The sequence below is a fragment of the Xenopus laevis genome, chromosome 6S (assembly GCF_017654675.1).
Source record: "Xenopus laevis strain J_2021 chromosome 6S, Xenopus_laevis_v10.1, whole genome shotgun sequence".
NCBI lineage: Eukaryota > Metazoa > Chordata > Amphibia > Anura > Pipidae > Xenopus > Xenopus laevis.
Genome location: NC_054382.1, coordinates 73,788,249 through 73,910,239, shown reverse-complemented (window position 1 = coordinate 73,910,239; position 121,991 = coordinate 73,788,249). Strand labels below are relative to the sequence as shown.

General features: G+C 38.3%; 1 protein-coding gene, 1 long non-coding RNA gene and 1 pseudogene across 2 annotated transcripts; 2 read left to right on the top strand and 1 right to left on the bottom strand.

Annotated features, from left to right (window-relative positions):
• Positions 1 to 632: 632 nt before the first annotated feature.
• On the bottom strand, positions 633 to 92,965 carry slc22a23.S (solute carrier family 22 member 23 S homeolog). Its single transcript, XM_018269451.2, has 10 exons — positions 91,765 to 92,965; positions 63,983 to 64,086; positions 56,161 to 56,315; positions 27,012 to 27,180; positions 22,006 to 22,133; positions 17,743 to 17,845; positions 16,872 to 17,104; positions 15,275 to 15,307; positions 13,894 to 14,017; positions 633 to 4,557 (listed from the first exon to the last, which is right to left on the bottom strand). Exons 1-10 carry the CDS (start codon positions 92,287 to 92,289, stop codon positions 4,200 to 4,202), a joined length of 1,932 nt encoding a protein of 643 aa, XP_018124940.1. The 5' UTR covers positions 92,290 to 92,965; the 3' UTR covers positions 633 to 4,199.
• LOC121395289 lies at positions 52,289 to 52,413 on the top strand (annotated as a pseudogene).
• Positions 92,869 to 109,986, top strand: LOC121395091. Its single transcript, XR_005962246.1, has 4 exons — positions 92,869 to 92,989; positions 101,887 to 102,081; positions 104,321 to 104,387; positions 109,810 to 109,986. It is a non-coding gene; the product is annotated as an uncharacterized LOC121395091 (long non-coding RNA).
• Positions 109,987 to 121,991: the final 12,005 nt, after the last annotated feature.

Genomic DNA, 121,991 nt, shown 5'->3' with positions numbered 1-121,991 from the left:
TCATATCCCAGTCTGTTATTCAAATCAATGCATGGTTGCTAGGGTAATTGGACCCTAGTTACCAGATTGCTTAAGATGCAAATTGAAGAGTTGCTAAATAAAAAGCTAAATAACTCAAAACCCACAAATAATAAAAAATGAAAACAAATTGCAAATTGTTTTCAGAATATCCCTCTCTATATCATACTAACAGTTCATTTAAACAACCCATTTAATATAAAGGTGAATATCCCCATGTCAACACAAATTTGACTTTTTATAGAAGTCACATGGAAACTGTAGAAATGAAGTAGTGTATGACACAAGAGACTGATCTTATAAGCTAGTCCTGCTTGTCTGCCATTAGTGATCAGTAAAACACTGATGGCCAATGCAGAATTTACACAGCCTTTTTCACACAAGACTTTGCGGTTGCCCAAAATCAATATGCTGCTAGATAAATACACTGGATTTTACATGGCGATCCTTTGCATTCAGCCAGCAAAATGTTGGAATGCTTTTTTGGGGGGTTTAACACATCTTTATGAGTAGGTCACTGTATATTTGTCCATACTAGACACATTTATTGTGATCTGACGAGCGAGCTTGAAATTAAATTGCAAGTACCACAAGAAAAAAAATAAACCTTGTGACAGTTTTTATGTTTTTATTTCTGTACATTTACAGTACAAAGTATTTTGCTCAGATACAACCAGATGACATGCACACATTAAGCTTCTAAGACATTTTCCGAACTTGATTTGAAGCCTGTGCTATGGATGAGCACCACCAGACTACTTCTTATGAATAATAAAAAAATCAGTAAAAACAATTTCCTACTTAATTTTGGCAGATAAAGTCAACTGTTGAAAAGAAAGACTTTCCTTCCTTTGTTGACGTACAGGTAACAAAAAAGACAGACACAATAACACTAGAGCATTACGGAGACTGCTTAGCCCACTGAAACACAAGACCAAGTAAGTACACCAAAGATCATTACCTTCCAGTTTATAGTGCACCACCAAAACTCAGGTTCTTTAAAAGCAATGTGTACGAGTTTCCAGCATGTACTCTTGGTACTTGAAAGCATAAGTACAGGCTTCCAGAAACACACCACCATCATTGCAGTAGCATCTTTCTTCCCCAATGTACTACACAATGGAGGAAATGGCCAATCTGTTAAATTATGGAAACTAGATGAAGGACAATGATATAAGCAGTACTAGTGGTTTGGTAAAAATACAAGTACAATGCCTACAAATCCATTGGTGATTGCTTATAAATTACGGCACAGAGGATATTTACGATTATTAATTCAATAAAACAGAAATCGGCTTGAATGGCTTTTTTTTTTTTTTTACACAATGGAAAACAAACTAGCATTTCCCCAAAAGCACAAACTACAATTCTGAACACACAATTCTTAAGGTGCTTTATAACCTCATCTATTCCAGAAGAGATACTGTACAGTGTACTGTAGCCCCTCCAACAGTGATGCAGTTAACACTCAGATCAAATAATGGCACTTCTTCCATTTTGGTGACCCTATTGTTTTGCTCTACAACATTTAGTAACATTCAATAAAATACAAACATTTATTTTTCGTCTGTACAATCCCAACGATTTCTCCCTCCAAATCACAAACCAGTTGTATATTGATTTGATTGCTTTGTTTCTGCGCAAAGCAAAACTTGTTCGTTTTACAGATATTTACAGTGGATATTTTTTTTCTTTAAGGATCAAATCATTTGACCCCCACTGTAATTTCTTATGTATGAGATTAAGTAGATTACCCACATAGTTTTCCCATGAGCAGACAACCCGTTCCCTTTCCTGCTGTTGCCCAGCTGTCGTTAGGAAATAAAGATACAATCGCCCAACAGCTGGAAAGTTACAGGTTTTGTACCAATGAAGTAGACCGTTTCCCAGCAGCTCCATTCACATTGTGATTAATGGCTGCTGAACAGTAAAGCTCTATTGTAACAGTTCATTAAGATTATGATTTCAGTTCCATGCTGGGTAGATAATTGGGTGTTGCCAAGGCTTTTTTTTTTTTATATAAAGGCGAGGTGTGGGAACCATTTATTTAGCTCATAATTGTCATAAATGCTTGTTCTATTCCTGGTATATGAAAAATCAGAGTAAACTTTCTTTGGTACTGAGAGCTGAGTCAGTACAATGGATTCAACCAGCATATGTATTTTGTACTTCCAAATCAGTAGCACCTATTTAATTCCAACTTGCTTGTCTTCTGTTCAGATGGCACTGATTTATTCTTGGACAAATAACAAAATAAAATCTATAGCCAAGAACACTTCTTGTTTAACTGCAGTGAAAAAGATTATTTTAAGCAATGAATATTTTGAAAATATCTGCTTTATTTCAATCCAAGAAAGAGGGGTATACTTGCCTGTTCCAGATTCACTGTGTACTATTTCACATTATGTATAGAACAGTATTGTAAATGTCCCATTGAAATGTAACATTTCCTAAGGATTCAATTCAATAACAGCTCCCATTATGCTTAATGGCTGTAGCCTGTACACAAGGGTTCAGGCCCGGATTTGTGGCAAGTCCACAAAGGCCCGGGCTTGAGGTGGCACAAATTAAGGGACAACATGCCACCCAGCTGCACCTAAACCTTGCCTACATCCAGAGCACTAGGGACTAGGTACACAGGCGAGTTTGCCAGTTATTTAAATATATGCACGACCTGTCCCCCGGGATGTAGGTACAAAGGATTTGCATGGACGTGATCCATGGGGGAGACTGAGGATGCCGGCCTCTGGGTTCCCTCAGAAGAAATTCGGCGCTGCAAAGGTCTTGTCTTGCATTGGGCTGCACTAGAGGCAAGATTGGTACAGATACCCAGCACTAAAACAAATATGGGTACATTATTGCCTGTGTAAATATATGAACACAGAAGCATATAATTATGGGCAGATAGATGTTCCTTGTTCTATTTTCTGCTTTCATGGGCATACCTGTGTCTGTATTGCATTATTCTATATGGGGTTATGTCTTCTGTTTTTCCCTCACTTTTCCACAAGGCTGGGAAAGCAGAGGTGTTTACGACCAGGCTGTAGCAGTTGTAGCTCAGCAGTCTGACAGCAGGTGCCTCCCTTTGTCGTACAAAGACAACAAAATAGGCCAAGTACTCTATCATGTCAGTCAGCAGCATAGGATTCCAATGACTTAGCTCATATTTCCACTGTCACTGTTTCCATATAAAAAAAAAGAAACTGACTTGAAGCAGGATGTGTTCTGTTTATACAGGAGGACAATAGTGAGCACGATTTGGCACATTACTACCAACCATTTCTTTTAGCCTTTTTTTCTAAAAGTTGTCAATAAGATGTGAAACATGATGGTTAAATGGTAGGTACGCTTGTTAAAAGCTGCATGACACCAGAATAGAGTGGCAGCTCATAGGCTTCGCCGAGCGTAGTTTTGACTTTTCCATTTCCCAGTAAGTCTGTATTGCTCAATCCTAGAAAACAAAAACTTGAACTTTATCTAATCTAAAATCCATTAGCGCATGGGTAAGTAATAATGTTAGTCTTTCCACTTTATGCCATCCTTTGTGTACGTTAATAAGAGTCACTCACTGTACAGTAATGGTGTTGCAACTACAGCCAGTAGCTGTGCAATGGAGCTTAGATAACTTAGTGTTTATGGACTACATTTGTTTCCTACTCCACCATTTACATATTTAGAGCTACTCGTTGACCTGAAAGAAATTTGGGCATCGGAACCTGCACCTAATAAAGAGAAAAGAAGGGGCGGACATTGATTTGGAAACAGTATCATCATCATCACCGGCTGCAGAATATTTAGTATTCTGCACGTTTAGGAAAAATTTGAAAAAAACTCCTTCATTCATCGCCCTCGATAATATTTTGAGAGTCCAATAAATACCCTAGTTTGGTGGGGCTTATTGAATATTAACACAAAAGTGCTTAAACGGTGGTATAAAAATCAAATTAAGTAAATAAGCCATACTTTTTCATTAATAATGGCAGGATTTCAGAAATCATGAAAAAATCCACATACAGTAAGTCTTCATATCCTGGAGTGTTAATAGAAGTTTCCTAAGGCTTAGCAGCTTTATGGAGGCTCTACCCCATGTCAGACAATCCAACTGTACGTTTGGTCTGTAAGACCTGTGCAAAGGGGGAAACAAATAAATATAGGTATGCTCCTCCATGAGCGTCTCTTGGTTATGATGATTTAATACCATTTATGGTTGTGTTTTCTGATGTTCCATCCAACATGGCAACAGAATCGTGTAGGCCGGCATAATCCTTAAGTTCAGAGTTTGTTAGCAAGAGTGGTTGCTCCCCTTTCCTGTGTGATAAAAGAGGCTGGCGGGTATAGTGTTCTCCTTCAGGGATGTTCTCTGGAAGATTTTGATTCTTGCTCTCTGGCAATAGCAAAATGCAGATAATGCAGATGAGGGTACAGCAGGCAAAGATGACATGGTGAAGGAAGTATCCCTTCTGATTGTGAAGCTCCATAATGGGGGCTGTAAGACTTCCAAATCCAGCACTGGCCAGGACTAGCCCCAGACCACTACCCCTGGAACAGATAAAATTCAGATTTGATACAAGTAAAACCAACACAGCCTTACACAGCATTTGCAACAGACAATAACATGCTATATTGCTAATTGTCATGTTTAAGTATGGTCTTTTTTTCATTTGTTTTCAGGTTTTTGCCTATTTTATTCAGCTCAAGATGCTGAGTTTTGCAGAGTTCCTTTTGTTATATGATGCTATATTACTCTTTCATTAGGTACACGTAAGAAAAGAAATGACCTTGTTTTATTTAAATAAATCCTGAGGATAGGTCGACTATTGTATTACACAGCTTGCTGCACTCTTTTCTAAACAGGGGTCAATGCTACCTTCATTATAATGGTCTATGTCTATTTGTCTATGGAGAATAACATCGTTGTACCCATTTGCACTGTTCAATTCAGTTTATAATGTAAATCCATAAACATGAAAGGCACACATTCAAACTAATAAAGGATAAATGGTCTTATTCAGCAATGCAAAGCTCTTAAATGTACTTGTGCCTATACTGGACCTCATGGGGATCAATGTCAATACGTTTGTTGTGCCTGCTCTGATAAACTGAGCACAATTATGTGCCATCAGTGTGCACAAGTACAATACAGGTATGGGATCCGTTATCCAGAAACCCATTATCCAGAAAGCTCCGAATTACAGAAAGGCCATCTCCCATAGACTCCATTTTATCAAATTAATCCAGATTTTTAAAATAATTTCCCTTTTTTCTAATAATAAAGTAGTAACTATTACTTGATCCAAACTAAGATATAATTAATCCTTATTGGATGCAAAACCAGCATATTGGGTTTATTTAATATTTATATGATTTTCTAGTAGACCTAAGGTATGAAGATCCAAATTATGGAAAGATCAGTTATCCAGAAAACCCCAGGTCCCAAGCATTCTGGATAACAGATCCTACACCTGTACAAAGGAACCCTGCAAATGAACAGCTGCATTGCAGACATGTAACTTTAGCAAGAAGGAAACCGGCACTCAGGACTCAATGCAAGCGGGCAAAGCCCTGCGTGTTTATTGCAACGTTATGTTTCGGGGGCGTGCCCCTTTATCTGACGCAGGGGTTTGCCCACTTGCATTGAGTCCTGAGTGCCGGTTTCCTTCTTGCTAACGTGTCTCATTAAGGGTTGCCGATTCCTTCTAACTGTGCACTGGACCAGCTTGTATCTGAGAGGCCAGGGAGCGCTGGTGGGTTTAGGAAATTAGACATGTAACTTTGACACACAACTCACTTGAACCCATTGATTACAATATTGATGCTTTCAAAGTAGCATCAATATTGTATATATACTGCATACAAGTGCAGTAAGAACCTCCATTGCAACTTGCGTTCTAGTAACCAAAGTGGATGTGTATTTGCATTGGTGATTTGCATATATGTTGCAGTGCAAGCTCAATGATGCAAGGATTGGCACTACTATTCTAATATCTCATTATTCACTACTGCTGAGTTAATGTAGGAGTCAATGGCAGAGGTCCCTTGAACTACAGTTATGAAAAAGTTTGGGAACCCCTCTCAGCCTGCATAATAATTTACTCCACTTTCATCAAAAAAGATAACAGTGGTATGTCTTTCATTTCTCAGGAACATCTTAGTACTGGGGTATTTTATGAACAAAGATTTTTAGTGACGCAGTATTCAGATGTATGAAATTAAATCAAATGTGAAAAACTGGCTGAGCAAAAATTTGGGTACCCTTGTAATTTTGCCAATTTGAATGCATGTAACTGCTCTATACTGATTACTGGCAACACCAAATTGGTTGGATTAGTTCATTAAGCCTTGAACTTCGTAGGCAGGTGTGTCCAATCATGAGAAAGGGTATTTAAGGTGACCAATTGCAAGTTGTGCTTCTATTTGACTCGCCTCTGAAGAGTGAAAGCATGGGATCCTCAAAGCATCTCTCAAAAGATCTGAAAACTAAGATTGTTCAGTATCATGGTATAGGGAAAGGCTACAAAAAGCTATCTCAGAGGGTTAAACTGTCAGTTTAAACTGTAAGGAATGCAATCAAGAAATAAAAGGCCATAGGCATAGTTGCTGTCAAACCCAGGTCTGGCAAATCAAGAAAAATACAGGAGCGGCATATGTGGAGGATTGTGAGCAGGGCCGGAGTGGGAGTAAAAAGCAGCCCGGGCAAAAAAAATCAAAGCAGCCCACATGTAAACACACAATGGTTTTGTACTCATTCACACATATATTGGGGTAAAACTGCAAAAATTATGTGCATAAAGAGCTGCCTTTCTCGCTTAACTGTACTTAATGTAAAATATTACAGTCATTAACTAACTATTATTATTACATTATAGTACAGTAACATATTTTTTGCTGGCACCACACAAATCTAATGTGTCCTTATTAACCATTTTGTTGATTTGCCATTTATTGACAAGGATTCAATAGTTTACCTTTACAGTATGGGGTACATTGCTTCTTATAATATGCTAGTGAAAAAACAACTCAACCACTTTCTACTCTTCTACACTTTCCTATGGGATTTTCAGAAATGTATTTATCAATGAGTCAGTTGCACATTTTGCTCTAAAAGGCATTTAATTGTAAGCTATGATTATGAGTATCGTAGCACAGAACACATAAGGTTTGTTGTAGTAAAGTCTACTTTTTGTTTACTGGCCTGGTGTGGGTTTATTGTGAGTGCTACCCAATCCAGATTTAGGGTTGCCACCTGGCCGGTATTTTACCGGCCTAGCCGGTAAAACACCCGCCAAGGCCGGGGCCGGTATTACAAATTTACCGGTAATGTAGCTGCCAGTAAATTTGTAATATCCCTAACTAAAGCCCTTGGCCTGCCCCAATCTGCAGAAAATCTACCTTTTCTTCCGCGCCTGGCCAGTTGCACGCCGCCCCCTTTGACGTCTTGCCCCACTCCTTTGATGTCATATCCAATGCACGCCGCGACTCCGCCCCATTTGCAATCAATCCCCGCCCCCTTTGACGTCACATCCCACCTCTTTTTACTGCCCCCAGCACCGGCCGGTGCAAATTTCATTGAAAGGTGACAACCCTATCCAGATTCTGTAGAACTACTACATGTGCTGAAGGTCTTGTTGGGGCATGAACGCCTAGGCACCACATCATTGTGGGCAAATGTCTACTTTTATGCAGTGCTGCATTGGCTATATCTTTATAAGTTTGAACTACTCCTGAAGACTAAGGGGCAAATTCACCAACATTCGTAGTTGCGCCAGGCGCATCTTCGCCACACTTCGCCAGGCGTAGTTTCGCCAGCGCTCCGCAAATTCACTAAAATCCGAAGTTGCGCACAGGGGTAGCGTAAGATTGCGAAGTTGCGCTAGCGTTGATTCGCTAAGTGAAGCGAAGTTACGCTAGCGAAGGCTAATTTGCATACGGCGCCAAATTTAAATTTCAATGGAGGAATACGTATCAGCACTACAAATGGCTAGAAAACCTTCAAAACATCAAATAAAAATTTTATTTTGCCCTACACATGTGCCCACTGTATAGGTAAGTTGCCATGAGTCAGGAAATGTAGGGGGGAAGGAGGGGAGCCCCAAAATTTTTTCGGTCTTTTTCAGCCTATCACCCATAATATAGAAAACACGCCAGCGTTTTTTGGGACTTAGAAAAAATTTTGACTTATTTTGAAGCAATCCCTATCTACTCTATTGCGCTTCGCCTGGTCTGAGGTGGCGAAGGAAGTCTAGCGTAAAAGGTAGCCTTCAGTACACTGCGCGCGTTAGTGAATTTGCGTAGTTACGTCCGTAGCGAAAATTCGCCAGGCGTAAGGGTGCGAAGTAACACTAGCGAATCTACACCAGCGTTCGTTAGTGAATTTGCGAAGTAACGAAAATGCCAAACGCTAGCGAATTAAGGCTAGCGTTCGGTGCTTCGGCGCTTAGTGAATTTGCCCCAAAGTGCTGTAGTGTAGTTCCATGAGAATCAAGAACAGTAAATAAGTAATCACCTAAAGGACACAGTGCCAGTTCCAGCATTTTAACACATGCATGATTCCTAGCTGAGTGGGTGGCAAAATGTTCAAATGTGATTTTTAATAGACACAGTAATGTTCTGATTCACAATTCAGCCCACCCAAGCTCCACACCCTTTTAGTTGCATTGCCAACTTGTAATTTTCAGTACTCTGAGAAACGCCCAAGAAAGTCCCCTTCCCTCTGCCTTTTCAGTGACTGTGTGAAGCAGTGAAACAGACCTTTCTGCAGCCGTGCTGTCTCTTGTTGTACTTCTCCTAATAATCAGCTCTCTGCTGGCAGGCTGCAAACAGCAGACCGTTTCTAATTGATGCTCACTCTGCAATCTACTGATCATGTCTGCTGTCTGCAGCCTGCCAGACTTGCCAGCAGAGAGTGGATTATTAGGAGAAGTATAACAGGAGACAGCACGGCTGCAGAGAGGTCTGTTTCACTGCTCCACACAGTCAGGGAAAAGGGCAGGGAAGGGGATTTGCACGGGCGGTTGACTCCCGGACATTAGAGCGGCCCACTTAGTAAGAAACAGAGCGGCCCCTCGGGCAATTGCCCGTACGGGCACATTGTCAGTCCGGGCCTGATTGTGAGAATGGTTACAGACAACCCAAAGGTCACCTCCAAAGACCTTGTTGCAGATGGTGTATCTGTACATAATTTTAAAATTCAGCACAATTTGCACAAAGAACATCTGTATGGCAGGGTGATGAGAAAGAAGTCCTTTCTGCACTCATGCCACAAACAGAGTTGCTTGTATGAAAAAGCTCATTTAGACAAGCTACAGTCAAAGTGCTTTGGACTGATGAGACAAAAGTAATCTTAACAAAAAGCGCATTGCATAGTGGAAGAAGAACACCGCTTTCCAAGAAAAACACCTGCTACCTACTGTTACATTTGGTGAAGGTTCCATGATGCTGTGGGGCTGTGTGGCTACTTCGGAAACTGGGGCCCTTGTTAAAGTTGAGGGTCGAATGAATTCAACCCAATACCAACAAATTCTTCAGGATAATGTTCAAGTATCAGTCAAAAAGTTGAAGTTACGAAGGGGTTGGATATTCCAACAAGTCAATGACCCTAAACACACTTTGAAATCTACAGGCATTTATGCAGAGGGAGAAGTACAATATTCTGGAATGGCCATCACAGTCCCCCCCACTTGAATATCATCGAAAATCTTTGGGATGATTTGAAGCAGGCTGTCCGTGCTCGGTAGCTATCAAATTTAACTGAACTGGAGAGATTTTGTATGGACGAATGGTCAAAAACACCGCTATCCTGAATCCAGCCACTCATCAAAGGCTATAGGAGGCGTGTAGAGGCTGTTACATTTGCAAAAGGAGGCTCAACTAAGTATTGATGTAATATCTCTGTTGGGGTGCCCAAATGTATGCACCTGTCTAATTTTGTTATGATGCATATTGCAAATTTTGTTAATCGAATAAACTTTATGTCACTGCTGAAATACTACGGTTTCCATAAGGCTTTTTATATATTAAAAGAAAGTGGCTACTTTGAAAGCTCAGCCGATGATAAACAAAACTCCAAAAAATTAAGAGGTGGTTCCCAAACTTTTTCATATGACTATTTGAAGGTGTTAATAGTAGTGATGAGCCAAAGTTTTGCCAAGTTTTGTTTCGAAAATGAGGCCCCCATAGACTCCAATGGGAGAAAAAAATTGTTACGCATAAAAAAATTTGACTTACAAAAGTCAAGGTTTTTTTTTTTTTCCGGAGGAAAACTCGATTCAAATTAGATATGAATTTACAGGTCTGGACTATTTGATCGAATTTTAGACATTTACATTTTTTTCATAATGAACATACCATTCAAATTGTGAATTGAGTTTAAAAAAAATTCACATTACTCTAAAATTCGACCTTTGATAAATCCCTTTGTCTTACAATTACTGGCACATATGCGTGCAGGGGGATCAGTTGTAATATGAAATCATATTTTGTTCATAGTGGAACTTACTTCTCCTTTCTATTAACCTTCCAGGTTGGTTATAATTAAAAATATCCAAATGATCATAGCATGTTATAATTTAATTAACAGGCAGTTTGCATAGTGGAGCTTCGTGCAGGAGGACACCCATGCTGAGTTAATTCTATGATATTCCTCTTTGAACAAACAAGTAAAAAATACTTTATGATTTATCTTTAACAAAATAGTTACAGGCTTAAAACATAGGAATGATAGGATTTGTACAGGCTTGAAACACGGGAAAATAAAAGACTTGGAAACTTGTAACATTGCCTAACAGCTCAGTGTATAACTGTTTTACCCTTTGCAACTCGGGCCAAGTCATTTAGATTTGGGGAGAGATGGATTGGTGGGGGTTGTTCTGACATACCATATGCATTTCATTGCTGAACTAGAAAAAAAAAAAAGGATTTACAAAATACAGATATGGGATTACAGAAAGACCAGTTATCCAGAAAACCCCAGGTCCTGAGCATTTTGGATAACAGGTCTTACCGTAATCACAAATTCATGCAAATGTTAAATAAACTCAATAGGCTAGTTTTGTTTCATTATATCTTAGTTTGGATCATGAACATAGTACTGTTTTATTATTAAAGAGAAAAAGGAAATCATTTTTAAAAAGTTGGAATCTATGGGAGATGGCCTTTCCATAATTCGGAGCATTCTGGATAAACAATCTCATACAGATCCCATACCCATAAGATATACATATTAACTAGGGTTGCACTAAATCCATTATCTTGGATTCGGCTGAACCCCTAAATCCTTGAATACCGGATGGAAGGGGGAGACCGTTTTTACTTTCTTGTTTTGTGACAAAAAGTCACGTGATTCCCCTCCCGCCCCTAATTTGCATAAGCAAATTAAGATTCAGATTTGGTGCGGCCGGGCAGAAGGATTCGGCCAAATCCGAATCCTGCTGAAAAAGACCGAATCCTAAACCAAATCCTGGATTCTGTGCATCCCTAGTATTAACTTCCTTCGTATTTGGTGATATTTCCATTTTCTGTTAAAAAGTACCGTTATTATCAAGGGAAACCTTCCTTCTTATTTGGATTTTGAAGATTTTTCTCTCACAAAGTTACATTTGAAAGATTTGTTTATTAAAGCTATACATTTTGCTCGTGCCTAAATGAATACATTACAGTATTGTAACCTAACTACTTTGCTGAGAAAAAAAGGGCTAAAACACTGCTCAGTTGCTATAAAATCTTGTGCTTTGTTCAATTACATTAAAACCTATTCCTTGAAGAAGCTATACGACAGGGATTTGATGTTTTTCTCACTGGAAATATTAACCAGACAAAGGAAACCATTCACGGGGTCTGAAACTGAGACAGGATTAACATGTGTGATGTAACAATAGTCGACTAACCTGAAATTCATGGCACATTTGCCTATTAGCAAATATTATGCATGTTTTGTTTTTCTCATACTCTCTACCTGCCACCCCTGTGCACCTGCTAATAGGAGAAATCAGCATGTCAAGTGCATTGGTTTCAGTAAAGAAGATTAAGTGCTTATCCAATGGATCAGATTTAACGGTGCTTTAAAAAATAGATTTGCGTCATAATTAGACAGTAATGGTCATACTGTGACGTCAGGTCATCAGTCTTTTATTTATAATGTTCTGTAAGCAATATAGCTATAATGTTGGCATTTTTAAGTCATTACCCTTGTATAATAAAATCATTATTTTCTACATATGACAAAATTACTAATAATTACTAAACCGTAGCAACAAATCAGAACATGGCCATACTGTCAACTGTTTAAATGCAAATATCTGATGGTTAAAGGAAAGCTTTACCCCCAAAATGAATATTTAAGCAAAAGCGTTTCTTTTTTTAGATTAGTTCATATTAAGTGGCATATTAAAGAACCTTACCAAACTGGCATATATATATTTAAGTAAATATACTGCCCTTTTACATGTCTTGCCTTGAACCACCATTTCATGGTGCTGCCTTAGAGATCACCTGACCAGAAATACTACAGCCCTAACTGTAACAGGAAGAAGTGTGAAAGCAAAAGACAGAACTCTGTCTGTTAATTGTATGGTTTGTTTGGTTTGTTTGTGTGCACAGTGAATTCTACGATGCCTGGGGGATGCCCTTATTTTTTAAAATGGCAATTTTCTAATTAGTATTACCCAATGGCACATACTACTAAAAAAGTATATTATTATTTAAATTTATTCATACACATGAGCTGTTTTATGCAATATCTTTTTACAGAGACCTACATTGTTTAGGGTTTTGTTTTTCTTTAAGCTTTCCTTCTGAACCTATAGTTCTCCTTCAATGCTTTCATGCACATCTGTGTGTACTATACCAATACTTATTATTGGTACAGATTCACAGTGCATTACAGACTACAAGGGTGGTTGGGGACAGATGGCTTGTATTTTGCCCTCTGCAGTGAAGTGGGTTATCAAGTTATTTGCTAGCTAAGTTTCTTGCAAGTTGAGTGATAGCAAACATAATGTGCTGTTTAGTGGCTTATCTTTGTGGTCTATCCAGTAAGCATGTGTACAAAAAACCTTTTACACCATTTTGCAATTTGTATTGCTTGAGCCTTTAAAGTAATGCACAATGTACAAGCTGACAGAGACACCTAACTCTAAACTTTCTGATAATTCATTCATTCATTAATGTCACTTTATGCAGTTATCATGCAAACAATAGGAAAAGTAATTAATTAATGTGTTTATCCCCAGTTGGAAAAAAATAGATTTTTTTTTAGCACACACGCCAAATTGGTAAATGCTGCTGTAACTAGGAATGAAAGAGGAAGGGAATTATTTTTTATATAGCACTTTTCTCCCACGGTACTCAAAGCGATTTTACAGAAGCCATTATAGGCACACTAGGTAGCCGGGACACCAGGAGATTAAATGCCCCATGACTACACAGCAACATGTCAATATAAACTATAGTAGTCTTTCTGAAGCAAACACACAACTTTTACCAGTGTAGATTATATTTTAATTATTTTAATACACTTTCAGTTGTTGGTGTTACTGTTCCTTTAAGTGACTTTTCCAGGGTCAAAAGGAATCAAACCAGGTTCGCTAGCATGAGATCCCACATCAAAGGCTTATCACTTAACCTCTTATACGTGTACAAAATAAAAACTACCTCTGCTAACTAATCTGGCAACACCAAATAACACAAATTACCAAAATCCAATATTAAGGTCAAACAAACGAAAATTATATTTATCCTGGATTTGGTGACTGAGCCCTGAAGACAATGCTGGGACATTTTGGTGCAAAATGCTGTACTAATACAGTTCACAGGATCTGCCCCTGTCTAGTATGAGCTCTATGCTAAATGTGTCTCATTAATAATAAATGTAAAATGTACCTGATAACAGTAGGTGTGATTTCAGCACAGAAGAATACACTCAGACTCCCCACTGCATGAGAAGAAAACATCCCAATGATGGAGAAAATGATGTTGAACTTATTTTTCACTATGTCACTCAAACCTGTTGATAGAGAAAGACATTGATATCAATCAACTCATATAATTGCATGGGGCATTGATCACCAAATGAGATAAAAGGACATTTTCTTGAGATGTTGGCCTATTTTTCCATAAAAGTTTTTCACTATTACTCAGATCTTAAGCTGTGTGTGGCAGGGATCCCCTTCCTCTTAGTTGACACTTAGCTCTTTAATGTAACTATACTTTGTATGTTATTGTATTTATTATTATAATGAACCTTGTTTGTTCTATTAATGTATTGTCCTGCAGTACAGCACTGCATACAGTATATAAGTAGAACTATATAAATAAAAGTTTACCTACATACATACATACATACATACATGTGTTATATTACACTAATTCCATGATAGATGTTGACAGGGTAAAACATGCACTGATCAATGCATGAAACCTATAAGGATTATGCATATAACAGTATAAGGGTATAGTGGAGGAGCTGGTCTTTCTGTCTGAGATGGTATTTCACTGAAGATTACGTGCATACCATTTCCGGATCATGGATCTTCATGCATTAAAGGAGAATTCAATCCTAACATTGAAAAATCCCTAACTCCCTACCCTACATAGACCCTCTCCCTCCTCCCCCCAGCATAAGTGCTACCCCGGGCAAATGCCCCTAATGTTTTACTTATCCCTCGGTGCAGATTCAGGCATCGGAGTTCACGTGCGCCATCTTCAGCCGCTTTGGAAATCTTCTAAATGAGACCTGCGCTTGGCAAATTTTTCGGCAATGTGTAGTTGTCGTGAAACAGAAAATTGCTCCAACTGTGCATGCGCCGCTCTGTTGGTCTCATTCCAAAGAGAAGATTGCGCCTGTGAACGCAGATGCCTGACTCTGCACCGAGAGGTAAGTAAAACGTTAGGGGCATTTGCCCGGGGTAACACTTAGGCTGGGGGGAGGAGGGAGGGGGGTCTAATTGTTAAGGTTGAATTCTCCTTTAAGTCTACTAGAAAATCATGTAAACATTAAAGAAACCCAATTGACTGGTTCTGCTTCCAATAAGGATTAATCCTATCTTAGTTTGGGCCAAGTACATGGTAGTTTTATTATTACAGTGAGAAAAAAAAATCAAAATTTGGATTATATGGATACAATGGAGTCTATGGGAGACAACCTTTCCGTAATTCGTAGCTTTCTGGATAATGGGTTTGATCCCATACCTGTATGTGAATTTCACCAATCAGTCATTTAAATTCATTACAATACAATGTACAGTAAAAAATTTAACCATACCTGTTTCAGGACGTTGACTGTATTTTCCAATTACTTTAGCCAGCCAGTGAAAAATAAGAAGAAAAAAAAAAAGAATATTAACATACATTTATTTTTTTAATCGCCTGAATCCTAGTCAGCATGATGAGCAAACATTACATTCCTTTACAAAGCCAAGCATGTGTGCCCCTACGTGAATTCAAAAGCCGAAGGCAGAATCTTAATGATGTAGTAATATTTATGCAAAAGATGAGCGGAACTCTCAAACAAAACACAGCCGTGACTCATATTTAACAAAGACCTCTGTGGGTGATGGAAAAATATAAATATATCAAACAGAATGCTGCAGACTCCAGGGATGGGCAAGCTGTTTGCTGAGAATTATATTCTCCTGGCCTTATTTTCTCTCACCTTCATTGCAGAAAACTTTAAAACATCGATTTAAAAAATCTTACACATAAATTCACAGTTACGATGATTGTAAAGTAAAAGCAAAACATTTCACCCAATACAGTGTTGTTAATACTTTTAAACTGAAAGTCAACATGACAGCTCGGTACACTAAACCTTAAACAGTTCATTTTAACACAACCACATGGGTGCAATAAGCTGTAACAACCAAACAGCTTTTCTGATCTAGAGCAGAAAGTTGATTGCAAAGAGTTAACATGTATGGTACTGTAAAATGTGATGTAACTAGAGTGCGTCAGGCCCACCTGCAAAAAAATCTTCAGAGGGGCTCGGCGCATTCAGATTCCCATTCTCCCGCCTGCTTCCTGTCCCGCATCTGCCCCACCTCCACCCACTCCCGCCCGACCCACAGTCTGGGCCCCCTGTGACTGCAGGGTCTGCTTCCTCTATAGTTACACCACTGCTATAAAACCTTAACAGATACAACTGTTTATGCCAATATGTTTTCTGTCATTATATGTGGATGATATTTTTAGCAAGGCTTAAAGGGATACTGTCATGGGAAAAAAAATGTAATCAGTTAATAGTGCTGCTCCAGCAGAATTCTGCACTGAAATCCATTTCTCAAAAGAGCAAACAGATTTTTTTATATTCAATTTTGAAATCTGACATGGGGCTAGACATATTGTCAATTTCCCAGCTGCCCCAAGTCATGTGACTTGTGCTCTGATAAACTTCAATCACTCTTTACTGCTGTACGGCAAGTTGGAGTGATATCACCCCCCTCCCTTCCCCCCCCAGCAGCCAAACAAAAGAACAATGGGAAGCTAACAAGATAACAGCTCCCTAACACAAGATAACAGCTGCCTGGTAGATCTAAGAACAACACTCAATAGTAAAAACCCATGTCCCACCGAGACACATTCAGTTACATTGAGAAGGAAAAACAGCAGCCTGCCAGAAAGCATTTCTCTCCTAAAGTGCAGGCACAGGGGCAGCTGGGAAATTGACAAAATGTCTAGCCCCATGTCAGATTTCAAAATTGAATATAAAAAAATCGGTTTGCTCTTTTGAGAAATGGATTTCAGTGCAGAATTCTGCTGGAGCAGCACTATTAACTGATGCGTTTTGGAAAAAAAAAACATGTTTTCCGATGACAGGATCCCTTTAAGGCTATTGATAGTAGTTAATTTGCTAAATAACTTACAATTCAGAAGGCCCAACTGAAGTAAAGATGCTAGTGCAGTTAAAATCATAAATAGCAGCAATCCTCCTCTTCGGCCTAGAAAGCCAACCACGGGACACATTGCCAGGCAGGATGCCAGAGCAATCCCTGCCATGGCAAAGTAGTTCACATAAAAGTTGTGCATGAAGCTTGTATTAAGTTCAGGGTCCATCAGACTTTTTGCAAAACAATGATGTATTCCATACCCAGTCAGTCTGTAGGTACCAACAGAGGGAAAAGAAAGTTAGAGCCCAGTGAAAAACAAAATACATGAAAGACAAATGTAAGAAATACTTTTCCCCTTCAACAAAAACCTTAGTCACACACTATAGTCAAATACTGTATCCAGTACTGTGTTACAGTACAGTATGGCTTTTATTCCTATAAAAGTCTAAATTGCACAGGTAGTTTGTTACCTTCCAGTGGTAGTACTAGTTCAAAATATTATTGCACTTCATTTATATTGTATCAACATTTTTTGATGGACAGTGATTTGTTTGGCTTGCCTATCAGTCACATCAGTCAGTTTAACTTTCAATAAGAGGTCCCTATTACATGCACACAAAATAAACACTTGTGTTAATTTCATCAGGAGTGAATTAACCCGACTGTATGTTTTTGGTATGTGGAAAAACTGTAGTGCCTGATGGAAAAGTACAAAGACACAGGGAAAACATCCAAGCTTTTGAACCTTGGTCAATGGAAATGTAGATGCCTTGCTCAAAAACATGCACCTCTTTTTTCACTACCAACTGCTTTCAAGGGCTGAAAGACTATATATAATATTAGACACACACACACAGCATACACATATATATATCTTTTCGGGCACTGGAAAAACTCAAAGACTTACGAGTTTACACAGAGCACTAGTATATTCTTCCACAGATTCCTGGTCCCGACTACTTTTACAATGCACACCTTCTTGGGCCTTGTGTAGAATTCTCTTTCAAGTTCTGCAACAAATTTATGTAAAATTAATATTGAATCCTTAATTAAAAAACATACAACACTATTATTAATTTATTTTTACATGTTTTTTTTATTATTTTTTATTGTTTATTTAACAAATTTTACAAAGATAGTCTAGTGACAGAAATATAAATAGATAAAATGAGAAAAGGTAGATGAGAATATAACAAAGTAGATTAAGAAAATATAAGACAAGCGCTAACTCGTAGCAGAACACTTCCATTATTCACAAACTTAACACGCGACCCATCGCTTTAACATACAAAGCTGCACAAAACAATTACCATTTTGTTATTCAGGCTGATTCGCTTGCCAGACCCCCAGATACGTCATGATTATACACAGAAAGATCCTCCATTTGATCCTCTTTTGGCCTATCCCCCCATTTAAACCTATTTGTTTAGAAACCTAACCCATGGTTCCCATATTTCCCAGTATTTAGTGCTCTTATTATGACTAATGTGTAACTGGGAGGGGCCGACTCCTTCCAATGTCTTGGAATTACTAACCTGGCCGTGTCCAGTAAGTGCAAGTAAGTGGGTCCCTTAATAAACCATCCATATCTAGGCTTAACAGGATCAGAGCATCTTCCGCCAACATGTTAATGTTCGTTACTTCTTTTATTGCTTTCAATATATAACCCCAATAAACATGCAAATCCTTGCACTTACACCATATATGAGCATGTGTCCCCTTTTCTTTACCACATCTCCAACATAAATCTGTAAGTTCAGGAAACATCCTATTCAACTTAGCTGGTGTAAGATGCCATCTACCGTATATACCCGAGTATAAGCCGAGTTTTTCAGCATCCAAAATGTGCTGAAAAAGTCTACCTCGGCTTATACTCGGGTCAGCGGTACCAGACCCGAGTAGCTGGGATTGCAGTCACTTTTAATCATTCCTATACCAACAGTTCACTTGGGGAGAGACTGCATTATCCCACAATGCCCTCTGTTGGTTATATGAAAGAATAACAGTGCGCCCTCTGTTGGTTATATGAAAGAATAACAGTGACTGCAATATCACACAGCGCAATCTGTTGGTTATATGAAAGAATAACAGTGACTGCAATATCACACAGCACCGTCTGTTGGTTATATGAAAGAATAACAGTGTGCCCTCTGTTGGTTATATGAAAGAATAACAGTGACTGCAAAATCACACAGCGCCATCTGTTGGTTGTATGAAAGAATAACAGTGTGCCCTCTGTTGGTTATATGAAAGATTAACAGTGACTGCAATATCACACAGCGACCTCTGTTGGTTATATTAAAGAACAACAGTGACTGCAATATCACACAGCACCCTCTGTTGGTTATATGAAAGAATAACAGTGCGCCCTCTGTTGGTTATATGAAAGAATAACAGTGACTGCAATATCACACAGCACCCTCTGTTGGTTATATGAAAGAATAACAGTGACTGCAATATCACACAGCGTCATCTGTTGGTTATATGGAAGAATAACAGTGACTGCAATATCACACAGTGCCCTCTGTTGGTTATATGAAAGATTAACAGTGACTGCAATATCACACAGCGACCTCTGTTGGTTATATTAAAGAACAACAGTGACTGCAATATCACACAGCACCCTCTGTTGGTTATATGAAAGAATAACAGTGCGCCCTCTGTTGGTTATATGAAAGAATAACAGTGACTGCAATATCACACAGCACCCTCTGTTGGTTATATGAAAGAATAACAGTGACTGCAATATCACACAGCGTCATCTGTTGGTTATATGGAAGAATAACAGTGACTGCAATATCACACAGTGCCCTCTGTTGGTTATATGAAAGATTAACAGTGACTGCAATATCACACAGCGCCCTCTGTTGGTTATATGAAAGAATAACAGTGACTGCAATCTAGATCTAGATGATTTGTGAGCTAGTAACTGGATCTTATTCCACATTACGGGAGAGATCCTGATGTTTAATTCCTTTTCCCACTCCCTGCGTGCTGTATCTTTCGCCAGAAAAATATTCGATAATAAAAGTTTATATATATTGGAAATTGCTTTATTAAGGATCTCTTTGCTTTCCAGAAATTTTTTCCATTTGGTCAGTTCTCTATCCCATTCTTCATCTTTAAATTTATATAAATAATGTTTCAATTGACAGTAATTCCATGTATCTCTAGCATGGTTTCCCCATTTCTTTTGAATTTCTTGTAATGATATTTTATTATTTTCCAGAAAGTCACTGATTCTTGTGGGTCTTCCCTCTAGTACTTGCCATTCCTTGAAGGCTCCACGCTCTAAGCTGGGTATGAATGAACTGTTATACACTAAGGGTTGTAGAATAAAGGGAGTTTTAGACAGATTCATTTTTATTCTATTGCTATACCATAGCTTAAGTATGGGAGCTATTAGTGGGTGAACCTTCACCCTTTCCGGTAAACATTTGGGATCACACCAAAGAAAATTTAACAACGGTGTCCCAGCCCACTGATGTTCTAAAACAACCCACTCTTTCTTCCTAACCTCTACTGCCCATTGTTTTATACGTGTTAGCTGTACTGAAATGTAATATAACCATGCATCTGGGGTAGCTAACCCACCTCTATCTATTGGTAGTATTAGTTGTCTGTACTGGATCCTAGCCCATTTGCCGTTCCAGATTTTATGAACAAAGATTTAATTTTCTTAAAAAAAGCGGCAGGTAATCTAATTGGCAAGGCTTGTAAATAGTAATTCAATTTAGGCATCAAGAACATTTTCAATGCTTGTACTCTCCCCAGCCAAGACAGGTTTATTTTGTTCCAATTGTTTACCTTTTCTTGAAGTATTACAATAAAGGGACGAAATTGTTATTATAAAGATCGGACATATTTGGAGTGATATTTACTCCCAAATATCTAATACTGTGGTTTGTCTTTTTAAAAGGAAAGTTTTTTATTAACCTCTCCATTGTATTTTCTGGGGTATTAATATTCAGAATTTGAGATTTTGTAAGGTTAACCTTAAAATTTGATAAGAGTTCCAAAATGTTCTATAAGTGTTAGAAGACAAGGTTTGGAGGACAACGGACTGGAGACAACAATTAACATATCATCAGCAAAAGCTATTGTCGTATACTCTTTCTCTCCAGTCTTTATTCCCCCTATATTTGCCTCCAATCTAATATGCGAAAGTAATGTCTCAATCACCAGCACGAATAGCAGTGGTGATAACGGACATCCCTGCCTGGTTCCATTGCAGATATTTACTGGGTCAGATAATTTGCCGTTCACTTTAACTCTTGCGTATGGGTCTTTATATAGAGCTAAAATACGATTTATGGTGGTCTCCCCTATTCCAAAACCTCTCAGTGCTTTTTCCAAAAACGGCCATCCCACTCTATCAAATGCTTTTTCAGCATCTGTTGTAATTAGTATTGATGAAGGTTGTAATTAGTATTGATGAAGGTTGTAATTTATCCGTTTGCCCTATTTTCAATAATGATAAGATTTTATAGATATTATCCCTCCCTTTTAGGTATAAACCCAGCCTGATCCTCATGGATTAAATCCGGTAAGTATTTTTTCAGTTTGTTTGCTATTATTTTAGCGTATATTTTTAAGTCTATGTTTATTAGGGATATTGGCCTATCGCTTTCACAGAGCTGGGGGTCTTTTCCCTCTTTTGGAATAATAATAATATTAGCTTCTTTTGCCTGTTTATGAAACCCTTGAGTTTGATCAATAGTGTTATATTAGGAGCACAACAAGGGGATTAATTCTATTTTATATGTTTTATAATATAACGCGCTTACATGTTAACACTTTAAAAGGAATGGAATTGATTATCTAGAAACCTATTATCGAAAAGACTCCAGAATACAGGCTGGATATCTCCAATAAAGTCCATTTAATGCAAATCATTTTTTTTCATGATTTTCTTTTTTCCTCTAACAATAAAGCAGTACCATGTACGTTAATAATTAAGCTGCATGAAATCCATTAGAGGCAAAACAATCTTTTTTTTATATACTTATACTTGAATCACCGAAAGACCCCCCTAATCTGGATTATAGGTCCCTTATGTGTATTAACTTGTTTTTACGAACTATCATTTAGCTTTAGTAGGCATTCTAATTCAACAAGTTTTTACTTGCTGCTTGAAATTTATGAAAATGAAAATTATGAAAATTCTTACCAGGCATTACTCCTTTGATATCACTTTCCATGTTCACTCTGTTTCTGTGAATGATTTGAAGAATTTGCTTCTTAGAAGCTTCAAACTGCATTGTGGCCATGAGCCATCTCAGGGATTCTGGGAAAATACTGCAAGTAAATTATTCATTAATGATTATTACACTTTGAAAGAAAGTGAATGAAAGTGAGTGAGAGTAAGATAGAGAAAATACAAATCGCTAGAAACCATGTTTCAATAGTGTTACTCCAGCAGAATTCTGCACTTAAATCAGTTTTTAAAAGATCAAACAGATTTTTTTAGATTTAATTTCGATTTTTTTTATAGGGCTAGACTTGATGTCCATTTCCCAGGTGCCCCCAAACTATCCTGATAAACTTCAGTCACTCTTTACTGCTACACTGCAAGTCAGAGTGATATCAACCCCTCTACGCCCCCCCCCAGTAATTCACCAGCAGCCCATCAACAGAACAATGGGCAGGTGACCAGATGGCAGCTCCCTGACACCTCTGCTAAAGGATTTGTTTGCATTGCTAAAAACCCAGCTTTTTCCTGCTTGGATCTATTGTCTACCACTAGGAGGGGCTAGGGAGCAAGACTTGGGTCATAATTAAATACAATGAGTTGAGGAGAAACAATAACTGTCTCAAAGCAGTTCAATCCTGAAGTGCCGGCTCCTTCTCAAAGCTCAGAATAGGGTACAATGCTGCCTCCACACCAATATTACAACTAAAGAAAATACATTTTCTGGTTCAAGAATAACATTTTAAATGGTACAGTTGATTATTTGCAATGTAAACAGTGTGATTTAGAAATGAAATGTAAACCATAAAAATCATGACAATATCCCTTTAAGTAAACTTTTAGTATGTTATATAATGGCTTATTCTAAGCAATGTTTTTGTTTGGCCTTATTTTATTCTTTTTTTATAGTTATAAAATTACTTTATTCTTATTATTTCTTCTAAATTTTCAGCTTTCAAATGGGGGTTACAAATGTATTGTTATTCAACTTTCAGGGTTGGACTGGGCCGACGGGACATCAGGAAAAAACCCGGTGGCCCCGGCTCTTTTGGGCCTCACCGGCACAGATCCGCTCCCTGCACTCCCTCCCTGAACCCGGTCAAGTGCTGATGGGCTAAAAAGTGGGACATGCGTGTGTGCGCGCGCTCCGATGTGGGTGTGGGGGGGAACTGGGGGGGGGCCTGAGGCTGCAGGCCCGGTGGTCCTTTCAGTCCAACACTGCCTTCTTCTATTCATATTTCAGTCTCAGTCAAATCAATGCATGGTTGCTAGGGTAATTTGGACCCTAGCAACCAGATTGCTGAGAAAAGCTAAATAACTCAAAAACCACAAATAACAAAAAATGAAAACCAAATGCAAATTGTCACAGAGTGTTACCTTTCATACTAAAAGTTAATTCAAAGGTCAACAACTCCTTCAAAAGGTTTTGTTTAAAATTCAAAAACCATTTTGGAAAAAAAGAGAGAGGTATATATCATATAATACAATAGTGTTGCAGTGTTACAATAAGTAACACTGCAGGACCAACTACAGTGCTAGCATTTATTATGACTCCCACTGGTGAATGGTACACAACTGTAAAACAAAAACCCTATTCAGTTCATGCTTTAATTTAACTTCGTCCTCTATCTCACAGTGCTTATGGTATATATCAAAAACTGTATATGTCATTTATGCAACTTTTATAAAATATACTGTATATAACTGATAGGGTTCTTACAAACTGGAAAAAAATAATTTTTATCAAAGAGAAAGGCTGACATAGGTTGGTAAGAAAAGATGTGCTTTTAATGCTTTCAAGTTAGCTGGGAAAGCCGAATCATTTATAAGGTACAAGGAGGCCAATAAATCATGCAAAAAAGCAGGCAATCAGGCAAGCTAAAATTGATATGGAAAAGGATATTGCAGATAATCCAAAATTATTTTTTAATGTAAATATGTGTAAATATATGTAAATAGTAAAAATTAAGCAGGAAGGGGGGTCAGCTGGTTGATGAGAACAAAAAGAAAAGCGGAGATTCTGAATTCATATTTTTCATCTGTCTACACAAATGAGGAACCAGTTAATGAAGGTTTCCTTCTTAATAGTCCCAATTCTAGTAATACAACTAATGATCCATGGTTCACCCATGAGGAAATTCAAAAGAGACAAGAACATGTTAAGATAAACAAAGTTCTGGCCCAGATGGTATTCATCCCAGGGTACTTAGCGAATTTAGCTCTGTGATTGCCAAACCTCTTTCCTTAATTATTCAGGATTCATTGAGGTCTGGAATTGTGCAGAGAGACTGGCAAATTGCTAATGTGGGGCCACTATTCAAAAAGGGATCCTTTTCTCAGCCTCAAAACTATAGGCCAGTTAGTCTGACGTCAGTGGTAGGAAAGCTTTTCGAAGGGTTAATAAAGGATAAGATACTGGACTTCATAGCAAATCATAATACTATGAGTGTGTGCCAGCATGGTTTTATGCGGAATAGATCTTGTCAGACTAACTTTATTTCTTTTTTATGAGAAGGTGAGCAGGGACCTCAATTCTGGGATGACAGTGGATGTAATTTACTTAGTATTTGCTAAAGCATTTGATACACTGCCACACAGAAGGTTACTGGTTAAATTAAGAAATGTTGGCCTGGAACATAATATTTGTATCTGGATAGAGAACTGGCTAAAAGATAGATAGATGTTCCATTTACCACCACAAAGAGTGGTGGTAAATGGAACATTTTCTAATTGGACCAGAGTTGTTAGTGGAGTACCGCAGGGCTCTGTACTAGGTCCCTTGCTTTTCAACTTGTTTATTAATGACCTGGAGGTGGGCATTGAAAGTACCGTTTCTATTTTTGGAGATGATACTAAATTGTGCAGAACTATAGGTTCTATGCAGGATGCTGCCACTTTGCAGAGTGATTTGACTAAGTTGGAAAACTGGGCAAGTTATACACTAAATGGCACTGTGTTGGGAGTTAACTGAGAAGAATCTAGGGGTTTTTGTAGAGAACAAGTTGTTAGTGTCATTCTGTGGCCACTAAAGCAAATAAAGTTCTTGCATAAAAAAGGGCATTAACTCAAGGGATGAAAACATAATGTTGCCTCTTTATAGTTCCCTGGTAAGGCCTTACCTGGAGTATGCAGTGCAGTTTTGGACTGCCTGATGATACACTGGAATGCACTGCGGGGTGATGTTGTGATGGCTGATTCTGTTAATGCCTTTAAGAGTGGCTTGGATGATTTCTTGGACAGACATAATATCAAAGGCTATTGTGATACTAAACTCTATAGTTAGTATAGATATGAGTATATAAGCTCCGCTCAGACTGTAAGCTCTACGAGGCACGGACCTCCTTCCCACTACGTCTCTAACCACATAGCACTTAAGCTCTTTGTCCTATGATTCTGTATATATTCATTATGTGATTTGTCTCCCCCATGTATACTTTTATATATTGTACATTTATGCACTGTACAGCGCTGCGGCTCCTTAACAGCGCTTTACAAATAAAGTTATACATACATACATATATAATTTATGTGAAGGTATGGATGGGTGTGTGTATGGATGCTGGGTTTTCATTTGGAGGGGGTGAACTTGATGGACTTCTATGTAACTTACATTATAAAAACCTTTCAGAATTTCTGTATAAGAATTCAGGGCACACTAGCTACAGACAGATACCCAAGACATGCCAAATCTACACTTAACCTTGTTTTTTTCCAGTAATCTACCTGGCAGACAAATTTTTTTTTTCAATAAGATATTGGGTAAGAAAAATATCAGCTAAAATATATTATATATATATATATATATATATATATATATATATATATATATATATATATATATATATATATATATATATATATATATAAATAAAATATTCAATTATTTTACTATAACATTATATAGGGTCACTTTTTGCAGCAACAACTGCTTTGGGTATTTTGTAATAAGTATGTACCAGCTGCGCCTAGTGTTTATAATTTTGGCCTATTTTTTGAGGCAGACTCAAAACTTTTGTAATGAATGGTAAGGCCTGTAACTCATTGCTCTAAGCCACTGTGGCCTCTCTTTCTTGTAAATGGCTCTAAAATTGGCTCTAAAATTGCTTCTCTAAGGAAAAGATAACAATGGCTACTTTTTCCAAGCCAAATGCAGTAGTGTTTTTTTTTGCTATATGATAGCAGGTGAAATACATAATTCTGCAAATGATATATTGTCATAAAGACTTACATACTCTGCAGGTATCCAGGAAATTCTCTGTCTCTTGATTACGTTATTAGAAAGTAAATTATTTACATTATTACAGGAATTTATAATTATGATAGAGGCAAACATAGTGATCACAAAAAGTAAACAGAGCTCATACGGTTCCACCGGAAATAAGTTTATTTCTTTATGTATATTTTGATTTTGTTTGATTAAATATAATTTATATATGCAATTAATATATGCAATATGAGCTCTGTTTTCTTTTTTTATACAACAGTATTTTCACCAACATTGTATTTTTTATAGAATCTGTTCCCACCAGACTTTACAGTGCTCTGAATACCATTCTCTATGCTTTGGCAGCACAGAGTATACTACAATACTCCTTATCAGCATCACACTGTCATTAATAAGATATGAAGGAGAACATCTCAAAGCTGCAGTAAATTTGCCCATGGGCAGTTACCCTAGCAATCAATCTACGATTAGCTTTTTAAAGCCAGCTGCAAGAACAATGAAAGTAACAATTTCATCAGTTGTCATGGGTTACTGCCTATGAGCACATTTTCCTAGTATTGATAAATGACCCCAGTGCTGTCTTAAAATGTATGATGTGACCTAAAATTATTAATCACTTTAGTAAAACTCGATATAGATCTAACCTTTGAAGGAATTATATAACTAAACAAAAAAATGACATTTTTGTTCCTAGTATAAAATCTATTTATGTAATCAAAGAATCCAAAGAAATTAAGACATCCTAAGCTAGGATACTTACTACCAGTATGACAACATCAGGATAAAAGGGCAGATAATAACAGCTTGAAGGACCTGCCAATCCCTGCAGAGTGCTGCAATGCCAGGTAGAAGGAACTGTCCGGCCATTCCAATGAAGCTGGCGATCATTGTTATCATAAATCTGTGACTAGGAGGGCAAAGTTCTATTCCTGAAACCAAAAAATAAATAAATATTTATGAAAGCAAAAGGAAACTGTTATTTTAATATTATTATTCATGTCTGCTGCTACTGCAAAAAAAAATCCCCCTGATAAAGTGCCTTCTAAACAGGTTCACGGTTATTGTCATAATTAACAACTCATCAGCACTGGTAATGACTGTACTGGAAACCGAATAACCTCTCGTTCAAAGTTTCTCTTCGTCCCAACAATAACAATTGGCGTGTGCAACATTATGGGGCAGATTTATCAAAATATGAGTTTCGATTTTAATAAATAAAAACTCACCCATGTTTTTTCATTCTGATGGGATTTTTAGAAGCATATTTATCAATGGGTGAAAGTTAGAACTCACCATTTGATTAATACTAAACTCACATTTTGCTAAATCTGTCCCTAATAATAAATGTTAAACTTGGCTGGTGCAAGTATGTAATCAAAGCATGAGTTATTTGCGATGCTCTGCTGCCTTTAGATAAATCAGGAGATAATCAACATCTTTATGCTTTATGAAATAATACATGCTTTAATGCATTAAGGCCCACAAATACCACAAAGTTTAGGAAGCAATTACTTTTGTATTTATTATCAATCCACAGCATAACCAAATCCAAGTCTATTGTGTGTCCTTCACTATAACTGAAACATATTTTCATACTGTTCTAGATCACATAGCCCTCAATACCCATTCATCATTCTGGAGATAATGCGCCACAGGTAGCAGTGGTGTAAAAAAAAAAAAAAGGTTTTGCCTTTAAACAGGTAACTATTAAATGCTAGCTTCTGATTGGATGTTATAGAATGATAACTAGACCTGGGCAAACACTACACCTTTTATTAAATAATATGCACCTGTACATCCTGGACAGTGCGAAAAGACAAATAGACATGTTTCTACAGGTATATTATTACATAAATTACTTGTTACATAAATTATTCTATATACAGATATGTTTACTATTGCTTACTCTGTCTGCAGCTTAAACACTAGTATGTACAGTATGTCACAGCACCTCCTCTGCAATCTCATTGTTATTATACAAAGCCCTTGCATTCCCCTCTACCTCTACTTTATATAATTAGCAAAATGGTAAGCCCTTATGAGCTGAGCCAATTTGACTTTTCTTTCTATTACATTTCCATTTAACAAGATAGCTATACTTAGGACATTTAAACCTTGAATATTATCTTTATTTATTGAAAAGCTAGGGGTCAAACAAGAACTGTTATAATAGGAGGAGTAGCTTGAAAGATGAAAAGCATTACAAAAGTAAAGTACAATAAAAACACATTGCCAATATGTTTACTCCATCTGTGACTCCTTTGCGAAGGTGACTGATGAGACAAGGTCTTGCCCAACTGGTGTGTCAGTACCAGGGATGCACATAATCCCAGCTTCGGTTTAGGATTTAGATGGATCTTACCCTTTTTCAGCAGGTTTCAGATTCTACCAAATCCAAGTGCCTGGCAAACCAAATTTGAAACCCAAAAAACATGCAAAGCTAATCTGCAAATGCATATTACAGCTCAGATTTGGTTTGGGATTCAGTTGAAAAAGTAAAATCTGATTACCTGTATCACTTTTAATGAATACACAACAGAGGTTCATGCAAGAATATAAAACAATTTAGGTAAAGAAAAGCACATACAGCAGTTGCTACTGTATATGCAGGCTACAGAAACATATGACTTCTACTGAAACTGTCCGGGAACACGGAGACCTAAACAATCTATTCTTATTGCTCTGCTTTCCTAGATAAGTGTTTTTTGTGTCAGGTATTAAGATTTAAAATAAAAAGCTCAGCAAGGTATTTAATCAACTCATTTGAAATGTATTAAGTTTCTTTAGGTTGACTTGAAAGATTCATTTGAGGAAATGAGAAGTGTAATGCAAAATAACTGGAAATTCTCCTCCTGACATCCCAAACCAAAGAACAGCTGCTTTTCTTCTCATGTCGGCACCAGGCACTTATCTTGTGGCCAAGATAAATATGAGGTAAATGCAGTCAAAGTCGTTAGAATAGGTCAATGAGATTTGTCTTTTATATAAATGATTACACTATGTTTTATTCCAAAAAAAATAGGAAACTGGATAAATTAACTGAACAATTGGGTCTCTTTCAAGTCATTTTAGTTAATTGCTGTTTCAAGGCATTTTAGTTAATTGCTTTCTTTCTCAATGTTTATTGTTAGATTCTGATCACTTTTAGTGTGAGATATGACCAATCCCATATTTGCAATCCTCAATATAGAAGGATTGCATAAAAGCTGTATACCTTCAGTGCATGTCACAATAGTAGTTATCTTGATGAGATTTGTATTGCAGCTTCATCCATCCAGGTCAATCACACTTCAATAGCTAGTACTATACTATATAATTCCGTTTTCCAGATGTGCAGTTTAATAAGAGAGTGGCAATGTTGTTAGTAAAACAGATATTGGTCACTATACCCATGTTTTAACCAAACACAAAGACTATAGTCTGCTTCCACCTAACACATTGCTAAACAATTTGCCAAGACCAGAAATATACTGAGTCAGTACTTCTAAAGGTTCATCTGGCTCAGCTATGAGGGTGCTTATATTGGCTTTTTAACTGGAAGAATAAGCAGGATACCTAAATTGTGTTGGTGTACAGGCATCCTATTTTTAATGCTGCTGCAGCTGCTTCAACCAATAAAGTTATTAATGCACCAGAGTGAAGAGCCAATTCTAGCTCACATCGGCACCCGCAGGTGAGAGCCACCTTTCATAATATTGTACAAATGTCACCCAGACTTAATCAGTTCTGATTATATACAGACCAGTTGACTGTTCACTTTGAAACAAACAAAACCAAAGAATACCTTCTGAATCATCTTGCAGTTGACTTATGCCTAATATATCAGTTTGTGTTCTGCTATGGTTCTTACTACAGCTGTGGCTTTAGAGTTATCTGAAAACTGAAGTTCTGGCTTGTTTTTCATCCTTTTCCTCAAGATAGATGGGTCAAGGCACAGTTTGTCTCCCCCCCCCGCCCCCATTGTGTCAAACCATGTCTTTGCTATTGTATTATTCACCTATATACATCTATACTTAAAAAAAGAGTTGAAAGGACTAATTTGAGGTGCACGCCTATAGGCAGATGGTGGGGACAGTGGCTATAGAGAATGCAGACCACTGATTCGGTTTCCTGTATAGTGACTCTCCTGGTTGATGCCAGTTGCACTGTTTGGATACTCACCCAACCTTAGTCTCTTCCCCTCTTGCACCCTCGACTGCTGCCTCTGCTTCCCACCAGCCCTGCCCTGAACTCCAATACCCTGTAAGGATTTGCTGACATTTCAGCTAACAGACTGTAACACAGAATAGAATTACAAGTGGACTCTGCTTTTCCAGTAAGTAGAAAAACTTGCTGTAAATTTCCTTGCTCAGCTCACTAAATAAGGATTAATTTAAACTGCCAATTATTAGTTAATTAACTAAAGTGTCCCAGATAATGGTGGGCATGAGTTTCCAAACTTCAATGCCCTTTGCACTCACAACATGCCAGTTTCTTCAACACCCACCCCCAATATCATCCCCCTCTATTATCCCATGTTTCTTAACCACGGTCTGTGCAATTGCGTGTTGATACCTTAGGAATGCAAATGTTTTGTGGAAAATGTTTAATTCTTTATACTCATATTTTTTGAATTTATTTATTTTTACTTTAAGCCCCACCAATACTACCTTTGTCACTCCATCACAAAGCATTAAGTTAGAGATCACCATAGTCCTGGAGAGTGGAAAATGGCAGAATTTCACTCTAGAGTACTGTGGAATCTCTAATTTCACTCTTTGAAAAATATACCCCATGAAGTTACAGCTAACCTAAGGTACTAAGGCCATAGCCACTAAATTTGTCTGCTGGATTTTGTGCCCCAGCAAATCTTGGGAATGCCCCCACCAGCAAAGCTAAACCCTACAAATGCAATATTTTTTGTTTTACCAGTTTGGAAGGCCATTTATAGAAATGTGACTAACCAAATCGATCTAGCCACCTACAGTGGTCAACCTATTAGATTGTTTCCCCAAATTCACTCATGTAACTAAGGGTGTTTTCGTCAAATTCAGTCATGTGTGGGTAACTAAGGGTGTTTTCGTCTGATCTGAAGTGGTCTTAAAGTTGGTAATTTTGCTTTAGTCACTTGTAATGTATACTATGGTGAGGTGAGGCAAATAATACAGTATTTTCCATTCCTACCTAAAAATGTAAATATGTAGGAGAAAGGTTCCAATCAACACCTTTATAAAAAGAATGATACTTTGCTATTTCAATATATATAAGTGTGTGTGTATTTATAATATCCATAGTTTTATACAGAAGCAGTGGCTTGCTCAAAGTTGCTATGAAAGTGAGTATGGTAGTTATGGCCCTCAGTGCAGCAGGTATGGAGCTAGAAGATGTTATATGAAACAGGATAGGGATGATAGAATGAGGAACTCAATAAACATTTTGTAAAAAAAAAAAGTACATACAGCTAGAATCTATCTAGAATCATCAGGAATGCTGCCACTATGCCATATTAATTATGGTCATTTTCAGCAGACACATTAGATAATAAATGGTCAGTAATAAGTCAATATCGCTCATTATTATTTAGAGCATATGCTGACATCTCATTTGTTGCTTATTCCTTTCCAACTGAAACAATTACTAAAGATGAAGAACTCATTTACTGTCAGATCCTCTCTTAGCCACATTGAAACCTCAGTTTAATTAACAGCAAGCAATCTATTTAAATGGCACGATATGAGTTGAGAACTGGTTAAAATTATAAAGATTGAAGTGAGCATGAAAGCAGCTTTATAGTTAGCCCTCAAATTATGATCCGTTTTGGAGAGGACAAGAAGCTGTTAATGGCCAGTAAGATGATTATTTTTTACAATATTTATTTTAAAAACTTCTTTTGCACAGTGTGAAATTCCCAGAAATTCTCATTAAGGATTTATGACTTATGTTTTGCTGTGAAAAGAGGCAATAGTAATATTTCTTTCCATATGCAGACAAGAACCAGTGACAAGGAGATATTTATGACTAAAACTCATGGAAGTCTAAATCCAATCACTTATCTACATTGGTTTCCTTTCCACTTTGTTTCTACTGAAACTTTTTGGATTTGTCAGCTTTGTTAACATTGGGCTTCATTCCAAGTCATACTGTTTGTTTAACCGCTTAACATGTATGAAAATACAGCATATTGAACCATCTCAATAATAGACAAAGCCACCCCAAAATATGCCAGAGACTTGTCATAAGAATAAATGTTATTATCCTACATAATATGTGTTACATCTGTGCATAGGTGTTACATGTTAACTAATAATAATTCAGTATAACTCACTATTTACTCACAAAAATTCCCTGACATTTGGTCCTATTTTTACTGCAGTTTTCTCCAATATAGAGACAGATCACACCTAATGAGACTGAGAAGCTCACCCTGCTTTAGTTCGGTTGCCCAAGATAAGATACACTTTCTGCTGTCTGAGCCATATTACAGAGCTGGAAGTCTGTCTGTCTCCAGCTAAACTTAAAATTATCCCATTCCAGCCAACATATTTATTGAACAACTATGCGGCAACTTTGTATGTTATTTATCTATGCATGTATTGACTTTGCATGGCATCGGGGACAGAGATTCTACCTTGATGTTAATGTATCAATGCCTTATCTGTATACACCACATTTAAATCCTCCAGTGCCAGTAAAGACACCATGCCAGGGATGAAGCATTCATAGCCCACACTCAGCACATAGTAATCCGTCTGCTCATCAGTCATTACGCCTCAACAATACATGTTCATTTGTACAATTAAAAATAAAATTTGCATCAAATTAAGACCGTAAACAGTATCCATGTGCTCTCTGCTTGTCTCCATTTCAAAATATATGTGCTGTTCGCTAACACACTCTGGTATGTATGTATAAATATGTATATTTTTATTTATATAGTGCCACTAGTATATGCAGCACTGTACATTGTAAGACATACATTGCACTAAATACATTTAAATAAACACAGTTCTGGAGATTAAATTCTGTGCACATCAGAAAAGGAGGAAAGAAGTCCCTGTTCTTTAGCAGTTTGACAGACATAGAGCATAACACAGTAAGCACTTTATCTCTCAAAAACCTCAAAGAATCCATTGCAATGGCTATTGTTAGAATAAGATATCATTTTGCATGTGATCTGCACACTCAGATTGGTTTCTGAGATATCCAAAACAAGCCCAGGCTGATTTGACAAACAGAAGGCTTTTTCACTCCACATTTATTCTAAACGTATTTTAATCAACGCCAACTTTGGCACCTTAAGGATAAAAATGACTGTATGTGCTATAATAGTATATGTTGTGCATAATGTGTGGTACATGACATGTGATGTGTGTTTATGGTTATATATCTGTATTAAAACTACATTTTAAAAGAATTTGTGGCACATGTCATGCATGTTGTGTACATAGCTGAATTTCCCTCTGCGAAACAAACATTTTGCGTACCTGTGTATACAGATATGGGACTTGTTATCCAAAATACTCAGGACCTGGGGGAGGGTCCAGGTTTCGTAATTTGTATCTCCCTACCTTATTTATGTATATAATTTTAAACATTTTTAAATATTTTTGAATCCAAAAAGTATTTTGCATAACAAAAGAAAATGTAATGCTAAGCAACTTTCCAATATAATGTTGTTACAAAGCATTGCTGGTTTTAAAGTTATTTCTTATTTGTAAGTATTGTTGCAATTTAAAACAGTGATTGTGCAATCATTTCTGTTTTCTGGTTCTCTGATACTGTAACAGAATCAGTTCTCTTCCAGGTCTATTAATAATCTGGCTTCTGCTACAATGTTTCAGAAGTCAGAACCAGTAGAGCAGAAAAAGGAAACTAATTTGAGCTGTCACACACACATCTCTACACATACACTTAATTATTTATTTATGTATTTATTTTACAAATCTGCATTCTACAGGAAAAACAAATTCTGACTGATGTTTATGCACTAAATGTACTATGTAACTTGTTTTGGCGAGACTTTCCTTCCTTGCAGGATTAAATTACTTTCCAGTTTTTATTAGTACCTTTGAACTACAGGAAATATTTCCTTAAACACTGCATATCTCACTATCATCACATATGCATGGTCCAGCTCAGATTAGAATGACTTGAAACAAGACTACTGAAAAGGATGGTTTTAAAGATATACAAGCACAATGAGGCATCCTTCCTTCTGCACCATCAGTCTGTAATGATTCAGGAACTAATGACACGACTGACATGTACAGTAATTTAATTCCTTGTCTTTGTGAATACTTGTGGACCTGTATAGGAATGTTACCATGATAGACTTGACAAGGCCCTTAAGAACTTCTAGCACTAAGCAATTTAAAGAAAAAGAACATTTTACTTCAATCAGCTGTAGGACACACCACAGCTATTGCTTTGCTTTCCCAGTTTCTATGGATAATAGTTCAGACTGGATTCAGTAATTAGCATTAAGGCAATGCCTCTACAGTATTTCAGTGATCTGCTATAAGTGTCTTGTGAGCAACATGTTGCTCTCCAACCCCTTGAATATTGTACCTAGTAAACTTATAGCAGGTGCTGCTTTTTGAATTCCTGGCTTGGAAGCAAGCTTTAGTTGCATAAAAAAACAGGTACTGCCAAACAGAGGCTCATGTAGGCTGCGAGTCTACATTGGGGCTACCAATTGCCAACAACATTCCATATTAAGCATCCCTAGGAACTTCTTGCATGATTATGTTGCTCTCCAACTTATTTTACATCTAAATGTGGCTTCACAAGTAGAAAAGGTTGAGGACCCCTGCTCGATTTGATATATTTATTTGGGTTGGCTGTATTGTATATTTACCAAGAAGACTTTCAATGTGACAGATCTGTGTTTATTGCCAAGAATATTTGGGTGATGTTAAAAATAAAGTGTGTTAACAACAAACAAATATCCACTTTGTGCCTGTGCAACAAACAACATGCTGAGCATCCAAATTCACTGTCAGTTGTTTCTGTTTTCAGAGAAGAGATCCCATTGTTTGCACCGTAGGAACAAATGTTAAGCCTTGACGTGAAAGGATCTTTTCTAGGTCTCAAACACGACAGTGGAAAGGAGTTTCCCAACAATAGTTGTTTTATTTTTAATTTCAATATAACTACAAAAATAATTACTGTTGCATAAGGGATGTCTCCTTCCTGTATTGACATATGCAAAGTGTGAAAAAGTTACAACAACTCATCAGTATATCATGTATATTGTGCTAGAACTTAGTACTGGAATAACATAAACAGCAACAGTAGAACCTTTATCTGCATGACTAATTTGAACCATATAAGTTAAAACACCCACAAGGCCAAAGAAATACTTGGGCCCCCCATCCATTGCTAGGCCTGCTGTCACTGTTACTAAATTGTGACTAAGATGGTCAGTGAACAGAGCATCAAGATGTCAGTTGTCAGCTACATTAGCTATTACTATAAACCTAAATTAGTTGTAGTAATATATTCTGAATTGTACCACTGAGGAATATTAAAAAATGCATGCCTTGGCACCCATGTCCAGCAATTTCATTTCAAACACTCTCTGAGCAAAAGTTTACACTACCCAGATCTACATTGTGCAACTTAATATTTAACACTCCACTCATCCACTTATTCTATTACAACAAGCACAAAAATGTTATAAGTCTTAGTGGTTGGTAGTGATAATTACTATGCATACAATACCAATACTCAGCATGTGGCTGTATGTAGCAAAGTATATGTATTACATATAATCAGCTTGAAACAAGCACACCACAGAAATAGCTGACACACTAGACCGTGCTCGTTTACACTAGACCGTGCTCGTTTACCAGTGGCTTAATTAGTACAATTTTATAGAACACATCTTAAAAGCACAAGATGAAAGACTGCAATTGGGTTTATATCTGACAGCATTTATGAAAAGCAATTATTTATATACAGGTTCTCAAGTTTACCCAGCCATAAAGCGTGGAGTTTGCAGTTTTATAACTGTGCCAGCTCCAATTTGACACTGTACTTAAAATATTCCTTGCACATTGATGTAAACAAGAGAATATCAGAGTCTTTTAGGCAAAGGCAAAATGAGCAATGATGCTTTTGAAATTTCCTTTTATCACTGAAGATGAGAAGACCACTCTGAATAAAGAATAAAGTAATTATGCTTAGCAAGCTCTCTTAGACACTTAATTTTTCTCCACACTAAAAAGAAAAACAAAACAAAAACTTTTAATATTGTTCACTTTACCACAAGGATTTCTACAATGTGCTGAGGTTTAAAAGTTCTAACCAGCTTTCCCAAGTCTGCAAGCTTACCATAAGAAATGCAACAAGGAGAACAGAATTAATATAACATGCTTAGTAGAACACTTTGAATAAAATTACTATTTTTTTAAGTCCCCTTTAACTGTTATTAAATGCTGCAAAATAAAGAAAATGCTACCTGAATGTGATCATTGTTTCCTTTTGCAACATGTCAGCATTTTTAAACTGTTATTTCATTATCGATATACACCACCTTGTAGGATTGAAAGAGACAAGTATAGTTATTAGTGTGACTACCCCTTTGGCTTCAAAATGTAGGCAAGTTTTAGGTAGTACAGGTATGGGATGTGAAAACCCGTTATCCAGAAAGCTCCGAATTACGGGAAGGTTGTCTCCAATAAGTAAGTAAGTAAATGCCTTGTGATAGTGCCAACGAATGATTACTAATCTGTTTTGTCACAGATTTGTAATCATTCGTTGGCACTATCACAAGGCATTGGGCATACGGGTTCTGTCACAGATATTGACAAGCAAAATCACCATGAGGTTTGATCAAATTAAGCTGACACTTCTCTAATCACATGACTCTATGTTGTGGTGGGCACTTGATGATGATGTCACACGGTTTTGGCGCCAACACTGCATGTTAAATACGACCACAATTGTGTAATGTTTGTTCTTCCTGAGGACGGCTAAAGTTGTAGCCGAAACGTCGAAGAAATAAATCACAGCCTTTGCGGCTTTTTTTGAAGGAGAGACCTGTGAGTGCGTTTTTTTTTTTGATACAGTATATTATTAATTGTTTACCAGCACCCAGGCATTTACGATCTGGGAAGGTGTGCACCACTCTGGACTTATTATATATAGAGATATAAGTTATTTTTAAAAAAATCTGTTGCTTTACCAAGGTTACCACGTGCTGTGCTGCTATACCTCTCCTATTCTCTTGATACATTACAGGTTTCCATGTTCCCATGGGTTAAATCTTCTTTCTTTATTTTCCTCTGGGACGCAGGCATAAACTATGTGCTGATACATGTCAGACTTGCCCATGGGAACTGGCATGCAATGGTACAGGTAAGAAAATATAAATCAAAATGTGAAACAAACTTCTGCTTATTTCAATGATTTACAGATACTGTGACTGAATTTCCAATAGAATAGAAGATATACACAGGCCTCTAGCTAGTTAGCAGAAATGATAAAAATGCAAATGTTACAAGTATTAGCCATTTCCCGTAATTACAATGTCACATTAGGTGATTTATCAGTGTCAGGTGACATTTCCACACATTCTATCAATGATACTTTTATGGTAAAAAAAAAAAAAAAGGTTGCAGCTACAAGATACTGTAAAAGTCCCTTTAGCCCAAGGGCGGGTTTGCAAATTTCCGGAAGCCAAGCTGGAAACACACTGGGACTGTCTGATGAGACTACTGAAAGTCAACACCCAGTGGATTGCTATGGTGTACTGTGGGTTACAGCACTGAGACAATTTTGCCAGTATTCTGTATGAAGAACAAGGAGATTTTGTGTACTCACCGTTAAATCTCTTTATCTTCAGTCGCTTGGGGGACACAGGGACAGTGGGGTATAGCTGGCACCACTAGGAGGCAGGACACAATAAAAAAATAGAAACTTGATCCCTCCTCCTCCTGATATATCCCTCCTCTGTAGGCAGAGACACTCAGTTCGTACCAAAGGAGAAACAGGAGGTTATTAATAATCAACAGAAAAACTGATAACTAAGTACAAGAAGAACAGATGGTTGAGTCAACCAAGTCTGAAGCCAAGAGAAGGCCTCTATCCAGGGAGGGAAGCCCTATGTCCCCAAAGCGACTGAAGAGATTTAAAGGCGAGTACACAAAATCTCCTTTTCTCCAGGTCGGCTTTATGTGGGCCACTACCTGAAGAAAAAATTTAACATCTGGGAGCAAGGCGAGACGTCTTTGGAACAGGATGGAAAGTGCCGAAAACGGAGATTTCAGCAACCCGAGGGACATGTCCAAGGACAATCCCTCCTGTATAAAGGCCAGAAGGTGTGGAGTGGAAAACTCCAGTGAATTGAAACCATTACGTTGTCACCACCGATGGTAAGTGGACCAGACCCTATGGTACGTCTTGGCAGAGACCGGTTTGCGGGCTGCACGCATGGTAGAATGATAGCGTCAGAGAACCGCTTCCGTCTCAGGATCGCGGTTTCAATAGCCACGCCATTAAATAGAGGTTGGCAGGACAAGGGTGAAGGATTGGACCCTGAGAAAGAAGGTCCGGGATGAGAGGCAGAGTCCAAGATTCCTCTACTGAGAGATGTACTAGATCCGAGACCCAGGATCGATGGGGCCATCCTGGAGCTATGAGGATGAGAGTAGTGTGTTCTCTCTGAAGCTTCTTGATCGTTCTTGGAATGAGAGGAAGAGGAAGGAAGGCATACGCGAGATAGAAGTCCCAGGGAGAGGTGAGGGTGTCTCCCGCCATCGCCAAAGGGTCCCTGGACCTTGCAAAGAAGAGATGAACTTTTCAATTGTGACGTGATCGACCTCTGGCATCCCCTATCTTTGAGTGATCTTGTGGAAGATTTCGTCCTATAGAGACCACTCGTCAGGATCTAGGAATTGTCTGTGGAGATAATCTGCTTCCCAGTTTAAGAGACCTGGAAAGAAGATGGCTGATAGGCGAGTCAGATTGCCCGTATCTCGAGAAGGTTGATTTGAAGACGTCGTTCCTGATAGAGACCAGTGACCCTGCGCTGACCGACCCTCCAACACTGCTCCCCAACCGGAGAGGCTTGCATCTGTGGTGAGCAGTCGCCATTGTGGATCCCCTAGAGGTCTGCCCCTGGTCAGGTGACTGGTTTGCATCCACCAGAGAAGAGAGACTCGACTCCTGCGGGACAGACAAAATTCCAGGAGAAGGGATTTGCGCCTCCAGGCCGCAATAATATTCCACTGAAGCTCCTTGAGGTGATGCTGGGCGAAGGGAGCTGCTTCTATTGCCGAAAACCATAACTCCCAACACCTTCATGTAGAATCTCGCGGTGTGGGATGACTTCGACAGGAGAGACCGCACGAGGGTCCGTAGATGCTGGATCTTGTCGCTGGGACAATTTGTGTCTGAGTGTTGAACTGCATCCCGAGGAAGACCATGGATTGGCTCTGGGTTAACAAGGTTGATGAACCAACCCAACTCCTGTAACCGAACCATAGTGAAGTGCAACGCCTGCTGGGTCTGCGAAGGAAGGTGCCTTGTTTAGGAGATCGTCCAGATACGGAGTTATGGAGATCCCCCTGGTGCGGATTAGAGCAGTGGCCACCGACATGATCTTGGTAAAGACACGAGGGGCCAAAGTCAGGCCGAAGGGAAGGGCCGTGAATTGGAAGTGGCGATTTTGGAAGGCAAATTGCAAGAATCTCTGATGAATCTCTGATCTCTGACGGAAAAATGGTACATGAAGGTAGTCCTTTATGTCAAGAGAAACCATAAATTGGCACAAACAGCTCCTGCCTCAAGGACTTGCCCTTTCCCTACCAGTCTCCACAGCACCCCCTACCTAATCCTTGACAATATGGACGCCTTTATTAGAGATGCAATTGCTTGAAGTGGCCACTTTTTATTACAAATGTCCAAGGAACCTGAATAAAGACAAAAGAGATCCTATAATGCCCTACACATAAGCCCACCCTAAAATGAATGTTCAGTGCCCCTCAAATTTCTTGGGAAAAATGTTAATCCCCAAAAAGTTTTATAGCCAAGACTTTTGCAGGCAATCCAGTTTAAAATAAGGGAATTCAACTCTGGTTGAAAGAGGTAACGTTCGAATGAGGCAACATGAGGTAACATGCGAATGAGCGTTAGCGACGGTCCCGTTCGCCTGTGAATCGTCGACTACACCGGTTAGTCAATTGGTGATGTCCCTGCAGATGGGATTTTTGCTGAAATGTTGCTAGCGTCAGCAACTTCGCACATTAGTAAATCTGCCGCAGTGTATTTAAACCCTGGTATGTAGCAAATAATAGTCTAAGTGCTGGGTCTGTCTGAAAGAGTTGGGTTAAACATTTCTGCAATAATCATTTAAAGGGGACCCGTCACCTAAAAAAATTATTCAAAATCCTATTTTATCACATTATTCAAGCAAAATTAACTTTAATTACACTGTATAAATTATTTGAATCTTGTTTCCTTCAGTTTGGGAATTCATTATTATAACAAGCAGGCAGGAGCCATTTTGTAGACACTGTTATTAAGGCAAGCCTTGCATCATCTCAGAATCTTGTTTGTGCACCAGAATGGGGGACCCGATGTCCATCCCCATGGCCTGGTTACAGAATTAAAGGGTGAAGAGAACGGGGGGGGGGTATGTGGGGAGAGCAGTGACATCTAGGAAGTTCTGAATGGAATGCCTAAGGCATAGAGGAGGGGAAGACAATATTTGATTGACACCTAAGATTTTTAAATGAGTTTACAACAGCTATGAATGCTTTAAAAAAAATAGAAATTGTATTTCATGTTTAATTTGAAAGGTACTTTTATTATATAGCTTTTTGTGTCTGGGTGACAGGTCCACTTTAAAACATTTAGTATTTCACTTGCTGCAGCAAAGTACAAATCAAAACATCACAATTATGGATGCAATTTCTAAACTACATAAAATAAAATCTAAATTTTTTTTCAAAAGCCTACACATTATGATGAGTGACTCACGTTGGCATTGTAAAAACACAATTACAAAGAAACTGAATGATTAGAACAGCATTATGGTATGCCATACTTATAGAATGACATTAAGCTCCTTCAATAAAAATCAGCTGTCTCCTGCCAGAAAGCCAATCAATTTCAATTAACTTTACTTATTATGAGGCTGAAGAACACAACTTCACATCTTCTGCCTCATGCCCTATTGATGCCCATGCTCTTTTCACAATATGTCAGCACTGAAATACCACAAGGGGATACACAGGGCTTTTGTGCCACCTCAATATGCATCAACACATGTTGAATTTTCAGTATTTATCGTGAACAACCTCAATCATTCTACTATTAATTGCAGAGATATATTCATTTTAACTTTATGCCAATAAGGATTAGCTGTGTTTTGGTCACATCAGCAGATTTACACTTAAAAGATCTTCCTTTGCTGGCACAACACAGTAGCTTCCAAGAAGCACAGGCTGCAATCATCTGTGTTTTATGAGTAGCGCACCTCGACACTCGCATTTCATCGACATAATAAGGATTACAGGATAGACAGTAATAGAATAGAACAAAAGTAGCTAGAAGCAACATAAGATAGAAAGCCTGTATTATTAGGAATAACCGCAATTGAAGATCTGTGTCATCTTTTATCTTTACTTATAAAAAGGCACTTGCTGCTGCTGCTATTAATCTGAATGGTTTGATGATGCACATGCTGCAGTTTGAAACCTTATCTGCATGACACTTTTGCTGGAAATATTGAGCTTGTAACATAGACACAAACTCCCAAGCCTTATAAAAATCATGTAATTTAAAGGAAAATGTGTTATATGTAAAAGCCAACATGTTACATGTCTTAGAAGGAAAGATATGTAGGAGATAAATCCTTTCATAAATTTCATAAAACATTTCATAAAACATTTAAAATCTGGAAATCAAACCTAAACAGAAATATAAAATGTTGCCTAAATAAATAACCATTGCTGGTTCTGAATATTTCGGGTAATGGCACCTTAGAAGATTTGTCGCCTGCATTTGAATCTGTGTTAATGTAGGTGATTTCCCCCAAATGCTTTCCCACTTGCAATATAGTAGTAGTAATGCAGCTTTAAAAGCAAAAGAAAAGCAAAATAAATTTCCCTGTGTGCCATTAGCCTAAAACAGTTTCAGAAACCTGCTCTCCTCGTCAAGACTACAGTTCCCACAATGCCTTGTACGCTTCTTCAGAGATCTGTTAGTAAGATAGTTTCTGTGATACTTAACATTTTTTTGACAAGTCAACAGACATACCCACTCATATAACAGTAATCCCACCCTGGGGGTCCTAAATAGAGTAAAATGATCTTTTCAGAATAATCCCAACTCATTATTTAACAAAATGTTGGTGCGGATTCCAGACTCCTGACCAGCTTTTACAGTAAACATGTAATGCTCCTTATTCATGCCTCTGGAATACTATTGTCCCTTTTGAGAAATTCCCTGTTGTACAAGATTAATTTCTCAATATAACACACTTTACTGTGGCCAGTAATAAACAATATATACTACTAAAGCATGAAGATATTTTAAAAAGCAGTGAAATAGTGTCACCAGAGGGTGAATAGACAGTTAATATAGACATATTATAAAACCCAAGACCCTGTTAGCCTGAATGAAATCAGAATCCAATCCAAAGACTTCAAATCACAAAGTACCTAACAGACATGCTTTAGTATCCATTGACAATACACACTTGGTTTGGACCACTGCAGGCTGTTACGTAGAGATGTAGGCCATAATGTTGTGTGTTAGCTTATGACACAGTACACAAGTTTATGTTGGTCATTCTTCAAGATTTTTTTCTTTTAACTGCTAGCTGTGGCACATGCATGAACCGATGACCATACATCTTTGGGAGAAGTCACTATATTTTATAAAACTAAAATTAAAATTAAAAAAAAAAAACGGTGTAGTGTAGTGAAGTTCTTTTATAAAATTACAAAGCTATAAAAGGAGAAAAAAAGGGATCTCTCTATCAGACTAACTGCCATACTGCAAGGATCATGCCAAACATCCCACGGCTTTAAATACTCTGTGTTAAATGATAAGAGATTTCCAGCAATTACGCCTTTGGAGCTGTATGTTGTTCCCAAATCCTTGATGCTCTTTTTATCAAAACTGTTTTTTTTGTGTTGAACAGATTTCATAGCTTTAAACAATATATGAGATGGATTATTTAGTTATTTCTTAAATAATGTTTACTTGGACATAGGTGTAAAGTAAATGACTGTGTACACTGGTTAAACACATATAAAAACTTAGCGTGTTAGGCAGTAGATATATATCAGATATAACAAAAAAGAAAGTTTGTCCTTTAGTTTGTCCTTTAGGGTTAAATCCTCCTGCTTTATGAAGTCCATCACATATAAGTAAAAGTCCTTAGCAGGTTACTGATGACATTCAAGGAGGGATATTTGCTGCCAATTTTTTTTTTTCTTTCCCTCTACTCGAGGTGTTCCCCCCGCAGATTATTGTGATGTCACTTCCTCCTGATGCGTTTCACTCCTCCTATCGGCTAAGGACATAGTTACACACATCTATTTGTTTAAAGTTCATCTGTCCTTCATTAATATAAATTTCCAAATCTAGGAAGTTTACATTCTATGAGCTATAGTAAAGTGAAGTGAATTCAAGATTTAAATCATCTTTATTTAAGCTACTACTAAATTCAAGTAGTTGTGCTTCACCTCCCTGCCATACTAGTATGACATGGTTGAGAATCTAATCCTATGGCGGCGCTTCATAGATGATGTCATAAATAGAATAAATTCTGTTGTGGGAAAGAGACACGATAGAAGATACTATCCACATATAATTGTGAGTGTAATTCTGCATATATAAACTAGACTTACTAACTATCATACTGCATGTTATAATGTGAAATGTAAAGGGGGCTTTTAGATGAGCATGTACAAGTGGAGAGTAAGGAACAGCATCAGAAGAAAAATGGACTCCAGTAAGGGACTTCATATCAGTTTTAATGAATTTTAAATAATGCTTTGTAAACAGGTTTTACTGAAGAGATCTATCGGTTGCCATAGCAATCTGCGAAACTGGAACTATGATAACCCGGAAGTTTAAAACCAGATAAGCAGTGAACCGGTGGAACGCAAGCCGAATTTGAGCAGATGAGTTGACATGGCAACCAGACGCGATTGTCCTTTTAAGGGAAATACGTAGAACAGAATACATGCCTCTGAGGAAGCCAATAGAATCGGCGAAACGCGTCAGGCGGAAGTGAAGTCACGATTAGTTGCGGGAACACCACGAGGAGTGGGAGAGAAGAATAACTTGCCTGCAAATATACCTCTTTGAACGTCATTGGTAACGTCAAGGACTTTTACTTATATGTGACGGACTTCATAAAGCAAATGTGAGTGCAAAAATGTCTTTTTAAAACATTTTATTAATATGCAGTATTACACTATGGGATTTTTGTATTCCCTTATTGGAGCCTAAAGATACACTGTGAGGAGAATCTACATCTGTGAAATACTACATGCGATATCCCTATTCAAGGTCTTGTAAGTAGGCACTTTGGCCAAATTGGTGAAGGTTGCCGGAATTAATCATTGGTGCACTGTTCAAGAGAACGTAAGGTCCATTAGAGGAAACACGCATGAGTGAGTTGTGTTTGAACACAGGGTGTCATTTAAACCTAATTGGAACTTACTACACTATATGCTGTTTCTGGTTCTCCATTGCCATAGGCACCGATCCACTTTGTTTGTGATATTTCAGATATTGTCAAACTAAGTGGCTACCTCCTTATGAGAGAGAAGAGATCATACTGTAAATCTTACCGTCTCTCCCATATAATGCTAAAAGACAAGACTGAAAGCAAATTAGAAAGGGATTTGTAGTGAATTATTATTGTCCCTGTCTCTTAGAATAAAAGTAAACTAGGGTGAGGTTTAGGGAAGCAATTATTTTCTGCCCTATACATTCTTGGAACTGCAGTAATGTAATATGACTGCTAAAACAATGTTGTTCTAATTTGGTCACTTGTTCGGGTAAATTTGGTCCTGATAAAATGTGAGACTGCAAAAAGATGCTTGAAACCAAAAAGACTATGGGTTCTACTATGGGCTGCTCTACTGTGACAGAGGGTTACAAATGCTGCAGAGTTCTTTTGATGCACCTGTAAATGTAAAGTAATATGTGGATACAGTTTTCAGAGAAATTCACTGGCAGTTAAGCAAACCCATTGAGAACATATGCACGTGACTAAATGAAAAGCAATATATTAGCAAACGGCATTTTTCCCCAGTCATTTTATTGGACTGCAAAACCATAGTGCTTTTTGTCTCAGCATATTATCTCTCCCTTAAGGGTGAGCTCTTAAACATAACACTAATATATCATAAGTGGCTGCTGCCTGAATTTTATGGTACAGTAAAAACAGAATGCTTAAAGTTAATGCTCAGTGTTTAAAAAGATCCAATGAAACCAAAGCTTGCTGTTTAAACCACGATAAAGGATGACTGTAAATTGTTATGATTGTTTGGATATCAGTACTTTTTGACACCATATATGATCCCACTTAATTGACTGACTGGATGGATAATAAGCAGGTCAGTCAGTTGGATCACCAGGTGGAAGTAAAGACTAGTGAAGTTTCAGATCAAAGTTTATCCCACATGCCCAACCAAGTGCTCTGTCAGGTGTTTTGTCAACAGTCATGCCTTGCACAAAACTTTCAAATGTTTTTCGATCACACACCATTCATCATCTCCTTCCATACCTTGAAATGGCAATTCTAATTACTGCAGCCAAAACGTAGCCTATGTGCTCCACTTTTGTCTTCCAAAAACCTCCAGAAGTATAACAATCTACTTACAAGTTCCACGACCTTGCAACCAAGTAGGTAAGGCTAGATGCACCTCAGGCACAAAGTTGCAGAAAAAAATAACCACTACACTATATTAGGATGATAAAATAATCATGAAATACTTCCTACACAATTTAACAAGAAAATATAGGCATTTAGTGTCAGTTTAACATTCCCTTCCATTTAGAGATGATTTCTCTAGTATCTTCTATAAAACATTTTAAACATTCACGAGTCTCACTACTTCATAACAATTGACTTTAGTCAGGAAACCTAATTATATAATTTTTGTTTAAAAGAAAAAGAAAAGTAGCTTATAAGGGGAAGCCAAAACTTCAGATGCCCCAAGTGTTTGCTGGACCTCATCTAGAAAATATAATTTGCATCTTGGGCAGAAAAAAAGAACAACAATATTGTTTTTACAGCAATTTCACAGTTTCTTCTATCAGCAGTTTGTTGACTCATGCAAAGTAAACCTCTAAGGTTAGACCAATTGAATGTTTTTGCAATGTGACAGCAACAAAACACTCAAAATACCCACCAGCAATACCTGTAAAAGCAAGAGTGCTTAGCAATTTACTTCCTGAAAGCTGAATGCTCTGTTTTGATGTGTACAGTCATTTAATTAAAAAAGCTCCTTTTAGCAATACCTCTATTAGGACAATTTCCATAGAAGGATAAACAGCACTTCTTTTCTAAAATGCAATAAATATTATTTGGCACTACCAGATGCTCTTCTTCACTTAATATTATTACAAATGTACTTTGATCATTAAACAGATGTATATATTGTAACTGCCTGACTAAAAAATTAAACGGTTATATCTTGGCAAAGCTTATGGAAAAAGGGTATGCTAAACTATTCATAACCAAGGACAATAAATAAAAAATAAGAAATAAAATAATTCATATTTTAGCATTTAGCATAGGTAACATTCGTTTTTAGGAGATTTGGCCACGAGGCAGTCAAATCAAGTTGGTCTGACTGGATCCCAGACCAATGACTGAATCAATGAGGCTGCACAAACAATCCAATGTGGTCATTGGCAACAAAATTATTCATCCTTCCCAATCATTATTTAAAAAATCCCCCAACAGATAACGGCCCAGACAAAATTCATTTTGGCCTCATACACATGCCATTTAGATGCCAACACAGCTAGGAATGCCAAGTAGGTTTGCCATCTTTTGGTCCATCTAACTCTGGGGCAGGGTGCGGGAACATGACACAACGGGGACAGGGCTGTGACATGACAGGGCGGGATGGTGAAATCAGGGGCTCATTGGCCGATCGTTGGGTCAATAATTTTTTCCTAATTTGAAAAACTGGGCAGGCATTTTTGATTCAGAAACCCTTAAAAAAAATGGCCTGTCCAGATCAAAAACAGACAGGTGCCAATATGTACTGTAAACTATATGAAATTCACATTAATTCATCTAGTATTTCTAGGTTCTTACATTTCTTATTTTACAGACCTGTTTTATGTTGGGATTTTTTTTTAAAGATATTAACTGAGAATATCTACAATAAGATACTGAGACACATTCAGTTACATTGAGAAGGAAAAAAAGCAGCCTGCCAGAAAGCATTTCTCTCCTAAAGTGCAGGCACAAGTCACATGACCAGGGGCAGCTGGGAAATTGACAAAATGTCTAGCCCCATGTCAGATTTCAAAATTGAATATAAAAAAATCTGTTTGCTCTTTTGAGAAATGGATTTCAGTGCAGAATTCTGCTGGAGCAGCACTATTAACTGATTCATTTTGAAAAAAAAATTTTTCCCCATGACAGTATCCCTTTAAAGTTAATGCTCAGTGTTTAAAAAGATCCAATGAAACCAAAGCTTGCTGTTTAAACCACGATAAAGGATGACTGTAAATTGTTATGATTGTTTGGATATCAGTACTTTTTGACACCATATATGATCCCACTTAATTGACTGACTGGATGGATAATAAGCAGGTCAGTCAGTTGGATCACCAGGTGGAAGTAAAGACTAGTGAAGTTTCAGATCAAAGTTTATCCCACATGCCCAACCAAGTGCTCTGTCAGGTGTTTTGTCAACAGTCATGCCTTGCACAAAACTTTCAAATGTTTTTCGATTACACACCATTCATCATCTCCTTCCATACCTTGAAATGGCAATTCTAATTACTGCAGCCAAAACGTAGCCTATGTGCTCCACTTTTGTCTTCCAAAAACCTCCAGAAGTATAACAATCTACTTACAAGTTCCACGACCTTGCAACCAAGTAGGTAAGGCTAGATGCACCTCAGGCACAAACTTGCAGAAAAAAATAACCACTACACTATATTAGGATGATAAAATAATCATGAAATATTTCCTACACAATTTAACAAGAAAATATAGGCATTTAGTGTCAGTTTAACATTCCCTTCCATTTAGAGATGATTTCTCTAGTATCTTCTATAAAACATTTTAAACATTCACGAGTCTCACTACTTCATAACAATTGACTTTAGTCAGGAAAAAAAACAGACAGGTGCCAATATGTACTGTAAACTATATGAAATTCACATTAATTCATCTAGTATTTCTAGGTTCTTACATTTCTTATTTTACGGACCTGTTTTATGTTGGGATTTTTTTTTAAAGATATTAACTGAGAATATCTACAATAAGATATCCAGATGGCTACTTCAAAATAGATGTATCTATAAGGTATGTAACTGTCCTATGTTTATCACTAGTCAGTCAACAATACGGTTTCCAGCCAACCTTTCAGCAGCATGTCTTTCATTTCAGAGTTGTGGCGGTGCAAATATCTGAAGTTTCAACCTGTGACTTGATTTCCCCTTTAAGAAGGAGTAGTTACTGACAGGAAAACAGGTGCAGACCAGACAATAAACACTATATAACAGCAAAGCAAATGAGTCATGTGATTTCTACAGATAAGGTGAAACAGAAGAACATTAGCTGTAATGCCATATCCTACTGACCTTATCAGCCTGTGAAGTAGTGAAATATCTCTACCATATACTCATGGAAGGATACGAGTTTTTAAACCACAGAAAGAACTTTTCAATAAACCACTCAAAGCACCCCTAGCAGCTTTTATTGGGATGGTAGTTCTAATGCAACATTTTCAGGATGGATTTGCCAATGCCTCACTTAAGTAGAATAAATTCTAGTTATTTCATAGGGGTAATAATGCAACATTCCTTGTACTTTAACAAATACTTTGCATGTCAGACAGGATATAAATTGCTCAAGGAATTGAAAGGCGGCACTCCGGTTAGATAAAAAAGGTGGTTTATTCCAACAGGTCACTGACCAACATCACCTCAGACAGGACAAAACACTGATCTCATTTAACCTTATGGAAATGTTAGAGTTATAGATTCAGTTATCTCCTTACGTTGAAACACACATTTTTAGCTGGGTCATAAATATATTTTGCACTGGGTACCTAACAGTGAAATGGTTGGATTACATTACTACAAAAACTCCATTTGAATGGTTAAGTAAACTCTGAGCAAAACATATGACCTTCGTATAACTGCTTTTTAAATACCACATTAAGCATTCCATGAACAAGCAATTAGATACAATACGTGCTTAATGAGTAACCTAGTAAATCTTTTTGGTTTGGCTGCAAGTGTGCCATACAGTTGTTGTCTTGTGATGCGTGCAAATGTGAACCAGCTAGCAAGAGGCATTGTGACATTGCGTCTGCTGCTTCCAGTTTCTAATAGTTTTGATATAAAAGTATATAGGGCAGCTTTTTAGTGCTCTATGTTAAATGTACACATTCTGCTAGCTTTAATACCAGTAACATATTTACTCATCTGCTTAAATAATACAATCACAGTTTTGATTTTACAAAATCCTGAATTCCAGAGGGGAAAGGGGCATGCTAGATGTCATTCACACATGCAGATTAGGGAAACACCAAATAAAAAAAAAATAGTTTAGTGTATCTAAATAAATGTACATCTACATATGAACTCAATAAATTAAAAACATCAAAAATAAAGTATGAGGTGAAAGTCAAGGGTGCATTTCTAATATTTTATTCAACCCCAAAATGGATACTAGATCAAGAAAAAATGTAAAAGCAGACAACAATCCCACTGCTACTCTCCCATGTAGTCAGCTGACATTTTATTTTTCTGCTTATCAAAGTACTGAATATAAAAAATAAAAGAGAAAAAAAAAAAAGTTGGGAAGGAGACAGTATTTCCCCGTTAAACTGATGTGATGGAAAGAGCTCCAACTGACAGGAGAGAGGAACATAAAACCCCTCCCAAGAGACTGTGTGTTAAGTGAGTGTCTAACAGAGGAAACAGGGACTTGTGACATCCAAGGCTGTAAGTGCTACAAATATAATGAGTTTCTGTGAACACCAAGGTGTTAAAGCAAGACTGCTATTCTTATGTGAAGCAAGTGTGTTAAAACTGTGATTCTATTCAAAACAAAAAAGACAGCCAAGCTGCATTGAACTTTTAAAGTTGGCTTCAGATTCCATTTTGTGTTTAAGGGTGGTGGCACATATGCAGATTTAGGGCGATTAATCATCCAGCAACAAATCCACTCTTCTTCGGGCGACTAATCTCCCCAAAATGCCTTCCCTCTGGCAAGAATTTGAATTGCTGGCGGTATGGCATATGGATTGTTTCGGTTTTCCAAAGTCGCCCCAAAGTTTCCTTGTGAGGCAACTTCGGAAAACAAAACGATCCAAATGCCATCCTCCCGGCAAAAATGTGAATCACCGGTACATTCTTGCTGGCAGGAAGGCATTTCGGGGAGATTAGTCACCCTAAGAAGAGAAAATTTGTCAGTGGGCAACTACTCTTCCCCAAATCTTCATATGTGCCACCACCCTAAACTGTGCATTGCTATGGTCTCCAATAATCTGAATGTCAAACTATGCAAATAGAAGAGAGAAACTATAAAAAAAAAAAAAAAACTAGAAAAATATTAAAGAGAAGGCTCAGCAGAATTTAAAAAAACAAGGGATGCACGGAATCCAGGATTTGGTTTGAGATTCAGTCAGGATTCAGCCGGATTCGGATTCAGCGGAATCCTTCTGCCCAGCCGAACCGAATCCTAATTTGCGTATGCAAATAGGGAGGGAAATTGTATGATGTTTTATCACAATACAAGGAAGTAAAAAATGTTTTTCCCTTCCCACTCCTAATTTGCATATGCAAATTAGGATTCAGATTCGGTTCGTATTGTTATTCATCTTAATCTTTCGCAAATGATTCAGGGGTTCGGCCGAATCCAAAATAGTGGATTCGGTGCATCCCTTTAAAAAAACACCTATATATCTATACATACAGATATGTATACACTCTTTAACCAAACACAAATCAAGCCTGTTAAAAAAACACTGTTCTATAATAAGAAGGTAGGTTGTAAATTAATTAAAGCAAACCGAAAGGCCCTGGGGCAGATTCCCTAAAGGGCAATGTGACTAACGCTGGCGAAAATTCGGCATTTTGGAACTTCGCCAATTTCCTAATGAGAGCAGGCGTCACTTTTTTTTTTTTGCTCTGGCGAATGGACGTAACACCGCAAATTCAGTAAGATGCGGATTTTACTGAATATTACCTCATTCGCCAGACTTGCTTTCGCCAGCTCAGACCAGGCGAAGTGAAATGGAGTCAATAGGACTTCCTAATTTTTTAGTGCAAAATTTTTCTAAGTCACAAAAAACGCTGGTGTATTTTCCTTTTTTCAGACTGATAGACTGCAAAGGTTCGTGTTTTTTTTTTGGGTAAACGGGTTCCCTCCCCTCACTTATGGAACATAAACTATACACTGTTCTCATGTGTAGGGCAATATAACAACTGTATTTCATTTATTAAGGTTCCCAGGACTTGTGTAATGTAATTCTGCAACATATACGTCCATGTGACTTTATCATTTCTCCCGCCGTATGCAAATAAGGCAACACTAGTGCATTTTCGCTTTGATTGTCAAAGTAACATTAGCGAAAATTCACCAGTGTTCTGCTCCCTGGACGCAACTTTGCACTTTAGTGAATTAGCGTTGTCCTAGCGAATTTATGCCTGGCTAAGTGCTGCAATGGCTGCCAAGCCGTCACTGGCATATTTTCTCCATATAGGGTATTTTTAACCTAACAATTCCCCTAGCAATACCTGTATTAGCTGGCCAGAGAAGGTCACCAGGTGATAAAATTCAACATACGCCAACTGAATAACCACTCCATTACAAGTGCACCGATCGCTTCTCGGCCTTTTGGCTAAGATCAAGTGTAGTACCTTTGAAACCACTTGGTCCTCTGGCTGGCAAGACCAAAGAGGAGTATCTGTTCTAATGATCCTATCTGAAGAACGGAGAAACCATTGGTCCTCTGGACTAGGCTGACAAGCAGAAGCTTGATGAAAGCTGGGTCGCCGTGTTCCCATGAGGGTGGCCCCTGACTTGCGTTTTGAGTCAGGGGAGATGCACATGCACCCATGCTTAATCAAGCTTCACTTCCTTTGCTCTTACCATAAGGTGGGCGGGAAGTCTTTTCTTTTTCTGGCTGCCAAACAGAGCCTTGCAAAAGGCAACCAATGGCCTTGCACCGCCCACTCCAGCACCTTTTTTGTGTCTGGTTTGAGCACCCTGGATGGGGTCACGGTCTTTTGGCTGGACTCGCAGGCCATAACATGCACTGGGGGAAGCGTCGGCAGAACCCAGGGTAGACGGGACTCCCCCTAGCTTCGGCGAAGGGGAGTCCAAACATCCCCAAACCCCTTCGGGGGTGGGGTGGTGGGCCCTCGCTAGCTTCGGCGAAGGGGGACCCACCCGTTCGAGCTATTCGCTGGTGGTAGCTGGGAAAAGCTTGGGCAACGGAGCCCATGCCTTCAGGTAGGACTTGGAAGGATGATTCAATATCATCACTGATAACTCTTAATGGAATATCAAGCTGGAAAAATACCCTCATAGGCACATGTGATCAGCCAATGCGGAACTGTTTGCTTTGCCCTCTGCATGGAAGTGATGTACCTTACCTAGCAAGCTAACAGGCTAGACTATGTGGTGTCGCCTCTTAAATAAAACGTACAGTTAGATTAGTCTGCCAAAGCCATCAGTCACCTTTATAAGAACTTCTTGTACCATCTGTTATAAGAAGCCCTACATTGCATTCATTGTACTGTGGAAGTGCTTCTTTCGTTCCTTTAATCTTCCTTACTTTCTCTAGTCAAGTCACCTACAGCAGAAAGGTTGGGTAAAAACTAATTTCCACTGGGTTCACAAATGAAAGCCTAGCCCTGTAAATAAAGAATTTAGACTTCTGTTAATTATATGAATCTATATCAACTGAATCTTCCAAAAACCCAGCAATCCCCTACAGATTACATTTTCTCACCTATAATGATCGGTCTGTTTTTGTCCTTGTAAATGAAAGCTCAAGCTTTACATAATGATTTCATTGTGAAATCTATAACATGCTTAATTCAAAGCAGGATAATCTATCACATCTTCATGTATATGTAATCATCATCATTTATATTTGTAGTGCCAGCAAGCTACATGACACTTAATTTATAACAAACAGGGGTAAATAAATTAACAAAAAACTGCTCACAAAAGCATACAATCTAAAGGGAATTGATTTTGAAGTCACCCTTCTAGTGTTTGTAGAGTAACCTTGCACCAAGGAGTGGGTTTCCTTGCTTTTGTCTTTCAATGTATGCTATCTATGTGGTGAACATACAGTAGAGCAAACACAATAAAAGTTGATTTTCTTTATTTGACAAAGTCACATACCAGGTTTTAAAACTAAGGGGGTTATTTATCAAAGTCCGAATTTATCTCAATATTTTCTGCTACAAACTCCGATCAAATCTGCTCGGGGTTTTTACGCTCATTTATTATTACATGTTCCCGAAAATTTGCTTTGCGGTAAAAAAAAATTTTACAATTTTTTCTGATTTTTTTTCCATACGATTTTCACGATTTTTTCAGAATTTTCACCCGAAAACTTCAGGGTATTGCACCAAACCCAGCGCACATCAAAAAATCATTGGGACTTCTCCCATTGACTTATATGTAACCTCGACAGGTCTGAGACGCCGGATTTTCAGATTCAGACTTTTCCATCCTAGGGGTTTAATAAATTCTGAAAAATTCGTGATTTTTTTTTAAAAGTTTAATCATGAATTTTTCGTGATTTTAGTAAATAACCCCCTTGATGTTTACTGCAAGACAATCCAGCGAACTACCCCTCAGTCTCACAAATAACAACAATTCTATGAAGTCAATGCAAATTTGATCTAGTAACTGAGCTTTTTTATTTTTTGTTTTAACACGTATACAACTAAGAGTAAGGCCACACGAGGAGATTCGGGGAGATTTTGTCGCCTGGCGACTAATCGCCTCGTCTTCTGAGCGACTATCACCCTGAACTGCCTCAGCGTTTTTCCCCATAGGCTACAATGTAAAGTCGCCTGCGCTAATGCACACGCGGCAATGCGTTTTCTATAGTCGCCCGAAGTTGCCTCACTGGGTGATAAATGATCATATTTTGGAGTGAATGACAGGGCAGAATCTAGGATAACCCCAAGGCACCGGGCCTGGGGAGAGGGGGTGATAGTGGAATTCTTAGCTATGATGGATACTTCCGGGATGTTACTGGTGTTAGTTAAAAGAAAGAGAACCATTTCAGTTTTAGAGAGGTTTAATTTAAGGCAGCGTTGCGACATCCAGGTAGAGATAGCGGACAGGCAGGAGGAGACACGAGTTAGGAGTTCTGGGTTAAGATCAGGAGAGGAGAGATAGATCTGAGTATCCTCATCATAGAGGTGGTAGTGGAAACCATATGAGTTGATTAATTTGCCGAGGGAGGAAGTATAGAGGGAGAATAGTAAGGGTCCCAGGACAGAGCCTTGAGGAACCCCAACAGAAAGAGGTAGGGGAGAAGATGCTACTCCGTTGTAAAAGACACTGAAGGAACGATTGGTGATGTAAGAAGAGAACCAGGACAGGGCTGTGTTACGAAGACCAAGCGAATGGAGGGACTGGAGGAGGAGAGGGTGATCTACAGTGTCAAATGCAGCTGAGAGATCAAGCAGTATTAGTAGTGAGAAATGATTGTTGGCTTTAGCAGTTAAAAGGTCATTAGTTAATCGGGTCAGGGCAGTTTCAGTGGAATGTTGTGGATTAAAACCAGATTGTAGGGGGTCCAGCAGGTTATTGTCAGAAAGAAATGAGGTTAGTCGGTTGTAGACTAGGCGCTCAAGTAGTTTAGAGATGAAAGGTAACAGAGAGATAGGTTGGAGGTTGTCCAGATTGGAGGGATCAAGAGAGGGTTTTTTCAGAATGGGGGTGACAAGAGCATGTTTTAGTTGAAAAGGAAACAGTCCAGTTGAGAGTGAGAGATTAAATAGGTGAGTTAAGGCTTTGATTAGACAAGGATTGGTATTGCGGAGAAGTTTTGTAATTTAATCTCACTGTGTGCTGTTATATGTAGTTGTGATGACCATAAATCAAAAGTTTTTTCTTTGCAAAGTAGTTGTGAGCCATACTGTTAACAAAGCTTATTGGCAAACAGCAACGATTCATTGTGAAATTACATATTGAACAAAGAGAGGACTCCCAAATTTTAAAAGACTGCATATTGTATATACTGCACATAGCTGGAATATTCACAGCTTTGAAATCATTGCCATAAATGATCTGCCGGTTTTGAGACAAATGCATAAAATATTACACCAAACGCAGAAAGTGTCCTATTATTAAATGAAGCTACATACTGTAGCTTACTACATAAGCAGCTCGCTGTTCTTTTATGACACCTCTGTCTGTAATATAAATACATAAGTATAAGAGGGAAAGTTGTGCATTAATACAGCTTATAATGCATCTGCACAAAATAGAATGCATCCTAGACTGTTACAAAAGGCCAGTAAATAGTTTTTTATTCAATCCCAAAGTCATCAGCAATAAAGTTCCACCATTTATGGTGAGATATAAGGCATGATCTATCAATTTTTACTGCACGGTTAATCAGACTGCAGACAAGGTCAAGGACAGCAATAATAAACATGCAAACCATTTCTATAAATTAAGACCAGATTTATTAGTATAGTTTAAGGATACTTACGCAGTGCATACAATGATAAAATTATTCCAGACAGGCAGAATCCTTCAAAAAACCTGAGTGTGCTGAACATATTCACATCTACGGAGAGGGCCACTGTCATTCCAAAAACTAAATTGAAGATTACAGATATCAGTAGCACAAGACGCCGGCCAATCCTAAGGGACACAAAAACATTGTGGATAAGGAAGTTCAGATACAACATACACAAGTATATAACTATAAAAAGTACAGATAGCATTATTTCAATAACTAAAAGGTTGTCATTGTAGACTGCACTAAATAAAGACTGTGGGTTTTAAAACAAAATAAATGGAGGCTCACGCAAAAGCCCAACCAAAACAAAGCTGAAATTAAAATAAAAAAAAAATAACCTTGCTGTATAATGCTGTTGAACCCATACTCCCATATGTAATAAAAGGCACTAAGTTTGCCCAGGGCAGTAAACCCTAGTAACCAATAAGATGCTTGCTTTTAAAAAGGTGACTAGTAAGTTCTAACTGCTGATTGGTTGCTATGGCTTACTTCCTGGGCGAACTTAGTGCCAATTATTACATAACCTCCATAAAGACTTGGCTAGAATTTTCACATACATAACAAACGTTACTATCACTTTTTAAAATATTGACTTTGCCTTTAGAATTGGTCTGATTTCTGTATTTTTGAAATCAGAACTCTCAGTCCATCAAAACTGATAATAAAAAATATCATGGGCAATATACTACAGGTATGGGAAACCCGTTATCCAGAAAACTCAGAATTCTGAAAAAGCCATTTCCCACTGCACACTGCACCCCACTCAGTAGATCAATATACTTGACGTATATCCTTATATGTTATCCAGCAATGCTGTGTCATATCTGAATTCCCTTTGTTGGCAATGCAATTTATAATTTGCTGCAGTTATTTTAAAGATGCTTTTGCACCAAGAAATTCCACTGGGCATGGAAACCTGTTATCCAAGTGACAATAGAATCTTTAAATGCCGTATTTGTATCTCTTTTTCTGGTTCTGACATTTGAAACAATGTAGCATTGTGTTCATTAGAGTCTTGGCTGCAGAGAGCTGGCTTCTGCTTTTTGGACCAGCTGTGGGCTCAAAATAACCGTCCACGGCGATTGGTTGTTTAGTCGATAGGACAGGTCAGACATATCGGCTAACGATAATATCTTTGCATGTATTGCCTAGCTGATGATATCCATGACTATCAATACTATTTCTCTGACACAACTTTCATACGATTGCGGTCTGTCATTTAATTGCCAGAACACCATCGGATTTATTTTTTCTACTGATAATCTGAATAATTAGTTATTTATAGTTACATGAAAACAAACGATCTTTCGTCATACTAAGTATAAAATCTGCACATCTGTGGCCAGCAGAGACAGAACCAGCAATGAGTGCAGAAAAGAACAGACATTACTTTTAATTGGAATAAGAGTTACACATTTTCGTTCGTTAGGCAGAATTTTATTTTTGGATTTTACCTCCTCTATAACATATGCATGTAAAATATTTCTTTTACAAAAACGGAGCAGACCATTTTTAATCAGGTAGCCTTTAGGAAGGGTTGTTAATCTTCCAATATGTTTATTTTATAGCCTTTGCAGGTAGGTTTTTTCCTGGAAGTACTCAGTGGAAATAAAATATATTTGCTTCAATTATAACTTCTTGTGAAATGCTGCATTTCCTTCTGCACAGCAATTTGCAATGTTCCTTAGCAACTGCATTTAAACTGTACATGCGTACTGCTGAATCCCTGCAGTGTCCCTTTTTGCCTCAATCTCTGTCTGGCCAGCAACATACATAGGGGGGGGGGGAATGTCTGAAAAATATGAAGGACAATCTCAAGGTTACTAGGGCAAATGGTTGTGCTCTTATTCAAGATGCCTGGTTCTCCTAAAACAAAACAAAAAAATTCCTCTGTTGCGTGAAACAAAATATATCTGGAGTTTTTTTCTCCATACCCCACAGAAGTATTTATATACAAAACACTGTACAACATGTAATGGCACATCAGTATGTTTGTCACAGAGGCATAAACAGAGATTCAGGGCACAGTCTGTAACACAGCTTACTGCAGCAAACAGATAGGGTTAAAAATTACAGTTTACAACCTATATTCTAGACACATAAAAAAAATATTGCCCCGCCCGATTTAAAAGAAAAAATCTCATCATCATAATGACTTGCATTAGTATTCTTTCGGCAAGCTGCGGAATTAAAAGGAGGGCTGACATGCAATTGAATGCACACATTGTTGTTTTTATTTCCCACTCAGCAGGATGATAGTCATTTTTCTAGTCCATGCTGAACACGTCTGTAACCCTTGTGTTTCTTTTCAGTTGAATATAATTGCACTTCTTTATTGCATTTAATGTTTTATGCCAGGAATGTCATACTCGCCACCTCCCAGCCAGTGTCTAGAGGAGCATTCTGGGAGTTGTAATGCAGAACAGAGGGAAGTTGTTTTTTTTTTTAAAGATGGACACACAGGGCACTACCTGGTATAATACACTGCATTTTGCCTCAAATAGCACAAATGACTTGAACCACTTTATGTTATTAGAATGCAGAATTGAAGATGTTTCCCCAATATTTTTTGTCTATGCATTTAAGCAACTATGGCAGTAGCAGATATCACAGGACAGCTACATTAAATCTGACAGTTTGCTGGTAGGCAAAGGGTTAAAGCAGTAAAGTACAATCTGTTTTATTTAAAAACTGTACCATTTTATACAATATTTCAAATAATTTTTCAGTAAAAGTAAATTCTTTGTATTAAAAATGACAGTATCCCTTTAACCCTTAACCTGCCAAAATGTAGCTACTACAGCAGGCAAAGGCTCAAAGTGCCAGTCACACAGCAGTTTTTTTTAAATACACAAAGATGTCTAGACAATGAACAGAGGAACTGTCGCATCATTTCTGAAACAACCTCATAGTCCCAGGAGTGATCCCAAACAGCAGATACACAATACCCTGCTGCTCTTTGGGGATTTTCAGCAGCCCCATAAGCCACCCACACTTCCTGCAGTGCAGCTAAAACTCTCCTGTTGGCGACAATAAAAATCCTGCTCCAGAATTTTTGGCGAAACGAAACGGGTCAAATTCGCCCATCCCTACAGTTTAGTAGTTTGAGGTAGAAAGACACATTTACATCAGTATGTTTACGGTCTAAAAATGATTTTTTACCATACATAAAAACAGGTGTGCTTCTTTTGCATCTTTATTGCGGTAGTGAGCAACGTTTCGGGGTCACGCCCCTTTGTCAAGCCAGGGGCTTGACAAAGGGGCGTGACCCCGAAACGTTGCTCACTACCGCAATAAACGTGCAAGGAGACCCTTGCTTACACTAAGCTGTGTGCCGTGGATACTTTGTACTTCAAACAGATTGTGAGGTTGCCGAACCTCTACCACAGAGCACCAGATATCTAATTGAATTGTGGTGTGCGAGAGCTGGATATATATTGTGTCTTCTTTTGCATCTGCCATGCAACATTTTTATGTACTATTTTGGCCCTTTACATGCCCCATAGTTTACACCTTGTAAACACATGCATATTTAGCATCAAACTGTTAGAAGATCCCTGTCATTCATATTTAGGATATTTTGTACAAGTTTCAACGGCCATGCAGGAGAATGCCAATATTGTCAACTTTAGCAAAGTTTTGCAGTGTTGTACAATGAAATATTTCTCATTTTTAGTTCATCAGAATGTGTACATTCTCCCCTTGAAATCTAAGGATAAAGACACATGGACCTACAGTAGTAGCTTCTTGTCACAACTAGAAAATGCCAAAAATACCTTGCCATATACAATAATGAGAACTGCCTTTGCTAAAACGCACGTAGAGACAATTATCTATAAATAATCAGCATTTTCTATTTTTGCAGCCATAGAAAAAGTTTATAGTAAAAACACAGTACAAAAATAGGGGCTTTTTTATTGCCTCATGTTGCCTTATCAAGATTTTTTTTTAAGTACAAAAGCACAAAAACATAGTACTAACTAAGCAGATACATTTAAAGCAGTTGACTTCCCTCCTCCCCACACCAGGTTGTATCCGCATTTCCTTGCAATTAGACATGGCTCCAATGGTTAAGGTCTGGTCTTCGCTCCTTAAAGGAGAACTAAACCCTTAATTAAAAAAACCCTACCCCCCACCCTACATAAACCCCCTTCCTGCACCTCCCCAGCCTAGCGGTTAACCCTGGTAAATGCCCCTAACTCTTTACTTACACCTCGGTGCAGATTCAGGGCATCGGAATTCACAAGGGCCATCCTCTTCTCTTCGGTAATCTTCAGGAAGAGAGCGGCATATCAGCGCATGCGCAGTTGGAGCAACCTTCCGTTTCGCGACAACTGCGCATGCACCGAAAGTCACAGAATTTGCAGAAGTGCCGGAAGAAGACCCTAAGATTACAGAAGATGGAGCCCGTGAACTCTGATGCCCTGAATCTGCACCGAGGGGCAGAAAAGAGATTCCCTGCCACTTGGCCAATATGGCAGAACACATGCTTTATCAGCTACAATTTCAGTTGATTTCTCATCTCTCAAGTCAATTGTCAACTTTCATCTCAATTTTTAGATTTATAAATATTGCACAGATCCTCCATCCCACCTACCCAACCACATCAGTTACACTAGCAGTAACTAAACTGTGGCCTAAAGGCCATCTAGAACTGCAAAGCAACAAAGGCATCTTTGCCCATGTAACTTCAATTCCTATCATGGATCTCATCTAGGAACATGTGCAGTAGTCCAAGATCCCAGTGCTTGCTGATCTCAGATAGCTGGTGGAAACAAAAGTGGCACAGTTGAAGGTGGCTCATACACTCCTGAGCTGAGCTGTCCTGTGGGGGGGGAGCAAGTGTCAGTTACTGTACATGTTGGGGAAGGGACAGGGGTTGTTTACTGGCACTAAAACTAAAAATTTGACAAGGAGGCTTTACTTCCACTTTAAACAAAGATGTATACACTGCCGTCCTCATTCCGATCAATGGCATTACAGCAATTGTCATCTGATATGAGGCTCAAGGGTTAAATGTTCAGATCCGCCCAATATTTACCACCCCATAAGATATGGCCAGTTTACAGGGTTATGTACTAAAACTCGACTTTTTTCCACTGATTGGCAAAAAAATAAAAAATTTACCAAACACACCGAATCCCCTTTATTTATTAATAAAAGTTCTCGAATAATTTGCTGCAAAAAAACATTGCAACAAAATCAAGCGTCAATTCAAATAATTTTCTAATTCTAATTTTTCCAACTGATGCTTCGAAAACTTGAATTTATCAGATTATCAAACGAAAACCAGCGCAAAACTCTCAAGAATCCCAAAGGTAAAGAAACATGTTTCAAAAGGTTTCATCTGCCATTGACTTTTACATGATTCCAACAGGTTTTAGCTGGACTATTTTCAAATTCAAATTTTTAGTAGCTTCAGAGCATAATAAATCATGAAAAATTTGAGGGTTTTTTTCCTCTAAAAATTCAGATTTTGTCGTTTAAAACTTGACCAGAGAAACCCGAGCTTTAATAAATAGACCCTACGTGTATTTATGAAAAATGAGCTGGCAGTGACCGGGTTAATGACACAAGGATGTACTGGTTTCTAGCTTCAATGCTATGGGAGAACCAGTGACTAAAGTTGTCAATAGACGCAAAGATCCTATCATACGAATCAAGGATTCATACGATTTTCGGATCGTGTGTGGAGTGTGCCGACATTCTCGTCCGGCTGGGAGATCGGACAGGTTTGATTTTGACTTGACTGATCCAGCCGGAGCCCATTGCGCATCGTAATCAGATTGTTTGGCCATACAGCGGAACATTCAGATTACCCCCCCCGATATAGCCATGCTCGTTGGCATATCGGGGAAAGATCTGCTTGTTTGGCGATGTCACCAAACGAGCGGATCCTTGCGTCTATGGCCACCTTAAGTTATATATCTTGGTAAAAAAAAAATGGTTGCACTTGTGACACTCCAACTAGCTACAGTACAAATTTAGTCATTGTGGGCAAAGCAGGGAAATCTAAAAAGCTTTCACAATGATCAGTAAAATTGTCTGATCCTAGCCAAAGATATGTGCAACACAATTTTAATGCAAACTGCAAAGGGCTGCTAAAGAGCAGCAATGATTCCTTAGGGAAGGAATAAAATAGCCCTATCTTAAATACTACTGTGAGGCTCAGTACAGTGTATAAACTACAAGAATACATAAGGCTGGGGGCAGATTGAGCATTGGTTCTGCTGCTCTCAGCCTTTGTTTTTTTTGTGGTTTTTTTGCAGGCTGAGAGAAGCGGATTCTTTTCCCCCGCTCTGTTTATTTGCACTGAAAAATGCAAATACGTTTTGGCTGGTATGCAGGCACACGAGGAGGAGGACTCCCTGAAAAGGATAAGCAGACATTTTTGGCCAACCTCTGCTCCCTGTGCCTGCACATAAGCTGAAGCTGCACTTTTCAGTGCAAATAAACGAAGCTGGGGATAAAAACAAAAACAGGCTGAAAGCAGCAGAGCCAACACTCCATGTGTTTTCACAAACAGACAAGAACAATACAATATCAGGTACAATGGTATTGGATTAGTGTCGGGTAAAGTGCATATACAGTATATATACAGGCAGGAGAATGCAATCATTTAGCGTCACAATTGTTAGCATGCATGCGGGTGTAATTGATGGTATAAGGCAGGTTGCTTTCTGCAACAGAAAACTGAACTTCAAACTGCACTGTGTCTAAATAACCGTTTAACTAAAAACGTTGGTATTTTCTTAATCACTAATTCAACATTCTGGCATGTATAACATGTTTCCACTTTTAGGCAGGAGCTTGAATTGTACAGCTGAGCCAGAGTATTTAGGATTCTTTGCTCTTCAATGAAGAAAAAGAAAAGAATCCAAGGAATCCAATTAATGCAATAAGGATATGATGTCATTGCAATTCTGCCACAAGGTTAATTTCTGTACCAATTCTTTTATGTAATTTCTGGTTTTAAAATTTTCTTCGAGCTATATCATTATTTTACTTTGAAAAAATTTTTCCAACAAAAAAAAAAAACATGTTACAAAGGCAACTTGAGCAAAACCAATATGTTTGGTACTCCTGGACATATACACAAGGGGGAATTTGGCCTGATAATGCTCAAATGCCATTTTCAGACCAAAATCTGTGACGTGAAAATGCAGTGACGTGTACAGTGACATGAAAATGAAAGCAAAATAAACAGTAGGAAGGAATACTGGGGGTGGCACTTTGGTTAAGGGCACATGTGGCATATGCTTCATCAGTGTTTTTCCTAATAGAAATAATCCTGTGCATATTAAAGGGGAAGTCCAACTTCACAAATGTGATTTTCTATTAGTATGCCAGAAACAATACATTTCTACTTGTATTTTCTACTATTTTACAAATATTTATCTTTATCCCTCTCGTAAATAGTCTTTAAAGTCACTAACATTCAAAATACATCAGTAGATATATTCCTCAGCAGTATCACAGAAATGGGAGCAACGACGTGCAGCGGTTGCTCTGAGAGAGACATTATTAAAGCTTTGAATGAATGGTCACTAGAGGCTGAAATCAGTAATCTGGTTTACAGAACTACAACTGCAAAACACAATAGAGGGAAGCTTAAAATGTAAATTTACAAAAAAATTCAGGAAAGAAACCCCAGAAAATAGAAAGTAAAAATGTAATGAAATGAAATACTGTGAAGGTGAACTGCACCTTTAAGTAGATTATACATTTTGACATCGTACAAAGTATACAGAACGTTACACTTGCAAACTTCAAAATATGGACACCTTACCAGTCAGCAATAGATCCTGTTATCAAGTATCCAAATATCATTCCAACCAGCAGAGAAAACTTGGCAATGTGGACTTTCCAGGAAGAGTCACAAACAAGATCCCACTAGGAGATAAAACAAGAGACTCGTATTGAAATGAGCAAGCTGTAATAAAAAAAATATATAAATACAGCAGTAAAACAATCAATTTACTCATTCATTGCAAACTTTTCAAACTCTGAAAATAAATGTATCTTTTTGAAATTGTCTGCATATTATTTATACTTAAAGGGGCTGATTCACTGTGGGTCGAATATCGAGGGTTAATTAACCCTCGATATTCGACTAGGAATTGAAATCCTTCGACTTCGAATGCGGAGTTAAACTCTCCACAGCAGTTTTCAAATACATGATTGTATGTGAAGTTGGGAACTAGATATATTATCATAAACTGCTCAGCACTTAATTCCCATGTACACAAAAATAAGTGGAACCAATTTAAAAAGGGAATTTGTTGGATAATACAATCCCTATTTTGCAGTAGCTCTGTGCACACACTCCATAATTAAAGGGCAAGTTGTATTAAACTATCTTGGTCACACAGTACAATTTAAATCTGAGTAACACTGTTGCAGATGACAGTATAGGCAGCTGATCACAAGATCCCACGCTTGGCTTATTTATAAGTCACTAGTAAATATGCAAAAACAATCCCCTAAAATGAACAGCGATTTAGGGATAAAGCAAAACTGGAACATTAAATGACAAGTAAAGTGATGGGATCAACTTTCTGCAAAATCGCAGGTGCTCACAAATCCACAGTGGAGTTTTAATAATGCACTAGTGTTTACAGGTCATCCAATTATACCAGCAACTTTGTAAAAATCCAAAACACAGTGAGGTGGATTTATGAGCACTGGACAATACTGTCTAGTAACCTATAACAAGCAACCAGCAAAAATCTAACAAGAATGAAAAGCTAGCCCATAAAATGGATCTAAAGATATTGTTGCTTAAACCCCCCCCCCCCCCCCAAAATAAACCTTAACCATCAACAAAAATAAAAGCAACAAGTACCTGGGCAGTGCATGCATTCATTCAGATTTAGAGAATTGTGTTATAGGAAAAAAATTTTAAAGATGTGAAGTGAATTTGACACCAAATACATATATAAAGCTGCAGCATTTAAAATAATCCCAAAAGTGTATATACTACAGATATGGAATTTAGCTAAAATGTTTATACTTCAATTAACTTGGCAAAAATGCCAGGATTTATTAATAAAACAACTAGAGTACTCAAATTCGCTTGCTTAGCCTGGACATCTAAGTGGTATGATATTATCCTTTTAAATTGATTTGCCTCCAATATCCCTATTCCCTTGTGAGGCATTATTAGATCTGAGATCAGTAGTTTCTTTATAGTATTTTAGTCTGTCTTTGAAGTGCTGTTTGATAAAATTATTAAACTGCCCTTTTCAAGAGTAAAAAGATAATGGCAAAGTAAAGTGGCTTTGCCATTAATTTTATATCAATTAAATAGGCAACACCATTTCACATTGTTGCAAGTGTCATAGATGTATAATGGGATGTATTATTAAATAGCAACTCTGCATTTTTATCAATTTAAAAATATTATCCTTTACTTTGTACCAGTGCTGATGGTAATATTTCCCCTTTTTAATATGTTCCACATCCCTGGACTAATAAAAATATATGGGACTGCCAATTTTGCCCCAGTACAACGTATCAATTACCCTGCCAAAGTTCCTTCTCTGTAACACTTTCCTTGCCCAAGAGCTAAGGGGCAGATTCATTAAGGGTCGAATTTCGAAGTTAAAAATACTTCGAAATTCGACCCTCGAATTGAAATCCTTCGACTTCGAATATCGAAGTCGAAGGATTTAGCGTTAACCCTGCGATCGATCGAAGGATTTTTCGTTCGATTGAACGATTAAATCCTTCGAATCGAACGATTCGAAGGATTTTAATCCAACGATCGAAGGAAAATCCTTAGATCAAAAAATCACAGGCAAGCCTATGGGGACCTTCCCCATAGGCTAACATTGACTTCGGTAGGTTTTACCTGCCGAAGTAAAGGGTCGAAGTTTTTTTTAAAGGGGAAGTACTTCGACTATCGAATGGTCGAATAGTCGAACGATTTTTCGTTCGATTCGTTCGATTTCGTTCGAATTCGAACGAATTTAACCAATTCGATGGTCGAAGTACCAAAAAAATACTTCGAAATTCGAATTTTTTTCATTCGAATCCTTCACTCGAGCTTCATGAATCGGCCCCTAAGTGTATGTTTTTTTAGTTATAATATTTGTGTGTAGGCAGCCATCTCAGGTCACTTTGCCAGGTCACAGTGTCGGACTGGGACACCAGGGGCCCACTTTCAGTACTATTAGTCTTCCTCTCCTCGCTCAATCTCATTTCTTCTAGTGTCTTTTCTTTACACACTTTAATCTATTATTCCATCTATTTAGCCTCTTTGATCTCATAGAAATAAGAAATGGCTGTGAAATAGACCAAATGTTTAGGAGCAGGAGGGCCCACTGGTATCCTGGAGGGCCAGTCCAACACTGCCTGGTCATGTGCTTTCAGAAAGAGCCAGTGCTACATTATGGAAATACTTGCTGACAGGCTATTGTTTCTCATAGTCAATGTAACTGAAAGAGTCACAGTGGGACATGTATTTTTACTGAGCGCTGTTCTTAGATCTACCAGGGAGCTGTTATCTGGTTACCTTCCCATTGTGGGCTGCTGGGGGGGGGGCTAAATCACTCCAACTTGCAGTGCAGCAGTAAAGAGTGACTGAAGGTTATCAGAGCACAAGTTACATGACTGGGGACACCCGGGAACTGACAATATGTCTAACTGCATGTCAGATTTCAGAATGAAATATGAAAAAATCTATTTGCTCTTTTGAAAAATGGATTTCAGTGCAGAAGTCTGCTGGAGCAGCACTATTAACTGATGCATATTGAAAAATGTATTAGACTGACAACAGGTATTTGACAAGAATGATTGCTCTCTGCTTCAATGACACACCATAATCTGCAAGGAGATATGGCCATTTTAATTGGAGAAATTACATACAGGATATAAACCTCTAAAGGCTGGTCAGTAAAAATGAAAAAAATTGTTGTTGATTACACTCAATTCATTTATGGGTTAAATCACATACCAACCAAAGACAGAATTATGCTTGACTACACTGTTTGTGTGTTACAGTAACACTACTGGTAACCCTTTTCTCCCTAAATGCCCTATTCAGATGTTCACAAAGAGAATTTGCATCTCTGACCCCCTACACTCAGGTTGGGCCATCATCAAAGGGTATATATTACTAAAGATCATGGCAGTTTTGCCTTATACAATGGCACTTAAACAACAGAAACTTTTATTGAATAGACTGGATAGCTATTACAGACACATACACAAGCATTTGGACAGAACTGTACAAGTCCAGTTTGAGGCTACCCTGCCCTGTAAAACATATACAGTAGTAAGCATTCTGCTGAATAACTCAGTTCATGTAAGGACAAACTATGGATTATGAAGACGAATGCTGTTATAGGAACACTTTGTGAAATCTATGCAATAAGCAGAGTCATCAGGCATCTATAACTTAAACATCCAGTCAATCACACAGCCTCTCCAGCAAACAGCAGCAGTTCTCAAGAATCATTTATCAGTGATGACAGACACAAGAGCGATCAGTGAAAGATTCTTTTACATTTAGGATAGAGAAAAATCACACACCGCTTGATTACATTTCCATCAGGGCTCACGCACCAATATACCTTTCAGTTATAAACTCATTCTATGAGAACTAATCAAGCAATGTCAAGTGTTAAATTATTTTCCATTACATTACTCAGCAAGGGCTCACAGACTGGCTTCTGTCAACCTGCATATCTCCTAGCCTTCGATATTCTTATCTTCCATTCAGAGACCTGAAGCCAGTCATTTGCACTCTCCCTCCATGACCTCTTGCCTACTTTCTCAGCAAAAAAAAGCAATTCACAAAGTGCTGAATTAGATTTTGGTTTCTGAATTCTGTTTGGACTTCTAGCCCTAAATGTGTTGGACAATTTCCATGATTCATTCATTTACTTTCTTTAGATTAATGTCACATGTGGATATATTAAGAGGATGAATTGTTGCATCCCCCCCAAAAAATATATGAAAGCAAACAATTTTAATTAGCCTGCCACAAGACACGATGAAACTGAAGATATTTTACATATTCTCCTCAACTGACATTTGCAAGAAAGCTGAAATACTTTTCAGAGACCTCTGTGGCTGCAGCTACCAGTGTTTGTCACAAGAACTTGCTCGTGATCACTGACAGTCACAAACAAGGGTTTCAGTTTTCACTTTACATGCACTTAATCATACAAAGACAGCTGAAAAGCCTACACTTTTTAGTGTGCTTGTTTGGGCTATAGAGACACAGGATAAATAAGCAACTCTCACCGCCCAAAGGCTTTCTTGTTGATAATTCAAAATGCCTAAACAATTGTGATGTTTCAACCAGCTTTGGGCTGAATCAGTGATCCCTAAGGACCCAAATGCCTGGGAATGCGGGGATGAAGAAAAGCAGGGCAGTCATTATATTTTAACATAATGCAGTCTGTTCCCTGAATATTGCATTACAGCTGGCTCTCTATATCACTATTCACAGTCCCTGTCTATCTGTGCATTAACAGTCACACATCGTCCTCAATTAGGAAAAAGCCACGACAGAAAAAGGGGATGGAAGCAAAGAAATGTTAATATTTATATTGCAGCACAGACCCAATCTCTAAAGATCAGTGACTGGATTACTAAAGACAAGAAACCGGATTGCATCAGGACATACAAACTTTTTAAAATATGCTGCAAGGTAATTTAAAACTGTGATAATGACTGCTAATCAAAAAGATTCTTAGCTCTACCTTGTATAATCTGTATAAAGCCTACATTAGTCTAATCCAACCATTCCCATAGAAATATGACTTTAAGACACTCTCCCTTTAATGGACAATACACAGCTTCCCTTCAGCAGGTGCCATAATAGTCAAAGAAGAGACCTATTTAAACAGAAACATTTGATCCTGATTACTGCTAAACTTAGTTATAATTTAGTTATTTTGCTTTGAGAACTTCTGGCACCCACATTTTGCCAGTGTCAGTGTGTGAAGCAGTGTGGAACCCTTCAAAAACTTTTATATACTGAATACAAATCTTGTCAAGAAATTTAGCAAAATTAGCTGTTTTTGTTTTTTACTGTAACTCATTATTTTAGAGTGCCATTTTATGTTACAAACATTTTAAGAAACAAAACAAAATCTGCTATTTTCAAACCTTACAATTTAAAGATGATTATATTTTTCTCCAGCCTGAGAGCTATTCAGAATATGCACCCCAACTTAGACTCTATCACAATAATTAACAATATTCAAGTGTAAACCTAAATCTTTCTGGTCAAGGGGTGAACTCTGTTGCAAGGCAACTGTATATTTCTATAGAGGCAACGGGGTAAATGTTCGCTGCACCACTGAGAGCTGAATAAGATTGTTCCTGTTACTGCAGAAAGTGTTCTGTTTTTTTTCTTCTTGTTGGCTTATCCGCTCAAAAGCAAATAAATCATTGCATTAGAGAACGTAGAACACGAGCAGGAAAAGAAGCAATACATATATCACGCTATTTAAACTGCTTGCTATTTGGCATGTATAACATTTGAACAAGTTCTCAACATTTGAATTGGGGGATTACATTTCGTGTGTGAATTCTGACATAATTTACTAATTCGACCCTTACTAAATCTGCCCCTATGTATATCAGGGCAAACATGCAATATGCTGTAAAAAATTTGGTATTAGATACTCCAGTTAACAAACCTGAAAGGCTGTAGATGCACTTAATCACACTTTTTTCCCCAATGTCATAGTTGCAACCACAGGGTAAGGGATTTGGATTGACAGTGATCCCCTTACATTAAGACTAAAGCTACACCAGCACTGTCCCCTCTAAGCTCTGCAGGGCACACAATAATCGGAGGTGGACACAAAGAAAACACAATTTTAATGTAAGCTCACCAGATTTGCAAAAGTGTGCACACGTTTCTAAAAAGTGAGTAGAAAAGAAGAAAGAGGGAACATTGCACACAAGGCCATTTCTTTGCCTGCATATACATGCAGGTAGAGAAAAAAGTCAATCTGCTCACATCCATGGATCCTCTGTATATAGACTCACACCAACCTGCACCGCTGATGACATCATAAAAGGGGTGGGGCATGCACATGTCTATAAAACCAGAAGCCGGCAGCGTAAGGTCGCAAGCGGGGAGAGCAGGCAGTGGTGTGCCAAGGTTGGCCCGAACCTATCCGACCCACAGGTATCGGGTTGGCCAACACATTACTACAGCGCCATGCCTGTCAGTGCACCACAGAGCAGATCAGAACAGCCTGGTGCATCATTACCTTAAGGGTTTAAGCACACGGCAGATTCAGGGAGATTTAGTCGCCTGGTGACTAATCGCCTCTTCTGCGGAGCGACAATCTCGCCAAACTGCCTTCCGCCTGCTATAATGAGAAAACGCCAATGCACTCACGGCGCTTCCATTTCCGAAGTCACCCGAAGTTTCCTCGTGAGGCAACTTCAGTCAAATTCACAGGCCCTGAGCACCCTTTAGTTACACTACTACCATTAATTGTTACTACCATCACCTACTAAGAGGAAAAACATATTACAGATGGACCCAATGCAGGACTGGAAATGATCTGCTCCTCCCCATTGCAAATTTTTAGAAAACACACAATGAAATTCTATAATTTAAAAGCAAATAGGCTCCCTAATAATTTCAGGTCCAAGTGCTGCTGCACTTTGCTGGTTCTTGGATTGCTTTCCCAGGAGGTTTTCAAAACTTATTCCAGTGAATGTTTCTCTTTTTGTACCTGAAAGTACAGTTATATAATTATGATAATTCATTATTTATATACCACCAGCTGTCAATCAGGCAGGTTTGATTTTCACATCAGATAGTGGACCCCACTGGCTCGTTGATGTGATCCTCATTCCGACAGACCTTATTCGGATCATTGGAATTCAATCATTTGGCCCTTTGGAGTACATATCGTCAGAAATATCTGCTTTTTATGTGTTATTGTCAAACGAGTGTGTCTTGTAATTTATGGCCACCTTAATTACATTCACACATGGTCAATACCTGTTTTTTTGGAAACCAGATTACTCAAAGGTAATGCACACAAGCAAAGGGAGAACATGCAAACTCCTTGCAGGTGGTAATATAGCTGACATCGAATCTATGTGGGGCCTTATTATTGCTGCCTTCACTTGGCCCCCCTGGAAGAACAGTTAATGCAACCCTTGCTTTGGCTGAACAAACTGGATATTTGTGTGTGTAAAACTATGGTTAAAAGCATAACAGAAGTGTTCCTAAGCACTTGTGAACAAAACCTACCTTCCTTTGACATGCTTTCCTAAGGCTGCTTTGAAAACATCTTCTGATTACTCCAACAGGCTAAAGATGGATCCAACAAACCCCAGTGTTCTTATACACCATATTCAATTTTTTTTGCATATGCTGTAAATGTAAAAGGCCTCCCAACAGTGTACCATACTGCATACTAATCTATAGTGAATAGGAATTTCACTTTGGGGGCTCTATGTAAAATAAAGACTAAAAAGCGACCCGTTTGTGCCATCTGTGCTCATCCATGGCAAACTAATAAAATATTATTTTTAAATAATTATTAATTACGGTCTCTTTTTGTTTCTGGCTCAACTGATTTCATTCTTGTAAAAGGTGTGCGCTTGCATTCTGCAGTGTGTCTCATTAACAAACAGAAACTCTGACTATCTGACTTAGAGGAATTGTTGGAAGAAAAACAAACATTCACATATAGTACAAAGTGCTATACAAAAAGTTACCAATAGACAACCCAAGTTGTAGTTACCAGCAGTTAAGGCATGGAACCTTGCTTTGTTTATAGAATTCACAACCACATTCTTTTGAATAATGTGGTGTAAACAGTAAGGGGGTTGGCGAATGCCAAAAACGAAAAGAAAAAAAATAAATCCAAATTTATAGTGGAAAAAACCTAAAATTTTTCGAGATTTATTATACCCGAGGATGGGAAAAGTCCAAATCCAAAAATCCGGCAACTCAGACCTACCAAGGTTGTATATAAGTCAATAGGAGAGCTCCCTATGCTATTTGGAAGTTTTTGTGGTCTGCGCTGGAATTAGCCCAAAAATCTGACTATTTTGGACAAAAATCAAAACAATTCAGTTTTTTTAGGAAAAACTCTGACTTTCACACAATTTTTTCGTGTTTGTCCCTGATCTGATGAAATCGTGCTTTTTTAATACTAAATAAGGTCTAATCGTGGATTCTAGTTTGGTCGGATTAGTTTTTTATTAAAAAATCAGAAAAAAAACAATTTTGATAAATAAGGCCCCCAATAATAATTCACTATGCTTATTGCAAAACCAACACCTGGAAACAAGCAAGCAGAAACCCTAACCAAAGGCAAAAAGCCATTTGTTCATTTGTAGAACATGTTGAACATGCAATTAGCTCAGTCATCACCCATGGAGTTAAGCAGCCTTCAGCAGGCTGAGAAAAGCTCAACAGAGCTGTCTATATGTATCAGTCAGTTATGTATGAGGCGTGTGAATGAAGCTCTGGGTGGGAGAGGAACACATGCACACTGCATGCTCAAGGACAGAATATGGCACAACAGATATATCCATGTATAAAGCAAAAGAGGATAAGGCTATTAGAGTGGTGATAAACTACAGGTGAATGTTTAGAACAGCAATAGAAGGAAGTGGAACATTTGAGCCTGCCTCTGATTATAACCCAATATCTCCTCCATGTGTGGACAACATCTGAAATGAAAATCACAAGGGGGCTGTGTCATTTGGAGTGCGCAGCCCATAAACCTCAAAAAGTATGCATAAGGTATAATACCTACCATGATATGCTAAATAGGCAGGCGTATGACAAAGTTATTATTTAAACATACAAGAACACTAATTTAAAGATAAAATTGGAATAGCCTTTTCAAAGGGGTATCTACCACAATATATAAAAAATACAATCCTAAGCAACTATTGCTACATTGTTTACATGTAGCCATGAACCACAGTGGTCATTAGGACTAAAATTACAGTATATTTATAAATAACTTTAAAATCACTGATGATGTTTAATTAATGTAGATTAAAGAGTTGCTTGGAATTATACTTTTTATGATTACACTTTATGAGTGAAATACTCCTTTAAAACTGGAATTACTCCTGCAGTTAGTCATTTATAAAAACGTGGGACATTTCCAGGTAAAACATGCCAAGCAGCCAAAACTATGGATTTACCCTTGACCATGGTAAGCTAATTTAGGGGCAATTAACTTTAATAAAGGCAAGGGTGCAGTGTGAATTGCTCTTGCACCCCCTAGTGCTCTTGTATACCTCCCCCATGAGTCAGTGTAAATGAGTAAATTATCCACCTTTAATGTTCATATTTAAAGGGATACTGTCATGGGGAAAAAAAATTTTTCAAAATGAATCAGTTAATAGTGCTGCTACAGCAGACTTCTGCACTGAAATCCATTTCTCAAAAGAGCAAACAGATTTTTTTATATTCAATTTTGAAATCTGACATGGGGCTAGACATATTGTCAATTTCCCAGCTGCCCCAAGTCATGTGACTTGTGCTCTGATAAACTTCAATCACTCTTTACTGCTGTACTGCAAGTTGGAGTGATATCACCCCCTCCCTTCTTCCCCCCAGCAGCCAAACAAAAGAACAATGGAAAGATTTTTACTTCCTTGTTTATCTTGTGTTAGCTCCCTAACACAAGATAACAGCTGCCTGGTAGATCTAAGAGCAGCACTCAATAGTAAAAACCCATGTCCCACTGAGACACATTCAGCTACATTGAGAAGGGAAAACAGCAGCCTGCCAGAAAGCATTTCTCTCCTAAAGTGCAGGCACAAGTCACATGACTGGGGGCAGCTGGGAAACTGACAAAATGTCTAGCCCCATGTCAGATTTCAAAATTGAATATAAAGAAATCTGTTTGCTCTTTTGAGAAATGGATTTCAGTGCAGAATTCTGCTGGAGTAGCACTATTAACTGATGCTTTTTGAAAAAAACATATTTTCCTATGACAGGATCCCTTTAACTACAAGAAAAAAAAAGCAACTTTACACATATTTAAAAGGAATTGCAGCTTTTAGTTTTTAAATCTCCAGTTTTGGTAATTTAGACAAATTACAATAGATGTTCTCAGATGGATGCCGCTGTTTCCCTATCCAAGCACATAAATGATTACCTATAAGTAGTTATTTTTCCCAAAGCAATTTAAACAGTATTTTACATTGGTTAAGTGTCCTGTTAATGATGACATTGTCCAGAAGAAGTAAATGTTGATTTTGCAGGGCAACTTATTTTTTGCAATAAAGGAGACTTAATTTTACAGGGACGCAGAATATAATAAGCAATGTAAAAATTTGATTTTTGAATACAGGACAAATATTCTGGTAGTATTGAAATCTGGCAAATTTACTGCATAGGTGTTGCATGCATTCGTGCATTCATATTAAGCATTTTCTAATTCAGATACACATCAAGATCTGTAAATTAAATCTGTGGTTGAGCAGCACTGTGGTGTACCACAGATATATATCCATTAACACATGAACGATAATTTAAAGGTTGCGGCAACAAAGAAACCTTGGTGAATCACGCAGCTTTTGTGTGATCTTGCTAAAAACATACTTAAATTGATATGACTTGACGTGCACTGGGCTATTTTTGGAAGAACAGCCCACCAAAGTGCTGCTTATTTGAAATACTCATTTTAATAGGTAGGAAAAATATTTTCAAACACAGGCAATGCATGCAGCATCTTTACAGTGAAAATAACTGGCTAGAACTTCTCAATGATTAATGATTATTGAGCAATGCAATGTAAAAAAATATGTATGTATATATATATATATATATATATATATATATATATATATATATATATACACATATACACACACACACACACACACACACACCATATTAATATATTAAGACCCAGTTTATTATCCAAACTATATGAATGCAGTTTATGTCCACTCTAAAGGAGGATTGACCTATATAAGCACAATGCAATGGGCCCATTATGAATTTTGCATAGAGGATGGCAATTTATATGTACAACCACAACCACTTTGGTATGTAGTGTGCAAGGCTCCACCCGACTGTTCCAACAACGCTTCCCCACTTGCCTACCAAGAAAGTATAGTAATATGTTGTGACTGTTGTCCCTTTAATATCGAACACAGATAACCAGTGATAACCGGAAGTCCTTGGCACTGCCTAGCCTGTGTGTTTGTTTCAGACAGGTGCGGCTCTTTGCATTCCGTTCAAAGTAGTGGAAAGTCCTGTGCCTAAGGGCAACTGTTTCGGCAATTTACCATACATATGAGCAATGAGTACAAGAATTTTTATGGGTTTTCTATTTGGTCTGATCTTGCACATAACTAATCTCCCAGAAACAAGCAACTGACTCATATGGGGTGCCAACTAGAGAATAACTTCAATACACAGAGGTGATTATTTGCATTACTATAAACCTGGAAAATAAATGAAAGTACATTTCAAGGAATAGTTTGGGATATATATTCTAGAGCTGAATGTGTAAACAGAGATTTGTTTAATCTAAAACTGTACCGTGCATGTAATACTTACGCATTATTTTTTAATGACTGAATCCATGGCCATGTGGGAAATGCAGAAATAAGGTATGGCACTGAGGCTGCATCTTTAATGACTCAAATGTTTCAAGGTGTATCTAAGTTTGTAATCTCTAGATAACCGATATAACCTTTATTTCAATGCCCTGTGTTTCCTGCATGACCAAGCATGCAAGTTGCAGTTAGATCACACACTGGAATGCAAAACAGACAGGGTGTAAACATAGCCATAGCAATGAAATTACATGACTTGTACATCTTGAAAAAGGGCCCGAAATATATCCCGTGGATTGCAATAAAATTGCACTGTGGCAGTAATCCTGCATCCTGTCCTTTTGTCCTCCTTATCTACGTTACCTGTTGGACTATATGGTGTTGAGAAGGAGCACCAGTGGGACATACAAAGGACAAACAATACACTGTTCTTAAGTGTATAACTACAGAGTGTAGAAAAAGCCATATACAACTCTAACAGTTTTTAAAATCAGTTATCGGTCAAATAACAATTTTGTAATTTAAACAAAAAAAAAACTGTAATTGCTTTCAGCATACTGGAACTGATAGTGGATTTTCTTTAGCAAATTAACTATAAATGGTAGTCTGTTTTTAAATGGTCTTCAGGCTTTAAGGGGAATATGAAAAAGTTAATTTTAAACTCCAGTTCTTGTAGCAAAGATCATATTCCCACTATTTACTGTGGGTTGCTCCCAACTGTGAAAACTGGGAAACCCAAAATGATCTCATTCATGTAGGTGTGTGCGTAAAAACTTACTTGAATAATAAAGGAGGTGCAGCCAGGAACTATAGGATTATACAATGTAATCTAGAACAGGTTTGAGGATTGAACAAATCTAGCAAATCTAGCCTAGATACAATGTGATAGGATGGAAACAGAACTTAAAGAAGTACAATTCTAAAATTATTCGGTAGCTGTACAGCTAAAATAGTTTGTCAGCTAAAACTAATGCCAATTTCTAGGTGAAATAGTGTCTTCCTCTCTCTCTGGGTATATTGCAGTTTGCCCCATAACTTGTTTAACATGAGTTCAATGAATAGGGCTTGTGGTAACCATACTTATTGCCTATTGTATAATCATGGTAGATGTTTTTTTCTGTGATTTCCTGACCTAAAAAGGGCAAAAAGTGAGAGTAAGGTTACTCCTTGTTTGGTAGAGAATTAGATTGATAGAGCACAGATTTTCAATATAAGCCCCATTTACAGTCATATGAAAAAGTTTGGGAAACCCTCTCAGCCTGCATAATAATTTACTCAATTTTCAACAAAAAGATAACAGTGGTATGTCTTTCATTTCCCAGGAACATCTGAGTACTGGGGTGTTTTTTAAACAAAGATTTTTAGTAAAGAAGTATTCAGTTGTATGAAATTAAATCAAATTTGAAAAACTGGCTGTGCAAAAATTTGTAATTTTGCTAATTTGAATGCATGTAACTGCTCAATACTGATTACAGGCAACAACAAATTGGTTGGATTAGCTTGTTAGGCCTTGAACTTGAGAAAAGGTATTTAAGGTGACCAATTGCAAGTTGTGCTTCTGTTTGACTCTCTTCAGAAGAGTGACAGCAAGGGATCCTCAAACAACTCTCAAAAGATCTGAAAACAAAGATTGTTCAGAATCACGGATTTGGGGAAGGATACAAAAATCTCTCTCAGAGGTTTAAACTGTCAGTTTCAACTGAAAGGAATGTAATCAGGAAATGGAAGGCCACAGGCACAGTTGCTGTAAAACCCAGGTCTGGCAGGCCAATAAAAATACAGGAACCGCATATGCGGAGGATTGTGAGAATGGTTACAGACAACCCAAAAATCACCTCCAAAGATCTGCAAGAACATCTTGCTGCAGATTGTGTATCTGTACATTGTTCTAAAATTCAGTGCAATTTTTACAAAATCTGTAGGCAGGGTGATGAGAAAGAAGCCCTTTCTGCACCCATGCCACAAATAGAGTCGTTTGTTGTATCAAAAGCTAATTTAGACAAGCCACAGTCATTTTGGAACAAAGTGCTTTGGACTGATGAGACAAAAATGTAGTTATTTGGTCAAAACAAAAAGCACTTTGCATGGCGGAAGAAGAACACTGCATTCCAAGAATAACACCTGCTACCTACTGTCAAATTTGGTGGAGGTTCGAAAATCTATGGGATGATTTGAAGCAGGCTGTCCGTGCTCAACAGCCATCAAATATAACTGAAGAGATTTTGTATGGAAGAATGGTCAAAAATACGGCCATTCAGAATCCAGACACTCATCAAAGGCTATAGGAGGCATCTAGAGGCTGTTATATTTGCAAAAGGAGGCTCAACTAAGTATTGATGTAATATCTCTGTTGGGTGCCCAAATTTATGCACCTGTCTAATTTTGTTATGATGCATATTGCATATTGCATATTTTCTGTTAATCCAATAAACTTTATGTCACTGCTGAATTACTACTGTTTCCATAAGGCATGTCATATATTAAAAAAAAGTTGCTACTTTGAAAGCTCAGCCAATGATGAAAAAAAGCATTAAGAGGGGTTCACAAACTTTTTCATATGACTGTAGCTCAGAAGAACAAAAATCATAGTTTATTCACTATATTATGACAATAGGCAAAACATACAGTATGTTCATTGCAAGCTGAATCATGCTGAATAAGGGGGTAGACTGATCCTCACTGCAACCTCAACAAAAACATGTTTATATTATATTATATTATATGGAATACAGCTACAGCACACCACCTGTTATGTTTAAAAAATTAGAATTTGGGACACCTAAAATGACATGCCCTTTTATGCTAATAATCTCATTGAAACTGGAAAGTTGGCAAACGTTGTAAAACTCCCCATTTAGAGCTGCCACATGCAGGATCACTTGCAGCCATCACTACCCTACTCTGTAAGTAGCATATTTACTACTTTACATCACATTACCCATACTGCTTTATCAGTATGAAATTATGCAACATATAATATGACTATGCACAAGGTTCTTTACAAATACGTAGTCTGAAATACTCCATTAGTCTATCTTTATCATTAGCAACAAAAAAATTAAAGAACCCATTTGAGGCTTAATTACACCACCTGCTCTACTACATTTTATTCAGTACAACAATTTATGCGTCTAATATGCCAATTCCATTGCTCATTTACATTCCTCTCATATCTGAGAAAGAAAAATGAAGTGCCAACAAAGTTCACGCCTTTTGGCTGGTGAGAACATTTTGGACTATTATGAGAATCTTAGGAAAACATTGTGCATTTATGGGTCAAGGGAAAAAGAACATTTCAGCTACAGTCTTGTTACCTTTGTGAAAGTTACAGAAATAATGATTTTTGTACAGAAGAATGAAAATACTTGTGACATATTATCATAGTCAAAGAAATTCGCTCATTCCTCCACTATGACAAAAAGGTAATGTGGAAAAAATCCAGTCAACAAAATACTACAAATATTGGTATTACGCATATCAATTATACAGAGTAGATAAATCCAAGAGAAATATATAAAGGTAATACAAAAAATGAGCACATATTGAGAAACATTAAAATGCATACTATAGCCAGATTGATATACAGTTGTATTCAGAATAATAGCAGTGTGTTTAAAAAAAGTGAATAAAGCTCAAAATCCTTATAAAAGCTTTTATTTCTATACACGCAAATGCATTGGGAACACTGCACATTGTATTCCAAATCAAAACATGATATATAATGTATAAAATTTGTGTTATTATTTACAAAAAGTGAAGAAAATGGTATTGTCTGCATTCTTCTTTACAAGCTCAAACATTCACTGTATAAGCTGAAAATGTTTCAAGGTTTTGCTTTCCTTTGAATCACTGAACAATCATTTAGTTGTATAACCAGTGTTTCTGAGAAGTGCTGCACATCTGTGTTGCATGGAGTCAACCAACTTCTGGCACCTGTCACATTCCACATTTCTTGGTTTTGCCCCAGAAACAGCATTTTTGATGTCACCCCACAAGTTTCCTATTGGATTAAGGTCCCGGGATTGGGCTGGCTACTCCATTACATCAATCTTGATAATCTGGAACCAAGATGTGTGTTTGGGGTCATGGTCTTGTTGAAACACCAATTTCAAGCTTGATAAGTGAAGTCACACCACCATCGATATATCAGTATTTAAAAAGCCTTTATAGGTATCTTGGCTCAGCTCTCAGACAAGGAACAACGTTTCAGGCCTGACACAGCCTTTTTTCAAGTGGAAAGTGATTTTCCACTTCTTTATATGTTTTGCTCTCTCCAAACAACTTTTTAATCAAAGTACATTGTTCTGTCTGGAATAACCCATTTTACTCAGATTTTCACTACTCAGATGCACTATAACCAGCATGCACAACATTTGCTGCCTTCCTTCCTTAAATAAGGGCCATAATTGACACCTGTTTTTTCACAGAATGAATGACCTCACTAATTGAAATACACACTGCTATTATTTGGAACAAGCTATTATTATTTTGACACTGCTATTATGCTATTATTCTGAACAAGCCTCAATTAATGATTCAATTATACAGAATCAGCAGCATGCATGTCATGATGGTTAGGTCTGTTGGTTTTCTATTACTCTACTACACATATTAGTAAATTATTTACAATGTAGGAATATAATTTCTACCAAAAACTGTGACTGATCAGGTTAGTGATGTCTGACTGCTATTATTCTGAACACAGCTATATAGGAAACTGCAAGTTAAGTATCCAAAGGCTGAAAGCCCAGACTGCCATTTGTCTGCCTGAAAATGCTCTAGTGTAAGTTTTTTCTAGACTGAAAAATGCCGGTATCAATTGTATATATAGCACCCTTTGGACATGGTCTACATAAAAAAAGCTAAAATAATTAAATAAAAATACCACCACCCACAAGAAGTGGTGAAGCAGCAGAAAGCGGTACCTCTTGATTTTGTAATAAACACATGCAAGGTACACTATACCGCTCATGCACCAGTCACCAAAAGGGGGGCAAGCAGCTCAGTGCATGGTGCCTAGGTTGGTAACAATTCAGGAATTTCACTATCAACTATAGGAGGTATCATGTTATCCATTTCAGATGGTTTTGAATAACACTGCAAGCCATATGACCCTACAGTTTTACTTTACTACCTGGTTATCTGGCAATGCAAATCCCATTCAGGCAGTCTGCCTGGACTGAAAAGCATATCTACAAATGCCCCTCCCGTAAACACCGGAGGGGGCACCAACAGATGAAAAAGTAAGATGACCCTAGTATGAGAAGGCAATGTGGATAGCCGAAATGGACATGATTCAATTTATCAGCTCATATATCAAATCAACTTCTTTCCACTGGCTAAAATAGGTTTCATTGTTTCTAATAGATCAACAGAACATTGTATAATAGATCAACAGAACATATTTTTATCCAGCTACAACCAACAGAAACTAATCATCTGGTGTAACATTAGCCTTAGATTCACAGGGCTCCTCCACCCACTGATACTATAAGACCAAGTTGACATCACTGGAAAGTCTATTTATTATACCAAAGGGGGTGTTTAACGGCACTTTGCAGTCTTTCATTAGCCTTGATAACTTGTGCTACATAAAAATGGGCAAACAATGCAGACAGTGTTTTATGGTATCTTACTGTACTGTCTAGGAGAATACTAATCTGAACAAATTACTACTCATCCTTGTATTGTGACATTTATATTCTATATATAGAGTATATTTTGAGTTGGTCCTTAAAGGGATACTGTCATGGGAACAAACATTTTTTTCAAAATGAATCAGTTAATAGTGCTGCTCCAGCAGAATTCTGCACTAAAATCCATTTCTCAAAAGAGCAAACAGATTTTTTTATATTCAATTTTGAAATCTGACATGGGGCTAGTCAATTTCCCAGCTGCCCCAAGTCATGTGACTTGTGCTCTAATAAACTTCAATCACTCTTTACTGCTGCACTGCAAGTTGGAGTGATATCACCCCCTCCCTCCCCCCCCCAGTAGCCAAACAAAAGAACAATGGGAAGGTAACCAGATAGCATCTCCCTAACATAAGATAACAACTGCCTGGTAGATCTAAGAACAGCACTCAATAGTAAAAACCCATGTCCCACTGAGACACATTCTGTTACATTAAAGGGATCCTGTCATCGGAAAACATGTTTTTTTCAAAACGTATCAGTTAATAGTGCTACTCCAGCAGAATTCTGCACTGAAATCCATTTCTCAAAAGAGCAAACAGATTTTTTTTATATTCAATTTTGAAATCTGACATGGGGCTAGACATTTTGTAAATTTCCCAGCTGCCCCAGGTCATGTGACTTGTGCCTGCACTTTAGGAGAGAAATGCTTTCTGGCAGGCTGCTGTTTTTCCTTCTCAATGTAACTGAATGTGTCTCAGTGGGACATGGGTTTTTACTATTGAGTGCTGTTCTTAGATCTACCAGGCAGCTGTTATCTTGTTACCTTCCCATTGTTCTTTTGTTTGGCTGCTGGGGGGGGTGATATCACTCCAATTTGCAGTACAGCAGTAAAGAGTGATTGAAGTTTATCAGAGCACAAGTCACATGACTTGGGGCAGCTGGGAAATTGACAATATGTCTAGCCCCATGTCAGATTTCAAAATTGAATATAAAAAAAATCTGTTTGCTCTTTTGAGAAATGGATTTCAGTGCAGAATTCTGCTGGAGCAGCACTATTAACTGATTCATTTTGAATTTTTTTTTTTCCCCATGACAGTATCCCTTTAACAACATGCTTACCTTTTTGTTGCTCCAGCAAGGGTGCAATTGCATTTTCTGCACTAGAAGAGTTGAATTTCCAGTTTAAAAAAGGCATTGTCTTATGATAAACAAAATCAATTTAAGTCTTTATACAACATTTGCATAGCGTCCTAAACACAACATTGCACTCTACTATGGTTATTAAGACCCATGGTACTAAGCAAGCCAAGCTGTTGCTGTGCCCGACACTTTTGCTTCAGGTGAAAAAAAAAACAACAAAATTTCTACTCAGTGGGATATTGCAAATAGATTTTCTCACACCATACAAACAGATATATATGATCACAAATAGGCACAAGCATTAACACAGACAACAGTTAAAACAGAAGAAATCACAGCAGACAGCTGAAATACTGGAATGGTTGGAGGACTGCATCTTGCTTTCTTTTAAAAATCAGATCCAAAACAACAAATAAACAATCTCTCAGTGCCAACAACTTCCCAGACTGTGGCTAATATTTACCATGAACAAATCAATAATATTTACCATGAACAAATCAATATCCTACTCCAGCATGGTTAATAGTGTTACACACACACAAACTTTTTCAACCTTCTAAAGCAGCTCTGGGTGGGGGTGGGGGTGTCATGGACTCTGTAACTGCTCTAAATTGATACATTTTAGTTGATATATTTGTTATCTTTGTCCCTGCTGAGCAGATTCCCAGAGTTTCAGTAAAGGCAGCTGTAAGAATTGATACAATAGTTGCTAATATTCCACATATACTGCTAAAAAATGTATCAACTAATTGTATCAATTAAATGTAGCAAATTATAACAGTTCAGAATGCTCTTGGATCATTGAGCTGCCAGGCTGAAACACTAAAGACAGGAACATGGCCTTCTGAACATAGATCAGTTATGTCATGTAAAAAAACAAACAAAAAAAAACACATTTCTACCTTTTCTTCAAGTACCTTCAGGGTAATTCCTTAACACTCATCATTTGAAATGACAAAGCAATGATTGTACTCTAAGCATACAGAAACCTTTACCTTGAAGCAGATGTTCCAGTTTTTGGAACAGGCTGTACACGGATGTACACATCACTTCTAGGCAACATAACACGAAAACATAACTTATACCATATAAATCCCTACACATTTTAAATCCAGTCACAAACAGAAAATGATTAGATTGCTAAACCTTCAGTCTTTCTCCTCGTGCCGGTCCAGATACAATCTCTTCAAGTACCAATACAAAAAGTCCACCGAAATGGCCATCTCCACACGGCTAGCGAGGGAGTAAACAACAAAATATAAAGTGCATATAGTGTAGTATGTTTTAAAATAATCAAATCAAAATTTGTGACAGATCAAATGTGTGTGTCTTGCGAGTAGGAAATTCACCTGATGGAATTAATGATGTCTGCTTTGGGCAAATAAGATATTTCATGATTGAAATCCTCACACTACAGCCCCTCCCTGGCCTCTATTATGGGTTTAAAGGGTAACTTAACCCAAACTTTTTAAGACACACACACACACACTTGATCTGTCACAAATGGCGATTTGATTATTTTAAAACATACTACCCTATATGCACTTTATATTTTGTTGTTTACTCCCCCGCTAGCCGTGCGGCGCTGGCCATTTCGTTGAACACTTTAAATCCATACATAGTCTAATGTATTCAGTGGCACGTTACATAACACTGTATATAGTTAGACACTGTGTCACAATGCCCTAGAGAATGAACATGCGCAGTATTGAGGAATGGGGACAGTTCACCTTTACAAACAACTTGGATGAGTGTAATAAACATGGATGAGTGTAATAAAAGTTGCAAAGTTTGCACCAGGCATAGTAAAAATTTACATTTTGTTTAAGTTTCCCTCCTCTCAGATTTTCCAGTATAGGTCACAGGCTCTCTACACTGTTACAATTTAATAAAGTAACATAGGTTGGGGGGGGAATTGATGGGCAATTGTCCATCAAATTTAGTTTACATCAGCATGAAACATGCCTAACTGCTAGTTGATCCAAAGGAAGTTTAAAAAAAAAAATCTTAAGCATCTACAATTTGCCTGAGAGGGGGAAAATTCCTTCCTTATTCCAAGATTGCATTTTGTACTGAGAGGTATTTTCAGTAGCCCTGTATTTCCTCACTTGCTTGATATTAAAGCTAGCATTTCTCAGAAGTAGCTGCTTCAGTATCCATCACCTGTGTTCAAATAACAGAAGCTTAAGGGCAATGACACACAGTGGTGTGTGTGTGTGTGTGTGTGTGTGTGTGTGTGTGTGTGTGTGTGTGTGTGTGTGTGTGTGTGTGTGTGTGTGTGTGTGTGTGTGTGTGTGTGTGTGTGTGTGTGTGTGTGTGTGTGTGTGTGTGTGTGTGTGTGTGTGTGTGTGTGTGTGTGTGTGTGTGTGTGTGTGTGTGTACCCTGCCATAAACAATACTAAGAATTGTCTCTGCTAAATCATTCAAATTGTACAATCGCTCCAAAATGCCATCCTATGCTACAAATAGCACTGTGTCATTGCCCTTATCAGCAACGAATATATCAAATTCTAAAAGTTTAGAAATTCTACAAATCAGAATTTCTAGCTGCTACTTGGATACTAGAAAGGGAGAAACTATGTAAATATCAGGAAAATATTAATAAGCATATGAAATTATTAAAGATGATCTGACTGTAACACATGTTCAGCTTTAACAGTGCTGCAGTTTTAATATTTAGATTTGCCTTCCTGATCTCACCTAATAGGAGGTCTTTCACCAAAATCTATCTACAGTATTTATTGGGTAGAACCTGTACCAGACATACTGTAAATATTTAATAAAGGAAAATACATTGGTTAAAATAAATATTCTCAAAGGGAGCTATAATTAAGTATCATAATTCAAACAATGCATCTCCTCTTAACAGCCATCCCACAGGGATATTATCTTTGTGATGTGCAATAGCAACATTTTCTCTGCACAGGCTAATCAAAACATGAATTGCATTGAATACATTTTTCTCTCTTTTCATAGAAATGCATAAACTAAGCAATACATGGTTAATACTGCTTTTTAAATTAGTTTATCTGAAAGAGAAGAGGAAGGAAAATAAAACACAAAGAACATTTACAGAGATACAATAGATTTTGTGGGTATGCAGGTTCTGGGAATGTAAGTAATCATCATTTACTGCACTCTATACAGGGAAAGGTTTTCACATTACTCAACCTTAAAGATTTCACTGCACTGAGCGTTTCACTTGTGAGATCCATTACAACAGCTGATTACAAATGGTTTACCTTGCTCCGATTAGTATCAAAACTGGTATACAAAACAGAGGGTACAGTATATGCAAGCAGCTGCCACTTGCAATGGTCAGATATTTTGCATGATTCTGACCAATGTCTTATGCTGTAGCTCTCCATTATTCTTAATATTATTATGAATCATCATGCAGGGTCTTGGTAGAGCATGTATGACTAATAAAACCACTTTATTGTGTTTGAATTAAAAGTTCCCTTTACAAAAAACTGTCTATTTGCAGTTAGTATTCTGTAAAAAGGTTATATAAAGTTATATATAATCAGTACCTCTTAGCGAGCGCTATGATGATCAGGTATGGGGTTTGAGGACATGTTTTGGGAAACACTCATTACATTACTTATTAAGATAATTTCCCTTTAATAATTCACAACTTTTAAACATCATCAGAATGGTCTGTTCAGTTCCTCCTCTGCCAAGGATGCCAAGTTCACTAGAACCTTATGTACCTCTTATATGAAGTGGCTCCTAATCTTTTATTGATGCAGACCGAGATCAAGCCAACCACTTGCTGCATGTTTAATATTTTGAAAGTGAATTTTATGAGAATTTTCAAAAAACTTTTTCCCCCTACTTACCATTCCATATAGCACTATTATTTAAAGGAGAAACAAACCCGTCATGTAAAAAACACCTACCCCCTTACCCTTTGTAGATACCCCTCCCTTCCCCCCCCCCCAGCTTAGGTAGTATCCAGGGCAAGTTGTATTGATACGACCTGATTAATTAATACATTGTGATATTCATGGTCCATGACAGACATAATTTTAAATAAAAGGGTGCTATTTTCTTTCATTATACAAAAAACAGTTTTTGGGTGAAGGTCCCCTTATGATCCCATTTTTATAGTCTATGTAAAGACAACCAAGTATAAAACATGTGTGGTAGCAATTTTGTTTATATACTGTATGTCAAACAATAAATTTGTTAGCAGCAAATTTCTACTCCTTTAGTACACAATATAATCTAGCTGAGCCACATTCATATTCAGCCCTTTCATAAAGAAATGTGAATACAGAAACCGTCAAACGGTGAAAAATTCGCCAAATGCATTAAAGTCTATGGATGACAATTTTTTTTTGACACAGGAATTTTTTTTTCACGGTGAAACCTGTCGAAAAATTTTGCTCATCACTAACTGCTCAGGCCTTCTGCCATTATACCGGTATCTGAACTTTTTAGTATAGGTTTGTATCAGTTGAGAGAGTGAAAAAGCAAACAGCAGATTAAAGGAGAACTCACTGTCCCGTACCAAAAGCCACCCTAATCTTGCTGGCATTGCCCCCTCCCCTCTCTCACCCTGTAATATGCTAAGAACCCTTTTAAAAATTCTGTCCCTTAAATGCAGAGAAGCGCAGCAGGCTCTTTGTGTAGACTCAATGGGTCTCAATGCGCAGTTGAAGCGATTCCTGACTTGGCCCAACTACGCATGCACTGGCAGGATTCATGATGGCGAAGAGACCCAAAGACTACAAGAAAGATCCAGAAGATGGCGACCGGGAGCTCCACTGCGCTTCTCTGCATTTTAGGGTAAAAATTTTTTTAAAAGGGTTTTTTTTCCCCACACATCACGGGGGGGGGCAATACCTACAAGATTAGGGGGCTTTTAGTACAGGTTTAGTTCTCATTAAATTAAGTATTGATTATTTGAATTTATTTTAAGTTAGACCTCATGATTTCATATAAGTGAAGGAACACTCAGGCATATTCAGAATGTTCATCGCGCATCATTACTTTAGCTGCTATGTGGGGTAGTAGATAAGCAACAGCTGGAAGATAAGATGGAACATAAGCGCCTTCCAATCCATATCATACAGGTATATTTATATATGTATTTATGTTATATATTATACATCTATGATCTATAGGGGGGTATATTTATATATGTATTTATGTTATATATTATACATCTATGATCTATAGGGGGGTAATCTATTATTCTGAATGCTAGGGACCTAAGAGTTTATAGATAAGTAGTCTTTCAAATTGGAGCAGCACTGGAACCATCACTACAATACAATTTGAGGATAGTTGTTCACCTATATTTTAGTGTTGGCAAAAAAACATGCTTGTCAATCATAAATGGTTTATTTCTAAACAATTTGCTTCCACATGAGGGAGGATCAAGGTCTAAAACCAAGTGAAATTTAAAAAAACAGAGATAACCTCAAATGATATTTCCTACAGCTAATTAATATAGCTACAGCCAAGTCTGTAACCAGCTTTTGAAGCATATTTGATCTTTCAGAGTACTGGGGTCACATACTGTATGCATTGGTAACTGTTAAATGAAGAAGAAAAAATAAACAATTATAAAGCATCAACATTTTTAACAAATTAGCACATTTACATCTATAAAGCTTCTAAGCTAAATCTGTTCATTACTGGAGCCAACTGCACTAAGTCACTGTAGCCTGCCAACTATGCCATCACTACCTCTCATTTATCTAGGAGCGATAGGAAGCATTTTATTACTTCTGTAAGCACAGAATGAAAATCCTATACAAGTCATCAAGGAGAATGCAGTGACACAACTATTTGAGATTCCAAGGGGAAACTATATCATCTATACAGTTACTGTTCTTATAGGGGTGGTTCACTTTTAAAGGGATCCTGTCATTTGGGAAATTGACAATGTCTAGCCCCATGTCAGATTTCAAAATTGAATATAAAAAAATCTGTTTGCTCTTTTGAGAAATGGATTTCAGTGCAGAATTCTGCTGGAGCAGCACTATTAACTGATGCATTTTGAAAAAAAATGTTTTTCCCATGACAGTATCCCTTTAAGGTTTAGTATGTTATAGAATGTCCTATGTCTATTGGTTGGCATTCATTATTTAGTTTTTATACTGAATTATTTGCCTTTGTCTGTAAGTACATGCACAGCCTGGTATGATTGAGAGTTCAGCATTACTCACAAGTATCACAGGGAGAACCCCGATTCCAGTGTTCCTAGCAAGTGTCTGCTGACTCACTAATCTGATTCACAATATACACGTGAGGAATGGGGCTTGCTTGTTCTCACGGTAGGCAACACTGACAAATGGTAACAAAAAGATTACAAGCAAAAAACACGCAGAACATGAATTAATTCAGCAATAGACCTAGGGAAATCAAGCTTTCAAATAAAGAATAGCTTAGACAGGATATATGCATAGCAAATATATCATCAATATAATGACAATGAAAATTTATAAAATTGTATATATACGAAGCACACGCGGCGATTCGTTTACCGAAGTCGCCCGAAGTTTCCTTGTGAGGCAACTTCAGGTGACTTTGGAAAACGAATCGCCGTGTGTGCTTTAGCGCCGGCGATTTTTCATTTTAGCTAGCACAAGAGTGAGGGATGGCGTTCAGGGAGATTGGTCGCTGCAAAGATGAGGAGATTAGTTGTCAGGTGTCTAAATCTCCCCGAATCGCCCAGTGTGCCCCTACCCTAAGGGGGAGATTCATCAAAGGTCGAATTTAGAGTTTATGGGAGTTTACAAACAACGAATCAATTTTTTAAAAAAACAAAACTCTTAACCTTTTCAATTCGGGTGAATAGGATTAACCCACAACTTTGAATCTAATTCACTTCAATTTTTTCTCCAAAAAAAAAAAACTCTTTTTTCAGGATGCCACCAAACAACTCCAAATTGATCCCAGTCCCCCATAGGTTAAAACAGCAATTCAGCAGGTTTAAAGTGGCGAATAGTCAAATTCAAATTCCTAAAAGGCCAATACATGATAAATTTAAAAATTCAAATTGAATTTTAACTATTCCCTAGTCGAATTACACTAATATAAATGAAAATTTTAATTTTTAAATTCGAAATTTCACTTCAACCCTTGATAAAAATGCCCCTTAGAGTCCCATTTATCAAAGGTCGAATTTCAAATTCAAGTGTTATTTTTTCATTTGAATATACTCACAATTCAACCCTTGATAAATCTGCCCCTATACTAAGTTCAGATGTATCATGGATTTCTATTAGCTCCCCCAAGCAAGGATATTAACAGACTAGAAGCAGAGCTAGTAAAAAAAACTGATTGTGCTACCAAACAGGCGTAAACAGATTATATTCAATGAATTAAAGTGAGTATAATGCAATATGATATTAGCTTGTTAGGCTAGCATGGTGGCGCAGGACAAAGACCTGACATTTGTGAATCTATGGCTACTAAAAGCTTCTGCAGTGCTCAACCCCCCTTTTTTATAGGCACAATAGATGGGAGGCAGTCAATTTGATATCTCTATTGCAGAGTTGTCCTAGTCTGACAAAGTATCAGTAGACAAGGAAACCAACAATAATCCGTGCTACCTGACAGCACTCACAGTAGCAAATATGCCTGAACTGAACGACTATTCACATTCCTTAATTTCAAACAATAAATTAGATAACAGTTTTCTTTTAAGCACTATGCAATTTAGCTTAAATGTATGAATAATGCCAAGAGAGAATGCTACAAAATAAAATCTAAAAGATGCACTGCATATAGTTCACTGCGTATTTTAAAAGGAAAAGTAAAAGTGATTGCCACTGAAGGGTCCCCGTAATGAACAAACTGGGTTACAAGACCTACAGGGCATCCCAGAGGGAGAGAACAGATGTTCAGATGAGAAGATCTCCCAATGGTATTAAATCAAGAAGACACACCAGACATAGCAACTGAAACACAAAGACTGAATTATTAACAAGCAGAAAAGGGAAAAAAATGATATTTATTTAGCAATTCTGGATATTTAATTCATCAGAATCCAAAAGGTATTTATAGAACTTACAATCTTTATTTTCAGTCCATATACATTAAAATATAATCGTCCAAATGTGCCACTAGATAAATAACTCAGTCTGTGTATATATATATATATATATATATATATATATATATGAACCAGGATATTAATGGATTTTAGACAACTGAAGGGCCCTTTGTAGCATATCATAATATGAATAAAATCTGCCCCTGAAATTACTTGTAAAAACATTGAACTTCACTGCAGTACAATGACCCTGGAATGTACCCCTGATATAGAACTAGTATGTGCAGCAATTACAACGCAGATGCACTATGTTAGAACACAAAATTAAAAATAAATAAAACAGGGAAATCGCTGTTAAATTGTATGGAGTCATGTGTTTCTCGACTTGACAAACGTAACTGAATATTTATTTTGTTATCATGTGCCTTGTTCTGTCATCGCATATAGAAAAAGGTAAATATACATATAGGAACATGGTGATCCTACGTTGTATTTTCATTGTCAGGCAAATGTGAAACGAGGGCAGTTTGGATAAGGGTCAGAGCACACGGTGACACTTGTTCAGCACCACTCAACACTAGTGATCCCCATAGGTTGCAGCCCATTGTCAGGAATAAGAAGCCATGCAACTCAATAACTCAGGCCTAGGCATTGGCAGCAAAAGTTCTCACCAGTGGCAGTCACTGACCACCTCAGCTGTGTCAATAGGAGACAAACCTTGGTAATGCCCTGATCTTTGCCACATAAGAAATCAAAGCAAGTGTCAGCGGGAAAGGTTGAATTCTCATTTATATCAATGGACCATTGCATTGATCAGTGGGCTAAGCAATTTTTAGATAGGGAGCAAACACTCTGCACCCGATTAAATCCAATTTCACTTTGTTTTATTGTATTTTCTTTGTTTACAGAGCATTTATTGGCACCCAATGAAAGGAGAGTGGAATGGATTATAGGATGTTATGTGTGTTCCAGTAAATTGGAGAATTATGGTTGTCACTACTTAAAAGTGCTCCTAAAGTTGTGGATCAATGGATGAGGGCCCTGAACTAATGTTTCTATGCAAGAGGAAAAACTTTACTGTCATTCCCATTCCTGCAAGGCCACCTAGTAGAAATGGCACTTATTGTACCATATGGACAGACAGACAGACTTGCAGCCTGGAACCCCCACACAGAATGAGCTGCTTTCCTATTTCCACAAACGCTTAAAGGAGGAAAATGAATTCCAGCAATGGCCCAGGTTCCTTACCTTGCTAACCACATTTTGCAGCAGTCCAGCCCGGATCCTGTAGTCCCACTTGTTGCACAGGCAGCTGTCCGTGTGGTTGGTGGCGCTGGTGGGAGCCGGGGTGGTTGGAAGTTGTGGCGGGGGGAGCAGGAGTAGAACCCCCGGGGCCCCTGAGCTGTCATTCCCCCCATGAGCCTGTCTCCCATGCACTCCCAGGCTGCTATTCACCTGGCACCACTTGTCGGGCTGATCCAACAGGAAGAAGTCTGAGAACTGGCTGAAGCTGAGAAACAGAGCCGGGATCCAGGTGAGCAGCACCAGCCGCTTGTTGTAGCGTCCCAGGCCGCCCAGGAATGGCAGCACCGAGCCGTCATAGTCCAGGAGCAGCGGGTTGTAGCGAGAGACGGGCTCGGGGCGCCCAGGGGATACGGGAGCCGCCAGGATTTCCTCAGACGGCACAGCCATAGAGCTGGAGGCCGGCAACACCGAACCGTTCTCCTCGGCCTCAGGCGGACTCCTCCAACCACATTCCCGCTCTATGGACATTCTCAGGAAAGCACGGGGAGAGCGTCAGTGAAAGCATGCAACCATCCGGGTACTCTGAGCCCTGCCACTGACAAGCAACTGCCACCTGCGCCCTGGCACTCACAATGGAAAGCCTCAGTGTATCCCACCGCTCATACATAGACAATGAGAGTCCAGCGCAGTATAGCTCGTGTAGTGATTCAATGGGCTGCTATAGACATAAAGCCTCGCTGTACATATCACATGTATGGAACTGCAAATGTCCTACCCCTGTCAGTCCCCCCAGTCCAGCAGCAGAACGGATTCTCCTCACACCCTAGGGAAGCGATCGGCTTTGTGAATGGGAGGCAGCGGCCGTGCTGTGAGGAATGCTGGGCAAGTGGAGGCAGAGCACGAGCAGAGACCCCAGAAGCGCAGTCTTTCCCCTCCCAGTGAGAGAGTGTGCGGCTCAGCTCCGCGTTTCCCAAGGCCGAGAGAGGAATAACATCACGCTGCAACCGGTTTGGTCAGTACTCGCTGTCAGTTTCTGCATCGCCTGCCACCTCTTTCCCTTCGCCTTTTCATCTCTAATCAACGCCCCCGGAAGTATTGGCAGTTCCACTGAAAGGCAACCTGCAGAGACTGCTCAGCGCTCTGACTCCCTGGGGAGGGGATCAGGTAGTACAGGGAATCCTCCTGCTGATTGTTGGGCACCGTGCTACTCCCAGTCCCTGCTGCATAGGTAGGAGGAGGGTGATATTCCCTACTGATTATATCAGCACACACTCACTAGTTCACTATCAGAGGCTTATGGAAGACATTGTTGATTAAAAAACCTCCGCAGTGTCGCTACAATACGTTGTTAGTGAGCTCAGAGCAGGGAAAGGTAAACAATCGTTCTGCCACTTTCATTATCATTTGGGATTCCAACACATATTAATGGATACGAAAATGAAGAGAAAATGTTCTATTTTATAGTTTACTGAAATACCAGTACAGCATATGCTTCGTCTCATTACATTCAAATTAAATCCTGGAATTTAAAGTATTGAAGCCCCCGCCAGCCCACTAAATAGTGCCCAGGAAATGCTACTGAATAATGATCGTCTATGGCATCTTACATAATATAGTGAATAAAGTACCCCCTCTTGTAAAATATAAGGATATTATAAGTTACCGAGGAGTTTCATGACCATATAAAAACACGAGGCCGAAGGCCGAGTGTTTTTATACAGGTCATGGAACTCCGAGGTAACTTATAATATCCTCATATTTTACAACTGGGGGTACTTTATTAATTATAATACACACATTTTAGTGAGTCATGTGACAGAAATTACATCACTACTCACCGTTTATAACTGATGACATCACTACTCACCGTTTATAAGGATATAATTTACAGGATATTCATGGCTTTTGTGTATTATATACAATTATATTACACAAAATAAAACCATGGTTTATGGACCTTTTGGATGAAGTCTCCCTTTGTGTTTAAATGTTTGGTTTGGGCCCCTTTAGCTCATCTGTTTCCAGAATTTCATGTAGAACTCTCCAGCCTCTCTGTCACACTCACCAGACTTCCAGGGCCGGATTTACATAGTGGGTGCCCCTAGGCCCAATGCCATTCGTCGCCCCTGTCCTCTCTTCTTTATTCATGCAAATTTTCATCATCTGGACCAGAGCAATGGGGATTGGCGCATGGGGAATTTAAAAAATGATTGTATCCCCCTGTGTTTTTGAACCAATGTGGGTGTGGTTGGGCAGCATGCCGCCCCCCTAAAATCCTGCCACCCTAGGCCCGGGCCTAGGTGGCCTTTCCACAAATCCGGGCCTGCAGACTTCATAGGGGTTATAATTAGTTATCCAAGAAAGCAAACTCTCATTGTCTCCAAGTTACATCCTAACTGAACGTCACATTTGGCTCCATCTGATGCTTTGGGACCCCAAAGAGAGACTGCAGCAGGGTTTGGTGACCAGCTTTATAAATATGTGGCAATAATAACTTCAGGTATAGAAACTACCAAATACTACAGAAACATTAAAAAGTGAATGCTGGCATCCAACCAATTAGTACAAATAGTGTCAGTGGGTGTTTATTGTATGTTAAGGCCACCAGTGGTGTAACTTTGCACCCAGGACCCCATGCCCGGCTGCCACCAACACCAGTGCTAAATACAGCGTTTACCTGAAAATTTTTATATATTTCTAGTAAAGCATAGTTCATAGTTATGTTAGGCACATGCAGGGGCAGATTAATGGATAGGATACCCTAGGCTATAACCAAGGGGTGATGAGTGACCCATCTAGCTTTTTCAATTATAAGCCTTATTTTCTTTTTAATCTGCGCTGCTGGGCCTGGGTCCATTGGGCATGGGTGCACAATACCTCCTGGCGAAGATTAGGCAGCCAGCCAAGGCAAGGCATGAGTCCTGAACACAACACATTTTAAAGAGCTCGAACACATACCACGCATATGTTTTGCCTTTACTAGCTGCCTAATCTTCTCCCAGCTGGTACTATGCACCAGTCCCGACCAGACCCCAGGCCCTGCAGCACAGATATAATAATCAATAATACTAATTACAAAAGAAGAGAAAGTACAAATAATATTTAAAAAAAAAGCAGTAATGTAACTAGCCAGTGCCGTACCTCCTCCCTAAGTGATCTTCTTACCGGCTACATCGGTGCGTGATCTGCTGGCGGGCCCTGAGGGGGTATTGGCCCTGGTCTAATCACACCCCCTGGTCCCCCAGTAGTTCCACCACTGGAAAAAAGCTGGATCATGGGTCTCCAGGTGCCAGATCAGGTGACCCTGATTAAATGTAAACTTTTGGTAGCCTAAAATGGAGGCCTGTGGAAAATGTAACCTAACGTCCTCACATCGAATTAATCCACCATCGGACATATGCCCCAATATATAATGCAATTTTCCAGATTTGTTAAAAATATAGATAAAGGTTATTAAAAGATAAATGTCGCAGCACTAGATTTGCACCATTTTAGGATGATGAACTGTTATTCCTTAAGGGTAGAAATAGAATCCCTTAGAAATGACAAACCTTACATTTAATTTGTTCCATTTTAAAATAAAATGCTTATATAAAACAATTCATGAACACAAATGCTTGTACTCTGCAGTACAGTATAGTATACAGAACATGACAGGAAGCTTTCAGCGAAAGGCACAAACAGTGATAAATAATAACCAGCAAATTAAATAGTGAAAACTTAACAAGGCATGATATTAATACAATTAGCCTGAGCAGAAACCACTAGGAATACTAATCTTAAGTGGACCGAGCAATGGAACAGCCTGAGAGCATCAGTATTACAAGATGTAAAAGAGACGTCTCTTGGAGAGAAGTCACAGACTGAATGAGTAAATCCTTGCTGGAGACCATTTCAATCCTAGCAAGCATTAGAAATAAGTTATAATAATACAACAATATAATAATAAGTGTAATGCATAATCTGTTCAATCCTACTATTGATGCGTTGACTTGGCTACTACATGCATATAGTGACAGTGTAATGGCTGTGTAATACTGGGCAAATTGCCCTCATATGGAAAGGCTATTGAGAGTATGAATAATTGGGCAAGGGACACAAGCAAGCATCAGTTGTGACAGTTTGGAATACAAATGTATTTGATCTACTCAATAAGAGGCATGGTGCCACATTTCCTTTCTTTTTCCATCAGCACTCTTCATCCCACATTCCACCACTTCTTTAGGCATATATGCATGAAGGGAGGAAATACTGTTGTATCAAGGGAACTTCCTCAAGCTTAAAGGAGAAGGAAACCCCCTGGGCGCAAAACCCCTCCCCCCCTCCCCTGTGTTGCCCCCCCTCCCTCCTCCCCCTGGCCTACCTGTCCCCCTGGGCAAATGCTCACCCCTCTGCGCAGGTCCTGTCCACGGAGTTCACATCTTCTCCCACCCGCGTCTTCTTCCTGCTTTGACCGGCGTCTTCTGGCGCATGCGCAGTAGGAATAGTTACCGGTACAGATCTACTGCAGATGCGTCGAATGTCACAAAGTTTTCCAATTCGTGACATTCGGCGCATGTGCAGTAGATCCGTACCGGTAACTGTTCCTACTCCGCATGCGCCAGAAGACGCCGGTAAAAAGCAGGAAGAAGACGCGCGAGAGAGAAGATGGCGACTGTGAACTCTGTGGACAGGACCTGTGCAGAGGGGTGAGTAACAAGTTAGGGGCATTTGCCCAGGGGGACAGGTAGGCCAGGGGGGAGGAGGGGCAACATAGGGGAGGGGGTTTGCGCCCAGGGGGTTTCCTTCTCCTTTAAGGGATATTGAGGGAGAATAGTTACTATAATATTGTTATAAAGTTTTAAGGCAAAATTCAGTGCAAAAGTAATGACCCTGCTTTATTTTATATCCAGTGGATACACTCTGTATCATTAAACCCTGTGACAGTGGGGGGCCTGGAAGAGAAGGGGACCTAGCATCCATGCTCTTATGGGCAGGGGAGGTTGCAGATATGCAGTAATGGGTGCCCAGGAAATACTAGTGTTATATGGTAAGGGTGGTTCACCTTTCAGTTAACTTTTATCCTGTTATAGAATGGCTAATTCTAAGTAACTTTTCATCTGGCCTTCATTTTTTATTTTTTATAGTTTTTTATTTATTTGGCTTCTTCTTCTGACTCTTTCTAGCTTTCAAATGGAAGTCACTGACCCCATCTGAAAACAAATGCTCTGTAAGGCTACAAATATATTGTTATTGCTACTTTGTATTACTCTTCTTTTTATTTAAGCCTTTCCTATTCATATTCCAGTCACTTATTTAAATTAGTGCATGGTTGCTTGGGTAATTTGGACCCTAGCAACCAGATGGCTAAAACTGCAAACTGGAGAGCTTCTGAATAGAGCTTCTGAATATAAAGATAAATAACTCAAAAACCACAAATACCACAATAAAAAAAATGCAAATCAATTGCAAATTGTCTTAGAATTTCACTCTACATCATTCTGAAAGTTAATTTAAAGGGGAACAATCCCTTTAATGTCACAAAACAACATTTTTTTCCGACCAGTGGAGAAATCGGCAATTGATCCAGCTACTGCCCCTTGTGTTCTGTCATTGACGGGTATGATTCGCTGTATATTCACGGAATTTCCATTCCTGTTAGTCAGTAGGACTAGGCCTCCTAGGGCACATCAGAGAACCCGACATCAAGGGCCCTCGCTCAATTAGGTGGAGACAAGGCCAAATGCTATAGGGGTTACATAGTTACATAGTTAAATTGGGTTGAAAAAAGACAAAGTCCATCAAGTTCAACCCCTCCAAATGAAAACCCAGCATCCATACACACACCCCTCCCTACTTTTAATTAAAATTCTATATACCCATACCTATATTAACTATAGAGTTTAGTATCACAATAGCCTTTAATATTATGTCTGTCCAAAAAATCATCCAAGCCATTCTTAAAGGCATTAACTGAATCAGCCATCACAACATCACCCGGCAGTGCATTCCACAACCTCACTGTCCTGACTGTGAAGAACCCTCTACGTTGCTTCAAATGAAAGTTCTTTTCTTCTAGTCTAAAGGGGTGGCCTCTGGTACGGTGATCCACTTTATGGGTAAAAAGGTCCCCTGCCATTTGTCTATAATGTCCTCTAATGTACTTGTAAAGTGTAATCATGTCCCCTCGCAAGCGCCTTTTTTCCAGAGAAAACAACCCCAACCTTGACAGTCTACCCTCATAATTTAAGTCTTCCGTCCCTCTAACCAATTTAGTTGCACGTCTCTGCACTCTCTCCAGCTCATTTATATCCCTCTTAAGGACTGGAGTCCAAAACTGAACTGCATACTCCAGATGAGGCCTTACCAGGGACCTATAAAGAGGCATAATTATGTTTTCATCCCTTGAGTTAATGCCCTTTTTTATGCAAGACAGAACTTTATTTGCTTTAGTAGCCACAGAATGACACTGCCCAGAATTAGACAACGTGTTATCTACAAAGACCCCTAGATCCTTTTCATTTAAGGAAACTCCCAACACATTGCCATTTAGTGTATAACTTGCATTTATATTATTTTTGCCAAAGTGCATAACCTTGCATTTATCAACATTGAACCTCATTTTCCAGTTTGCTGCCCAGTTTTCCAGTTTAGACAGATCACTTTGCAAAGTGGCAGCATCCTGCATGGAACCTATAGTTCTGCACAATTTAGTATCATCTGCAAAAATAGAAACAGTACTTTCAATGCCCACCTCCAGGTCATTAATAAACAAGTTGAAAAGCAAGGGACCTAGTACAGAGCCCTGCGGTACTCCACTAACAACACTGGTCCAATTAGAAAATGTTCCATTTACCACCACTCTTTGTAGTCTATCTTTTAGCCAGTTCGCTATCCAGGTACAAATACTATGTTCCAGGCCAACATTCCTTAATTTAACCAGTAACCTTTTGTGTGGCACTGTATCAAATGCTTTAGCAAAGTCTAAGTAAATCACATCCACTGCCATCCCAGAATCGAGGTCTCTACTTACTCTACTTACATTCTCGTAAAAAGAAATTACATTCTCGTAAAAAGAAATTACGAGAAAATATTATGGCAATTTGCCCAGACTGGTACCCACTATGGCAGGCCCATTGGGAGATCCACTTTGGCAGAACATGCCAAGAACTGTGCTGCTGCCATGAGACAAATTGAGAAACCTGCCCCAGGTGGCAGCAGCCCAAAAGCTACCAGGGGCAGCAGAAAAAGCAGCTACTGGTAGCTTTAGGAGCCGAAAATCTGATTTTTAAATTTTAAAAGTTACATCAGAGTCATCAGAAGTTTTTGGAGTGTGGGAGGAAACCCACAGAGTAAAAAAAGGAGAACATGCAGACACATTGCAGACATACTTGCCCTTGAAATTGTATCCTGTATTAAAATCTAAATAAAGAAGATGAGAATAAGAGAAAGTTTGCTCAAAAGCCAAAAAAGATTAAAAGTACAAAATACACTAGACAATTGCATAGCTAAAAAAATTAATGTGCTGTGGGGCCTAGTCATTTTTAGCTATGCAATTGCCTAGTGTCAATTGCATAGCTAAAAATGACTAGGCCCCACAGCACATCAATTTTTGAGCCTTTGGCCCCCCAGCAGTCACAGAATCTGCTCCCATCATAGATACACCCGTGGCACTGAGGCAGATAAAATGAAAAAAATTAGGGAATGTTGAGTAATATTCAATATTTCAGCAATGCTGTGTGCTTTGGTACAAGGTGATACCCTTGCTGATTTCACAGTTTCTCATGGACAAAATTAACTGAAAAATCCTTTGTTCTATATACTACCCGATACATTGTGACTGCTTTCTCTCGCTTAGTGCTGGTAAGCATAGAAGTGAAACTGCAGAATAATCATTTTGTTGTTTAGAGCTTGGAAGGGTTTTTTAAGGTCTCGCTAAAATCCTTCTTTTGTCTGGTCACTGCACATTTTTGTCCAGTGAGTTTCAAGAGCAGTTCCCTGCTTGCTCTATTTGCAACGGGAGAGATGTGCTGTGGCAATGGTATTGTATATTCTGCTAAAGCACACAAATTCACTTACATTGCATGTGATACAGGGGGCTGCTTTGTACAGAATATGTCAATAACTCCATAATACTGAGGATACATACAGTAATGGGGTGCATGCTCTGCAGCCAGGCTCCCCACCCCCCTCCGGAAGAGGTGCGGGCCCTAGTACCGTCACACCCCCTGCACCCCTAGTAGTTCCATCACTGGCTACATATTATTATTATCCATTTTGTGCCATATTTATATGGCACACAAGAAAAGTAATGATGTCTAAATGTAGCGTGAAAGATAATCAGAAAGTGCATAAAATGTTACAAAAGTTGGTAATCCATTTGGTAAATGGTAAATTTGGTGAATGGGATCATGTACTGGGGTCTGTGGATCAGGGAACCCCATACTCAGGTCAATAAGCTGTTGACTCTGGTAGGGGGTGAGTCAGCAGCTTTTTATTGGGCTGTGTAAACAACTCTCAACTGTCCTGGTTATTATGGGACAGTCCTGCTTTTCATGCCCCTGCAATCCCATATTGTTGGTTCTATGTCCTGCTTTGTCTTGGCTTGTTACTTCTTGTATTTCCATTTTAGATAGCATGCCAGAAAGTTCAGAGAGCAGTGGACAGTGGTGGATTAATGACATTTGGGGTCCCTAGGCTACATACATATTAAAAGAAACTAAAAATAATTAAAAATTACTCATGCTCACACTGGGCCCCTAAACTATAGCCTGGGGGGGGGGGGCTGGGTATTAATTCAGTCTCAGGAGAGATAAAAGGGAGATCAAAGTGACACTTAGTGACTCTTATTTAGTAATGCGTATTACATACTTCTGATTTGTCGTCATATATATTTGTTGAGTATGTGATTTCTTATTTCTAGGATCATGACTTAAGACTGTGCTCCAAGTATCTTCCTAGTAAAAATTAGCTTGGGCTACCTTTTTCTATAAGGTCAGGTGTATATCAATAAGATTACAAAAGGTTGTGAAGCACTCCAGGGCTAACTCAAGTATAAGTTATGTTAGTTATGCCTCACTGAGTCTATCATAAAATGCTGGGAGGCTCTCACTGTGGATGTCATAAAATGCAGATGCCACAGTGTGTCATGGAATACTTAGGAGTAGCAATAGTTAGGAGTGCTCTACCCTCTTGTATCCACCTGTGCAGGTCCAGGTGATAGACCGGAAGACCCTTGCCTGCTAGCTGGGTCAATTTTTGCATCCAGTGAACAAAATCCAGTAGCACTCTGGTAGTGTTGCATAAATCTTCAGTGATTTATTAGCCCATATACAAACACACAAAGGGCAATGTTTCGGGCCCTACTGGACTTGATAAAGGGTCCAGTAGGGCCTGAAACGTTGCCCTTTGTGTGTTTGTATATGGGCTAATAAATCACTGGAGACTTTTGCAACACTACCAGAGTGCTACTGGATTTTTTTAACGGAATACTTAGGAGTGTCATGGCATTATGGTTGCCACCTGTCGGGATTTGACCTGGACAGCCCAGTTTTCAGAATAATTTCCGTATAAGGAAAACCGGGCAGGATCTCCCCTGATTGACATTTCGATCAGCCAATCGCTAATCGCCATGTCATAGTCCTGTCCATGTGACATAGCACGTCCCAAGCGCAACATCACTGACCTGCCCCTGTGATGTCATGGCCCTGCCCGGATTGTGAGCTGCAAAAACGTGGCAAACCTACATGGCATGTTTAGGAGCACAGTATGTTAAGAAATAATGTCTGCCTTAGTTTAATTCAATTCTATTTCTGAGTTTTCTGAAGAAACTATAAATATTCAGAGCACTACTCTGTGGATCAGAGCATGACCTTTTCAGCTGGTGGCTGCTTTCATTCATTACAAATCAGCACTCATGTATTGTTCAGTACAGGTCTTTGTCACATATCTCTTTCAGAAACCAGTGTATGCCTTTTTATTTTTATTAACTTGCTGAAAAAGTAATCACATTTTTATAGTTCTCCTGTGTACAGTATAAAATTCATTTTGCTTAGATATATTTACTCGAGCCTCACATTTTCCAAGAGAAGGGCCTTTGCTTTTGATTGACTGCTGATGATGGGTGGCTTTTTTCTTTCTTTTCAGGTTGAGTGTCATTAACTGTTTAACTGTGACAGCTACACAGAACACAATATATATATATATATATATATATATATATATACATTTTCAGCAACAGAGCTCACAGGAGATAGCTCCAAACACAAGATGCCAGTACAGGAATCCACAAGCCCCAATTCCAAGGGAAGACTACCCGCAGAGGACCCAGAGCAAACGGAGGTAAAGAATTTATGCATCAATATTTCCTTCTATAGACTCACAGCAAATGAGACTGCAGTTGTGAACAAGGGACTTGGTTTTGTGCCATACTATGAAAATGAACTAGAAAATTGGGAAATTGAGTTTCTAAAATTTATTAGAACCCTCAAATTAAAAATGCATTTTATGGATGTAATAGATACTGAACAAAATAAGAAAGTGCACACACTTAAAAAACCTAGCACATTTGTACCAATAGTGGAAGCCCCATGTATAATAACGTTTGAAAACGTAATCAGAAACGAGGTATCACTTATTTGGGAACTGCCAGACAAAACACAAATGGGGAAATGTAAAAACAATTTAACACACAAGGAAAAACAAGCACTACAGGCCCTACAAAATAACAAAAACATCATAATAAAACCGGCGGATAAAGGGGGGGCCATTGTAGTAATGGATAAGTGTAAATACATGGAGGAAGCACATAGACAACTAGGCGATAGTAGCTATTACGAGAAAATCAAAAAAGATCCAGTCTTTGAAATAAAAAACAGGTAGATGCACTGATACAGGAGGCATATGAGAATGGAGTAATTTCTAAACCGGAAAAAGATTATCTACATGTGGAACACCCTCGCACCCCAGTATTATATCTATTACCAAAGATACACAAATCTTTAATAGATCCTCCTGGGCTCCCTATAATAACGGCTATAGGGTCTATACTTGAACCACTCTCAAAATTTGTGGACAAGTTCCTCCAACCAATTGTATCTAAAATCCCCACTTGTCTTAAAGATACAACAGATTTATTACTCAAACTACAAGACATTGTCCTACAACAAACAGATGTCCTCTTATGCAGTATAGACATACAAAGTCTCTATACTTCAATACCACAAGAGGAAGGGATAAGATACATAGAGGAAGCATTATTAGAAACAAATCTATCACACCACCTGATTTACTTTCTGATTGACTGCTTAACAATAGTCTTACAAAAAAACTACTTCAGATTTGAAGGGGAATACTTCTGGCAACTTTACACAGAGGATGCCATATTCTTGAAAGGACAATACTGCAAAAATATTATCCAATATTGGCGCTTTGTTGACGATATCCTGGTACTATGGGGAGGGACTGAAAAAGACTTCCGAGAAATGATAGACCAGGGTAACCATAACATAAAACTATTAAATCACCTGTGAGAGCTCTACCACATCAACTCATTTTTTAGATGTGAACATTACGATTGATAATAAACAAATAAAAACCTCCATGTCTTCTAAACGCACAGACCGTAACACGCTGTTAACATCAGACAGCTTTCATAATCCTAATATTACAAAAGCTATCCCCAAAAGCCAATACATAAGGGCCCGACGTATTTCCTCAGACATAGATTCCTTCCAAGGTTCTGTTAATACGCTTACGGAAAAGTTTCTCAATAGAGAGTAAAGGAGAAATAAACTTGTACCCACTATTAAAGATGTAACACAACTAGACCGACAAAAACTATTGAAATCAGAAAATAAAACAAAAAATAAAACCAGGATACCCTTTGTTTCGAAATTTGGAAAACAAAGCAGGGCTATAGAAAAGACTATAAAAAGATACTGGCCAATAATCCAACAGGATACAAAGTATGGGCATCTCTACCGTACACCTCCCATGTTCTGTTACACACGAGGCCGCGCACTAAAAGATACCCTATGCTCCCTCAGATAGTCAAGAAAAAAAGGATTGCCGATTCTTAGGCAAACCAAAGAGGGGCATGTTTCCTTGCTTAAACTGCATATGCTGTGCCTCAATTGTAAAAGGAAACACAGTGAGTCATCCAACTAAGGGTACACAAATTAAATTGAGCCACTACACTACCTGTGAATCCAAATACGTAGTCTACATTCTAAAATGCCCTTGTGGACTAGCATATATATCGGCCAAACCATTCGAGCAGTCAAAGATCGAATCAAAGAACACAGGGGAAACATCAGAAATCTTAAAATGGGAACAGCCACAGATACATCTGTCTCTAGACATTTGCACATGGAAGGACACAATGTAAGCCAATTGAAATGGATGGTTCTAGAGCAGATAAAAATGCCTAGTAGGGGAGGTGACATTAAAAATTACTGGCCCAAAAAGAAGCCTATTGGATTAAAAAAATTAATACAATGGCCCCAATAGGCATGAATGATCACCGGAGCATCATACCGTTTTTAGGATACCGTAATAAACTACCTGTTTTCCTCCACAGATATTGAAGACAGCCCAGTCTAGAATAAATCTCGTTATAGTACTCGCAATATAGAAACCAGCTAATGGTAAGATAAAACTAATTATACCTAAGATGAAACATTTGCAGACAAGAAAGTTATTTTTTTCAAGTTCTTCAGGGTAGGCTTAGAATAGAGCAGTACCATGTGTATATATACAGAAAACGTATGTTTATAATTGTTTTTAATTTCACTGTGAAAAACTTCTTTGACTTTTTTAAGGATGTTTAGACACTATGCCATACATATGGAGATGAACAAGTTTACACATGGACACTCAACAGTGGCACACGGACTGAGAAGGAAACCCCCTGGGCGCAAAACCCCTCCCCTGTGTTGCCCCCCCTCCCTCCTCCCCCCTGGCCTACCTGTCCCCCTGGGCAAATGCCCCTAACTTGTTACTCACCCCTCTGCGAAGGTCCTATCCACGGAGTTCACAGTCGCCATCTTCTCCCACGCGCGTCTTCTTCCTGCTTTGACTGGCGTCTTCTGGCGCATGCGCAGTAGGAACAGTTACTGGTACAGATCTACTGCGCATGCGCCGAATGTTACGAAGTTTTCCGATTTCATTTGTGACATTCGGCGCATGCGCAGTAGATCTGTACCAATAACTGTTCCTACTGCGCATGCGCCAGAAGACGCCGGTCAAAGCAGGAAGAAGACGCGCGTGGGAGAAGATGGCGACTGTGAACTCCGTGGACAGGACCTGCGCAGAGGGGAGGGGGGGGAGGGGTTTTGCGCCCAGGGGGTTTCTTTCTCCTTTAAGAAATTCTCCAAGATGTTAATAAGGACTTACGGGTTAACTTACCTGTTTGTTGTTATTGGTGGGCGGGACAGCAACACATGTGGTGTATAAATATGTTCATTTCACACTAGGTTGTACACACTTGAAAAAGGGCCAATAGGCCCGAAACATGTTCTGTGGTTACACAATAAACAGCTGAATTGCAGGTAACCTGCTGTTGTGATTGATTCCCACATTTCACAATACATTGCATCTATATAGGGTGCCAGAGACGGAGTATCCAGGGAACCATCAGAAGAAGTGAGACACAAACGCTAATCAGTGTAAAACCTCTTTTATAGAAATCAGTATAATTATTAAGATATGCAAGTTTCATATGGAATTTTACTAGCAAAGCTAGTTTCTATACAAGATATAAGTGGCTGTTTACATTCCTATTCACTTGAATAGATTTTGCCTTGACATTTTGACAACAGGAGAGAGATCTTAAGAATGCTGGGTCAAGAAGTCAGGCCACTATTAGTAACTGTGCCTTCAGGTACATTTTAGTATAATTTTACCTTTATTACTAAAGGAATAGTGTGTCAGTCAAGAACAATAAAAAAAAAACGATCTAAAAAAAAAAAAAACAATTGTGATTCGCCTTAAAGATAGATTTTCGTATGTATATAAAAATGGCTAATTCTAAGTATCTTTTTAATGGAACTTTTTATTTTTTTATAGTTCTTGAATAATTTGCCTTCTTCTTCTTGCTCTGTAAGGCTAGAAATGTATCAATTTAAATATTCTTCCACTAGCTTGTGTACTAGATATTCTAAAAAATGTATTCAGTCTGTACCACAAAACCAGGATGCTTGACAGAAAATCTAGTAACACACACACACTTTGAATCAAATACCAAGTGGACTTTTAAAGCTAAACCCTCTGCAAATATCAACACTGAAATTGAGCTATACCTGTCAATTTAGAAATATAGAGAGAAGAATACATCAAAGGGAGCAAAGTTATTCCAATCAAACATTTATTGGTGTTTTTAAGGAACCAATTATTGTCATTTTTGATTTTTATGTTTTTAGTGTAGACTAATCAGCTACAATTTTATGGTTATGTATGCATAATTTGTTATGTGAAATCTGCTGTCTGAAAAGGGGCCCGATAGCCCTATTCAACTTGAATGGCTGCCTCCATGGCTACAGAAAGGTTTATTTATATGAGCTAAATTCTAGTTTATGAAGAAAGCACACAGTTTGTATTAATGATTGCTGGGTAACAGAAATTCATATTTAAATTCATGGATAACCTATCCATTTTGGTTTTACTGGTCCTTTAAAGAACATACGAAAAATGAAAGTGTTTTAAAGTAATTAAAATGTAATGTACTGTTTCTGTGCACTGATAAAATTGGTGTGTTTGCTTCAGAAACTCTACTATAGTTTATATAAACAAGCAAGCCCGGATTTGTGGCAAGGGCACAAAGTCCAGGGCCTAGGGCGGCAAAAATTTAGGGGCTGCATGCCGCCTAGAAGTAATAGTGCGGAGCACTGGGGATGCACAGGTCCCCGGTGCTCCAGGGCATGGGTGTTCGCAGAGGGCAGAATCTAGGACAGAGTGGCCTTAGGGCACTTCTAAGGGAAATTCGATCCTGTAAACAAGTTGATGTGAAGCCATGGGGACAGCCATTCAAGGGTCAGGTTTTCTATTATAGAGCTTATCTGTTATCTACCTGTGCCTTTTCAGCCTAAATGACTGCCCCCATGGTTACACAGCAGCTTATTTATATAAACTATAGTATTCTTTATAAAGCAAACACATCACTTTTACCAATGCAGGGCAACAGTACATTATATTTTAATTACTTTAAAATTATTTTATTTTTTGGTGTTACTTTTCCTTTAAATTTGTTTTCTGTTAGATAGGGTCACTGACCTTTAATACCAGACTAAAGCAAAAAATAACCAAAGTGATCTGTTGCAAAGTTGCTTAAATTACCTTTGGCTATGACATAAAAAACATATAGTTTTTGAGTGACCTTTGTCTCCCTTGTGCTCATAGAAGCACCTGTTAGCACCCTAATAAGATGTATTTTGCAAACACAAGATGAAATGCAAGAAAAAAACAGCACCAGCTGTCTTGCTCTTTAGCACAGAGATGAGGCTAAAGACTGAGTGCCAACCAAGGTCAAACCACAAGCACACATACTGTATGACAGAAGCACACTCATCATCTATTCTATATCAAGGCTCAAAGTAATAGTAATAAAAGACACTGACGGGGTAACATATTAAAAAGTGTTACGTTTGCCCACAGTAACCCACAGCAACACATCAGATGTTTTTGTTTTTCAAACAGCTAATGAGTAAATGCTACCTGCTGATGAGTTGCTATGAGTTACTAGACTTGTTTCCCCCACCAAAGGTGTGGGCTAACTCATTATGCGCATGTCTGTGATGTTACGCACATGCTCATAACAAGTAAAATCTGGGGCACAATGCTTAGTGTCTCAACATGTCCACCCACACCAGGCAGCTTAACATTCAGGAGGGCATTTAAAAAACAGAGTTTACCCCTAACAGAGTGCGAGTTCTATTAAATTTTTTGACAGTAGGTACCATTTACAAACATTTATTACACTACCCCCCCAAGCTGTACTGCAGCAAATGTTAACACTTTACCATTATGTATTTATTACTACTAAGCAGTGCCATACTGTACATTGGGGCAATTAGCCCTATTGTAAAGTAATTACAGTCAATGGCTACTTATGGTGCAGTCAGCAGCAAGCATCAGCACGTGATTCCTGGAATTTTGATCAATGCTACTCAATAGCATCAAAACACCCTTGCTGTGTAGCTGAACCATCAAAAGGTTATAGGGGCGATTTACTGTTCTCCCAGCAGAAGTGCAAGAGTACTAAGGCGGAAAAGGTGTAATCCTAAGGCTGATGCCACACAGGGCTGAATCTTGGCATGCTAAAAAAAACACAGGCTGACATTGGCATCGGCCTTCCTCCTTTCCTGTACCTGGAAACATTGCATTGGCCTTTGTGCAGGCACAACAGAGGATTTCGGCACCGAATTGCGAACTCTCACATCTTAGTGCCAAAATCTGATGCATGTGTCTGTACCCTGGGCCAACGCAATGGTTTACAGTGCAGGCAAGGAATAGGCTGATGCCGGCACAGGGGTTTATTTTCAGCTTTCATGTGGCATCAGTCTAAATACGTTTTTCTCGAATGTTTTAGAATTACCGTAAAAAGTAAAAAGACTTAGGGGCACATTTACAAAGCTCGAGTGAAGGATTCAAATTAAAAAAACTTCGAATTTCGAAGTGTTTTTTTGGCTACTTCGACCATCGAATGGGCTACTTCGACCTTCGACTACTACTTCGACTTCGAATCGAACGATTCGAACTAAAAATCGTTCGACTATTCGACCATTCGATAATCGAAGTACTGTCTCTTTAAGAAAAACTTCGACCCCCTACTTCGGCAGCTAAAAGCTACCGGAGTCAATGTTAGCCTATGGGGAAGGTCCCCATAGGCTTGCCAGCGTTTTTTTGATCGAAGGATATTCCTTCGATCGTTGTATTAAAATCCTTTCGAATCGTTCGATTCGAAGGATTTAATTGTTCGATCGAACGAATAATCCTTCGATCGTTCGATCGTAGGATTAGCGCTAAATCGTTCGACTTCGATATTCGAAGTCGAACGATTTTAGTTCCTAGTCGAATATCGAGGGTTAATTAACCCTCGATATTCGACCCTTAGTAAATCTGCCCCTTAATATCAAGCCCTCCAATAATCTTTAGTTTGTGATAAAATATATATAAATAAAATGCCATTTTCTATGCTGCAATCCAGCTGTTTAACAGTTCTTCTCTTTTTGCATCATTTGAAATCCTGGCAGGGAAGGAGGGACTAAAACACTAACAACTTCTCCACAGCTTACAGACAGCATGCAGGAACTACACATCCCACAATGCATTGCATTATGATGTTCTGTTCCTTTTTGAAAGCATGTGTGCAGGGAATTGTGGAGTTTGGAGGATGCAGGCTGAGGACAGCTGGCTGTTGATACAAAGTAACAGTAGTCAGCCAGCTCAGCAAAATAGTCAGAAAGATCAGCAGAAGAGCAGGGGGCTAGGCTTAGGGAACTGTCAGAAACCATTAAAAATTATGAAAAGTCTGCATATTTTTTCATTGATGTATACTGCAAAGTTGCTTGAAATTATGTTTACTTTTCAAGAAGCTTAAGTTGTGTTAAATTCCCCTTTAATTAAACCAATGACAATATTTAAGTTCAAACTTGTATTGTAAACTCAGACTGAATCAATGTAATGAAAATGTCACATTGCTGCGTTTTTTTGACCTTTCTCTGAAGCAGATAGGTATCTTGGTCTCATATATTTTTTTACATGATGATTCTCCATGAGGAAGTATAATGCCCTAACCTATAAATGGAAATTTCATCCTGCACCAGAAATATCTCTTCATCCAGTAATAAAAGCTGTTAAATGGAAAAATAGGGTCAATGGCAAAAAATGTTCCCTTTGCGCAATTTTTTTTTCCTTTGCATGACAATAGAAACGCAACACCTATAAGCAGGTCTTTAACAAATGTACTGTACCATGCACGATTAAAATGCACAACTAGTAATAACTATCTAAAGAGGAATGTTACATTGCACATTTGTGTTTGTGCTGTTTTTTTTCCTTTTATATTTTCAGAATTTAATCAATAATGACATCCCCGCAATACTTTCCTTACACGAGATGTATTGGCAATGACACTTCCTACAGTGCACATTTATATGAGAGCCAGGAAATGCCTGCGTAACCGGTGAAATTTCCTATCTGTTCCCAAGTACACATTTCCTGTAGAAATAAAATTGACTTATCAGTAGATCACTACTTTGTCTTTCTATTTTTAGGTCTATTTTTCAAAGATCCAAGGTTTTTGCTGTAATATATGAAATGCTTTGCAGATGAAGCAGGAAAACTGTTAAAACTAAAATTATTCTCTAACATTGTATGGTTATGACACTGGTATCAATGATTACAGTATTCCTGTCAATGCTTTTGTACATATGTTTAGTAAACCCAAAATATAAATTCCAGTCTTGGGGGGAAAATTTACTAAAGGGCCAGCGTGACATCATTTCAGAACTTCTCCGATTTACTTCGCTAGCGAAGGAGATAGACTCTATCGGTACTTCGCACCCTAACACCAGCCGCTCTGGCGAACGAACGTAACTACCCTAATTCACTAAGATTGCGATTTGATTAAACGTTACCTCTTGCGCCAGACTTGCCTTCGCCAGCTCAGACCAGGCGAAGTGCAATAGAGTTGATAGGTCTTGGTAAAAAAAATTGTCCAAAAAAACGCTGGCGTCTTTTACTTTTTACAGGGTGATTGGCTGCAAAAGATCGTAATTTTTTTTGGAGTACCTGGCTTATCCCCTACATTTACTAACATATGGCAAGTAAACTATACAGTGGGCACATGTGTAGGGCAATATAACAACTCTAGTTTATTTTATTAAGGTTCCCAGGCTTGTGTAGTGTAATGTATTGGCTGCAACATATATGTCCATTTAACTTTAACTTCCCGCCGTATGCAAATTAGCCAACGCTAGCGCAACTTCGCTTTGCTTGCCGCAGTAACGCTAGCGCAACTTTGGAAACATTCGGCACCCTGGACGCAACTTCAGATTTTCGTGAATTAGCGTTGTCCTGGCGAATCTACGCCTGGCGAAGTGTTGCAATGTCAGTGAAGCCGTCGCTGGCGCAATTTGGAGGTAAGTAAATTTGCCCCCTGGTATTGGGTTTGAGCCCTGAAAATTTTTAAATGGGGACAGTGATACATTTTTCTGTGACCTTCTTGACAGGGTTTTATGCATTGCCAAACAGCAACAGCAGTAAAGTGAACCATAACTTAATGTCATAATGGCAGCAAGGCTACAGAAGGTAGGTTCTAAAGTTACACAAACAGCTACAACTGCTGCCAGTTTAATGTGGGCAATTAAGGTTTTTGCAGCTTAGTGCAGTAATGTAGTTTCTCACTTTAGGTGGGCCTTAGTTTCCAAGGAGGATACCTTTCTTAATTCCTGTGACATGACTAAATAGTTGAGTCAAGTTCAGGAGCAAAGATATTATGAGGCTAAAGCCGTCAGGGGGATATTTGTTTGTGCCTGTAACTACTTTATCTTGGAATGGATTTTCAAGGCAGTTTTCTGGTGTGCGTATCATATTCGGTCAGTTTGGCAGGGGACACTTACGTGAGTGTGTTTATGATAAATTGTTTTCTAAAAATTTAACAGCAATATGTTTGTTCAATGTTGCGTAATGCCTGAGTCTTGAGCGTCAACAAAAGTTAGCAGGTCAACAGAACCCACCCCCTTTGTAAAGTTGTTAAATAAACATTCAGTGCAGCTGTTGGCAACCATATATCTTTATTACTTCACCTTCTTATATTGGTACATTGGAAACCCGTAAGGGTGGTGGCACATGGGGAGATTAGTTGCCCAGGGACAAATATTCTCTACTGTGGGTGACTAATCTCCCCAAAATGCCTTCCCACCAGCCCATCGCCAGTGGTATGGTATATGTATGGCTTTGGATTTCTGAAGTTGCCTCGTAGAGGTTGTAATTTAACAGGTGAAATGTGGCCATAGCTGTATATGCATTGATATGTTTGGACAGATTGCCCGAATTTGGTCATTCTGCTCCTCTATCTGTTCATCTAAATGCACTTTATTATAGAGTTTGGATAAAATGTCCTACAATCCCACTGAATTACATCCGTCTGTCTGGACTAAAATAATTCCCTGTGTCTCCATACATTAATAGGCTGTTGGTAATTCTACACATTTGGGCCATTGACCAAACAAATGGATCAGTGCTGTCTAAGTTTCAGTTTTAGCTTTGATGCAGATGATACCAATTTGAAGGCTACATGGTGTAATGAGATCTATGGCTGCACCCTTGAACTGATTATATTAATAGTGGAAAATAAGTAACAGGGTAGCAACAGCACAAATTAACTTCATAGTAGGGTTCAAGGAATTACAGAAAGTAGTGCAGTTTAAAAACAATCCTGGTTTCTGACATGGTATTTCCACTGTCTACCTATTTAACTCACATTCTGTATGGCTGAATAATAATCTCAAATGACATAACATAGCCTGAGGGATATATGCAACCTAATCACTAATCAGCTTTGCACACATTTTCTTTATGTGTTTATTTGTATATACAGTAACTGAAGGAGAGCAGCCAGTCCTTTTATCTTACTAACAATCCAAACTAACAAAGTTCCAAATATTGACCCACAGTGTGTGATGACTTACATATTTTGTTTAAAATTAAAATTGGCAGATGTAAACTTTCTTCCAGATATTCTCTATTCTTCCTGATATTTTGTCTTGTGACAACAGTTTCAGATGCAGTGGTGTAGGTGGGTACTTAATGACCCCTTGTACAGTATGGGTTCATCACGGATAACATCAAGGCTGTTTATTTGTGTATTCTTCAATCTTCCTGCAGATCTGCTATTGCTATAAATATAAGAAGCAGGAAGATGGCTCAATCGTGTAAAACCTTACTTTAATAGAATATAAAAGCATGTACTGCACAAGGTTTAAAATGATAGAAAGCGCTTAGACACCCCAAGCCCCAAAGTCCTGAATCCAAATAGTGAGGAACTGTGGCCAGCGTTCTATTCCCTATTCCAGTACGGGCTGGTAGGAAGTGGATCACATCTGACATGTCTGCTTTTTCAGAGGTGTAGCTTTCTAATCATCCTGCCCCTTATTTAAACCTGACCATTGTCATTAGCCAATTACGTGTGCCCCATATGTAATTGGCTAATGACAATACTTTAGTCCTTTTTTCTAATTGGACGCATCTTCATCTTCACTATTTTCTCTAACTAGTCCTGAAGTTTTTCCACTTAAGGGGTGGTTCACCTTCACGTTCACTTTTAGTATGTTATAGAGTTGCTCATTCTAAGCAACTTTTCCATTGGCCTTCATTTTTTTCTAGTTTTTTTTAATTATTTGCCTTCTGCTAAGGACACTTTCCAGCTTTCAAATGGGGGTCACTGACTCCCATCTAAAAACAAATGCTCTGTAAGGCTACAAATGTATTGTTATTGCTACTTTTTATTATTCATCTTTCTATTCAGGCCTCTTGTATTCATATACCAGTCTCTTATTCAAATCAGTGCATGGTTGCTAGGATAATTTGAACCCTAGCAATCAGATTGCTGTAACTGAAAACTGGAGAGCTGCTGAATAAAAGGCTAAATAACTCAAAAAACATAAATAATAAAAAATGGAAACCAATTGCAATTTGTCTCAGAATACCACTAGATACCACCAGAATATCACTAAAAGTTAATTTAAACATGAATAACCACTTTAATATCGGCTCACAATAGCGATTATATGCTTTGATACTACATATACCCACATATAATGCCAACATAGAAAAGGCTAACATCTAAGAAGGGTAGGTAATAGAGTATTTGTCTAACGTGTAGAACATGTATAAATAAGGGCCATATGTCAAAGAGAGGCAAATATAAAAAGGAGGTTTGAAAACATAAGAAGCATGTTTCAAATATAATAAAGGATTAAATATGATTTATTTATTATATGGGTGCATGTCTACTATATAAACATGTTATGTAGACAAAGTTATACATCTACTGATTAAATTCGATTTTTTTGGGTTGTTTGTTTATTATAAAATGTTCCAAATTCAATATTTGTATTTAGGCCTTTGGGGTCAAAGTTTGTAACTCACGGATCTATTATCTAAGCTCTATTAACTGTAGCCATATAGGTCATTTTTAAAAGCTGACCCTATAGACCTTAAGCACTGCTTATAGGTTAGTTTATTATCCAGCTGGAGTTTCATATGGAATAATGTTGCAGTGTAATCTGGAATTCACGGCTTTGTGACAGGATGACTTTGATAAAAATCATCAGCCAATGCTCCTGTTTCAGGGTGTGTCTGCTGTTGAGTCAACAACCTGCTTTTTATGACTTTCACCTGATGAAATATTACATGACGTGATGTTTCATTTAAAAAAAAAAAAAACAGTACAACAAGAACCATACTCATATGTCACACAGTTATGTTCTGTATGCTTAGCTCGAAGGTATGCAGAATTACTAAATACCTACAATTTTGCTTGGCTGCGCTGGTCACTTTTGAAAATATGTTCTCTTTGGTGGCTTCTAGAACCACAATAATTCTGTATTAATTAGGGTATTTATACTTCAAGTGAGTTACAAAGATAGCATCAAACAGAGGCAGATAGTTGATTAACCCCATGGGGCAAATAGTAAGTTGTTGTTTGAACTTTGCCTTGATAAGGCTGACAAATGCTAAATGGTATAAACAAAGATCTTATTTCTTATAATGCAAAAAGTCCTATGTGGTTCATATTTAGACAACGTTTTGTAAAAAAATGCCTTGGAGAACCTTATTCAGACTATAGCCTTGCAGTTGGACAACCCTGATCTACCAAATGTCGTCTGACCATTTTTCCCATTTATCTTATTGGGTTTGTCTGTAATCAGGAATGATTCATATCCTTAACCACTGGATTTAAGCAAATTAACTCAAAAAATAATTTGTTAAACACCATACCAAATGTAGCTTTTCATATGAAAAAATTTGAATTCAATCTTTAAAGGAAATCTTCTATGTGAGCACCATGGAGAGATCCTCTTCTTGCGTTCTTCTTCTTCATACAAGTGCAAAATTGCAGTAGAATGAAAAGCCAAACTTAATCAAAAAGCCAGATTTTTAACTCTACTGCAATTGTCAGTAGAGTTTGGACATAATGAGGTATGAACTGTGTGCATAATGTGAATGTTTTCATGGGAGACCATCAAGAGACCCTAAAATACAGAAGCTTTTTTCTTAGTATGGTGCCTGTTTAACCATCCATGTGTTGTACGTGCATAGTGATTGGCCATGTTAATTCATTGCATGCAGTTTAAAAACATCTATATGTGACCTTGTAAGAGTTTCCCTTTAGAACAACTGTTGGGTTCGTGTTCATGTCTGTTTGATGTATTTTCCACATGATGAGCAGATGAAGTCATATGACTGACACTATAACCAAGAGAAAGAAACATTTGCTATCCATACAATTATTTTCATTCAGCATTCCCCTACAAAAAGATATGACAATGATCTTTGCATGGGAATATAAAGATCCCTTTGAAATGTGAAACATCGATGTACTTAAAACATGGCAATACGGCTAAAAAAAGGCATTGATACAAATCACAGAGCATGTTGGCGAACATATTGCAGAATGTAAAATTAAAAATACAGAGACAGTATGTGCAAATACAGAAAGTGATTGTAATGTGAGTAGTTTGCTTCTGATAGTTCCAAAATAACTTCTGCTTTCTTCCATGAACATCCACCTCTGAGATGATCCCAATTCCAGAAAATGGTCACATGACTTTACTTAACCAGTGGGCATAATAAAAACTTCCATTCCTAAAAACTCCATTGAAAAGAGCAAGTGGTTTTTTTTTTATAATTGATACTGATGTAGTTCCTAAAATTAATTGATCCCTTTGCACAGTCTCCAGATTTATCACAGTAGGTACAGGTTATGGAAATTGGCCGAATATTGCTAAGCAGGGCTGCTGTTTTAGAATGAAAGTAAAAACATAAAGGCTCATGGACGCAGTAGTTGTGCACATTGACGCCATTCATTAAAGGTATTTGCGTTCAAAGACACATCTTGCACTTGTTGCTCTCAGCGCTACTGCATTTGTCCTGCCTCTTGTTCTGCCTGCAGTGGAACCCTGCAGCCACCTTAAAGGAACGATAACATCAAAAAAATTAAAGTGTTTTTTTTTTTAAGTAATAAAAATATAATGTAGTGTTGCCCTGCACTGGTAAGACTTCTGTGTTTGCTTCAGAAACATTACTTTTGATGATATAAATAAGCTGCTGTGTAGCAATGGGGGCAGCCATTCAAAGTGAAAAAGGCTCAGGTTACACAGCAGAGAGCAGACAAGTTCTGTAGAACATAATGTTATCTGTTATCCACTATTTAACCTGCGCCATATAGCCTTTTTTCAATTTCTGCCATTGCTACACAGCAGCTTGTTTATTTGAACTATAGTAGTATTTCTGAAGCAAACCATCACCATTAAGCACTTTTTGGTCCAAGGTGCCTTCTGCCCCGGACCCCTCATTTAAGGCTGGGAGTCGGTACGGTCCACCTAATCTCCCCACACATGGGACAAATGCATAAAGTGTAAAAAAGATGAGTCTTACCCGACGTTGCTGTGACCCGGGTACTGCCGCCCGAGTCCGTCGCCAATAGGAACGTAATCAACACATCAGCATATACAGCTGTGCACTCTGGAACCACTTCAAAGAACCGCGCGCTTCCAGATCACTGGTAAAAGGAGACAATCTTTATTTCCACATCTGATTCACAAACATAGCGTCTGAGGTCTGACACATTTCGTGGCCTTGAGAGGTCTCTGAGGAAGTGTGCTGCTGAATTTGCTGATGTCCCTAAGCTGGTGGCCCTGTCACTGCAGGGTACTAACCCTCCTGGTCTCCTCGTCGAAACCTCTGGCTGCTCTCTAAATAACTCCTGATCCTGTCTTTCACTCTTAGAGTGACTATAACACAACTGCCCTTGCCCTTACTTTGCGTATTCTGGAACCTTCCTTTGTTCCAGACCTTATGGAGCACAACTGTACTTTCTCCAGCAAGTGTGCCGCCCAAAGAGACTGAGCACATGGGATCTTCCCCTTTTATATAGAATAGAACAGTGACATCTACTGGCCAGTTCCAGAGCAGCCTGCAGAATACTTTCACACAGGAAAAGGAAACAGCTTCCCCTCTATAACTGAGGACCCAATCTAGCGGACTAAGTTATGCCCAGGGTACCAAAGGACCTTAAGGTTGGCCTTTAGCCTTATACATTTAAATGTAAAAATCATGTTTACTTACACAATGTAAGTCACAAGGCAGAGATAGACAGCAGGTAGGAATTTTCCGAGAGGGCCGCCGTGGCTTTAAAACATGTTTTTTTCAAAACGCATCAGTTAATAGTGCTACTCCAGCAGAATTCTGCACTGAAATCCATTTCTCAAAAGAGCAAACAGATTTTTTTTATATTCAATTTTGAAATCTTATGAAATGGGGCTAGACATTTTGTCAATTTCCCAGCTGCCCCTGGTCATGTGATTTGTGCCTGCACTTTAGGAGAGAAATGCTTTCTGGCAGGCTGCTGTTTTTCCTTCTCAATGTAACTGAATGTGTCTCAGTGGGACATGGGTTTTTACTATTGAGTGTTGTTCTTAGATCTACCAGACTGCTGTTATCTTGTGCTAGGGAGCTGTTATCTGGTTACCTTCCCATTGTTCTTTTGTTTGGCTGCTGGGGGGGGGGAGGGAGTGTGTTAAATCACTCCAACTTGCAGTACAGCAGTAAAGAGTGATTGAAGTTTATCAGAGCACAAGTCACATGACTTGGGGCAGCTGGGAAATTGACAATATGTATATCCCCATGTCAGATTTCAAAATTGAATATAAAAAAATCTGTTTGCTCTTTTGAGAAATGGATTTCAGTGCAGAATTCTGCTGGAGCAGCACTATTAACTGATTCATTTTGAAAAAAATGTTTTTTCCCATGACAGTAACCCTTTAAGCACCAATGAGCATTCACTTGAATCAGATGAAGCTCTGGTCTACAAAAAGAGTCAACCTGATGCTGACTTGCTTGCCCTTTTCCAACCCAAAAACCAACCCAACCTGGCACGCCATCCTTATTTACATACCTATGCCCACCCATCCCAGCCCTTTCTAATGTCACTGAAAGGGGCAGGACAGGCACAAGTATAACATTTAGTGACATCTATCAGTTGCAGAATGAGTTGATCTGTCACAGACAGGCACAAACCCATCCACTACCTAGTGAAATATCACTGCACCAGCCCAAACCATCTTACCTAAGGGTGTCAACATTGTCAGTGACCCGTTCTCCAGTGCAAAAATAGGCCTAAGGGAAATGGGCTACTTTTTAAGTAATGAAATTTAAAAAATCAAATTTGAGTAAAATATAGTATTTGGAAAAATGCTTATACTACAGTTTTTTTTTTTGTTGCAGATCAGAATGTCTGATCAGTTTCTTCTGCGTTGAAGCCTAAGGTTGAATACTGGATACACTTAGGCAGAATAGTTTGCCCGTTGTTTCCAATAATGCAGCTTCCATAGCAATTTGACTTTTCTGATGCTACCCCTGTCCCCCAAAGGGGGTGGCAGACATATCTCTAGTGCAGTCTTTGCACTTAAAAAAAATAGAAATTGGGCTTTTTGAGTTATAACAGGTAGCTTTTTTCCTGTCCCTGTTAACCGTCCTTGCCTCATGGCAGGAACAGCCTTGGTGATTTACTGTATATTGCTAAGCATTGTTTTAAGTAATAAGCATGTTATTTTATGTTTGTTAAAGAGAACTGGTGTGCCTAAAAGTGCATCCATGCTGTAGAATATGTCCTGCAATATGACATATGCCTAACAATATCCATCCAATAATTTCTGGTTTATACCTAGACTGAGAATCATCCCCCTCTTGCATTAGTTTAAGCAAATATTAATGTTGCTGTAAAAGAAAATGCCTTTTCTCTAGTCTAGGTGTGGCCTTTTGACATTTGTTATTTTTTGTGTGATAAAAAAGACCCCCCACCACCACCACCACCACTATTTGCAGCAAGGGCAGTAGCACATGGAGTGGATCATCTGCTTTCTGATCAGTGGATCCACTCTCATCCGCTCCTTTGTCTGGTCCTATTGACAGGCACAAAAATGCAAACTTTTGCTTTTCCACAACAAAGTACGCTTAGTGAAGCTACACACTGGCCAATGCCATGCCTGTTAATTGGGCTACACAAATGAGTTGCTGAATAAAAAATGCAGGCAGAGGAAAGCAGATTGATGGCTTCACTGATATGTCATTATAAATCTTCCAGATATTAATCAGACAGGTTTAAAAAGCCTGATGGATGAGGACTGCATTGGCCTATTGATGTGGTCCTCATCCAATGGGATGCTTTAATGCATGATCTGATTGTTAGCCCAATCTGATGGGTGGCCAATCAGACCCAGATTTGTTTGTTTGGAGATGGCCATGTTTAGAAACTAATAAAGTATAGTCACTATCATTTACATAATCCAAGATAGTGACTATGATGGGAAAATGGATGGTTCTCACTGAAAACCAAACTCCTTTACCCAGTAGGGTTAATATTTTTGAGTATAAACAACATAACACGGCACAGTCTGTTCATAGTTTGTTTTGAAGGTAGTGCATGGGTGCAATAGAGTTCTTGATTCTTCTAGGTTGGAGCCTAGTGTAAATGGTTTTACTTCATGGAGTTGTTGAACTTCCCTCGTTACTTGAAATAGTTAAGGCTTACCATAAAAGAGACAACAACGGGGAGGGGTGCTTAGTTACATTTTGGGGTCTTAAAGGAAAACTAAACACTAAAAATGAATATGGCTAAAATGCTATATTTCACATACTGAACTTATTGCACCAGCCTAAAGTTTCAGCTTCTCAATAGCAGCAATGATCCAGGACTTCAAACTTGTCACAGGGAGTCACCATCTTGGAAAGTGTTTATGACACGCACATGCTCAGTAGGCTCTCAGCAGCTGTTGAGAAGCTAAGCTTAAGGGTCATCACAAATTATCAAGCAGAAAATGAGGTTGGCCTGTAATATAAGCTGATGCTACAGGGTTGATGATTAAATTCTGATGCTAATTGTGCTAGTTTCTGAACTGCCATGTAGTATATTGTAGCCTTTATATTGTAACATTTATATTCTATGTGTACTGTATATTTTGAGTGGGTCCCTAAGCTTAGCTTGTTTTATTATTTGATTGTCATAACTTTCAGGTCCAGATTTACAAGGCGGGCACCCCTAAGGCCCCCTGTCATTCGCCCCCCCAACCCCTCCTTTTTATTTGCTCAAATTTTCATCAGGACCAGAGTAATGATGATTGGAGTACAGGAAATTAAAAACGGTTGTATCTCCTGCGCATCCCCAGTGTTTCTGAACAATGTGGGTGTGGTTGGGCAGCATGCCACCCCCTAAAATCCTGCCGCCCAAGGCCGGGGCCTTGGTGGCCCCTCCACAAATCCGGGCCTGATAACTTTACTACATTATTATATAGTGAATAAAGTACCCCCTTTTGTAAAATATAGGGATATTATAAGTTACCGAGGAGTTTCATGACCATATAAAAACACGAGGCCGAAGGCCGAGTGTTTTTATACAGGTCATGGAACTCCGAGGTAACTTCTAATATCCTCATATTTTACAACTGGGGGTACTTTATTTATTATAATACACAAATTTCAATGAGTCATGTGACAGAAATGACATCAGAACTCACCGTTTATAACTGATGACATCAGAACTCACCGTTTATAAGGATATAATTTACAGGATATTCATGGCTTTTGTGTATTATAAAAAGATATAAGTTGTACACTGACATAATGATGTTAACTGGTACATTCTAGAAACACAACACCTAATGTTATACTTGCTGGTATGGATGAATATTTTAATATTACAATTACTAAAGCTCTAAATAAAACAAAAGACAACAAAATTTCACTTTAACGGACCGAATGCTGACTGTAGGATTATACTAATATTCTCATGCTATAGTGGAAGCAGAATTTCAGTTAGAAGCATAGTAATCACAGTGACAGAAAAGTCTTTTAGCAAAATGTTTCAAGGTTGGACAGTCTTAACATTAAATATTTTCCCTACAGCACAGAATTAACAATGCAGTCCAGAATTTTTCATGAAAGTGGTCCGGAAAACAGAAAAGAAAATAATTGTTACAGCCATTTGCATATTCTATCTCAATACATGTACATTTCAATAGTAATTAAAGCTCACCTTGTCCAGGAATGTCATCAGGGTCTTTGTAATGCAGATTGATTAAGCACACTATTACATTAATGAGCCCCACAGCTGTATAATCATGTTTCCCTTGTTTTCTTGGCCTTCTTACCAAAATAATATTTATATTTTTTTTATAATTGTGATTTCCTCTCATGCTGGTAACATTTACATTTTGATTTTCTCATTATTCCACTGGAGCCTTGGAGTTTGATTATTTCACTGTTTTCCTCATTTCTACATTCATTACTTTTCTTTTTGCCGTTCTTGTTGTGGATCGATATGACAGGCCTTTGATAATTAAACCATTTACAAATGGACACACAAATGTCCATTAGTTAACATGGCACAGTATTCCATGGAATCATATCCTACGTAATTGCTAGCTCTTATACATGCAGCATCAAGAATTTGGAACTTGGAACACAATTTTAGAAGTTGCACACAATCGATTATAGCAAACTGCCAAGGAAACATTAATTACATGTTTACACTTAATTACAAATAATTAGCTGATGGACTGGTCAGGAGTGTGTTATTATTCAGGGGATACAAGTGTTGCACAGTGTCTAGTTCCAATTCTCTGACAAGCGGCTTGCTGTCCCTGCTCGTTTCTAAGGTGAGCCTATCCCCACAAAAAGGATGTTACAAACTCCCGATACCATGTCTACTTCAATACTAGATATTGTCAGCAAAAAAGGAAAATGAATAAAAAAAAATACAGAAACCACTTAAAGCTGCTATGTGGTTTTATCTTGGCACATGTTACTTCCTTAGGGACTAAAATGAACACCAGCTCTGATTCCCTTAGTCAGCATCAAGGGGTGAGTTTTCAATGTGCTTATAAAGAGTTGCCAGTTTTTCCTTATTAAGGCTCCCATTATGAGCTGCCATGTTGTGGCACATTCATGCGCATAATGAGCAAATGCTGCAA

Bases quoted from the DNA above. Each gene is read 5' to 3' on its own strand.
- slc22a23.S (XM_018269451.2), bottom strand. From the start codon at position 92,289: ATGTCCATAGAGCGGGAATGTGGTTGGAGGAGTCCGCCTGAGGCCGAG. The intron at 56,316-63,982 runs GTAAGGTGTCCA...TGTGTCCCTTAG, and splicing joins ACAGGATCTATTGCTGACTG to GATTGGCCGGCGTCTTGTGC. The intron at 15,308-16,871 runs GTAAGTTATTTA...GGCTGGCTAAAG, and splicing joins TCAGTTGGGCCTTCTGAATT to TAATTGGAAAATACAGTCAA.